The sequence below is a fragment of the Ictalurus furcatus genome, chromosome 2, assembly GCF_023375685.1.
Source record: "Ictalurus furcatus strain D&B chromosome 2, Billie_1.0, whole genome shotgun sequence".
NCBI lineage: Eukaryota > Metazoa > Chordata > Actinopteri > Siluriformes > Ictaluridae > Ictalurus > Ictalurus furcatus.
In genome coordinates, this window is record NC_071256.1 from 20,120,730 (window position 1) to 20,235,729 (window position 115,000).

Consider the following 115,000-nt stretch of genomic DNA (forward strand, 5'->3'; position numbering starts at 1 on the left):
AGGAATCTGCTCTTGGAGAAAGGGTGTGGCTCCTCACTTTCAAAAAATGATGGAGTTTATTTTCTCCAATGGGAATCTTACATGAATTTACAACACTGTAGAGCAAACAGAATTATTAATAAGCTGCAATAAGATCAGGTCAGCGTTGTGGAAAACTTACATAAAATAACAACGGTCAAATAAAATGGAAAAATAATATTAATATCAGTCATTTAGAAATGTATTTTAGTTTTATTGTTGAGCCAAGAAGAGACATAGGCTGTGGGCCTATAAAACATCATGTACACTAATATACTATATACACTTAGAAAATTTAGAACCGTTCAAGGGTTCTTCGCTTGTTGCTCTGTGGGAACTCAAAGGTTCTATGTAAAAAAAAAAAAAGATAAAAAGAAAAAAGTGTTTCCCTATCAAGAAGTACACTTTATTGCTTACTTTCAGCTACAATGCAATATAAGATAATAAAATAATGAAAATAAATGAAATAAGTACTATTAAATACATCTGTATATATACAGATGAAAATAAATAGGCTATAATACCTATGCTTATATATGTATATTAACTACTGCAGTGTTTAATAGTTTTATAAACCTACAACAGATTGTTTCTAGAACAACATTTTTAGAAACCAGGAACCCTTAATTATCCAATAAACCCTTAAAGAACCTTTAGAACACCTTTTCCCCTGAGAGTTTGGCTGATTCCAGCTCCGTATTAAAAAAACTGTAATCAGCTGGGGTTTAATTTTTGTTTTCAGCAAAAACAAACTAGAAAATGGCAAAAAAAAAAAAGCAATTACAATTTCAGTGAATTTTTTTGCTCCATACTACAACATGTTTGTAGTAAATCTTATACCATAAATTAAGGCCTAAGACTAACGTTAGCTAAAAATCCTGATGGCGGTTGGCCTGGATTTGTGCTCCAGCATTAAGTTAATCAACATGGTCAGAATTTTTAGCTCTTGCAGAACAGATCTTGCTCTGTGTCCAAGCTGTGTCCATGTTTATGGTCGTGTAGTAAACACAGAGTCAGAAGGAAAACCTGTTAATCGCGTTATATCCAAATTGAGTTTGAGGAAGACCAGCTGGAGGTGGTGTCTCTGTCTGATGACTAATTTCTCTAAGGTTAACATGAAACAAACATCAGCGGTATTAAATACTGAAATAATGATCTGGAACATGTCACTTAGCAGAGTTAGCACTACAGAGACACGTCCAGAGGCCTTCAGCGCTTTTGTAACATAAAGTCAGCCATGTCACACTCACTCGAGACGGCATTTCTTCACTCATTGTGAAAAATTACATTACAGCAGAGTTTAGACGTTATACTCCAGCTGCCTGAATAATGTGGAAAGAATTTAGATGACCTTCCACTCTCTCTCCCTCTTGCTCTCTCTCTCTTTTCACTTTAACACACTTCCTCCGTCTTGCCATTTTTCTTTTTATTTTGTATCAGTCTCATATCTCCAGCTTTCCCCTGCCAAATTTAGCCTTGCTCCTTGGCCATCGTCTAATCTAGTCTGCTCTCATGAGCAAAATCAGTATCTGATGTCAAGAAGGGGAATTTTATCTGTACTGCAGACTTTTTATATATCAGAATTAGTTTATTTATTAACCAAGTACATTTTAAGACTCAGGGCCATGTTCAGACATGAGCTACATATAATTACAAATATAATTACAAATAAATAATTACACAAATCAGTATTCAGAACTCAGATATAACTACGGACTATTAGTTAAGGGAACTTAACTAATTCCCTTCAGTAAAGTGTTGAAATTTCAGTTCGACTGCTATCTTGCTCACAGCTGCTCATTTTCCATGCTGTAGAACTTTCCAGAAGACAGACGATGCCACATGTGCAGTATAAACCCAGTGTCTTGGCTCTGCTCTTATTCTCCTGTACGGAAAATCTGACTTCCAGTTTGCTTATTCCTTATCCTTCATCGTTCCAGCTGCAGTTTTAAGATCTGCTGGAGGACATTTATCTTGCTGTCCAACTGTATGAGACGCCACCCATACTGGTGCTGTGCCCAATTCATAAATAACACTCAAGTGGAAACAGATGGTCTGTAATTCAGTTCAGTTCGGAGGGTTTGTACAATCAGGACCAGGTGCTTAACAAAGGATGCAACGCTGTGTTAGTTATATAATCATTTATGCTTTTCTGCTCCAGCTGCATAGGTGTTATTAAAATCTCAAGTCACATTTTAAAGTTATATTTCTTTCTTTGTCTCTTTCAGAATGTAGTAGTGCAGAACATGTCCTTTAAAGCAGGACAGACCCTGATAATAACTGGAGTCGTAGTTCCCGATTCCACCAAGTAAGTCTTTAAAATGGAAAAAAAGGAGGGGGATTACACAGTGGATTACACAGGGGATTACAACAGCACTGCCGAATTCTGGATTGTGATTGGTCAGAAGGTGTTGATAAAGTATTTTATTTTAGTAATTTCCAGGTGTGGATAAGTATGGAAAAAAAAGAAAACAGAGTATGGAAAAATGTGTTTCCAGACTATTGCCCCTATTCTGTTTTCTAAAATATAAAATTGAGAATTTCTTTAAATAAATTTATCAAACAAGCAGAGTGTTTTTCATGGCGTTTGGAGCAGGCACCAGGGCAACCAAAAGGTCGTGCTAGACTGGATCTGTGGGAGGGATGGTCTGCTGTGATTGGTTATCACGTTGTTAGGTAGCAGTTCCCATCACAGTACAGCGTATAAATGGAATTTAAAGCCATTTATCAGATGTTAAATATAGTCTGAAAAATCTACAGTGAAGTTTGTAAATTTGAGTATAGAAAGGTATGGAATTTTGAAATGGAAAATGTGTAGGAACCCTGTGATTAGTTTTCTATAACAGCAGCTCTGACAGTAGCACAGCTGCAACTCACAGGTTTATTCATTAATTATTGTACTCGTTCTAATTATAATATGTAATCATTTCTATAGTAACAACTCATTCACAGGTACGTGTACAACGTACACTGATAATAAACAAATTTTTAAAAATGTCATTGGCGATGTTTTCTTAAAGTAAGGAGATGTTTATGTAACATTTCTGTAAGCAGTCTCCAGTGTCAGCGCTTTGTAACAGTCAGAGGTAAGGCTGTAACTTTAAGTTTTCCGACACTTTCAGGACAGAGGAGTTTATCCTTCTTGCGGTTTCTCAGTAACATGCGTAACAAGCTGCGTAAATTTGTTGTCTTATTAACTTTAAGAGAGAATAAAGAGAGGCTGGTGAGGGAACGACTGTTTATAGCTGCTATTACATAAGTGAGAACAGGAACTAACTTGTCTTGTGAACATCCTCTTCATCACACCACCCCACCACCACTCGTTCAGTGTTTTCATGCAGTTCCATCTCCAACATGTGTAAATGTGATGTTTTCCTCCATATCTACAGTTTTGCCATTAACATTGGGAACAGTCCTGAAGAACTCGCTCTGCACGTGAATCCTCGCTTTAACGCTCATGGAGATAACAACACTGTAGTGTGTAACTCGTACCAGGGGGGAAGCTGGTGCCAGGAGCACAGACCAGATGGCTTTCCCTTTAATTATGGCGAGGAGTTTAAGGTGAGGCTTAAGAATTTAATTTGAATAAATAATGTGCTGGACTGAGGTAGGTAAAATATTATTGACTGAAACAATACATTTATTGTTTAAAGGTGCACTTGGTAATTTTTGTTCATATCTTCACTTGTAATAGCTATACAATTTTAAAGACATGAAGATTTAAAACACTAAGAGTTGCAATACTGGCATGCTGTGTAGCTCTGCCCCTTTTCCTCACAAGTCAAATCACAAGGCATATTTGTTGTACATAGACCTAGTACACACTATTATGGGTACATTACTGACCACTGAAAATGTCCAAAGCAGTGTTTTTGAACACAGAAAGGATATATTTTCTATACGGTGCTCCAAAGTGAATGAAGGAAAACTCATGATTTTCGAAAACCCTGACATTGTGTGATCCAACATGGTGGAACATAATGTGATGCTGTTTTCTGTATTAAGCATTTTCATTTTATTTCTAACATATATAGCCGACTCTGTGGCATGCAAGAGACCACTTTTTTGTATTCGTGTTGCCAAAAAAAAAAAAAGTGGACATGATGTAAAAGTCATGGGTCAGACACTCAGTGTGCAGGAACAGCATGGTGTTTTCTGTCATCTTTGGACAGGAAACATTTCGGAAATGAACAGGGACAGGGGTGTAGTTACCAGGCGTGATTTCTAATTGCTAATTGCTAAGCGGAAATAGCAATTACAAACCCCGCCCCCAATATTTATACCATGATCAACTGAAACATATTAAAAGTCATTTATTTTTTAACATTACTGGTGATCCGAATTGATTGTTAGTTGATTATTAATAAATCAGATAAAAATACTAAGAGCTCTTCTCTGTTGCACACATTGATAAAAATATAAAACATGTACTCAGGAGGAGGCAAGATAATATGGTGTAATCTAGGTAACTAGGACACTCCACATATATTGTGGCTAGCTAATTCATTGCAATTTGGTCATAACTATCAATATAGCAGATTAGCCTTGTGTTATGTAAGCTAAATTTTATTTTAATGGGTCCCATTATTATCAACAACAAGACTGTTCACACTGGGCATCGCGTTCACACTGTGCACTACAGCTGCATGTTAAAATCTCACACTAAACAATGTGTATAAGTTTTAATCAGTTACAGTGTGCATTCATTTTGACTGTTATTATGCCTTGTGTAATTGTTTTAATGAAACAATCATTTGAACATAAATGCTTGTGGACGATAGATAGATTAGGGAAATAGATGGATGGGTAGATAGATAAGCAGATTGAAATTATATAATGACACTGCAGATAGAACAAAGCTGATTTTTTTTTAGTACTTGGCCTAAGTTTGAACAGAAGATAGCACCAGCTTGCATTTTACTTTTCGGGCAGCAGAGTGTGCCAAAAACATACAAACTGTGGATTTTTGTTTTAATTTTATTAATTTATTTATTTTTAAATTATAGAACATGGTGAATAAATGAAACACCTTTCTTCCTCCTCAGGTATGGATCACTTTCACCCATGAAGAGTTTAAGATCATTCTGCCAGACAACTCGGAAATCCACTTCCCAAACCGCCCTGGCGCTGAAAAGTACAACTACATGCTCTTCGAAGGCGGGGTGCGAATCCAAGGCATTGAGATCAAGTAGAGTCCATTTCTACTATGCTGAAACATGTCTGTTCACTTATTCAGCTAACCTACGCTAGGTTTCCTCTGTCTTACACATCACTGTGCTACTATGCAATTAAACGATTTAAAATGAACCCTAGAGAACAAACACGTTTATTTCAGATTACAGAATGAAATGATTACATTCATGTTCACAGCAAAGCTTTTTCTTGCAGTTTTAGCATCATTCCAATAAACCCCCCCAAAAATATGCAATTTTAATTCAAACTCTGTTTTGTAGCTGAAACCAAAGTTTTTTTTTACATCAGCGATGTTTTGCTTCTTGTTTCTTTGTCAATAAAATTATTACAGTAAGTACTGGACTCCATTTGTCTTACTCTATGATTATTGCTGTTTATAATACAGCAGTGTTCAGGTCGGATTCGTCAGAAGGTGTTGATTAATTCTCTATAACAGCAGCTCTAACAATAGTGCAGTATATAATTTCTATACTAACGGCTCATTCACAGGGATGTCTACAGTGGACACTCCACATAAATGGATAAAAAAAATGCATGTAATTGTTGCTATAGGTCAAGTTTTCTGTAAGGAAATGTGTGAACATGTATGGAAGGAGTCTCCAGTGTCAGCGCTTTGTAACAGTCAGAGGTAAAGCTGTAACTTTAAGTTTTCTGACATCTTCAGGGCAGACAAGTTTATGCTTCATTGCGGTTTCTCTGTAACATGCGTAACAAGTTGAGAGTTTTTTTTGTGTTGTATTAACTTCAAGAGAGAATAAAGAAAGGCTGGTGAGGGAACAACTGTTTATAGCTGCTATAATGTATGTGACAACAGGAACTAACTTGTTTCATGAACGTTATATGTAATTGTAAACAGATAAGTATAATGTGTTCTTGAATAAAAGTTAAAAATTAGTACTTTTAAATAATTCTTTTTGTTCTTGAGATTTTCATCTGTATAAAGGTGCAGATTAAAACAGCAATGAATTGGGAACAGTTTAAATAAATTTAATCAGTAAAGTGGGTTTTCCATTAATTTTAAATGCCATTCAGTAATTGTATTGATTAAAGGTGGTGGGAATCAGAAGCAGAGCGCGGACCGGAAGCAGCTGCTGCTAATGAGCTTAATTACGTGCACGCGCTGGATTGCAGTTCAGTCCTGTGAGTTATTCTGTGTGGAAATGAGGAAGGTGTAGGAGTCATTAAATCGCTTTTTGGAGATTATGAAAGGTCACAATGTCGGATAACGTGGTGGAAAATGACAGTAGAGCGCTAAATAAATAAATAAATAAATAAATCCTCACCTGATCACCCTAAAAACTCAGTTTGATATTCACGTTTTCTAATCAACAGCTCACAGACAAGTTGTGCACAAGTTTACAAACTGGTGCAAAGTTACATCTGATATCAAAATGAGAACAAAGTCGCCTACAGTCTTTTAACCCTCCTATTGTGTTATGGGTCAATGACCCATTTCCACATTTGAGATGTCTGAAATACCGGTTAATCACTCTTTTTCTCTATGATTTTTTTTACTTTCCTCATTTAGGGTCATGAACTCGTATGCAAATATTTCTTCTTATGGCTTGTCCGAGACAATAATAAAGGTTTACTGTTTTAAACTGTTCTTTTCTGTTTTTGTGTGTATTTAAACTGTGGAAGTCATTCTGACCCATAACATAATCGATGTAACCCCCCCCCCAACATAATAGAGGGTTAATCCAACACCATTTTCTCCGAGTAAAACTGCGAGTTTCGGAGTCGGTGAAATATTAGGGAATGTCGCTAAAGTTCGGCAAATAAGAAAAGTGAAAAAACCGGAACTCTTTGTGTGGATCTCTCTTGTCTTGTGGTTTCCTTGTCAACAAGATGGCTGCTCTCTATTTATTATTTGCTAAACGTGGTAATCTCTTTTCTTGTTCTAACACACAGACGCCCACCTAATGATGAATTAATTACAACTAACCTTTCTTGCTTTTTCTTTTCTTGCTAGTGCACCCAGAGTTCTGTGGGTTATATATATATATATATATATATATATATATATATATATATATATATATATATATTTACAGATGTACTGATAAACAAATCTGTAAATAATTACACTATTACACTCTCTGGTGTGTTCTAGTGTGATTCCTCCAAAAGTTAACTGGAATTTTGATTCCAGATTCATGATTTTGGTTTTATTGATGTTGACTAATCGGTACAGTTTTTGTCTAGAAGGGTGATGTTTTGTTGGGACCGAGTAGAACCCAATCATCTGCATATAAGAATAAGAATATTTACCTTCCGTATAGGTCTTCTCCTGAGTTTGGGGATTGTTTGAAGATCACAGGCAGTTTATTGATGTATTGCATCTTACAGAGGGTAGAGGATAAATTACAGCTTTGATGAATTCCTTGCTTTTGTGTAAAAATTTTCTTCTGCATTTTTCAGTTTTTATGACGCATTTGTTGTTGTGAGGAGTAGACAGTCATGCCAGACAGAGTCAAAAGCTTTCTATGAAGCAGGTGAAGGTTTTTCCTTTGGTGTTCGTGTTTCTGAATAACTGTAGGTACAGGATGGTGTGTGTATATTGAGTGAGTGTGCAAGTGAGAACAGGAACTAACTTGTTTCATGGTCATTCAGCAACATTAAATGGAACTGCAATTGGATAAAAAAAAGATTTTTTTTGTTAATGAATAAAAATTGTTGTAATCATTGGTAAATTGGTGTGGTATAAGTGGGGTAAAATGTTTGGGGATGTGCTTTTATAGGAAAATAATCAGCTTTTAGTGGCTTCATCACACCACCACAGCGTGGATTAATTTTCTATAATATGATGACCCATTGTGTGCTATTCCTTACATGTGATGTATACCATTTTATCTCATGACATGATGTAGTTTTATTGTAATCACCCATTGTTTTCACTCTTCTTCGCCTTTATTTCTTTATAAATTCTGATGTATTGTTTGTGCACCACTGAATCTAATGGGACTCTTTTCCTCTTCACAGTGAGGTGGTTTTTTTACTTTTCTCTTTCTCATTTCTCTCCATTGCTTCTAATTCATCTTCAGTTTGCTCACACAGCATTTAATACCATTCAATTTGACACCCCGTTGGTAACGCTTCCGGCCGTCACTACCGATCCATGTGCCATAAAGCCCAGACTTAAGCAACATGAAATTGTTCTGCATTTTTTCCTTCAACTCCTGTTTGGGTTCCTTTTGTAGTGCGAAAGTTTCACTGATTCTTTAAAATTGGTTAAATAAATGATACAGTGTAGAAATGACTATGATAACTCACTATTAAACACTGTGTGTGTTACTGTTGCAATAATATACTACGTTAGTTTTTTATGAAGTTTCTGCTGACGTTGATTATTTTCATACAACATAATGTCCCAAAGTGTTTGATTCCTCTCATTCTTTACATTTAATGTTCATAAAACAAATCAGTTCTTGTCACTTACATTAAAGCAGGCATAAAAACAGCTGTTCCCTCACCAGACTTTCTATATTCTGCAAGTTAGTAACACACACAGACGCACACACACACACACAAAAGCAGCTTCATATTAGTCATATTAGTCATATTAGTTAGAAAACTTTAGTTAGAAACTGCGAAGTGTAAACTCCTCTGTTTTGTATGAAGTTGTATAACAAAGACAGCACAGTCCTGATCAAGATGATGGTTTTAGGAGATTTGTTGTAGTGATGGCCAAGTTTAACTGTCAATATATTTAATTAATTTACTTAATTTAGTCACCAAATGGACGTGCACAGTTAGGGTTCAAATTCGGTTACACCCAGCTGTTCTCACTTTTAGAGCCATGGTTCTGCAACCCTGTGTTCTCTGGACTGGCCTGCATGACTTCACATAGGCTCATGTGGAGTCACCAGAAAAATAAGACACTTTGTCAGACCCTACTCATGAGCATCACCGTGCTGTACTGTCCAGCAACATAGCTGTTTTATCTGCACATGTTAATCAAGATGATCCTGTTACAAGTGTGTTTGACCAATCAGTGATCTGCACTGTTTATAGATCCGCCCACATGGTACAAGTACTGAATCTAGTTATCAGGATTCTATATGCTAGTTCTCCCATGATGCATCCTTGAGTTATTTGGTGGTTCCTCTGCCAGGATGCTTAAAGGTTTATTGTAGATCCCTACAATATTGTGTTTCCCTAACAGAAAGAGTTCCAAGGGATCTGTTAGGTTTTTTTTTTTTTTTGGAATCTAGGACACCTTAATTATCTGATGAACCCTGAAAGAACCCTTGAAGAGCCTCTTTTTCTAAAAGTGTAATTAATGGTTCTACACTTTAACGGTTTAAGATTTCCAAAGAGTGCAAAATGGTTCTTTAAGGGTTCACTGGATAATTAAGGGATATTGTCAGCCAAATAAGGATTCTATTGGAAACACCTTTGTAAGTTTCACACAGTACAAGTGCTGAATAGTGACAGTACGACTCACTGAGCAAAGTGAATAATGCAAGTTGTGGCTCTTGGATACGTTTCTGAGCCGAGCTGCAGGCAGCAATAAAAGCACATACTGTGCATTTTGAGTCAGACTTAAGTCCAAAATACAGTGAGTCCAAAATTATTAAACTAACGTAAAATGCTAAGAATCTGATTTGAGATAATATAAATAGGAAAGCTTGGCTTTATTCCACATTTACAGCTATGTGAAAAAATAAGTACACCCCATAGAATTAGTTTATTATTATTATTATTATTATTATTATTATTATTATTATTATTATTATTATCATTATTATTAATTTATTTTTTTGACATATTTGGACAAGCAAACATTTGATCTTTTTTGAAACAGTGCTTATTAATAAAGTTGATACACTATAAAATGACACATGAAATCAACATTTTGTAGTGATTTTCACAATTTAAAAAAACAAAAAAAAAAACAGATCAGTCACATATAAAAAGTAACCTTCAAATCCATTAGAATTAGAATCAGGTGTTCAATATTGGGTGGCAATGATTAGAACCTGCTTAGGGACTGCAGGTGGAACCCGTCATATTTATACCCCTCACATATCTAGTATCTGGTGTTCCCTTTAGTGTCGGGCGGCTGTGGTTCAGGTAGTAGAGCGGGTTGTCCACTAATCGTAGGATTGGCGGTTCGATTCCCGGCCACGTGACCACGTGACCACGTGACTCCACATACCGTAGTGTCCTTGGGCAAGACACTGAACCCCAAGTTGCTCCCGATGGCAAGTTAGTGCCTCGCATGGCAGCTCTGCTACCATTGGTGTGTGAGTGTGTGTGTGTGAATGGGTGAATGAGACACAGTGTAAAGCGCTTTGGATAAAAGCGCTATATAAGTGTGCCATTTACATTTACATGTTATTGAGGTGTGTAGCGTCATCATGCCAAGATTCAGCCAAGAGTCTGTAAGGTCTTCAGAAAAAAAGGTTGTGGATGCCTATGAGTCTGGCAAGGGATTTAAAAAGATCTCCAAATTATTTGAAATACATCATTCCATTGTAAGGAAAATCACCTACAAATGAGGCTTTTCAGGAGAAGCACCCCATACCAACTGTGAAGCACGGTGGTGGAAATGTTATGGTTCAGGGTTGCTTCTCTGTCTCAGGGACTGGACAACTTGCATTCATTGATTCAACTATGAATTGTGCATGATATCAAAGAGTGTTTGAAGATAAATTGAGGCCCTCTGTCCAAAAGTTGAAGTTGAACCGAAAGTGGACCTTACATCAGGATAATGATCCTAAGCACACTAGCAAATCCACCAAGGAATGGCTCAAAAAGAATAAATGGAGAGTTATGGTATGGCCTAGTCAAAGCCCGGATTTGAATCCCATTGAAATGTTGTGGTGGGATTTGAAACGGGCAGTACATGCAAGAAAACACTCAAACATCTTGCAGCTGAAATAATATTGCATGGAAGAGTGGTCAAAAATTCCAGCAAGCCTGATGGACAATTATGCAAAACGCCTACAAGAAGTTATTTATGTTAAACCGGCAATACTAGCTTTTGAGGCCAAGGGTGTACTTACTTTTTCCACAGAAGAAAATCACATCTATTGCTATTTCTGTTGAATAAATGATTGGTTAAGACATTGGACTACTGATCAGAAGGACGTAAGTTCAAATCCCTCACTGCCAAGCTTCCACTGCTAGGCCCATGAGCAAGGCCCTTACCCCCTAAACTGCTCAGTTGTATAAATTCGATAAATGTAAGACACTCTGGATAAGGGCATCTGCCAAATGCCATAAAATGTAAATGTAAAAAGCCAACAATTTCCATTGGGTGTACTTAATTTTTCACATGACTATATATTATCTGCACTCCCACCCATGTGCTGTTCATCATAAATGGCTTTGTACTATTAAGAATTAAAATTAAGCTATGACATCTTGGGAATTTCAAAACAAACATCAGAACCATGTTGGTAGAGGAAATAGATGCATGTTCTCACGAGGATCAAGAAAATGCTTTTGCACACATCACTGCATTGTATTGCTTAGGAAAAAAACTGATGAAATTATGCAGGAATGGAGTCTGGAGATTGCAGGCCTCCTCAGGATTCTACATTGCAGATCTGCTGAGACATGTGTTTTATTCCTGTCTATGGTGCTCCAAATGAGCTTTTAAGCACTATCTGAATCCTCAGGGTCACACCTACAGCGTGACAGGAAATTGAATTTGTGTGGACACTTGAGGCTTCATGCATGCATTTTTCGTCTTTTATTTTCTCTCTGTACTGTGAATAATTGGGAAACCCACATGGAAATAAACGCGTGTCCTGAGGGTTCTTCTTTATGTGAGTAAGCTTCCTGGAGTGTGTGCTGACCGGACAGAACCTATTTTCAGTCACAAACTCTGTGTGTGTGTGTTCATACATCAGTCTCTCCCGCTGTGCGTCTGTTCAGCTCTTGCTAGAAAGCTGTGACGTGTGTGTGCAAACCTCTACAGAATTTTCTGGAAAGAAAACTGAGCACAAAGCCGGAGTCAGAGCTCGATAAACGTCTTCCTGAGTCCCTCAACACGGTGATGGCATCAATACTGAAACACACGGCCCTTACAGCTCGGCACCTCCACATCTCCTAATTGCTATGATAAATATATAAGCGCAGTGTGAGGGCCATGAACCTGTGGATAGAATGAGACAGAACAAGGAAAGTGAGAGCAGAAGAAAATCTGCTGAGAATAAAATCTGAAATTATTAAAAAGTATATAAAAATCGCACTCCAAAGCTAGAGCTGGTGATTTTACTGTTCATCAGCTTTATCCAGTCTTGCTATAATCTAAAATATAAAATAACAATAAAATAAACAAACTAAATGCTAATAAAATTACCCAGGTAAATTTTTTTTAATGTGAAAGGAGGTTGGGGACAAAATATGTCCCGTTAAATAACACATTATACTTTTTATCTGTTTATAGTAGGGCTGGGCGATATGATAGAAATATATCATGAATGTTTGAGACATTTTTACGATACACTACATGTATCACAATCTGCTCATAATCTGCTGTTGACAATACAGCAGTGGTAAATTGTTTTCAATATAAAAAATACTTTAACATATAAAACAATTATTTTTTATTTTTAGATGAAAATACTGCATTTATTTTAAAAAGTTATATTTAAAACTGAAAAGGAGAAACAATTTTAATTAAAAAAAACTTTCTGAATTCAATTTGTCAAATCAGCTGCTTCTAATTAAACTGAATAGATATAAAAATGTTTGTAATTATAAAAAGATGTCATGACATCTGTGATATCTCAGAAAAGTGTATTGTAATGTCATTTATTTTTATATCAATATTCTACCATATCACACATCTCTAGTTTATAGATACATGCAATGTTGATGAAACAAGCTAGTTCCTGTTGTCACTTATGTTACAGCAGCTATAAACAGTCATTCCCTCACCAGCATCTCTCTCTTCAAGTTAATAAGACAAAGAAAGTTACACAACTTGTCATGTTACAGAGAAACCACAAAGAAGCATAAACTCCTCTGTCCTGAAGATGTCATAAAACTTAAAGTTACAAAGCGTTGACACTGGAGACTCCTTCCATAAATGTTACATAAACATCTCCTCACAGATCAGTGATTACACGTTTTTTTTGTTTTTTTTTTAAAAACCTGCTTATTATTAGTGGAGTGTTCACTGTACCCGTGAATGAGCTGCTATTATAGAAACGATAATGTATTAGAACAAGCATATTAATATAAAACTGTGATTTGCAGCTGCACTACTGTGAAAATTTAACAGCCACGTGGAATAATAATAATTATAATAATAGTAATAATAATATTAATAATAAAGACAATAAAAACATTGTTGTCTTTTATCTAAATTTGCTGTTCAGTGTCCTGAATTTTCGGTCTCTCTGACTTTCTAACACTAAAATAACTTCTCTGTTTTTATAGATCTGTGATGTAAAAGGCTGAATTCGGATGAAGAAGAACTTGTGAAAAATCCTTTAGAACATTACAACAAGTGTTTACATGACTATTTAATATTCTTAATCACACTTTCTTCATCACACAAACACTACTCCAGTTTCCTCCTTACACAAATGGACTCATTACTTTTTGGTAACTAAACACACACACATACAAACTCGTGTCAGGCAGGTCATTAGTGTAGAACAGTTTGTACACACAGTAGTGGAGTAACACCTGAGCGGCGTGTTCTCTCTCTAACAGCACATTAATATTCAATGTGATCTGGTGATGAAGGTTGGGTGTAACGATAAACACAGCTGATTCTGTTCCTGTAAATATTTGCTTGTTTTATTTTCACTTTTTTGTTACTGACTTTCTGTTTGGGGTAAAAAAAAAAAAAAAAAAAAAAAGTCAACTGTGTTTAATTGTCTCTGGTTGTTTTTGCTATAGGGACGTTCCTGTCGCTGTGTAAAAGGCAGTTTCATTACTTTCTCACCTCGAGGGAAGATGGATGAGTCTGTGGAGGAACAGGAAGTTGATTTAACATGACTGTATAATTCAAGAAGAGAACTTCCTCCCTGAAGGCAGGTAATAACTCACAATAGCAAAAAAAATATATTAATAAATAAACAAACAAGAGCAATAAAACACTCAACATTCCACAAAGTCTAACAGGTGCTTCACTTTTTATTGCTATTACAGCGTTTACTCCATTGTAATGCTAATTCTGTTACACTAGCTATCCCATGATACATCCTTCATGAGTTTAACAGAACCTGTTAAATTTCTACATAATACCAAGTAGAACCTTTTTTTTTTTTGGTGGTGGCGGGGGGGGGGGGGGGGGGTCTTAATTATCCACTGAACTCTTAAAGAACCCTTTTCTAAGAGTTCACCAAGAACCAAGAAGATAAATGGTAAAAAAAAAAAAAAAAAAACTTAGAAAAAATTGTTTTTTCTAAGTTTATTAGTTTTTATCCTCCAAAAATGGGTTCTAATTGTTAAAACTTTGTTGAAGGGTTCAAAATCTTCGAAGAGTGTACATTTTGTTTTCAAGGGTTTTTTGAATTCATTGGATAATTAATGGTACTTACCTTACCAAAAAAAGTTCTACATAAACACTTTAAGGATTCATTCAGAAAGGCAACTGAAGATGAGTATTAGAGTTTAAAACTCCCAAAAAGTGAAAAACATTCTTAAAAGAAAAAAAGGGTTTTTTAAGAGTTCATTAAATAATTAAGGGTTTTTAGCTTCCGAAAAAGGCTCCTAATTGGAAACAGTATGTTGTAAGTTTCTACATAGAACCTGAAGGTTTCCTTCAGAAGGACCAGAAAAGAACTCTTAAGGGCTCTGAATCTTCTTATAGTGTGCACGCTTACAAAAAAAAAAAAAGATGTTCTTCAAGGCTTAATTGGATAATTAGGGGTATTTAGCTTCAAAAAGGGGTTCTGTTTGCAAGCTTTTTTGATTGGTGGAACGCTCTGTAAGGTTCTACATAGAACCTTTTAATTGGTCCTACAGAGGCATTGATGAACCTTTGAGTGTCCATAATTTTCTTGGAGTGTCCAGTTCTTTAGGGGTACTTTAATAATTCTTTGGATAAGGGTTCCAAAAAAGGGTTATACACAGAACCTTTACATGTTCATGTTAAAGCATCATGTTTACTAACATTAGTTTTTGGTAACATTAGCTATTTAGCTATTAGCTATTTAGCTAGTAATGTTATTTTTGTGCTAAAATTGCAGTCTTTGTATTGTTAGGCTAATATAATGCTAGCTAAGTAGAACTAGCAAGTGCTAATGTGTAGTGTAATTAATGTTCTCACTGGAGTAATTCCACTTGGCTGCCTTTTCAGCACTAAATTGGCCACGCCCACCTGTGACTAAAACCTCTCTCTTAATGTACTACACATAGCAAAAAAACCAAACCCAAAGCAAATAAACATTTTCACTTTAGCTTTTAACTAGCCATGTTACTTTTACATAACTTTAATATTATTCGAATTCTTTAAAGCAATTTAATTATTTAAGTAATCCTATACCTTTTGCTTTGCATATTATAATTTTTTACTTTTTGTAATAATAATAATAATAATAATAATAATAAAGACAATAAAAACTTTGTTGTCTTTTATCTAAATTTGCTTTTATCTAAATTATTATTATTATTATTATTATTATTATTATTATACACACAGTGACTTTTGTGACTGGTCCAGACAGAGAAGTGTGTTTCTAGGACGTGTGTGATGATGGATGGGCGAGTCGAGACATTGTTCTGGCTCCAGGCGATTATGATAGCCGTCACAGCAAATTAGCATAATCACCTGGATCCCAGGGACCAGAGGGAGCTGATTAAAATATCATTCTTTGCTTTTAGAGAACAAAACGATACAGCCTTTGAATCCTAAAGGGAAAAACTCTGAGGGCTCTAGTTTATCTTTAAAGCATTAACTCGGAGAGAAGAAACCATACATGCCACCAAACTTAATCAGAGCAGTGAAATAAACATCCAGTTGATTAAACGTACATTAATCTCTAGGAGTAACAATGACGGTTTCCTTCTTATAATCCTAATCTCACACTCACCTGGTTTCAGTACAGACTCCAAAAAATTCTACTAAGAGACATCAGATACATCAGTGTTTTCACACATATTACTCCATGTGCCAAGTCTGAATCAGAATGAATATGATTCTTTTGATTCATTTGTTATTTATCATGATTTGGCTTTACACTGCACATCAATTAAAATTAACTAAAAAGCAAAAAAGAGGCATGTGAACGCTGAAAACTTCTCATAAAACCTTTTCATTCTTTTATTTCCTTCAGAAATATGGCAACTGCAAACAGAGTTCACGTGGAAGCTGATCAAGACCACCTCAGGTGCTTCAATTTACTCAGTTGGAACGGAATAGTGATGTGTTTGTGTTGTCCCCCTTGCTGCAGTTCTTTAGTCCAGTGAGAACACAAGAATCACACTCGGGTCTGAGAACGCCTGAGCGAGGTGGTTTCGATACACTTCCAAGTGAACTCTAGCGGTGAGAAAGCTATTTGACTCTGAATTGACTCACCTGCAGGAAGTGTATCAAACTGTAAAGCTGCAGAAATGCCACATGTTCTGGAGATTTTGGAGAAATCTGGAGAGGCTCCATGTTGTCAATCAAGCCCTGATTTAAACTCTTGTTCTCTCCTCATGATTCTGTTTGTCTCATTTTTCTCTCTTTAATTCTTGTAGATATTCCTGATTCTGAGATAAATGCTGTAGATCTGAAATGATTCTCCCCTAGTATCAGGAGCTGTTCATCTTCTGCAAAGTTAGAGAGTACCCAGGTCAGTGAGCTTCAGGGGAGTGTGTTGGGGGTACATTCTTTGGTGAGCACCAGGTGTCAAGGTTTTTAATTTAGCTGCTGGTAAAACTATCAAAATAATAGATGTATAGATAAAAAATATCCAAAACTACTACTATAAATTATTTATATACACCGATAAAGCATAACATTAAAACCGCTGACCACTGTGAAGTGAATAACATTATCTCATTACAATGGCACCTGTCAAGGGGTGGGATATATTAGGCAGCAAGTGATCAGTCAGTTCTTGAAGTCGATGTGTTGGAAGCAGGAAAAATGGGCAAGCGTAAGGATCTGAGCAAAGGCCAAATTGTGATGGCTAGACGACCGGGTCATAGTATTTCCAAAATGGCAGGACTTGTGGGGGTGTTCCCGCTATGCAGTGGTTAGTGCCTACCAAAAGTGGTCCAAGGAAGGACGACTGGTGAACTGGCTACAGGGTCATGGGCACTCAAGGCTCACTGATGAGCGTGAGGAGCAAAGGCTAGCCCTCCTGGTCCGATCCCACAGAAGAGCTACTATTCAAGGCCTCCAAATTCCTCAGATCTCAATCCGATCGAGCATCTGTGGGATGTGCTGGACAAACAAGTTTCATCCATGGCGGCCCCACCTCACAACTTACAGGACTTAAAGGTTCTGCTGCTAACATCTTGGTGCCAGATACAACAGTACACCTTCAGAGGTCTTGTGGAGTCCATGACTCGATGGGTCAGAGCTGTTTTGGTTGCGCAAGGAGGACCTACACAACATTAAGCAGGTGGTTTTAATGTTATGAGTGTTTGGAGTATATCTTTATTAAGGATAAACCTGACTGACTTGGAGATGCTGACAGGATAAAGAGAATGTCCTTTTATGAGACGTTTCACTTTTTTATTTTAATTGGATGTGTTCCCTATTTATTAACTCCAGCAACATGAGAGGAGTTTCTGAGCAAGAAAAAATCCTCAAGCAAGACTAATTCTCAATTAAACAAAAAAGAACACTGAACTATTAAACAGTTATCGGAATATGAATTATCCCTCAAGCTGATCTACATTACGTCCATTTACCAGAATCTAAGGCTTATAATCTCAGGGTTTAGTAGATTAGCATTTTGTCTACATAAATCTAATTACAGCAGGGCAAAAGATGTGGTGATAATTAGGGAAAAAAAATCTAATTACAAGCTCACTTTAGTATCCATGGTTGACATTATATATTCATTTTCTTTTTTTTTTAAACTGGTGACAGACTCATTTAACCTATTACTCTCTTAGAAAAACGGTTCTTCAGTTCCTTGTGGAGAAATGGTTCCTTTTTCAGGAACTAAAACCCCTTAATTATCTAATAAATCCTTAAAAAGCACTTCAAGAACCCTGTTATCTAAGAGTGCAGACAAAATCTGCAGAGTAAAGAGCGGTAAACCTAACCTGGTCATCAAACTCAGTCACTTCTCAAATTTCATTGTGTGCCACACTAAACATAACAACAATATTACATTTGTAGAGTTGAAATCACCCAGATAGTATTAAAATTATATTTAAAAAATGCAAGTGTAAAAGTGAAGTCCATGATGCAAGTGCAAAGAATTAGAGTTGTGTTTATTTGGGCTATTCCAATAATCTTGGTGGATACACCAGGCAGGGGTCAAAACACAGGCTGGGGGGGGGCGACCCAAGGAAAACAGGCAAGGGCCAGAACCAGGAAATAAAAACACTGACAGGAAACAGGAAGTAGAAAACTAGTGAAAAAAAGTAATTACATTTCTATAGAAATATGCAAAACTTTGCCATGAGCGGGGCAGAGACAAAGAACTTAAATAAAGTCAGAGAGTTCATAAGAAAGAGTAGGAAGCTCTAAACAAATATGGAACAAGTAGGAAACAAAGAACATCAAATAAACAGAAAGAGTGAGTATTAATGAAAACAGGAAGTTCTGACTAAATATGGGAAAGGTATAAATAAATAACAGAAAGAGTGAGAGGTAATGAGAACAGGAAGCTTTGAATAAATAAGTTAAGGGGATGCTGAAAGTGTGCTGGGTGAACAGGGACAGAATCAGAATGGACATGACTGTTAGGACGAGCACTGATTGACAGGCATCAATCACAGCTACAAATGATGACGACTGGACAAGTCGTGTCAATAAAAAACACACATCTACAAGTGTAGATTTGTACACCAACACCACTTCAGCTCCAAATAACTCAAGGAAGACTTCTAGGGTGTGAAAAAAATGGAGTGCGTCCAAAATGGAAAAATCTTTCTCACCCCTAAAAAAAACTGGAAAACTGTGCATGAAGGTTTCATCGTCATTGGTAGCATAGCACACATGCAGATCAATATACAAAGATATAAGTACATACGTTCAAGCTCAGTAATGGTACAGTGGCGAGTCCGTCCAGCTTCGAGTGCTCAATAAAACCTCGTCTAATACTCGACACTGTTAGACATTAAACCTACATAGGCCTTCATAAACATGACATGACACTCTAATATAGTCTATTGGGATCAGTTCAGATTTCCAGATTATGTATTAGCCAAGTTTTTTTTGCAATCATGTAATCAAATCTCAATCAATTATCAAATATCTGTTAATTAGTTTATCAAAATTTAAACGCTTTTCAGAATTGCTGAGCACGTTAACGTTACGAACAGTTAAGTTTAGGACTGTCACGCTAGCTTCCTGTCTGAGAATTGTCATTCATTTGAACAGATTTTTACAGCACAAAACCCAAAATAAAGGATGTGCTGATGTTAGTGTGCTGAGATTCTCATTATAGACAACTGTATAAATGTAGAATTTAGTACTTCTTAATAAACTTAATAAGTACTTAGTAAACCAGACTTCTGGCTCCACCTTGATCATGTTTATTAGGCAAGAAAAAAAAAAAAGCAAACTTCAGCAAACATGGCTTCATTGGGTGAAACTAGAGGTGTGCATCAGGAAAAAAAAAATATTGCTAGAGCAGGTGGTTTTTACTCTCATGCAAGCAGGAGTGAATGATCAGCTATGAAGCTCTCAGAACAAAGAAGGTCCGCATTGTTTAATGTGAAAGTGTATTGGATGCAGAGTTGTGCTTGCATGTTCATTCCTGACCTTCAGTAACTGCTTTATCCTTGTCAGGGTCTCTGTGGTTTAAATGACTAATTTGTTTATATTTTGGGAACCAAAACCTACTCGGTTCATTAGAAAATATTGCAGGCAGGTACAAACAAACATAATAACTGCAGGTGTTGGTATGATTGGTCAAGCTTGCAACAAGTGCAGGCAGGATTGGTCAAGTGTCTGTAGTAGTGTGCGAGGTTGATCAGAATTCCATCATCAGTGGGTGTGACTGATCAGAATTTCTTTAAGAGTTAAATGGATTGGTCATGTGTGTATATGGGAGTGAAGAGGATAGTTGGAATACCTCTGGGGCAGTATTAGTGAAGAGTGTCTATGGGAGCAGGTGGAATTATTCAAAATCCCTTTGGGAATAGCAGAATTATTCGGAATTCCTTCAGGAGCAGGCGGGACTGGGTTTAAAACACAGTATTGTGCACATCTCTAGTCGAATCTACTTAAAAACTTCATTCTTAAGCCACACTGCTCTCGTTTGTAACAGAGACACATTTTGAAATGTAGACAGGGTTAATCTATTTAACTTTCAGAACCAGAAAGTGTTGTGCTATGTTCATGATGCATTGATGTAAGCTTACAAATTATTTTTCTTTCCCTCACTCCTGTCTGAAAATCCAGGTCTTTCTTTAGTGGTGTGTTCCAAGGCCCTGAGTTCTAAATGACCTCATTTATTCATTTAGTCCTATCAAATAATGAGAAATGGTGTGTTCTGATTGGCCCCCAAGGTTATGTTCACCATGTGCACTATTCTATTATATTGAAATAACATCATATTTAGACGTAGGGCATACACAAAGCTACACTTTATTGCTGTATCGTCAGGTTCCCATTTGTTGTCTGGTCCACTGACAGCAGATTTGTCTTCAGATCTCCAAGATGATCTTGGAAAGTGAGAAAGCCCTTCATATTTATGTCTTTGTTTTTCATGAAATAAATTCTTTAAACCTACCACTTTAAACCTAAAGCTAACACTGTGTCGAGCACTGTGACGAGAACTAATGTAGTCTTGACTAAACCACAACACCATTGATATACTGTACAGTGGTCACTTGATGACATCGCCACATTATGGACAGACAACCACTACCAATCAAAAAGAAATTGGTCAACAGGTCAAGCCAAACATTTTTCAATAATCACCTGAATTCTATAAACAGAAAGAAACACATCAGGGACACCAAGTGCTACGGTAGGACTACACTAAAACGTAATTTCCTCTTGAGTATTTTGAGTGCCATACTTATAGGTTTAAAAGATGTTCCGTTTTTGTACATGAGCCAAATGGCTGGTTGATCTAAGCTAGCTAACGATAGAGCGAATGAGTGCAATTATAAAATTCAAGGAATAATAATATGAAGCATCCTACTACAGTCCAGTAACCGTCCATGCAGAGAAGAGTAATGCTCAAATAAGTGGATCTGTTGCAAATCTAATAAACCTAGTTATGTCATATGACACTCAAATTAAAGCTCTGGCAATATTTTCAAAACTTCTTTCAATTAATTCAGGCATGGTTCCTTCATGATGTTTCCGGTTGAGTGATGCAAGAGCTGCTTAATCCTACTTGTCTTGTTGACAAATTCCAAAGCATCTCTTCATCTTCTTCTTCTTCTTTGCTTGGTCTATTTCTTCCCGCATACAAAATACCCTCTTGTTACCCGAGTTATAAATTTGGAAGTCACTTGCAGGAAACAATTTAAAATCAGACAGAGAAACAGTAGGGTGGGATGAGGACAAGGCAACAATAACACATGTACTTTCCTCATTTCCATTACAGCCGACCTGTTTATAAAAAAATATCTCAGTAAAAATCACACTGCTATTGTCCGGCATTGACATCATCATACGGATCTGTGAGTGTGTCAAAATTTCAAGTTGTCTGTAAAGAGATGCCGTCATGCAAAATTTTTTTTTCTTTTTTTTTGCTCCTTTTCTAAGACAGCGATTACATATTTTTCCATTTTATCGCTCTTAAGACAAGCCTCTCATATTGGCCCCATTTTTTGCATTCTACAAAACAATGAGAATGCATTGAGGTTCAAATACACATACACACAAATATGCGCACACGCGCAGACGCATGCAAGCATTTACTTTGTGTGCACAATGCTGCTAAATATAGCTTGGATTTTTTCAGCCCTCTCAAAAACTTTCTTCTCAACTGCACTTGCATGCCCTTTCCACAAGATGCAAAAGTTCCTTGCAATGCCTTTGTAGTCTTTGAAGGTCACTACCTATTTTTCAATAAATATTTTCAATTTTGCATTTTGACTCATTTAATTTACCAAAACATAAACGAAACCGCTACATCCTACTGCTCTTGCATTTGGACATCCTGATTTGAACTCCTTCAACCATCAGGATTTAGGATTTGGTGGTTGTTTTGTAGAGTATTGTCCCCTGCTTCTTTTGCTCTGGAGGGCCAGACGTGCATTTTGGAGTGGATCCAGCTCATCTCTCATGAGCAAATTAGAAAACAGGATCAGGCCACGGATGAAAAGAGAGAGACAGTGCTAGATCGGGATTTGTTCTTTTTTTTGTTCTTAACATGGAACATCACGTGTCCAACTTTGAATGTCTCCGCGCAGAAAAATTCAACAAAAACACGGAGAGGAAAAGTTGCAGACCGCTTAAAGTGGAATGCCATAAAAGAGTGTTTCATCTGTTTTTCCTCAAGCCTGCCACTCTTACTTGACTCGTGCTTTCCCCTTGAAATTCCAATGATTCCCCCGGTTCCTTTCCAGTAACCCGAAGATTAACCAGTTGCACTCCCTCTGATCCTTCCTTTACCCCTTTGCCTTCCTTTCCCTCTTTACCCCGGGCCAAACTTCCAGTGCTGTTGCTCTTCTTGACCAGTTTGGGCACGAGAGAGCTCGGCGAGAGCAGTGATGTTAAAGAAAGGCTGCTCAGTGTTTCTGATAACTGTTCACTGTTGCCAGCCTTGTCGGAGCCATGTAAGGGGTCTATGGAACCCTGGCAGTTGCTCTGGACCCCTCTATTAGCATGGAGGTCAAAGGCTGGTCTCAGTGTCTCTGTGGAAAGTCCTCTGTTGGGTTCCTGTGATGAAGAGACACTGAAGCTAAGGCCTTCCTCCATCGTGGTCTGCAGACTTCCCTCTGAGCTGCCTGTGGCCAGGGATGAGTCACTGTGAGATGCATACTAAGGAAAACAGATAAAAAGAGAGTTCATACCATTAACAAAAGTAGGCCTGAACTATGATTACATCAAAATTCACTTTAGCTCCTATGTGTATAACACCTGCATTTATCTTCACAGTAGACCTGGAAGCTTTACAAACATTTTTGTTCCAACACTCCTTGTCTTGCAGTTTTTATATAGTACTAGCCTCTGCAACAGTTTTTTACGGTTTATTGATAAGCAGCTTCAAAGCACTTCTGTAAGTCGCTCTGAATATAGGGCATCTGCCAAATGCTATAAATGTAAATTTCATAGACATTAGTCAGGGGTGGCTCCTCAGCAACTTGTCTACTGTCAGGGGGTTGTTGAAACTGCAGCTCTTTACCATACTATAGCTCTCTGGCTAAAACTAATGGGATGGAAGGCATATCCACTGCACTGGCCTTTGAGCCATTTTCTCTGCTGGAAAGTAAAGATTCTTTGTCATCTATTATGCTGATCATTTTGATGTGTGTCAAGGCTCCTGCCCCAACCTTAGTCTGTGTCAAGGCTCCAGACTCAGATGTAGTCTCGGTCAGGCCCCTGCCTCAACCTTAGTCTCTGACAGAACTCCAGCCTCAAACAATATTTTGGTCAAGGCTCTAGCCCTAGCCTTAATCTTGGCCAAGGGTTCAGCCCCAGACATAATCTCAGTCAGACTCCTGACTCAAAGCTCTAGCCTAAGCATTAGTCTCCTTAAGGCTTCAGTCTCTGTCTTAGATTAGGTTAAGGTCTCCAGGCACTGCCTTTGACTCAGTCAAGGCCCCATACCCATATGTAGTCTCTGTCAAGGCTCCAGCCTCAACCTTAGTGTCTGATAAGGTTACAGCCCTGCCCTTTGTTGCAGTCAAGACTCTGGCCTCAGCCTCAGTTTTGGTCAAGGCTCCAGCCCTGGTTGTAATCTCAGTCAAGGTTCCAGCCTCATTTGTGGCCTTGGTCAAGGCTCCATTGTAGTCCCTGAGTTGTCATACTGTCCATCATAAAACATATGCCTGATAGAGCACAGTTAGAAAAAAATATGTGATGTAAGCTGTCATGATAGCAAATATTATGACAGCTATCATGTCAGTTAAACTTAACATGACACTCATGTCACTAGACCTAAACTGTCAAAAGAGCTAATGACTTCTACCTGTGCAGTGAGAAGTTCAAGGTTGGCCCCAGGTGAGCGAAGGGAGGCCCAGGATGCTGGAGAGGTCAGCCTCAGGCCTCGGGGTTTGTGGCCCAGGCGAACCCTCGGGGGTGCCGGTAGTGCTGCTGCTGCTGGATGGAAAAACTCAGCAGGAAGATGGAAGACAGTGGAGGAATCACCTCCAGTACCACCATCATTTCTATGACTGCTGCACAGAGTCCCACCTGACAGAAATGGACAGGAAATGACTTAATCACTTTGTATAAGCAAAAAAAAAAAAAGACTTTAACATGTTCACAAACACAGAATAAGCAAAGAATAAAACATGACAAGGTGTGCTGTTGTAGAAAATGATGGGATGGTGTGATTCACCATGGGCCATTACCACATCAAAGTTGATTATTTCCTATAACAGTATAATAAATGTGTTGGAAAGTTGCTAAAACAAGTTAGTTCCTGTTCTCAATAGGGATGCACCGAAGTGAAAATTCTTGGCCGAAGCTGAAACCGAATATGATGAAAAACTTGGCCGAAAGCCGAAGGCCGAATACCGAACACATTTTTTCCATTTATTTTGCCATTTTTTTCACCACTGCATGAATTAAATAGTCAAAATGTCCTTTTTACTATTTTGTCTTGCTTTTCAAAGAAAAAAATCAATTACAAAAACTACAATTTCAAAATATTTATTTAACACTGAACATTTTTATGTGGTCATCTTTGCGCCCCCCCTTGAATAGCCTATGTTAGGCCTATAACTGACTGCTGAAAGAATGTAACACCCTGTACAACAAAAAAAATGCATTAAAAAGTGCATTGACAAGAGTGCAAAAAATGGTTCTATTGGGTTCTATACGGCTGATTATATTGGGGATATATACCGCAGAGTATTATAGTAGATATAGTATAGTTAGATACATTGTTAATGTTATGTTCCTTGATAGATTTAGTTAGTTTAAACTATAGATGAGTTCATTTAGTCACCGCTGGTTTTTTCCGCTCCCAGTCCATAGTACTAGTTCATGTTTCTTGTTTTGTGTTTTGACCCTGTTTTTCTGTGACCGCGACTTTGATTCTTGGTTTTCCTCCGTTTATGCCTGTTTGTCAATTGCCTGACCCTTTGCCTGTCTTGACTACGTTTTTTGGATTACGATTTGGATTTGTCTGCCTGCCCTTAAATAAATACGTCTTTACCTGCTTCCGTACTCTACTCCGTTACGTCTCGTGACGTAACAGAATGATCCGGAACAGAAACAAAATAAACGCACGTCCACGCACGTTTACATGTTTACTCTGGTTGCTAGGCTATTTTTTGTCGTGTCATCAAACACGTCATTGTTCGGTCAAATTTATTCGGCCTTTTCACTTATTCGGCCAAACACCGAAAGTGCTTTTTTTTTGCTGTTTTCAGCCGAATAATATCGGTTGCCGAACATTCGGTGCATCCCTAGTTCTCACTTATGTTATAGCAGCTACAAACGTAGCTTGTCATGTGACGGAGAAACCACAATGTGCAAACTACTCTGTCCTGAAGATGTCGGAAAACTTTGTTACAGTTTTACCTCTGACTGTTGCAAAGCGATGACACTGGAGACTACTTCCATAAATGTTACATAAACATCTCCTTACAGAAAACTTCACCATATCAATGATTACACACGTTTTTAATCTGTTTATGTGGTGCATCAGTTGTACACTTCCTTAAGAATGAGCTGTTACTACAGAAACAATAATGTATTAGAAGGAGCGCATTAATATAAACCTGTGATTTGCAGCTGCACTACTGTCAGAGCTGCTTTTATAGAACATTAATCAACACCTTTCAAACAATAAGAATTTTTGGCTAGTGAATGACTAATGTAGTTTTAGTTAAGGATGGAATAAACATAGTTAACAAAGTTGTGTTTAGTTTGTCAGTTATTTAAACATCAATTTACATACTTTCTACTTCTACAGATGATTGAGGGTTTTTTTTTTTGCTTTGTTAATATTAACCAATACAGTAAATAATGTTAGTTTTAAGCAAAGCTTAGCCCTTGTGTGTCAATTAAAAAAAGTTACAAATAGGTCCATAGAGGACAAAAATATCCTTGTCCAAAAACTGTCATAAAAATATTATATATCATTTATTTTTTCCACTTTCACTGACATCGATTTTCTTTTACCAGCATCAGTTCTAATCATAATTACCAAACATTCATTCATTTTCAGAATTGTAACCCTTTAAATGCTGGGTTGTTTACATAATGCAAAAATCTTCAAAGCTCAGTAACCTTATTTGACTCATATACATGGGATTTGTGATTTCCAGTACAATATAATTTCTTTCTTTCAAACTGTCCTCACAAACACAAAATTTTCAGTACACACATACAAACCACAACTCCTGATATCCATACAAACACACCCGCACAATTATAGCTGCATCATTTATTCAGTTGGTCTGCAGTGCTCTATAATACAGCAGAATCAGAAAAAAAAGGAAAAACATGTACAGGTGCATCTCAAAAAATTAGAACATTGTGGAAAAGTTAATTTTTTCCATAATTTAATTCAAAAATGGAACTTTCATATATTCTAGATTCATTACACACAAAGTGAAATATTTCAAGCCTTTTTTTTTTTTTTACTCTTGATTACAATGGCTTACAGCTCATGCAAATCAAAAATCCAGTATCTCAAAATAGTTAGAATTTATAATATAGAAATATCGACCTTCTGAAAAGTATATTAATTTACGCACTCGATACTTGGTCAGGGCTCCTTTTGCATGAATTACTGCATCAATGCGGTGTGGCCTGTGGCACTGCTGAGGTGTTATGGAAGCCCAGGTTGCTTTGATAGTGGCCTTCAGCTTGTCTGTATTGTTGGGTCTGGTGTCTCTCATAGATTCTCTATGGGGTTCAGGTCAGGTGAGTTGGCTGGCCAATCAAGCACAGTAATACCATGGTCAGCAAACCAGTTACTAGTAGTTTTGGCACTGTGGGCAGGTGCCAAGTCCTGCTGGAAAAGGAAATCAGCATCTCCATAAAGCTTGTCAGCAGATGGAAGCATGAAGTGCTCTAAAATCCCCTGGTAGACGCTGCATTGACTCTCGACTTGAGAAAACACAGTGGACCAACATCAGCAGATGACATGGCAAAATTCTTTATTCTAATATTCTGAGATACTGGATTTTTGATTTCCATGAGTTGTAAGCCGTAATTATCAAGATTAAAACAAAAAAAAGGCTTCAAATATTTCACTTTATGTGTAATGAATCTAGAATATATTAAAGTTCCACTTTTTGACGTAAATTACGTAAAAATATTAACTTTTCCCATGATATTCAAATTTTTTGAGATGCACCTATATTTTCTCCATAGGCTAAACCTGAGAAAAGTACACATTTCATAAAATCTTTTTAAAAATCAATGTTTTGAAACCTCAAAAAAATAAAAGCCTATTAACACAGAATGCATGATTTCATGCTTAAATGTCACAGGGATTAAATAGCAGTTTGAATGGGTTTCAATGGGGACACTTTTATCCTTAAGGTCCTGAGTGTAACTACTTTGTGTATCTAGTTTAAAATAGATTAATGAAAGCAAATGTGGGTGAAATATTAAGATTCCAATAAAAATACACACCTTTTGCAAAATTTATGCTGTTTGCATTAACACAGACAAAATGATAATAAAAAAAATTAAAAAGACAAAAATGTCCATAAGGACGCACAAGGGTTAATATAAAGTTGAACCAAAATTATTGACCTGAACAGAACACAGGGATTAATGACATTAATTAATTTAATCCAATCTCCCTAGTTCCATTTTTTTTTTCAACATCAGCAACAACAACAAAAAAATATTTTCTGAAGCAATGTGATGCATAAATGAATGCTACGTTACCGATGCTATGGCGGTTTGATGTGTATGGATTCCCGAGCCATCTGTGCCCTCCGTCCTCTGCTCTTGCTGCTTCTTCACCCCCTGCTACCTCCTCCGTGCTTTTCTCCATCTATACAGTAATCATATCAAAGCTCAGCTAGCTTCGTTACATCCTTTCTGTTCCATCAGATTGGAACCTGGTGTTAAAATTAACTTATTATTGGATTTTTCCATGAACTTGGACAATTTCATGGAAAATTGATATAACTACTTCACATAGATAAATTCTAACCAGCCATCTGTCTAATGATTGTTATTATATCTGTCAAAAGATTATTATTCTGTCTCTATACTCAGTATGTCCTCTTGTCCTACATGCTGGGGTTGAAACCTGTCAAATAGAAGAGAAAACGAGCCCTGGACCTTCCGTCTCAGTCTGCAGGACTTATTTATTTCATGTCTATGGGCTCATTAGTGTGAGTCCACGGTCATTTTCACTGATTAGGGTTCATTAAAAAGCTGATGCTGAGGGAGATTTAAAAGATTACAGCAGCTTATAAAACGGCTGCCACAGAGCTGCCAAGCAAGAACAGCACAGTTCTAGGTAATGTTTTGTCCCTCATATTATATGGAACAGATGCTGAATCATTCCCATAAGAGGCTTCATTAAAGACTGTTTTGTAAAAGTACAAACTGGGCATCAAGCAAATGGAGAGTTCAACGTCTCATGACTGCAAATTAGTACAAAATTCACACAGCTCATTTTGCCTGGAAAGTTACAAGCTTTAAAGTTAACGTTAGGAATGAAGTTCATATAAATTCTGTATAGACCACATCACTTTCACTGGTTCAAAGCTGTGTGAATTTCTCATTAGTTCAGGTTTGGACTGCTTAAGTGCAGGGCTCGAACATGTGCCAGAAATCTTAATTAAATGCACTAAAGTGCAAAATATTAATTCTGAATTACAGTCTATATGACAATTGTAACCATTTTAAAATGAATTAATTAGATAAAACTCCAAATACTAACATAAAAATCAATCAGTGGTTGGATTTTAGAATTAGTGGCTAAATTTTGATCTGAATACAGTAGGGGAAATAAGTATTGAACGTGTCAACATTTTTTTCAGTAAATATATTTCCAATGAGGTTATTCACATGAAATTTTCACCAGACATCAGTATTAACTCAAGAAATCTGCAAATATAAAGAATTCACAACATTAAAGTCCATAAATAAAGTTATGTGTAATAAAGTGGAATGACACAGGAAAAAAGTATTGAACACACTAAGAAAAAGCAGTTCTCCAAGGCACGGTAATCCGCAAATAGTTAGAAAGTAATTATACCTTCTATCTGTGTAAATTTATATCAGCTGGGTTGGTAAATTGATGGTCTATAAAAAGGCTTTTTGTTACCAAGGTGTCACACAAGAAACATCTCATAATGGGTAAAAGCAAAGAGCTCTCCCAAGACCTTCACAACCTTATTGTTGCAAAACATATTGATGGAATCGGATACAGACGTATTTCAAAACTTCTGAATCTTCCAGTAAGCACCACTGGGGCCATTATCCGCAAGTGTAAGCAACATAACTCCGTCATCAACCGGTCACGCACAGGAGCTCCTCACAAGATTTCTGACCAGCCAGAGGAATAGTCAGAAGAGTACCCCAAGAGCCAAGGACCACTCAGAAAGAGCTCCAGAAACACTTGGAGGCAGCAGGTGCCATCATCACAGAGAAAACAATAGGTAATGCACTCCACTGCTCACGCTCACCCCGCAAGTCTCCATTACTAAAGAAAAGGCATGTCGAAGCTCGTTTAAAGTTTGCTACAACTCATTTGGACAAGAGTATGAAATACTGGGAGAGTGTAGTCTGGTCAGATGAGAGCAAAATTGAACTTTTTGGGTGTCATACTACACACCATGTTTGGAGAAGAAATGGCACTGCACATCACCCTAAAAACACTAAACCAACAGTGAAGTTTGGAGGTGGAAGCATCATGGTGTGGGGCTGTTTTTCATCGCATGGCACTGGCAGACTTCATATAATTGAAGGAACGATGAATGGAGCCCTTTACCGAGAGATTCTTGAGAAGAATCTGCTGCCATCCACCAGGATAATGAAGATGAGAAGTGGGTGGACCTTGCAGCAGGGCAATGATCCAAAGCATAAAGCAAAGGAAACTCTCAATTGGTTTCAGAGAAAAAAAAATCAAGGTGTTACAATGGCCCAGTCAATCACCTGACTTGAATCCAATTGAACTAGATTTAAAGACAATATATTTAGAAGAATAGGTCAAAATCATACGTGGATACTGTGGCCGATTAATTTCTTCATAAGGAAACGTCTTAAAGCAGTCTGTCATGGTTTCCCCTTTATGCAGTGCGCTGTGGAGCATGTGGGCGCGCGTGCATGAGCAAGGTGTGCGAGCACCTGCTTTTCCTTTGTTGACGACCGTGACATTTAGACACGTGCTTTTGTTATGTTTCTGTTATGTCTCCTCCCTGTTCTGTCATTGGCTGTTATTTCACGTGTGTCTGAAGTGCTGTCAGCCATCAGCAATTAAGACGCTGATTATGTTTGTATATATACCGTGCACCTTCCAGCACACAGCGCGGAATATTGTATTAGTATAGAAAATATTAGATAAGAGTAATTCGTTAGAGAAAGTCATTGTCCATGTTATGTGCCTTGTTAGATTTAGGAAGTTAAAACTTTAGATTAGTCTGTGTAGTTCACGCTGGTTTTTCCGCTCCCAGTCCATAGTCATAGTTTATGTTTCTCGTTTTGTTTCTCGACCCTGTTTTCCATGACCACGACTCTGATTCCTGCCTTGCCCAGTTTATGCCCGTTTGCCGATCGCCTGACCCTTGCATGTTTGTGGATTACGTTTTGGATTACTGTTTGGATTTACCTGCCTGTGTCTCTCTTCAATAAAACTGTTTCTACTGCACTTGCATTCGTCCTATCTTCATTACGTTTCGAGACGTGACACTGTCATTACAAACAAAGGCTTCTCCACTAAGTATTAAATAAATTTCAGTTAGCTTGTTCAATACTTTTTTCCTGTGTCATTCCACTTTATTACACATAGCTTTATTTATGGACTTTAATGTTGTGAATTCTTTATATGTGTGGATTTCTTGAATTAATAGTGATGTCTGGTGAAAATGTCATGTGAATAGCCCCATTGGAAAAAAATGTTGATGCGTTCAATACTTATTTCCGCCACTGTATTTAATTAGCATGCTATATTACATGGCTTAATTATTTAAAAAAATAATATGAATTTATTTTTATTATAATTGACTGGTCAATTAACTAATTGTGAAATACATATTAACTTATTTTATAAATTAATTGCAATTCTGAATGACTTGCACTTTAGGAATTTTTTATGTCAGTAAACACCTTTAATTACTTATTAATTAATTACTGATTAATTTTATTAATTCATATTTTTATAAGTATACTTTGTTGTTATTCTTTTATTTCTGACCCAATTACTGTAGGGTTCTGTACCAAGATTAGATCACTGTTTACTAATATTCTTTATACAGTATATTGCGGATTAAACGAATTTAGGTTAGTTTTCTACACAGTTTAAAAAAAAACAAATAGGGTTTTTCTGGATTTTTGATATATGAAATACAGACTTCGGTAGGTATTGTTTCTGTGAGCTCCGACAAATTATGTTGTCTTTCAGCACTGAAGCTCACCTGCAAAACATTTTGCTCGTCCAGGACAATCTCATCAGGGCGCACTGGTGAGGAAGATACGTCTGAGATATGCTCTGATCTCAGAGACGCTCGCTCCAGCTCAGCCATGTGGATCTGCTCCGTGTAGAACATGAAAAATTATTGTGTATCGTGTATTATTATTTATTTGCAGTATGAGAGCCGTGTAAGTGATGGAGAGTGACGTGGCTGTACCTCCTCCGGGTGACTCTTGCAGTCTTTACATGATGATGGAGACGAGTAGTGATGGAAGACGGAGCCCGAGAGCTTGTCAATCAATAACACCTCTCCATCAAACGTGTCTTTAATAAGCAGAGACACGCTGTCCAGCCATATGTTCTCCTGACATGCACATACACACACACACACACACACACACACACACACACACGTCCCATAGTCAGTCATGAGTAGGTTTTAGAATTTACAGTGACGTAGAAGGACATTTAAGATCTACTAAGTGCACTGTTAACGATAAGCACTTATTAAATGAACATTGTACATACACAAATATGTAGATAGATAGATAGAACAAGGGTTCTTCAGTGGTTCTCTGGATGGTCCATCCATCCATCAGTCCCTATTTTTCATCTATCTACAAATCATCCACTCAAGTCACTATCATCCATCCATTAATTAATCCATCCCTTCATAAAACAGACACTATTTATCATCCATACATTCATTATATATCTACATTATCCATCCATTTTTCTTTCATCCATACTTCATCCAACATCTATCTATTCAATTAATCATCTATTAACTCATACAGCCATCCATCTATTCATCCATCCATCCATCTGATTCATTAACACACAATGTTATAAAAAAAGGTTATTTAGATATTTATAATTTTTTAAATATCAAGCTATAAAACACATTTTCACAATACTTAATTGCAGAGGTTACAGAAATTCTTTACAGAGAGGCCATGTTAGTATTTTATATGAAAAATGACACTCTGGACTTCTGAGAAGTTGAATTTGATCCAGAAATGTTAACAACCTGATTTATCTCAAACAGACCAGAAGAAAAACTCAGCACAAAGAGCCGCTGAATTCGTTTGTTACACAACTGAACTGAATTTACAACATGTTCCTCATCAGGGATTAATCGAACTCTGTATTATTTCCCTTGATGGCTGTGTTCATTACATCACTGGCGCCTCGTTAACGACATGTAGCCGAGAGTCTACGCCCAAAAGCAATTAGACGCAAATGAGCCATTTAAAACAAGACGCAGTGTCATCGGTCCAAACGCATAAATACATAAACACTGCATTAAGCACAAACCTGAACAGCAGCACTTACTGTAGCCAATAGGGAACTTTTACTCACTTCATAATGACAAGAATTGGAATTTTTATATTACAGCTCTCAGTGCCATGTTCACTTCCTGGAAATAAAATGAATAGGAAATAACTTCCATGTGGAATCTGCTTATTAAAGAAAAATTACAAGAGCTTTTAACAGCTGTACCAGCACACTGAGGAAAATATCTATTAACAACGTGCCTGGTTCTTTAGAGTACCACATAACAGAATGGAGCTTGTGCTAGTATTAAAGTTTCATATCATAATCTGCTAACATCATCAGTTTTTACTACTGAGATATTATAAATATATTATTAAGAAAGGTTAAGCACACTCTAACCTTGTTATTATTATTACTTTTTAAATTATTGAACTACAGTGGTGCTTAAAGGTTTGCGAACCCTTTAAAAATGGTGGCTTAGTGGTTAGCACATTTGCCTCACAGGGTTGAGGGTTCAATTCCCACCGTGGCCCTGTGTGTGTGGAGTTCGCATTTTCTCCCAGCGCTTCGGGGGTTTCCTCCGGGTACTCTGGTTTCCTCCCCCAGTCCAAAGACATGCACTGTAGGCTGATTGGCGTGTCCAAGAAGTGTCTGTAGCATATGAACGGGTGTGTGGATGTGTGAGTGATTGTGCCATGCGAAGGACTGGCACCCTGTCCAGCGTATCCCCCGCCATTTGCCCAATGCCCCCTGGGATAGGCTCCAGGTTCCCCCTGACCCAGCAAGGATAAGCGGTACAGAAAATGGATGGATGGAACCCTTTACAAATTTCTATATATATATATATATATGCATAAATATGACCTAAAACATCATCAGATTTTCACAATTCCTAAAAGTAGACAATGAGACCCAATTAAACAAATGAGACAAAAATATTATACTTGGTCATTTATTTATTGAGAAATTTGATTTAATATTACATATCTGAGAATGGCAAAAGTACGTGAACCTCTAGGATTAACAGTTAATTTGAAGGTGCAGTTAGAGTCAGGTGTTTTCAATCAATGGGATGACAATCAGGTGCGAGTGAGTGCCATGTTTTATTTAAAGAACCGGGATCTATCAGAGTCTGAACTTCACAACACATGGTTGTGGAAGTGTATCATGGCATGAACAAAGGAGATTTCTGACCACCTCAGAAAAAGAGTTGTTGAAGCTTATGAGGCTGAAAAAGGTTACAAAACCATCTCTAAAAAGTTTGGACTCCACCAATCCACAGACAGACAGATTGTGTACAAATGGAGGAAATTCAAGACTATTGTTCCCCTCCCCAGGAGTGGTCAACCAACAAAGATCAAAATCAACCAACAAAGATCCAGCAGCAAGACATGTAATAGTCCACCAGGTCACAAAGGAGCCAGGGTAACTTCTAAGCAACTAAAGGCCTCTCTCACACTGGCTAATGTTAATGTTCATGAGTCCACCATCAGGAGAACATTGAACAACAATGGTGTGCATGGCAGGGTTGCAAGGAGAAAGTCACAGCTCTCCAAAATGAACATCTTCACTGCCCCTCTGCAGTTTGCTAAACATCACGTGGACAAGCCAAAAGGCTACTGGATAATGTTTTGTGGATGAATGAGACCAAAATAGAATTGTTGGTTTAAATGAGAAGCGTTAGGTTTGGAGGAAGGAAAACACTGAATTCCAGCATAAGCACCTTATCCCAGCTGTGAAACACTGTGGTGGTAGTATCATGGTTTGGGCCTGTTTTACTGCAACTGGGCCAGGACTTGCCACCATTTAAGGTTCAATGAATTCTGAATTATACCAGCGATTTCTAAATGAAAATATCAGGACTTCTGTCCGTGTTCTGAATCAAGCAGCAAGACAGCGACCCTAGGCACACAAGTCTTTCTACCAAAAAATGGTTAAAGAAGAATAAAGTTAATATTTTGGCATGGCCAAGTCAAAGGCCTGACCTTAATCCAACAGAAATGTTGTGGAAGGACCTGAAGCAATCAGTTCATGTGAGGAAACCCATCAACATCCCAGAGTTTAAGCTATTCTGTACTGAAGAATGGGCTAAAATTCCTCCAAGCCAATGTGCAGGACAGTTAACAGGACAGATCAACAGTTACCAGAAATGTTTAGTTGCAGTTATTGCTGTACATGGGGATCACACCAGATACTGAAAGCAAAGGTTCACATATTTTTGCCACTCACAGATATGTAATATTGGATCATTTCCCTCAATAAATAAATGGCCAAGTATATTATTTTTGTCTCAGTTGTTTAATTGGGTTTTCTTAATCTATTTGAAAATCTGATGTTTTTTAGGTCATAATTATACAGATATCAAGAAAATTCTAAAGGATTCACAAACTTTCAAGCACCACTGTATGTTCACCATTAGCCATGTGTATTTGTTAACTGTGTTTAACATGAATAAAATTTATTGTTTAAATCAGATTAAATCTCAGTACTGAAGCCTCTTGGACTGTGTAGAAGGTGTGATAAATATTATTTAAAAAAACAACAACCTGGAAATAAATAAATTTAACTTGATTTAAATTAGATTAAAATTCCTGCTCAGTAGAAATATTTCAGTGAGTTTGTAAATGAACACATCTGTTAGTCCACTGATCACTCCATTCATCCTCATTCATTCATCCATCCACCAGTATTCATCCATCCCTCAATCCTTTCATTCAAGTCCCTATGTTTCCATCCATCCATCCATCTATCCTTCCTTTACTTCAAGTTCATATTCTTACATCCATCCATTTCTTTGCCCATTCATTCATCCTTTCATTTAAGTCTCCATCCATCCATCCCTCAATACGCCTATACTATAACCAGTGGATCCACACCCTATTCATCATCCACCTGACCTTTCATTCAAGTCCCCATCATTCCATACTTCCATCCTATCACCTGTCCATCCATACTTTATTACTTAATCATCATCTCCCTCTATCCATCCAGCCACCACCACCAGTGAGCAAGGAGTTTAACCCACTCTGGCCCTGACCTCTGACCCCTAATCCATAACAAGCCATATGAAAGAAAGCATTTCACTGTACTGAAATGTATATGTGACAAATACAGGCTTCTTCATTCATCTATCCATTAATAAAAACATGATTATGGTAGCCTTAAATGCATCTCCAAGTAATAAACATTATATTTAATGAAATTTAAATTTAACTTATAGAACAGAGCAAAGTAATGCTGCGGTAAATAAGCTCCTTGATTTTATCTCTACCTCGAGTAAAAGCATAGTGCTTGTAAATTTATATTTGTTTGTGTCCGCAAATTCACTAAATTCAGACTAAATGAACTGCAGCTTTTAACTGAGACTGGTGGAGTGCAGTGTGGGGAAGGTTTTTTTTGTTGCTTAGTCCATTTGTTTATTATTAAATTGCAATGTTTACATCAGTGTGCAATAAAACACTGTCTTAATATTTATAAAATTCACAGTGTGTTCAAGAGTTCTGGCTGTAAATGGTGGCGCTTTCAGAGGGAGTAGATCATTCGCTTCATAAAGGATCACAGCCTCTCTCTCTTGCGCTCTCTCTCTGGTGTGACAGAGGAGAGGATATTCTCATGCTCTGAGTTTATTTATAAATGCTCAGTGAACATTAGTCCCGACCTGTTAGTGTGAATGTGGTGCGAAAATTGGTTCTTCAAATTAATTACTTCAAAATGTGCACTTAATGTCTCGACTCTCTCCTCCCACCTCTTTTCTTTTTGTCATTTTCTTTATCCGACACTCCCACAGCCCTCTTCCTCATCAAACTCTCTTTATTCTTTCATGTATATATACAGTATCTCACAAAAGTGAGTACACCCCTCACATTTTTGAAAATATTTAATTATATCTTTTCATGTGACAACACTGAAGAAATGACACTTTGCTACAACGTAAAGTAGTGAGTGTACAGCCTGTGTAACAGTGTAAATTTGCTGTCCCCTCAAAATAACTCAACACACAGCCATTAATATCTAAACTGCTGGCAACAAAAGTGAGTACACCCCTAAGTGAAATATGATATATGAGTGATAGAGAGAGAGAGAGAGAGAGAGAGAGAGAGAGAGAGAGTCATGTGAAAAAATAAGTATACCCCATGGAAATTGTTGGCTTTTTGACATACTTGGACAAGCAAACACTTGATCATCTTTGAAACAGTGCCTATTAATGTACTTGATATACTTGAACAAAGCCACAAGGAAAATTTGCTTTTTCAATCATTTATTTAACAGAAATATGAATAGATGTGATATTCTTCTTTGGAAAAAGTAAGTATACCCTTGGCTTCAGAAGCTAGTATTGCCCCCTTTAGCAGAAATAACTTAGTGTAGGCATTTTGCATAATTGTCTACCAGGCTTGCTGGAATTTTTGACCACTCTTCCATGCAATATTCTTTCAGTTGCAAGATGTTTGAGTGTTTTCTTGCATATGTACTGCCCATTTCAAATCTCCCCACAACATTTCAGTGGGATTCAAATCCAGGCTTTGACTAGGCCATTTCACAACCCTCCTTTTCTTCTTTTTGAGCCATTCCTTGGTGGATTTGCTAGTGTGCTTAGGATCATTATCCAGTTGAAAGGTCCACTTTCGGTTCAACTTCAATTTTGACAGATGGCCTCACATTATCTTCAAGCACTCTTTGATATGATGCAGAATTCATAGTTGAATCAATGAATGCAAGCTGTCCAGTTCCTGAGGCAGAGAAGCAACCCCAAATCATAACATTTCCACCACCGAGCTTCACAGTTGGTATGTAGTGCTTCTCCTGAAAAGCTGTCTTTGGTCTGTACCAAACATGTCTGCTGTTACTGTGGCCAAACAACTCTATCTTTGATTCGTCTGTCCAGAGCACATTATTCCAAAAGGCCTGGTCTTTGACTATATGCTCATTGGCAAACTGTAGTCTTGCTTTTATGTTCTTTTTAGACAGCAAATGCTTTTTCGTGGCACTCCTCTTATGCAGGTCAGATTTGTGTAATCTCTTTCTGATTGTAGAAGCATGCACTTTGACTCCAACAATTGCAAGACTTACTAGCAGAACCTGTGATGAAATTTTGGGATTCTTGGAGACTTCTTTTTGCATCAGACGGTCTGCTCTTGCCCTGAATTTGCTGGGACGGCCAGTCTGGGACAAACTGGCAGTCATATGAAATCTGAGCCATTTGTAGATTATTTTCCTTACAGATGAATGATATATTTAAATCCATCGCCAGACTCATACGCATGCACAACCTTTTTTCTGAAGACCTTACAGACTCTTTAGATCTTGGCATGATGACGCCACACACCTCAATAACAAATGGAACACCCGACATTAGTTATACGAGGGGTTTAAATAAGACAGACGCGCACACACATATCTTTGTGCTGGTCCTCTCTCTCTCTCTCTCTCTCTCTCTCCCTCTCTCTCTCTCTCTCAGCATCCACAGCTGAAGCTCAACCACGCCCCAGCCCCCACATTCACATATATGCATAGATGAACATATTTTTTCCAGTTTGTCCGGTAAACTTTATCACTCCCGGACATGTTGGCCGGCACCTAAATTTCTTCTTCTCCTTCACTGCAAGAGGATGTAATGCTAACACACAATGCAGAGATGACCATCAGCTAATCTGATGAAGAGAAAGACTTTCAGGTTTATTAATTTCTGTCTGTCTCTCTCTGTCTCTTTCCCTCACTTTTCTTCTCCCTCTCTCTGTCTGTCAGTTTCTCCCTCTCTCTGTCTGTCTGTCTCTGTTTCTCTTGCTTTATTTTTTATTTTAAACTAAAGCTCATTTCTAATGTTCTGCTTCAGTGCGAGGACGTCCTGTTTGTTTTCCTGATATATTTTTCATTTCCTGATGCACTCAGTTCTGTCAGCAGCTGAACCTCTGATTTCCATTTTCTGTGGATGGGCAAGTTTAAGCATGTACACACACACACACACACACACACACACACACACCCTGCATGCTCCATGTTTTGAGCTCTCCTCCTGCTCTCACTTACATAACCACGCTGGCTAAAAATGGACCAGGAAAAACAATTATAGCTTCAGCTACCTGACACTAACTCACTGTGTCTGTGTGTCTGTGTGTGTTTGTGTGTGTGTGTGTGTGTGTGTGTGTGTGTCCATGCCACCAGGGCTGACATGGGACTGTTGCCATGGTGACAGAAGTCAAGTCCTAATCAAAACTCCTCTCTCATGTGTCTGTCTTTAAACAAAAATGAATCCCTCAGCCATCACTGAGCTTTTATACAGATAGATTTCACATCAGCCAGACTGGTGTGAAGTTGTCAGTCCATGTTTTTATTCCTTTATCTGTCCATCCATCTATTTTCTTCCACATCCATCCATCAGTCCATCTGTTCATTTTATTCTATGAGGGATCTATAAACATAAAGCAAGACTCTCATAACTACTGAGTTAATACAGGCAAAGAATTCTTTACTCCATCTATCAGTTCCTCTATCCATCCATCCATTCATCACTTCCACCAGCCATTCATCTGTACATACATCCAGCCATCTGTTCATCTATTCTTTTATTTAACAGTACCTTTTCATTCATTAATCCATTACTCACCATTCAACCATCTGTCCATCCATCCTGCCTTACCATTCTGCCACCAATCGATCTATCCATCCTTCTATTCTTTCATCCAATAATCCTCAATTCATCCATACACACATCAGCCAGTTCTTCTGTCTGTCTAGGCATAGGTCTGAGTATTCATTCATCCATCTATACATTTATCTGTCCATTCATCAGTCTGATATTGACTCATCCACCCATACTTTCATCCAAATATAAATTCACCCAAGCACCCATATTTTCATTCATTCATTCGTTCATTCATTCACTCACTCACTCATACCCAGTCATTTATCCATCTATCAATTTTGTCCATATATCTATTTCTGCCCAGGAGCTCATCCTTCCATACTCTGACCACCCAGCCATCAATCATCTACCCATTCATCCACCCTCTAACCATATGTCTGTCTATGCATCCATCCATCTATCTCTCCATCCATCCATCCATCCATCCATCCTTCTATGCAACAATTCCCAGTCCAACTAAATCCATTTACCAATCCATCAATCACTCCTTTCATTTAACAGCCTCCATCCATCCATCCATCTATTCATTCATTCATAACCCATATATTCATCCATCCATCCATCTGCTGTCTCTTTTGGCCCATCCATCTTTGCAACAGTCACCACTGATTCATCCATTCAAAGGTTCCTGCATTCGATTGTGCTTATTTGTTCATTTATCCATCCATCCATCCATCCATCACACAGTTTGTGTTGTACCTGTACAGGTGAGTACAGTTTGTTGGAGCTGTTAGTTTTATGTTCTCCTGGTGAATGTGGTGCAGCTCCAGAGCTTCCTCCACTTCCTCCACCTCCCTGCTTCTCTCCTTCACCTCCTCTCTTCCCTCCTCCTCCAGCTCCAGCTCCACCTACAGCTCCTCCTCCAGCTCCAGCCAGACCTCCCATGCAGCAGAGAGCACCATGTGCTAGCTCCATTTCGATCTCAGCGTCCATCTCGGCCTCCTCTTGTGCCTCCTTGTTGGAGTCGTCGAGGTGCTTCATTAACACAGCCACCACCACATTGATGAGGACGAACTGCGCCGTCAACACGAAGCTCACAAAGTAGAGTGGAGAGATGAACTGCAGGCTCGGGTTACAGCTATACTCGCCTGAGGGGCACTCACGCAGCGTGTCCTACACAAACACACACACACACACACACACACACACACACACACGTTATAAACCACACTGATACACTCATAAATCCCCTGTTCACATCAAAACGTTTACTTCCTTTCATTTCTATAAATAACATCATTGTTTAATTTTATTTCCCTCCTTTCCTCCTTAAATTATCTTACCATTTAAAAATGTTTATATGTTGTTTTAAAAAAGCTAAATATCTTAACTAATATATTAACTATTGTCAAATAAATATAAAGTAAGTAAGTACGTATATTATTATTAGGTCATCATATCATCATATCGGACATTTTCTTAAAAAATAATATTATTATTCCCTCTTCTTTTAAATCGCTATTTATTTGTTTTTTTTTATCACATTGAAAATAGTTATTGATCAATTGTATTATTTTTTTCCCTTTATTGAAGTTTTATTTGCTATCCTTCTAAATGTTTATTTCTTTTTATTGTAATCCTTGTTTTGTGCTGCATGTCTTATAAAATATAAGATGTACAAAAATAGATAAAGATAGACTTTATATATATATATATATATATATATATATATATATATATATATATATATATATATATATATATATGTTTATTATCTTATTACAAAATCAAATATGAAATGATAATTTTTGAGTATTTGAGTTGTTGAGTATTTTAAACTAAAAGTATATTCTTATTTATAAATGTATTATTTTTAATATCGCTGTGTCCTTAATTAAGGACTTGTGTGCACAAAGACAGGAGTAAAATAATATTTTTTATCGCTCTTCTTTCCTTCTTTATTGCCCTAACTGATAAGTGAGAAATTCAGAAAGAAGCAAAAAATATAGATAAAGAGAAATGAAGTGTATGTGTGATATAAAAGTGCTTTTTTTCAATAAAAAGTTTCCAAGATATTTTTTTTCGATATTTCCTGACAGAGGAAATCACATCTCACCTGAAATATGACAAGACTGTAAAAGCACCAAACTCAAACACAAATGTTTGCTGGTATTTTCAGCTCACGATGAAATGATACCTTCGATCAGTCAAACCACAATCGCATTTCAGATGTCTGATACCATGAGCTGTGGATCTGATAAGCGTTTTTCATCATCAGACTAAAATACTGTGAAATACAAAGAACCCAAAAGAGAACACCGCGCTACCTTCATGATGCCGTTCCAGTTATCACCCGTGGACACTTGGAAGAGTGTGAGGAATGCCATGCCGAAGTTCTCGAAGGTGGCATGTCGACTCATCCCCTCACACGGATAATCCTCATTACACACTGTAACACACACAATGATCAAGAACCAGAACATAGCTCACATTAAGCCACCCGGTACTGGGGTTCTCTGTTCTCACTGTGAGTATATTCTTAACACTTCAGAAGAACGTGGGGATGTGAATTTAAGATTTTATATTGCAGTCAAAAACATGGGTACACTCTCTTCCTCAGGGAGAACCCTTAAAGGCTAATTTTTCTATCAGAAAATGTTTTTACTTATCATATTTTTGGATGCTAAAAAAAAAAAAATACCTAATGAACCCATAAAACAACCCTTAGAGAAAGCTGTACACTCTCAAATTATTTAGAATCTTTAAGGGTTCTTCAGTCCCCGCTGGGTGAAACCTTGAAGATTACAACAGAAACCTATTAAAAAGCACTTTCTTATCAGAAAGGATCCCTAGCAGAACTGATTATTTAAAAAAAAAACACCCTGAATAGTCCAGTGAATGGTTGAAGAACCCTTTCCACAAAAATGTGCAAAACTTTTACCCCTATCTTCACTTGTCCATATGGGGAACTTTTAAATCCTCTACATAGAACCCTATGACAGTGTTGAAGCACTATCAAGCAGCACCCTTTTATATAAGCTAAAAAGCCTAAATTAGTCAATAAACCCTGAAGAGGAAAACAATGTATAAAAAACGGTGAAGAAAAAACGGTGCATAAAATCCTTAAGGGTTTTTTTGGTTGCCCCTCTGGGGTTCCATATAGGTTACCTAGAACCCTACAACAGAGTGTTTAACTTTCAGAAAGGGTTCCATGTAGAACCGGTAAGGAGGCTAAGAGCCATTAATTATCCAATAAATCATTAAAGAACCCTTCATTAAAGAATTACCATCACATGTTTAACTAAATGCTGTACACACTCAAAAATCTAGAACCCTCTGTGGGAACGCTTAAAGTTTAAAGTAGAACCCATTTTTGTAAGCTAAGAACCCTTAATTATCCCCTGAATTCTTAACTTGAATTCTTGAAGAGCCCACTGTTTCCAAGAGTTTATGTATTAAGTGTATTAACAATTTACTGCTCTGTATATTCTTTTTAATATCTAAAACTTTCAGGAATTTAACATTTAACTAAACTGTTGTGGGACTGGAAGGGTTCTTCAAAGGTTCTTTAACAGGAAAATATCCAACAACCAATAATGCTGTGTTTGCTGTAGGTACCTTGCAGTTATATAATATAATATTATGCTACAGTGGGATAGATTATGACATCACAATATCAAGAAATAAAAGTAATTAAATGTTTTTTTTTCTTTACCAAGTTCTCCAAACAGTTCCACTCCTAACGCAGCGTAGATGAAGAAGAGCAGCATAAAGAGGAGGCCGAGGTTTCCCACCTGAATAATAAAACGTGCATTTTATATATAGATTCCTCTTTTAAAATAAAAAAAACTGAGACAAAAAAGAACACAAGAGGGACGTGCACATCAGGAAACGAGGGAAAACACCAGACAAGACATTTTTCTATTTGGCATAATAAAGAAAAGTTGCTCATTCCCCTTGGGGACCATGAAATATTCACAAGTGTAAGAGTCAAGCGAGTGAAATCAGCGGTCGTGTAAAATATGATGCGATTAAAATCACTCTGCAGGTCACTCAAACGCTTCACCTATACCTTCCCCAGAGTTTAATAAAGCACAACTTTAATAATGTGAATATAAATAAGCGAGCTGAATAAAAGGTTCCTAATGCACACACACACACACACACACACACACACACACACACACACACCCCCCTCCTCATCTGATACAGATATTCTGCAGCTGGAGCTAAAATGAAACTACATAAAAAATGTAACACTAATGCGCTAACAGCATGGCTAAGTGACGCTAATTACACAGAAAGATGAGTTACAAGAGGAAGCTAAATACACAAAATGCTTAAATTGTAATGTTAATTTGCAAAACTAGCACAATGCTGATCATTTAATCATTTAAAGTGTCAATGAGGCTTATAAACAACAAGCTGAGTGCAAGTGCCAGTCTGAAACGCATAAACCTGCCACTACATGCCACATGTGTTCTTAATTTAAAGGTCTGCATCGGAAATTAGGACTATGGCGGGTCATAACATTTTATCTTAGTTATAATATTACTGCAAAATACGCGTTTAACAATAAACAACCGTTCATTTTTATTCTATCTGGCTTGACATCATAATAAAAATCCATTGCCCCTCTCTGCACAATGCTAGCTAGAAGGTTTAGTGATTCAGCTAATTTATTTCAATTCACTAAAGATATTCTAATGCTTTAGTCACATTAATAGTGATGAACATAATTCTTTTTAGTGATTCGAATATTTTTGTTCGGTACACTAACAATATTAAATTTTTATAGTGAGTCACATTTATAATGAATCTTTTTAGTGATTCGAATCATTTTGTTCAATTCATTAGTTATTGAAATATTATAGTGAGTTACTTTGATAATGATTCTTTTTAGTGATTCGAATCATTTTGTTCAGTACACTAACATAATTTAAATATAATAGTGAGTCACATTGATAATGATTCTTTTTAGTGATTCAAATCATTTTGTTCAGTGCACTAATATAATTCAAATAAAATAGTGAGTCACATTGATAATGATTCTTTTTAGTGATTCGAATCATTTTGTTCAATTCATTAGTTATTCAAATATTATAGTGAGTTACTTTGATAATGATTCTTTTTAGTGATTCAAATCATTTTGTTCAGTATACTAACATTATTCAAATATAATAGTGTGTAACATTGATAATAATGATTCTTTATAGTGGTTCGAATCATTTTGTTCTATTGAGCACCTATTGTGTTCTTTAAGAGATTTGAATCATTCAATTCAATTCACTAAATAACGCAAATGTTTTAGTCAAGTCACACTGTGGTGATTCTCTTTAGTGATTTGAATAATTTTGAATGTGATTCAAATCACAGTAATGTGCAAAGCAATTCTTTTTAGAGATTTGAATCATTTAAATCAGTTGTTCACTCATTCAATGATTCATTCATTTTTCTGGTGAGGGGGTGTGTATTAGAAACAAAGAATGAATTGCCATTCATTTGTTTTATTTATTACTAAATCGAACAGTGGTGAGCATTAAATTAAAAATGACTGCATAAATGATGTCATGTGCAAATAAAGTAAAGAAATTAATATTTAAATAGTTTTTGTGTGTGTTCATTTCAGCCAGTGATGTTATAGTAAATAGTTATAGTGTGTTTTTTTTTCCCTTAGGAATCTTTGCAGTGATTATTCAGTCTATAAACAATTTACAAAATACCTTATTAATAATAATTATAATTAGCTTCAGACAGAATGTCTGTGTGACGGCTGTAGATCTGTAGAACAAGGGCCGGACCACACACTGGTGTCATTAATCATCTTGAGCATTAATTATCTCTCAGACTGAGCGGAATAAATCACACACTCCTGCTCTAATGAACTCTGGATCGATATTCACAGAGGAGCTCTGTACTACAGCACCACCTCGCCCTTTCTGCTCACGTTATCGGCTGGAGGAAAGTTCGTTAGATGAGCCGCTGCAGGTTGAATTGAGACACGCTCATGGGAAATATATATAGAATTATAATGCAGGTGTATAACAGTAATAAGTGTGAGGGCTCGGGAGTCTGTAATAACATACAGTTCCTCCAGAAACAAGATGCTTTGGACAGAAATCTATTATCGGAGATGAAAGCGATGTGTGTGTGTGTGTGTGTTTATTGGTGTGTGTATAAATAAAGGATTCACTTCCACTGAGATGTTTAGAAAGCATCTGCACAAATATGTCACAATTCTCGGGCTCATGAAAGAACTTTCAGAACATTGATGAATTTACGGATGAGAAAATTATAAATAGGTAAACACTGATAGCAGATATAGTGTGTGTGTGTGTCTGTGTGTGTGTGTTTACCTGAGGTAGAGCCTGTACCACTGTGTCCAGCAGAGCTCTCATCCCGGTCGCCATCTTTAACAGCTTCAGCACTGCAAAAAAACAGAGGAGACAGTGTGGAAAGTGTGTGTGTGTGTGTGTTTGTATGTGAGAGAGAGTGATGTACACTAACCACGAGCGATGCGCAGAACCCTCATGATGCGGATGATGGTGGGGTTGATGGGTAAAGCGGCGCTGATCTCAATCTCCTCCAGTGTTATGCCCATGACTGAGAGCAGAACTATAGCCAGATCCAACTGATTCCACCTACACACACACACACACACACACACACACACACACAGAGCTATGATTGATAAAGTAGACTTACTGTTATCAACCTGAAGTTGATTATTTTCTTATAGCAGCACATCCCAGAGTGTTTTATTCCTCTTATACACAAGACAGTTTAGTTCCTGTTCTTCTTTAAGTTATAGCGGATAGAGTATACTAAAGTTACTCCTAGGCCCAAACAAAACCACTCTAAATACTGTTGCTAAGCAACCAGTTTAAGCAAAAAAATAAAAAAATTAATAAAAATGCTAATTCATTGTACAAACAATGCAACTATAAAAACATACAGGAGTAAATTTTCAAATGATGACAAGTTTGAAATTCCGGTAATTAATCTATTAAATCCATTAGAGAGTCTGATTAATAGGCAGAGAATCTGGCAGTCAGTACACTTTCTGTGTGTGTGTGTGTGTGTGTGTGTGTGTGTGTGTGTGCGCGTGCATATGCGTGTATGTGTATGCGCATGTGCGTGTGTGTGTGTGTGCTGTACCTGTCTTTGAAGAAGCGTCGGAAGCCAAATGCGATGAGTTTCAGCACGGCCTCGAGCACAAAGGTGCTGGTGAAGAAATAATTACAGTACTTGAGAGTGATCTCCAGAGACTGAGAGCAAGAAGAGAGCGAGAGAGAAAGAGAGAGAGAGAAAAAGAGATGGAGAGAAGAATAGAGCAGTGAAAATGAGAGAATAAAAATATACTGCAGCAGAAATAGTCTCTACAACGTGAATACTATTGGGATTGTGTGTAATGTGTGTTCTTCACATTTCATTCTGTATATCTTCTGATATCAGAAAACTTAAAGTTACAGCTTTACTTCTGACTGTTACAAAGAGCTGATACTGGAGACTCCTTCCATACATGTTACCTACTGTTTATGTGCCATACAAGTCCCTGTGAATGAGCTGTTACTATAGAAAGCACAATGTAATCAACTAATCAACGTCTTCTGACCAATCAGGATGCAGGATTTAACAGCGCCGTGGTGTAAGAGCATTTGTCAAACAGTATATCTACAGTATCTGTGTTCCTGAAAGATCACTGAAATGTATTTGCTGTTTGTTTTAATAAATGATGAAATCGAACCTGTTCCTGTTCTAACACACAGGTTCTAATGAGATCAGTAGAACACACACTCACATGAGGCTGACTGTAGTGCTCCAGAGACATGGTCACCACATTCACACAGATGATGAAGGTAATGAAGAGGTCCAGGTAGTGATTGGTGCACAGGTTGTGGATCATCAGGCGGACGTGACTGTAACTGGCGTAATATGGCAACTTGTGGGCTTCTAAAATAAAATAAAGTCAAATAAAATAAAAAAAAAAAAGTAAAATAAAAAAGTTAATAATAAATTAATAAAATCAACAACTCTCAGAAATTTTATTTATATTACCAATGTCTGTGGTATTAAATCCATATAAATATAATTTCTCTTGTGATTAAATTAAATAACATTTATACCTGAAATTGTGTTGAAAAAATGATGTGTGCGAAATATTTTCTGCATGTTTGTGATCATCAGTGTGAGCGTAAACTGATTAGGAGTGATGTCATTATTTTAAAAAGGGGGTGGAGTTAGAATAAATAAAATGAATGCATTATCAACAGAGGTGCTTAGAATATTATGATCCTTAAGGGTTCTTCAGTAGTCCTTCGTTCTATGCAGAACCCCAAAACAGACTGTTTCCCTATCAGAAATGGTTTTACGTCGAGCCAGAACCCTTACAGAACCCTTAAAGAACCCTTTAATTCAAATAGTGTGCCAAGTAACAAGAACCTAAATGTTCTAGATATTAAGATGAAAATAATTAGCAATAATTTAGAATTTTGCACTGCACACTTATAGAGTTAATACACACACTCCAATACAAAAAAGGTTGTTCAAGGGTTCTTTAATTGTTCCTTGGCTAATTAAGAGTTCTTATGTTCCAAAAAAGGTTCTACTAGGAACTACAGTATTTCTAATAAAACACTTTATTGTAGGGTTCTACATGTAACCTTTAATGAGACCTGTGGGGTGGCATCCGGAGTATCTTAAGGGTTCTAACTCTTTTACGAATGTGCAATTTTAGAAAAAAAAGGTTCTTTAAGGGTTTGTTGGATAAGTAATGGTTTTTAGCTTCCAACAAATGGTTCAGAAGAGAAAACACTTTGTTGTAGGGTTTCAACACAGAACCCCTGAAGACTGGTGATGAATGAAAAAATCCTTAAGGGTTCTATATACAGGTTGTTCATTGGATAATGAAGAACCTTGTTTTGGAGCCTTCCAACTTGGAACCCTTTGGAACCCTTTCTGATCAGAAAACACTAGCAAGGTTCTAGAACCTTTAAGGTTCTATTTCCTCAGAGCAATAACCAAGTTAATTCTGCATGAAAATCTCTAATTAGCAGCAAAGTCTCTGAATTATCACATATAAAAAAATCACTGCAACTAGTTTCTTACTCCGTCTCTTCTTCTCCATGCGCCGGAGTCGCTTCTCCTCCCTTCTTTTGGCCTCCTCCACCTCCTGGTGCTGTCGGCACTTGTGGAAGTTCTCCACCACCACACCCACAAACATGTTGAGCACGAAGAAACTGACGATGAGGAGGAAGGAGATGAAGTACAGCAGCATCCATGGGTTGTTGTTGATGATCGGCTAATAAAAGAACGAGCAGAAAAACAGAGCGGTAAGATGGAAAAGCGGAGGAGAGATGAGATAACACACAGAGGTTCACGCCGCGATCCAATCTGATCAATTTGAAGCTAGGGGAAGAGAAGAACGGTAAATGGTGGTGGAAATTGGTTGAATTATTGTGAGATGAAGTGAGGCGTGTGAGATATTCGGCTGGTTACCACACCAGCGAACAGAGGTCGAGCCCGAATCAGGTGCTGCAGCGTCCATGAGAGAAAACTACTGATGGCTTCAATATGAACCCAGAGCTCAGAGGAGGAAAATTACACACAGTGTTTAGTTTCCAATTTATGATTACGCAAATAGATGATTTGGTGAAAAGTGTGGAGCAGAAAGGAGACTGGAGAATAATCAGGTTGTTATTATTTTTCGAGACGGCAACAGCAGGAGGAGATTTTGTGATCAGAATTGCATGTTTACAGATGTGATGCTATTTGATAACTAAAAATTCAGACAACCAGCATGTGCACACTTCTTCTGGTGAAGAGAAAAAATAAAAGACAATAAAAATAACACAAAATATGGAGAAAAAAAGTGAAATAAAACTAAAATAAAAAAAGCTACATATATATATATATATATATATATATATATATATATATATATATATATATATATATATATATATATATTAAAAACTGTCTTTTTTAAAATATTGCACTTTTCAATATATATATATATATATATATATATATATATATATATATATATATTGAAAAGTGCAATATTTTAAAAAAGACAGTTTTATTAAAGCTAATTGAAGGTTTGGTCTGTATTTGGGATTCTATTCTCTTGGACAGGAATTTGTTTAAGTTACAAGATGATGTGGGAGCTGGAGTCCTAGTTTTTGCGAATGTAAAGTAATGGCACCATGAGGAGGGTTTTGAAGGAGAACGTGTACCTGCTGGTCCACACTGACTGCATCCAGACCGTGATACATGATGTTGACCCAACCGTCCTTGGATGCGAGGACAAATAGGGACATGAGGGCCTGAGGGGGAAAAAAAGAGCAAAACAAATAATAATGTCAGAGATTCTGCAGGAAGAGTTAGGACAGAATAACGGCACACAGACACTAAGTATAAACATTATTACTTAATGAAAGTAATAAAATTATTTTAGTAACATTTTACTTTGCAAAATGCAACACTGTTAATTTAGAAATTATAAAACCTGTACAAATGTACTTTTGTCTTATTATTATAAATGTCAGCTCAGCTGGTAGAGCGGGTTGTCCACTAATTGTAGGGATGGTGGTTCGATTCCCAGCCCACATGACTCCACATGCTGAAGTGTCCTTGGGCAAGACACTGAACCCCAAGTTGCTCACGATGGCAAGCTAGCACCTTGCATGGCAGCTCTGCTACCACTGGTGTGTGAGTGTGTGTGTGTGAATGGGCGAATGGGTGAATGAGAACCAGTATAAAGCACTTTGGAACCGCTAAGGTTAAAAAAGTGCTATATAAGTGCAGACCAATGCAAATATTTTAGAAAGGATACTTTACTGTTACTTTAAAATTAATAATTTACTGATCTTTTATCATTATGATGATGATTATTATTATTATTATTTACACATTTTAGCATGGTTACGTTACAAAATTGTAACATTGTTACTTTAGAAATGATGAAATCTTTACAAATTATAACTGTCACTTTAAAAGTATAACATTGCTACTTTAAAATGTATAAAAATCTTTGAAAATTTCAAGTGTTATTTATTATTTACAAAATTGTATTAAGGTTACTTTACAAATTAGAAAATTATTTTTATTATGATATGTCTTTTTTAAAATTCATTATTAATTTATAAATGATAATATTGTTACTTTGTAAAGTGACCTTCACTGGAAGAAAGGGAAAAAAAAGAAAAGAAATGATGGATGATGTTTTTGGAAGTGAATGAGACATAAAAAAAACAATGTTAGTTGAAATAAAGAGCGTGAGAATGGAGCTCACCTGTCCCAGATTGTCGAAGTTGTACTTGTGATGAACCCACTTGTAATTGGCAAGCAGGCAGTCAGACTTGTTGGTGATGTTTCTGACATCCAGACCCAGGCAATAGAAGAATTTTCCTTTGAAAAGCTGTCGAGGTGAAACAGAAACACCAAATTGAGTAAGTCAGAATCGCACAGATTATTTTTTTCTTTTCTGACAACCTTGTCAAAGTCAGGCATGAAAAAAAAACAGAGCAATGTGAGAGGAAAAAATGGACAAATCACAAGAAATAAAGAGGTGAAAAATACAGTAAAAAGATACATTCAAATCAAATCAAAGTGGAATTTATGGAGTGAAAGTGGCATAAATGTAAATGTAAAGCAGGAAAATAAAGAATAGAATAAAAGGAAGGATGAAGAAGATAGCCGGAGAGAAAGAGAAGAAAGCCTCAGGCTCTGTACCTGGACTCCAAGGATACCAAAGATGATGAAAAAAGCACAGCAGATGAGAACGATGTTCCCAATGGGCTTCAGAGACGTAATCAGAGTCTCCACTACGAGCTTGAGGCCAGGAGCTCGACTGATCACCCTAAGAAAAAGACAAATAAATAAATAAACAAAGAGAAAAATGAGTTCTTATCGACACATCACCACACCACTGTGCCGATGGAGCAAATAATTATGCTTTAGTTAAACTTTCTTAATATTTATCTACTATTTATCCACATGAATAACTGTAAACAGCCAAAGAGCCTTAAGGAAATATTTTGTTTTTAAGAGTGTACTGCTACATCCTCTTCATCTCCTGCAGTTCCTCTTCCATACCTGAGAGGGCGCAGTGTGCGCAGAAGCCTGAGAACCCTTAGAACCCCCAGGATCTTAGCTCCGCCTGCCATCGACACCACAATGTCAATCAACGAGACGAAAACCAAAAAACCATCAAGGACATTCCAACTGCTGCGCAGGTACGCCTGATCACCCAGGTATAACCCCATTGAAACCACCTGAGAGAGAGAGAGAGAGAGAGAGAGAGAGAGAGAGAGAGAGAGAGAAGAGAATTAGAGGAATATAAGAAGAACATGATAGGAGAATGACAGTATCATGAGAAGAGAATCAGAGGAGAATGAAAGGAACATGAGAGGAGAATTAGAGGAAAACGAGAGGAGAATGAGAGGAATATGAGAGGAGAACAAGAAGAGAAGGAGAAGAGAATGAGAGGATCATGAGAGGGGAATGAGAAAAGGAGAAGAGAACGAGAACAGAATGAGAGGAGAATGAGAAGAGAATTAGAACAGAATGAGAGGATCATGAGAGAAGAATGAGAACACAATGAGAACAGAATGAGAGGAGAATGAGAAGAGAATGAGAGGATCATGAGAGGAGAATGAGAAGAGCATGAGAGGAGAATGATGCTGCTGTCTGTTTATCCTGAAACACTTCATGATGATGTTTACACTGCAGTTTCATGGAGACATGAAATTATCATAAATATCACATTTACCTTTAGAGTCATCTCACCCACGAAGATAGCAGTGAAGATGTAATTAGAGATGGTGAGAAAAAGCCTTTCCTACACACAAACACACACACACGTTACTTCTTTGTATGATTTTGCACAGATATGATCAGCATTATATACTCATGTATATAAAATTCATAATACATAACACATGATTCCTTAATTTCTAACATGTTATAGTGCATCTATATATTATATCCTGTAATGTCTGTATGAATGTGTTATGAAGCATCATTAGGATTAATAATAAAGCAGGTTACATAAATCATTCTAATATAATATTATTATAGACAATAATATCAGGGAGTTTAGGCAGCGGTGGAGGCAACATCAGCTATTGCAGTCTGAGAAAAACCTGAGCTGTACTCTGGTGTCATATCACAGCAGACCAGTGACTACATTTCCCATCCTGCACTGCGGCCTACAAACATGGCCGCCATAGACCGCAATTCCCAGAACACTCACTTTCATTCTAATCGCAAATCTGCATCCAATCTCACACACAATCACACCACACATAAGAGATACTGTTTGAAATTATTACGTGTGTTTTCCGTATACTAAGCATTTGTGCATTGTGTTTTGTGTCCTAGTTTTGATCTTGTTCTAGCCCTCATTTTCAATTCTTGTTTCGCCTCGTTTATGCCCGTTTGCCGATCGCCTGACCTATTGCCTGTTTATGACCACGTCTATGTTTCACGATTTGGAATTGTCTGCCTGTGCCTGTCCTATAATAAAGCTCTTATCTGCATTTGCATCTGTCCTCAACTCCGTGACATCTGAGTTAATGTGCACAAGTCAAAATGTAAGGTTTAGGTGATACACTCAGAGGAAAGCGCTTGTGCATGCATGAGCTCACAGACATCCATGATTGGCCAGTGTCACTGTGATTCACAGGGGAGAGAGAGTATGCCCTTCTCACCCAGAGAGCACGGCAATTACAGTAAGTCAGCTCTGATATCATAATGAATTTCTGATAAACACATATTTAATCAGAGAAACTATGACATCCAGTTCTGCCGTAGTATTAGAGTTGCTGCTTAGTGAATTTGTTCATACAGGCGTCATTATTTAAAGTCTTTATTATAACGCACAATAACACCAGATCTGCATTATAACCTTTATTTTATAACCATAACCCAACAACTACTAAATATCAGACGCATTATTTAAATGCGCACAATAATATTTGCACTACACATTGCAGGCACAGAGGTTTTATTCCTCACTGTAAAACTGGATAAGTTCATTTAACTCAAAAAATTTGAGGAAACTAATTACCTCAAAATTTTTAAGTTGATAAATCAATTTCTTTAAGCCAAATACACTTAAATATAACAAGTTTGAGTTAAATTTTTGTTATATTTAAGTGTATTTGGCTTAAAGAAATTGATTTATCAACTTAAAAATTTTGAGGTAATTAGTTTCCTCAAATTTTTTGAGTTAAATGAACTGTCCGGTTTTACAGTGCTGAATTTTATACTCACAGAACACATTTCTATTAAACTTGTTATTAGATTCAGATTAACAATAATTACTTTTAGACACAATAATAAATATAACTTTAATTATGATGAGTGGTGAGTTTTCCACAACTGTAACAAAATCTAAGAACAAAACAAAAAACAAAACAAAGAAACATCGACCCCGTGGCTATGCTGTACAGCCCCCCTGGAGGTTCCAAGATTGCATTTTGAGAATTAAATAGTTGTTAGCGGTTAGCGCTTAGTGCTTAGCGTTTAACTTGTGGGTCGTACCAAACTGCCCTGGAGGATTTTGGGTCTCTCCAGAGCCACAGTGATGCAATTGGAGAAGATGAAGGCCAACACCACGTAGTCAAACAGCTTATGGGCTATGATGGACTGGCACATCAACCTGAACCTGAAAACATTAACAAAATATAATCAGAAGGCAAAAAAAAGACAATTACACAATGACACAGTACTCCACGTGAAAGTAAAACTGCTTCCCTCAGGCCTTTAAGTGACTGTCTTAAACCTCTTTTCAGGAAAAAAAAAAAAGTCATTCAGAAAGTCACTAAAAGTCTCAAAGTCATGTCACTGGCTGATTTGCATATTCATGCAATCATAATAAACATTTGCATATCAAAATGTGTTACAAGATGAAAAGGAAGACGGTGAAGAAACTCAGAATAGAACAGAACTGTAGGCACCAAAAACCAAACAAAATAAATAAAAACAACAAAAATAATACATACATACATACTAAAAATTATATTCAATTTTCACAATGATTATTTTGTGAAAGACATTGAGAAAGTAAGTGGTGAGTACATGATAATTAACTAAAAAACATAAAACCATGTCCTCTTCTTTCAGAAAAAAATTTGGTGTACATATGAAAATTTTCCTTTTTTTAATGTCTATGTTTTTTTTGTTGTTGTTTTTTTTTTTCTCAAAGGTCTGCTCAGGGGTTCTGTAGAATAGAGTTTTAATAGAATAGAAAATCCTCTTTAATCACGGTACCACAAACTAAATATTTACATATTTCTGTAAAATTGAAATTCCAGAGTACAGGAGCTGGTGCTGTGTTCCTGTTTCCATAAATATGATTTGTTTAACAAAGAGTTAATAAAGGGTTAACAAAGAGTTAATAAAGGGTTAATAAAGAGTGCTTAAAATAGATTTTATATGCCTTTTGCTGTAAAATGTGGATGGTCTGGTGAATAGGATGAATAAAGTGCAGCAATCGCACATGCATGCATTCACACACAGAGGTATGTTTAAGACGTTTCCTCCACAATGCTCAGAGGTGGGAAAAACTGGATGCTGTCTCACTAACACTGATCGATAGCCAAATCAAACCCATCTCCTAGGTACTAACAACCCATCACGACTATTGATTGTGTGTGTGGCATGTGTGTGTTCACTAACTCTACGTTCACATTAGCTAGCAAGCAACACCACATTATCCCCTTGTGCATCTCTGAGACAGGTCGAGCATGAGATTTACACTGACCACAAAATCCACATCGTTTCTGAACCTGTGAGCAGTTTTTCCACATCTCAAATAAGACTTACAGTGAACATGTGGTGAGAGTTTATAGTCAGTGAGATGCAGATTTAATAAACAAACAGTGATATTAACTGGGATTTATTTAGCAATGCTATTTAATATAAACAGAATTAATTATTTTCACCAGGAAACTAAGGGGAGGGGGGTGCAAAATTTTGCACCCAACCATATGTTGCTATCTCAGTGGTATTTGCTTGTTAATGTATACGTGTTAAAGTGTAATAATAATAATGAATGCTTAATTACAGAGATTGTACACAGAATGTGTCGTACTAAGTGAAATATACAGTAAGGATTATTATTATTATTGCTATTAATATTTCTAGTTCAATTGTATGTTTAATCTCGGCTAATCTGGGCTTGTTATGCTAACATCAGGAGATGGATGAGCGTCGAAACTGACTTGTTCTGAGGGGAGAAGAGGAAAACACTCCAGTCCTCTCTCGTCTCACACCAGTCAGGACGATAAACTTCAATCATCTTCTGGATCCTGAAGCACAAACTCTGCACAGAGAAACAAAAACAAAACAAAAAATACATTTCTAATAAACACATTTAATCACACATCGCTCTTATTTTCACCCTGGCGTTACTCAACAAGTGGTTCGGTCCATCAGTCAGGGAAAAGCACGAGTTTGTAAATGAGACTTAACGATGAAGCAAATGGTGAGAAATGTATTCCTGTTATGAACACCACCACCACCATGTGATCAACAGCGGAGAACCACAACATTGTTCTTTAATTACATACAAACATGTGAGTGGTTGTAAATTAAAACGTGTGCACCATCATCTGCTCAATTTCCTCCTCAACGCTGTCATTAATTATTCAGTGTGATTGTGCGTTATATAGAAATCGGTCATTGTTCACTGAAGAAGAAAAAATCTCTCCACTCAGCACATTAGCAGCATTTTTTTTCTTCTGTGTTCTGGGTTCTGTGAAATGTCTGAGAGATTTTATATTCGTTTAAATCCGATAAAGAAATTCTCTACAGTTTACAGAAGAGTGCAAAAATCCAACTCTATATTTTTGTTTCATCCATCATAAAAATGTAACACAATTTCTTTGTTCACAAGTTCCATGTTTCTCAAACCAGATTATATGAAGTATAAACTTTCTTTATTTGGTTCGTCACACACTTATTATCGACACTGCTGTTGATAACTTCAACACAAGCATACAACACAGAGTATGTTTTGATATTTTGTTAATAAAAACCTGCATAGCAAATATTAGCTAACAGCTAGTGTGCTACACTTTACTCACATCCCGCCCCCTGTGGCCAAAACTGGTACAACATGAAAAAATTGGTTTAGTTGTTGGTTGTTTTTTTTTTTGTAAAATTATATAATATCAAAAATATTTCTCAATGTTACACAGCATATTACTAAATTTATACCACAGCACAGTTGAATGCTCGAATCTGATTGGTCAGAAGGTGTGCGTTATTTCAGTTGGAGAGAGAGATAGAGAAAGAGAGGGAGAGAGAGTGAGAGAGAGAAAGAGAGGGAGAGAGAAAGTGTGTATGAGAGAGAAAAAGAGGGAGAGAGAAAGAGTGAGAAAGAGAGAAAGAGAGGGAGACAGAAAGAGTGAGAGTGAGAGAGAGGGAGAGAGAGGGAGAGGGAGAAAGAAAGAGTGAGAGAGAGAAAGAGAGGGAGAGAGAAAGAGTGAGGGAGACAGAAAGAGAGGGAGAGAGAAAGAGTGATAGAGAGACAGAAAGAGAGGAAGAGAGAAAGAGTGATAGAGAGACAGAAAGAGAGTGAGAGAGAAAGAGAGGGAGAGAGAGAGAGAATGAGAGGAAGAGAGGGGCTGTGCAGGAAAGCCTGTTTATCTCTATAACGTAAGTGAGAAGAGGATCTTATCTCTTGGAAAATACACAACATTAAATACATGACGTATTGTTCATTAATAAATTAAGCATAATAATTATGTTTAATTTATTAATGAATACATTTTTTATTAATCAATTATGCCCCTTCCACCACCCATCCCCCCACCCCCAAATATTTTCGTATAACGGTCTGTCGTTATTCTGTAGATAACCTTTTCATTATCATTTCATATGTTGAATAAAATTCTAAATAAAATTGCAATTAAAATACATGATATTTATTTAATGATGAGAAAAAGACAGTCAGTTTAGTGCACAGTGAAAAAAACTGCTCCCCTGTTAACGACGCTACATTCGCGTCTCACTCACGTAATCAATCTCGTCCTCCAGGTCGTCTCTGTCTTTGCGAGTGTTGACTTGTGGATAAACTTCACTGAGGATCTGCTGCTGAACTGCCGGCGTCTTGCCGTTGCAGTCCTGATGCTCCGCCGTGCCCGCTGGTCCTCCTGAGAAGCTTTTCTTGCGCTGGTGTGAGTGCAGCGATGTGGGCGGCGCACCGGGGACCTGTAGAAGCTCGGGCAGCTCCAGAGAGAGAGCGCGACGATCCCTACAGGGGACGAAATGTCTGGAGAAGAGCGGTGGAGGAGGATGAGGGTGTAGAGGAGGAGAAAGGAGGGATTCATGCTCAGCTTGGTATGACTGAGGGCCTCGCACCCTCAGACTGCCCCCTGTGCCCACCCCCACGCTCCGACTCAGCCGCCCCATACTGTTCCAGCTCGACCTGCGGCTCCACGAGCCCTGAGGAACCGGACGAGTCCAACTGTACAGAGAACCTCCTCCTCCTGGACACTGAGGAGACAAAAATCAACATAAATTCACATCTTCATCACACTTCTGTTCATCTGTTTATATTTACACTGTATACTTTATTATTAGTATATTCAAATATTTTATTTACTCATTCATGCTATGTTGGATTATAATATATGCACTAGAGATGCACCGATGTATCGGCCGATAATGATTAGGCTATTTTTCCCGCTATCGGCCAATAGTTTAAAAACATCCGATGATCAGAGCCAATTATATCCTGTCAATAAAAAGAGGGCGGGAAAACACGTAGATTTTGTAAAGATGATGTTTCTTGTGTGGGATGATGACAGAAAACTGCAGTTTGTAAGCTCTGTAAGCTCTGCATTGCTAAAAATTTTACACCAGTACAGCAGTGAAATGAGTCCCCCCTTCTTAAAAAAAACTAGTTTAAAAGTATCCTCTTTTATCAATTAGCCTCCTCTCCAACAGGACAACGATCCTCGAGTTTATCACAACAGGGCAGATTCACAAGTCCCTCTCTAAACGATCGTAGTGTGTATGCTAATGCTAATCGGCAAGTTCCGAGCAGTAAGGCTGTGTCCAAAATCACATACCATGAAAGTACCTACTGCAAGGCCATTGGAACAGTACATACTGATCAGTATGTGTGTGTAGTATGACTACAATCCCGGACATACTACATCTGCCATGTTGGCATTGTCATGTGACCTTCGATGTCATCATAAACACAAAAATCTTAAAGGAACCACCAGATTAAAGCGACCGCACTAACGGCAAAATGCACATCAGGAAAGTTAACTGAATTAGTAATGTAATGTGGGCGGGGTTAACAGGCTGAGGTAAATTCGTTACCGTTAGCTTGGCCGACTTAGGTTAGCTTGGCCGGCTAAGGCCAAGATGGAGATCATGAAAAAGGTTTCAAATGTTGTGACAACAGTTTTCTTATTTAAACCTTCAACAAGTTAAAGATTTATTCGGGTATTGTTAAACGAGTCCTGTTTAACCCAGGTTTAATACTTAAAGCACCGACGTGCTGTCTTCCTCCATTTTGTTTCTGAACTCGTCCGCACCAGTCCTGTTGCATTATGGGATTTTTGACTTGTGTAGTGTCCATCGGTTGCACACTGCAAAATCTCACCAGAAGCAGTACGCCATCCGGGTTTTTCTCACCTACTGAGAATTCAGACATACTACCCCTCTGGCGTACTGCTTTTCACCTACTGTGTAGTAGGGTAGTACGCGATTTCGGACGCAGCCTAAGTGTTATGTAAGTGCTGCTTTAAATGCTAATCCATGCAGACAGAACTGATGGCTAATTATTGGGCACTTTGTGCTGCTTTATGCAGTTTTTGTGGTGTTGCAGAAAGAGTGTTTACCAGAGTCCTCTGCTCCAGACCGGTTCTCCCGAGGGAACTCACGCTGCTCTTTCTGGAGCCCAGAGCGAAGCTTAGTCGCTCAGCAGGGTAAACTCCGAGGGCGTTGGGCATCGGTGCCAGGTCCAGATGTCCGTTAGGGGTCAGAGTGCAGATTTTAGGATCTGGGAGAAGAGCAGGAACTGGAGAATTTATGTATGTTCATACAGTCACTTCACCTTAACAAAATAGTATTATGCTAATGACAATATGCTTTTATTGTTGTCTAGTTCAGTTTGGCCATGAAAACTTTTACACACAACTTTACTAGAAGACTGATGAGGAAATAAGGCTCAAAAAGAGGGGTGGATTGAAAAGCAGAAATAACCTAGTGTGAAGAAAAGCTATTCCTTCACGAGTAACGCAGTTGATCCAGAATGAGACCAAGAATTTCCTGTTTAGGTGGACAACCTGTAAAGACTAAAATGTCATGCTTTTGAGAAGATCTGAACCTGGCTGTAATGCTTGTAACAGTGCCATCTGTTGGTGAGGAGGTTCATGTGCCTGCATCGCTTATCTTATTATGAAGCTGAGATGATTTCTAAAAAAAATCCTTCATGCATTAATTATACAAGTGAAATTATTGGTGTGAAATTAGAGATCTGCAGGTCTTCATACCGGATAGCTGGAGAGGATCTTTCTCTCTTTCCTTTTCGTCAAAGTTGCAGGAGGATCGATCATCGTCCGAGTATGACCTGTTAGCATCACCCTGTTTAACACACAGAGGAGAGAGAAAGTGAGAGAGAGAAAGTATTTCACTAAAAAAACATTAAACAGATGATTAGAACGGTTAATGTTGGTGTTATTGTCTGTGACCTCGCTGTAGAGGTTCCTCTGCCCCACTTCCCCACTCACCCTCCTTCATGTCTCAGATGTAGAGCACAACCTAAAAGCCCAGTTCGTCATGCTCCCTCAGGAGATAACCTACACCTGCTGTCTGACTACCTGCATCATGTGTAGCCCAGTTTAGAACCCTCCCAAAAATAAAAATCAATTACACCATCAGAGACACCGAGCCTGAGAGCTCAAGAACAAAAGGCAGAAGACCCTCAGATCAACCTGAGCTCCAGTGAAAGATCTCTGAAGATCCCAGATCCATAAAAAAACTAATAAATAAGCAAATAAACAAACAAATACACTGGTCATCTGATTTGATCTAATGTCACTATTTTTAATATTTTGATGTGTAAATCTGAATTTGTATAGAATGTTATTCTATTTAACAATTATATTATATATTATATATAATATAATTGTATAATAATATAATAATATAATATATTATATTAATATAACAATTCTATTTCTGCATTATTTATTATGATTTTCTTTGTTTTGTTTTTTTAAACATTACAACAGATTTAATGTTGCCATTACTGTACATTACCCTACAGCTGAGTGTTTTCCTATCAGAGAGGGTTCGAATTAATGAACAATGAAGCCTTAAAGAACCAGAATGAAAACTTTTAGGAGGCTTTTTTAGAACCCTTTTAGGAGGCTAAGAACCCTTAAAGAACTCTTTTCACCAAGAGTATTTGACTTGGGTTTTACTTTTGTAACTGCATTTTTTTAAAAAAATAAATTTTTAATTCAGGTTCAATTTATGTGAATTTTAATAAAATTAAATACATTTTTAAATAAACCAGATGTACAGTGCATTTAAATTCAGTGACATCAGTAATTCTTGAACGCTGATTGGCTGAATCTGTTCTGAATCTCTGCTCGGATAGCAAATCGTTGTAATATTGTAATCCTACTTTGAAATTCATTATAACATTAAAATTAGAATTTTGTATTTAATATTGGATTATTTTACAAATCAAATGACAATTCTGTGAATTCTGTTTTAAAACACAAAATTAAATTTCAAAACAAAAGCATAAAAATGCCAACATTTTTTATTCAAAATTAAAATCTAAACCTGAGTGACACAAATTTAACTCTATAAATTATTTATTTAATTATTTAACGAGATTTAACGTTGCTGATTTTTTATTAACACTCTGTTAGTAAGCATAATTTACATCACTAACGATGTAAATTATGATTATTAACAAAATCTACATGTAAATTGCTGGCTGATATTAAACTGATTGGGTGTTTACATTCTTATTTTTTATAGCACTGATTTTATTAGTACCATTGTTTGATTTTTTTTTATTTCTTGCCTTTTCTTTGCTAAATTTTATTTCTTCAGTAAACTCTGAATAAAAAATGATCAGATATTAATAAAAATATATGCTATATTAACACCTATATATTATTAATATTAATGAATATGGAGCACCACTGTTTTATTTGCTTTTTAGTTAAAAATGTAAATTTCTTTAATTCTATTGTGAAAATGTCTAAGTATTATAAGTATAATATTATTTCCAAATAAAATATCTGAATTTTAGCCATTGTGCCAGAGACTCATGCATGGTCAAATCATCACTTTATTTATTTATAAGTGATATTTATCATTTTTAATTTTAATATTGAATGTGCTCATTTTTAAGGAGGGGAAAAAAACAAAAACCCATAAAAGCTGTGAAATTGTGCTGAACACTGAGTTGTGTCTCAGAGCCCTCAGGTTTATTCGCCTCAGTTCCTGCGAGCATCTCATTGCAGAACCCAATTACCCAGAATCCCTCAGGAGAGCAGCGTACCTCTGCCTGAAACCCCTCTACCAGGATGGCCACCAGCAGGTTGAACAGGACGTAGTTCCCAAACGTCATCAATGCCACGAAGTAAAGAGCAGCGAGAGGAGACGTGGAGGCCATGCCGTTATACAGAACCATGTTCCAGTCCTCCTGAGTCAGGATCTGAACACACACACACACACACACACACAGAAAACAAACACACACCACATTGGGCCTTATGGGACTTATCATTATGACTATGACGCATGTTCATGCAGACTTTACATGTAATAACATTCTATTTAAGTCAAGTATTTTTGCATATGTCCACTTCTTCAGAGGCTGTTTTATCAACGTATATATGTGTTATAATTCTATACCGATACTAACACTGAAACCTTGAAGATCATCGGATACACAGCTGATATGTTTTCATTAAAAACTACTGAGCTTTTAACTGAAGATTTTCATGTAAAAAAGAAAAATACAGGAAAAGTCACTCAAAAAATCACTTCCATTGCAAATATAATTTGAATGTAAGTATAAAATATAAATATAATAAAAATCAGTCTGATCAAAACAAAATGACAATGAAGTTTCTTTATGTGTACATTTCCAGTTAAAAAAAAATAAAAATCTTGGAAACACTTTTTATGAAGCCCATGCTTATAATGAATTACAGCCCCATTTATTATTATTCATAAGTAAATATTACTGCTCTATAAGCACATTTATAAAGACACATAAAGACCTATACTTCATTATAATAACAGTTATAACTAAATTTATATTGTTGTTATAATTACTTATAAGTGATACTTACTTGCTTTTTCAGTGCCCATGCTCATAATGTATTATACACCAATTTATTGTGTAAAGTATTAATTAGTCTTGCTTATGGTTCCATTAATGTATTCATAAAAATGCAGCCTGCAATTTTATAATGTTATTATATTATAGTCATAATGAATTATTAGTAATGCAGATTTATTTATCATTTGAGACATTAAAAAAGTTCGTGCTCCTGCACCTACAATACATCCTGAACAGGACAGGTGGCACAATATTAACGAGGATGTGACTCCCGTACAATATCACATTTCTCCTGCACACACTCTTGGGTTATGGCTTGATAGCCACTAGCAGCACACTTCTCTAGAGCTGTTCTGCTTATTTTTTTTGGCAAAGACACAGTCTCTGTAACAACACAACCCTGTATGCAGAGTAAATGCAGAAGGGTATGTAGGCACCATGGAGTCCTGTAACTAGCCTGAAGATATGCAAATTCCTGGGCCTGGTTACTGTGATCTAATAAAGCCATCAAGAGTTTGAGATTTGTGGAGAATGAATACACTACATAATTTTCTATGCAATGTTATGGATCCTGTACAGGAGTAACGTCAAAGACAATGAGCAGAGTGACCAGCTAAAAGGCACCACTGGCTATGACTGCCTCTTTTTATATGAAATCCATCAGGAAGCAGCTCTTATTGACATGCAGGGTATAACACCAGCCTCTCCAGAACCTGGTCATCGATGAAAGAATGGTAGCCACAAGGTCTAGAATTGTGGATTTTGGGAGTGATGAAGCCAAAAGTTCAGCGTGTCTGAGCCAGTAATGGCTGCAGCTGTCATTGACGTGTCACAGGTGGCAGAGAAGAGTCCATGCTATCCAGTGACAATTGTAAACACCTCATCCTCTGCCAAGAGAGACAAAGCCTCAGCTGGGAGAAAACAAAGTGTACTTCAAAAGAAGGAGTAAAGCAAGACTTTTACAAATGCAGGTCTTGTGATATGTCCTGTGTACCATAGTGGACCATCTTTGTTTCACTGAGTTGGGATGATGTCAAGGACAGCCAACCTCAATGATGCGCGTTCTGACTCTTAACTTTTTCTTATTCAGGTTTTTTGCACTCTTGTTAATGTTTTGCATATACTAGTGTATATCTTGCACTTTCATATTTGTTATAAATAGTTATTTTTGCCTCCTAAAATCCAATCCCACGTCCATGTCATAGGAGGTGGAAGTAGCACCTTCTGCATGCCTATATTACATATGTGACAGTGCTAACAGGGCTCTGGTGCTGATTTCAGTAAAGGCTAAATGAGATGAGTAAGTTTCAAACTTTTTATTTGTGAAATTGCACATTTTGTAGCTAAGAGTTTCATGTTTTGAATTTTGTGCCATTTGATATATTTTTTAGCTATTTGGTTGGTGGTTTGTGCCATCTGGACATGTTCTATTTGTGTAATAAGCTCATCTTCATGATTTCTTAACATTTGCATTATGGAAACTGCATCCTATGCTTTGACTTTACTTAAAGCCATCAATGATGCATTTGTATAGGTTAGTAATTGTATTATAACTCACAATAAGTATTTATAATGGCAGCACAACACAACTATCAACAACAATATAAAATGATTCACTTATTGGACCTAGAAATAAATCTGCATTACCAATAAGTTATTATAACTATAATATAATAACATTATAAAATTGCAGGCTGCATTTTTATGAATACATTAATGGAACCATAAGACTGACTAATTAATACTTATAAATTGGTGTATAATGCATTATGAGCATGGGCACTGAAAAACCAAGTGTATCACTTATAAGTAATAACAACAATATAAATGTAGCTATAACTGTTATTATAATGACCTATACATCTTTGTGTCTTTATAAATGTGTTTATAGAGCAGTAATACTTGCTTATAAATAATTATAAATGGGGTTATAATTCATTATAAGCTTGGGATTCATAGAAAGTGTTACCCAAATCTTTTCCATTCATTCCAGGATCGGATCAAATTCTTTATTTATTTATTTTTGCTGCTGTCAGCCTCAAGATCCTGAGTATTGTATCCTGATATATCTACCTGAAACACAGTAACAATGGCCCAAAGCAGAGAGTCGAAGTTTTTCCGATCAGGAACCGTATCTCCAGCTTCTGTCTTCAGACTGAACTTACAGCCGAATATGTGCATTCCCAAAATACTGAAAAAACAAACAAAAAGAAAACACACAATAAAGTGATGCTCAGTTCAAACCAACAGGGTCTGAGGAGTGTTGAAGGTCATTTTAGGTGATCACCATGTCTACACACACACACACACACACGGAGCTTACTGCAGTGAACACACTGTAGAACTGAGATAACAGAGGAGCTTAAACATACAGAGAAAGGAAGAAAAACCCACTTTTATTAATTAATTTGCTGTTTCATTTTCTCTATTTTTATTTTATGTTTATTTAATTATTTAAAAGATTATTTCATTATTTGAATATTTCATTTTATTCCACATTTTGTGTATTTTTTAAACTTTCTTATACTCTTTTTGTGAATTTATATTTTTACTTAATAATCTATCTTATAAGTTTGCATTTTATTACATTGTTTTTTAATCGTTTAATTTTTTACTACTTTATTATACATCTCTTAAGAGGCATGTACATGAAATGTGTTCAATAAATAAAGTTGCTTATAACAACAACAACAACAACAACAATAATAATAATAATAGTAATAGGCTACAAAATGACCATCTTAATATTAAGTTCTGTGTAAATTAATTTATGTAATTCATTAAAAAAAATAATTATACAGTAGAGTAGTTTAAAATATAATAGCTTTTTATATAGTATTTGAGTAAACACAAAGACTGAAATCTTATGTCACATTTACTGAGTTAAACTCCGCCCTGTTTTTCCAACACTTTTTCCCCGTGTAGCTGACATTCACATGTAGTGCACTACAAACTTAGGGAGTAAAAGCAGTGGAAAAAGAAGTCATTTGGGATTCTGTATCACTGTGTGTCGATGGGAAGAAAATAATTTTCTAAAATGACCGCCTGAAGATGCTTTGATAACAGCAGAGATTAATTCTGGAAGAAAAGAAAGTTATTTGCAAAATTCTATTATACAATTCTATAAAATGGATTACAGGAATAATGATATCATTAAGATATGTATCATTATTTATTTTTATTGTGCACAAAATATCTGTTAACACTAGCAAAAAATAGCAAAAACTAATTTTCTGTATACATTTTTTTATTTTATGATCTACATCCAGTCAAAATATTGAAATAATAATCATTTTAGTGTTTAACTGACCATAGCTAAGCTGTTAGCCATAATGCATCTCTCTGTAAGCATTCTGAATGGGTTAGAAATGTGTCAATCATCACTCAGGCCCCGTCTGACCCCACCCCTCACCTGCACAAACCGGTTCTGATGAAGAGAACGTGTGCATTAAGAGTGAAATACGATGTACACCAGTTTGCATGATTACTGAGTGTGAAGGTAATGAAGCATGTGTGGTGTAAAGTAACATATTTGGAGGGGTTTAGTTATAATGTAGAGTTTCAGTAATGTAGAGGAGAGTCAGTGCTGAAAATAAACTCGGTAACCTCAACATGCAGGTGTAAACAAGGTCACTGTGTTCTGTTAACATGGGTGACTTTGTGTGTCTGTGTGAAAGTGAGTGGAGAATTTAATATGACAGTTTGAACACTGACAGTACAGTGACATCATCATCATCATCATCATCATTATCATACGGAGCACAGATGTAGATGTAGATAATATTTGCTGTACACATGCAGTACGTATGTAGATGAAAGCAGTGGCATGTTGTGTGAGCTCACGGTAACGGTGTCAGTGTTTAAACGCCATAAATCTGAGGCTCGTTTAGACGAGTGTAAATTCATCAGCGCTCTGGGACGAAGTCGTGAGAGGAGGAGAAGACGGATGGGCGAAGGAGTTTAATGCACTCAATCCAGTGTGGGAACCCATCTGTCTGTGAGCACTCAGCAAGAATTGCAGCGCTGCAGGGCCGTGTGTGTGTGTGTGTGTATGTGTGTGTGTGTGTGTGTGTGTGTGTGTGTGTGTGTGTGTGTGTGTGTGTGTGTGTGTGGGGTACAGGGGATATGGGGGATTCAGTGTTATTATATTGACTGCCATTCATCTTCTTCAGTTCTCTATGGGCAGCAGCTAATATCTGTGCTCTCATTCTCTCTCTCTCTCTCTCTCTCTCTCTCACATACACACACACAGTCACACACACCGCACCACGATGGCTATATCATAAACCTTTCAATATAATATATGGATTGTATTCAGATTCGGCGACTTGAGTCCAAAAGTTACGTCAGTATTTACACGAGGAAAGTTCCTGGTATTCAGAGTCGGGTTACGCAGCAGCTTCTGTGGATTTTCTGACCTCCACATTTTTATAGTCACCTGCGTGATGAGGTTAGTCTGCTAGGCTTAAAGAGAAACTTCAAGTTCATTCATAATTTTATCCATAAAATATCACTCCTTGAGACAAGCGATGTCTCTGATTAAGATGTGTTTCCCATCAGAGGTAAAGCTGAAATACTCCTTCACCTGAAGATGAAGATGAAGAGCATGAGGAGCATGCAGAAGGTGGCCACGTTGTCCATGGTCTTCATGAGAACGACGAGCTGCCTGCGCAGAGCCGGCATGAAGCGCACCAGCTTTATCACCCTCAACAACCTGAACGTCCTCAACACTGAGAGACCGCCGTCAGACTGACCGATGATCTCACACACACTGACACACACACACAGAAGAAGAATGATATGAACAATATTTCTCAAATGACCTCTATTTTTTAAGATGTGTACAAAATCCAGAAGAAGTTTAAAGATGAAATGTTTAGAATGACTTTATTAAGTGTTAACTTGTTGCCATTTTTTTGTGATCATCAGTTCTATTAAATTTTTATTTTATTTTATTGAAATTGTATTCTGATGTGTGTAAAATGACGTATGGGTATTTGTTGTCAGTTTAACTTTTTATAAGAACTAACCCTGAGTGCACCTTCACTCACCTGATGATGACAATGATGCCATCAAAGATGTTGTACGGGTTCCTCAGGTACTCAAAGAAACCAAATGCCGTGAGTTTGAGGATCATCTCCAATGTGAACATACTGGTGAAGACGATGTTGCAGACCTCCAGCACATTGGTGAGTTCATCAGGCTGATGAAACAAGAAGAACGAGGATGAGAACCAGACAGAGGAGAAGAAATGAGTATATACACCACAACATTTACTGACACACAGCTTCTGTAAGGTTTTCTTTAACTTTGTCATAAAGTTCTTTATTCTCAGACATCAGGTCAGCTGTGTATCATGTGACTAAAAGTCAGTATCTAATTGGTTAACAACATTTTCACCTTTAAAAATAAATAAATTACAAGCTGCATCACAGGCGTGTCCTGAAGCACATCTGATTATAACATTAGCACCTCAGAATCATCCTGTTTCCTTCCATTTATTCTTCAGCCCCTCCCTGACCTTGCCCTGACCACGCCCAGACCACACCCCTTGGTCTCAGCTGCAGCCAGTGAATTCATCCTCTGTAGAATTCTGGATTGTGATTGGTCAGAAGGTGTTGATTGATTTTATATAACAGCAGCTCTGACAGCAGCGCATGTTTATATTATCGTGCTCGTTCTGATACGTTATTGTTTCTATAGTAACAGCTCATTCACAGGGACGTGCACAACAGGCGCTCCACTGATAATAAATGGATTAAAAAAATTTAATATGGTGAAGTTTCATTTATGGAAGGAGTCTCCAGTGTCAGCGCTTTGTAACAGTCAAAGCTAAAGCTGTAAATTTAAGTTTTCTGACATCGTCAGGACAGAGGAGTTTATGCTTATTTGCGGTTTCTCAGTAACACGTAAAACAAGCTGGAGAGTTGTTGTTTTTTTTGTCTTATTAACTTGAAGAGAGAGAATAAAGAGCTGCTGGTGACTGAACGACTGTTTATAGCTGCTACAACATAAGCGACAACAGGAACTAACCTACTTCATTAATGATAAATGTAATTATACAGATAAAAAGAACAATGTTGATCGTTCATAAAAAAATAAAATTTATTTATTTGCATGTATATATAAAAATATACTTTTTTTATTTGATTACAAAAAAGTAATCAAATATACTGGTCATTGTTTGATCATGAAAAGTAAGAGTGTTAAATTACTAAAAGCTGTATACATATATACAGGTCTATATATGAGTCTATATACAGTATCTCACAAAAGTGAGTACACCCCTCACATTTTTGTAAATATTTGATTATATCTTTTCATGTGACAACACTGAAGAAATGACACTTTGCTACAAAGTAAAGTAGTGAGTGTACAGCTTGTGTAATAGTGTAAATTTGCTGTCCCCTCAAAATAACTCAACACACTGCCATTAATGTCTAAACTGCTGGCAACAAAAGTGAGTACACCCCTAAGTGAAAATGTAAAAATTGGGTCCAAAGTGTCAATAATTTGTGTGGCCACCATTATTTTCCAGCACTGCCTTAACCCTCTTGGGCATGGAGTTCACCAGAGCTTCACAGGTTGCCACTGGAGTCCTTTTCCACTCCTCCATGACGATGTCACGGAGCTGGTGGATATTAGAGACCTTGCGCTCCTCCACCTTCCATTTGAGGATGCCTCACAGATGCACAATAGGGTTTAGGTCTGGAGACATGCTTGGCCAGTCCATCACCCTCAGCTTCTTTAGCAAGGCAGTGGACGTCCTGGAGGTGTGTTTGGGGTCGTTATCATGCTGGAATACTGCCCTGCGGCCCAGTCGCTGAAGGGAGGGGATCATGCTCTGCTTCAGTATGTCACAGTACATGTTGGCATTCATGGTTCCCTCAATGAACTGTAGCTCCCCAGTGCCGGCAGCACTCATGCAGCCCCAGACCATGACACTCCCACCACCATGCTTGACTGTAGGCAAGACACAATTGTCTTTGTACTCCTCACCTGGTTGCCGCCACACACGCTTGACACCATCTGAACCAAATAAGTTTATCTTGGTCTCATCAGACCAGAGGACATGGTTCCAGTAATCCATGTCCTTAGTCTGCCTGTCTTCAGCAAACTGTTTTCAGGCTTTCTTGTGCATCATCTTTAGAAGAGGCTTCCTTCTGAGATGACAGCCATGCAGACCAATTTGATGCAGTGTGCAGCGTATGGTCCGAGCACTGACAGACAAACCCCCCACCCCTTCAACCTCTGCAGCAATGCTGGCAGCACTCATACATCTATTTCCCAAAGACAACCTCTGGATATGACCCTGAGTGTGTGCACTCAACTTCTTTGGTCGACCATGGCGAGGCCTGTTCTGAGTGGAACCTGTCCTGTTAAACCGCTGTATGGTCTTGGCCATCGTGCTGCAGCTCAGTGTCAGGATCTTGGCAATCTTCTTATAGCCTGGGCCATCTTTATGTAGAGCAACAATTCTTTTTTTCAGATCCTCAGAGAGTTCTTTGCCATGAGGTGCCATGTTGAACTTCCAGTGACCAGTATGAGGGAGTGTGAGAGCGATGACACCAAATTTAACACACCTGCTCCCCATTCACACCTAAGACCTTGTAACACTAACAGGTCACATGACACCAGGGAGGGAAAATGGCTAATTGGGCCCAATTTGGACATTTTCACTTAGGGGTGTACTCACTTTTGTTGCCAGCGGTTTAGACATTAATGGCTGTGTGTTGAGTTATTTTGAGGGGACAGCAAATTTACACTGTTATACAAGCTGTACACTGACTACTATACATTGTAGCAAAGTGTAATTTCTTCAGTGTTGTCACATGAAAAGGTATAATCAAATATTTACAAAAATGTGAGGGGTGTACTCACTTTTGTGAGATACTGTGTGTGTGTGTATATATATATATATATATATATATATATATATATATATATATATACATACAGTTGCAATCAAAAATATTCAACCCCCACTGCAAATGAAGTTTATTCTCAAAATTTACAGACATTTAGCTGTTTGAAATGAACAATTACGACAAAAGCAATTATTTTAGCCTCAACATTCCTCTCCAGCAGACCTGCTGGATCACGCTGCTGTGGTATAAGTAACTCCACTTCATCACGTCTCCATGTGAGTGATTCCATACAGAATGTAGTTCTGAGCCATGTTTCCTCTAATTTACTAGGCTTTACGGTTTTTTCTGCTTCTTTTATTTTCCTTTATGCTTGTGGTCTGATGGAGGGTTAGAGGTTAAGGTTAGGGTTAGGGGTTAAAGTTAGGGTTAGGCTTCCCAGCACACTTACAAAGAGTGATATAACTCAAAAAGAAAAAAAAAAAGTGGGTTTAATTGATGCCAATTCCACAAGTGTAACTTAATTACCCAGCCTACTGATGTCAGAGTGTAATTAATGCGACAGCGCAATTAAATATTAAGACAAACTCTGGAAATCTCTCACTGATTAACATTGGATAGATATTTATTACTTTTTCAAAGAAAGTGTTCACTTCTGAAGGCTGTAATTTGCAAACGCTGAATACACATTACGGTTGAAATTAAAATATGCTAAAAAATCTTAAATGATATAATGACGTTAATTAAAAGATAAAGAAAAGGGGGGAAATTATGACCCTTGTCGTTTTTTGAACATCAGAGGCATCCTCTTGTATTTCCTCTCAAAATGAGTCCTGCTTAATAAAGATGCAGAAATGAACCTTAAGACTTTAACAGTCAGAAAAATTATTGTGTTTTAAACAGATACAGAGTGTTTTATATTGTTTCTTAGCACTAACAGGGTGTTGGGACTGTTGTAGGTTTAAATGGGTATAAAAAGTTAAACCAATAAAAATGAAAAAAGAAAGAAAGAGAAATCCTAACTTCCATAAGAATCAAACAAACAAATAAAACCTGAATAAATAAAAGGCCAAAACCTGTGTAGTGCTACTTTATAATACAGACCAAAACAACACACACACACACACACACGCTCACTCTCTCTCTCTCTCTCTCTCTTTCTCTCTCTCTCTCTCACAGACACACACACACACACACACACAAACACACACTCACACATACACTCGCACTCACTCACACACACACACACTCACACGCACACACACACACACACACTCACTCTCACACACACACACACACACTCACACACACACTCACACACGCACACACACACACACACACGCACTCTCTCACACACATACACTTCATTGCTAAACTGGGAAGCAACAAATAGATTTAGATTTAATTTCCACAACAAAACACAATTTAGAGAAAATCTCATCTAAAAACTAAATTACGGTGTATTTTTGAGGAATATTTATGATCTTTAATGCAATGAGCAACGTCACATACCACAGCAGGTTAATATAAAAAGCAAAAAAATGCTGAAAAAACCCCACCACTGCTACAGTAGAACATAAACTGGATTTTGCTATATCTTCTTTATATGCATTAAATGGTGAGAAAAATCCATCAGGACTGTTTCTCAGTGGAGGATGAAACACCTGACCTTCATCACCTCAGAGTTAAGTCTTTTACATTAAAAACAAGAACTGAAGTTACACTATTATTTCCGAGGCAGATGAAGACGGCGTGACACAGCTAATGTCAGAGCTCGAGGAAAGTGTGTGTGTGTGAGTGTGTATGTTTGTGTGTGTGTGTGTGTGTGTATGTGTGTGATCTGTGTATCATGTCAGTGTATCAAATAACAGGATGAAATTTTTGTAATAGGAGAAGAACAGATTCTTATTTCTCTCTCCTTATCACAATCTCTCTCTCTCTCTCACCATCCTCTGACTATCATCTCTTCCATCTCTCTGTGATCAATATCACTCTATCGATGAGTCTGGACAGAGACGTGAAGGACGAGTGAAAACAAAACCAGTGGCAACACAGAGGAGATGCCATTTAAAGCAACAGAGTATCGATGCAGCAATCAGAGCGGATAATAGACACCCAGAGACTCTCCTCTCACATCCCTCTATCTCACATCTTTCTTTACCCCACTTTCATTTTTTTGCTCTCTTCACTTTCATTTCCTACCTTTTGTGGTCTTTGTTTTCATTTCCTTTCCTGCTCTTCTCTTTTCTTTCCTTCTCTTAACTTAAATTGAGTGCTTTCCTTTCCCTTTTCCTATTCTTCTCTTTCTTTTCATTTCCTTATCTTTCTTCTTTTTCACTCTTCCCTTTGTTTACGATCCATCCATCTATTTTAAAATTCCTCTTATTTTCCCTTTCTGCTTTTTTTCTGTTCCTTTCATTTAATTTTGTCATTTTCTTCTCCAGCTTCTTTTTCACTCTTCCCTTCCTTTCAGTTTTCTTAACGTTTCTTCTCATCTACCCCATTTCCATCTGTCTATTTTAAAATTCCTCTTCTTTTCCCTTTCTACTTTTTCCTTTCACCAAATTTCCTGTACACAAGTGTAATGACAATAAGATTTATTCTCTTTTTCCTTTCCACTGTTCCCTTTTTATTTCTTCCTTTCTCCACTCCCCTCACCTACTCACTCTGCCAATTGACAATCCTTTTCCTTTCCCATGATTCCCTTTACACCCTGTCTCTTTCCATTCGCTTCTCACTGGTCATTTCCTTTTCCTATTCTTCTATTTTCTTCTCTTCTCCTCCCTCAACATATCTACCTGTGTGATTTAAATGCATCTAAGCTGTTTATTTCCTGACTGCTGATGTTTGGCTGTAGTGTTCGTATCAGATTTCCCTCTCAGTCAGCAGCCTGGCATTGAAAAAAAAAATCTTTAGCTGCTCCGTACGCATGTGTAAATATTACCATGTGAATCTTTCCAACATATTTGCGTTTTTGTTCTGTTCTGCATAATAATGAATGTTTGGAGATGAGGACTGAGTCATGGTGGATGATGTCATTTATCGACAGAACAGTAAGGTACAAATGATTTCCAAATGGACTAAACCTCAAACTGAAAAAGAAGAATTGCAGAATTGCCATGTCTGTGTGTGGGTGAGAGAAATGATCTGTAATGTTCGACTTGTTGTGGGGGTGAAAATGCTGCGTAACGAAAGAGTGCAGTGCTTCTGTTTCTTCTACATATCTCTCTCTCTCACTCTCTCTCTCTCCTCCAGAGCTCTGTTATTTTTAGTCTCTTCAGCTTGAGAGAGGAGAGAATAGCGATTTACTGCAGCAGGACGAGAAGAAGTGAGGGGGTGGAGAGAGAGAGAAAGAGGGAGACAGAGAGAGAAAGAGAGGGGGGGGGGAGAGAGAGAGAGACATCACAGCAAATTTCCAATGATTTATTGGAAATTTATTAACAGCACATCCTACTTTTTATCTCTTTATAGTTACATTTAATATTGTGCAATGTTCAGAATTACCTCTGATTGTTATAAGGCACTGACACTGGAGACTCCTTTGATAAATAATGAGTTGATACTATAGAAATGATAAGGTATTAATAACAAACAAGTGCATTAATATAAACCTGTGATTTGCAGCTGCACTATTGTTAGAGTTGCTTTTATAGAGAATTAATCATCACCTTCTGACCAATCACATTCCAGAACTCAGCAGCGCTGTGCGATAAATAATTTTATTAGACATATTAATTGTTTGATGTTCAGTAAGTAAAGACGAGTCCTATATGCTGACTTGCGTTAGGCTTAGAGGTCAAAGGTTAAAGGTTAAAAGTCATGTGCTTTACCTGGTTGTGATGTTCGATGCCCATGCTGATGGTGTTGATGAGGATAGCAATCATGATTCCACGGTTGAAATATTTGCTTTCCACGATGCTCCACAATTTCACTCTCATCTCATCCCATAAGTCCTTAGCTTTCCTAAAGCAGGACCGCCTCTTCTTCTTTTTCTTCTTCTTTTTCTTCTTCTGACCATCCACTTCTTCATCATCCTCTTCCTCTTCCTCGTCCTCCTCGTCCTCCTCTATTCTCTCTTCTAAGTGGTTCTCCTCCCGGTCTGTCTCCTCCAATGCTTCTTCTCCTTCCTCGCCATTGGCTGAGTCTGCCCCTGGCCCCGTCCCCTCCCTGATTGACAGGGCGGTGCACTCAGGACAATCTTCAGGGTTAGGAGGAACTGAAAGAGGGATAGAATTATCTAGAGGCTGTGGGCTGTGCTCCATTTTACTGTGGTGAGGACAGCGAGACACTAGGAGAAAAAATATAAATAAATAAATATAAACAAATATAAATATAAGTGGAAGAAAGAAGAAAGCAGGACTGAGACCTACTAAATCCTAATCTATAAAATCATAACATGGTCAATGAAAATCTGTAATCAATCATCATGTCTTCTTGCATACAAAGCTTTAATTTACTTTGAAATTTAGTAACCTTAACTGAAAAAGTTTCACTAGAGCAATACATGATGAATAGTAAACTGCTCAAACTGTTCCTTTTCTTTGATATTAGCATTATAATGCGTTACAAACACTTGTAATAGACATTGATATTAAGTGTAATGTGTTAAAACGTGTATTATGAAATGTCTATAATGACTTATGAATGCATTATAACATGTTAGTGATCATAATTATAGATGGAAGAAAGTGGTACCCAGAGTGTTCCATCAGAGTGGGTTCCAAGTAGTACCCTAGTCTGGATGTGCTTTTGTTATGGCTTTGGTTTTGTCTCCGCTCCCTGGTTCTTTGATTGGTTGATTGCCCTAACACCTGTCCTGTGTTCACTTCTATATTAATTTGGTTATTTATATGTTTCTTCTTCTTACTGTGAAGTCTTGACAATTCTTCCATCCAGTTCTGCACATTTATTTGTCAGTTCTTGTTTCTGGTTTTCTGACTCGTGTCTGCATTCTTTGTCTGTGGATTTCCGTCCTTTGATATTTCCTACCAATTTTACCAGTGCTATCGATATTGACACTGATTCGTGGAATGCTCTCAATAAAGCATGTGCTGAGTACACACGCTTATGTCCTGCCTCTAACCTGATGATTACAGACTCTTTAATGATATATTAGCATTATTGTATTATCACAGCATAGCTCAAAAACAAATCTCCAGTCTGTGCTAAACTGCAGTGAAATGAAGAGTCGTTTTAGTGAATTTCCAAGCGAGAGGAATAAAGCGGAAATCAAAGGATAATAAATTACGGATCAGTGTGGCTCATTAGTGAAATGAGGTGAGTCTGGAGGTGACTGGATGAGAGTTTTTAGCTTTACGAAAGGATTACTTTTACTTTCCTAATTAAAAAGCAACAACAGCAACACATTTCTGTAAATCTGTGACATCCATGCATTCATATTCATAGTCATAGTTATTATAATTCCACGAATCCTGCATGAACATCTGGACATTACTCTATAATCGTGTGATTATGAGCTGCAACCCATCCTGTACTCATAATGCCTTATAAATGCATTTTATTACATGTTATGTCAGGTTACATAACACATTATACTGTATGTAAACATAAATGTACCACTACAAAGTTTCTAGTGCAGTATCTAATTATAATACATTATAACATTCTCAAATTCTACTCAACCCTAGTGTTTACAAAATTATACAACACATAAACCCTTATCCCAGGCAATTTAAGTGTTGAATGTCTAATTACTACATGTTATAAAGAATTATAACTTGTGGAATTTAACATCAGTGTAAACAAATATAATGCATCATATACTCATGTTTCATGAGAAATTTTTACTTATGAGCAAGGTTACCCATGAGCAATTTTTACTTAGGCTTATGACAGGCATATGGAGGTGTAATGTATGCTATAAAGCATGTTATGAATACACTCACTATATACAAATAAAATACACACCCTGAGTAGAGCGACACTGCCTCTTCTCGCCTCCGTTAGCTTTGACCCCTCCTCTTCTCCGGCTCCGCCCTCCCCCAGGAGGCGGAACTTTACCCCGGAGCGTGTAGTAGAGGGCGACGGAGCGGCGCCGAGCCTTGCGCAGGACGTGACACACCAGCTGGAAGAGTTCCTCATAGCAGTCGCCCGGCTCGGTAAGAGATGCCAGCGTGCTGGAGGACAGACAGCGAGCTCGCTGCTCCTGCATCAACTGATGTTCTCGCTGCTTCGTCTCCGAGAACTGTGTAGCGATGACCACCAGGCACAGGTTAATCATGAAGAACGAGCCAATCTGGACACGGAAACAAAAACAAGATTTTAGAATTAATCCAACATGAACATGAACATCAGGATATGAATTTGAAACTTTTCTTGAAAACAGCAAAAATAAAAAAAATCCAGGTCTGCTCAAATCAATCAATAATCATATTTCTTTATAAATACACATAAATATACAGTTCTTTCATAACAGCACTGCTAAAAGTGTGAATAATTAACTCTATTATTCAAAATCTACTGAATTTGAATAATTACTCATTTACAGATAAATTTAAATAAATATTTCCAGAGGCAAATCTGTAATCATGCAAAATGTATCTTGGAATTTAAATACTTTTACTTTTATATAAAAATTACTATTTTTATTGTAATGTCTGTTAGAATAATTCAATATAAATAAAAATAGAAGTAAAAAATAAAACTTATTCATGTCACAAATCCACCATTAAACCAAAAGAAGAAGAAAGGCATAACTTTAGTTCACCCTTTAATTGATAAATTGATTGATTGATAGTTATTTATTCACACAAAATTGCTTTACTGGGAAATATTTATGTTGTCTGTGGTAAAAGTTTCACTTAATGCAATCTTCCATTTCTTCTGGATGGAATTCAGATCATTATCATTACTATTTTCCCCCTTTCTTTTCTTTACCCCTTATTTCAACAACAACATACAACAACAACTACACAAATAAAGACGAGTAAAACAGAAAGCACAGAATTACATACAAAACACTAGCAACAACAGTATCAACAACAGCAACAGCAACAACAAAAGCAGCAGCAACAACAGTCAGAACAGCAGCAACAACAGCAAAAACAGCAGTGACAACAACAGCAGTGACAACAACAACAGCAGCAGCAGCAACAGTGAGAACAACAACACCAGTGGCAACAACAACAGTAGTGACAACAACAGCAACAGCAGTGACAGCAACAACAACAGTAGAAACAACAGCAGCAGTGACGACAATGACAACAACAGCAACAACAGCAGCAGCAACAGCAGTGACAGCAACAACAGTAGCAACAACAACAGCAATGACGACAACAGCAGCAACAACAGCAGCAGCAACAACAACATCAGTGACAACAATAGCAACAACAGCAGCAGCAACAGCAGTGACAGTAACAACAACAAGAGCAGTGACGACAACAACAGCAACAGCAGTGACAGCAGCAACAACAACAACAGCAGTGACAACAGCAGTGACAGCAACAACAACAGCAGCAGCAGCAATAACAACAGCAGTGACAACAACAGCAATGACAGCAGCAACAACAGCAGTGACAACAACAGCAGCAGCAACAGCAGTGACAACAGCAACAGCAGTGACAACAACAACAGCAGCAACAGCAGTGACAACAACAGCAGCAGAAGCAATAACAACAGCAGCGACAACAACAGCAACAACAGCAGCGGCAACTATAGCGAGAACATCAGCAACAACAGCAGCAACAACACCACCAACAGCAGCAATAACAACAACAACAACAAGAGCAGCAGCAACAATAACAACAGCAACAACAGCAACAATAACAACTACTTCAACATGAGCAACAACAGCAGCAGGAGCAACAATAGCAGGAGCAACAACAGCGAGAACATCAGCAACAAGAGCATCAACAGCATCAGCAACCACAAGAGCAGCAACAACACCAATAACAACAACAACAGCAGCAATAACAACAGCAGCAACAGTAATAACAAGAACAGCAGCAGCAACAATAACAACAACAGCAGTAATAACAACAGCAACAATAACAACAACAGCAGCAGGAGCAACAACAGTGAGAAAATCAGCAACAACAGCAGCAACAATAACAACAGCAGCAACAATAACAACAACAACAACAGCAGCAGCAACAACAACAATAGCTCAACACCTTATCAGATTTTATATTTTTAATAGCATGCTGTTTTATGTGCTGTTTAACTGCTAAGATCAGATAATGATTGGAAAAAACACAACATGGCTTCTGAAGTTAATATGGAAAGAAAATGCAGCTTCTCGTGTTACTTAGGAACCACAAATAAGAGTAAACTCCTCTGCCCTGAAGATTTCTGAAAATCTTAAAAATTACAGCTCTGACTGTTATAAAGCACATACACTGGAGACTCCTTCCATAAATGTTAAATAAATGCCTGCTCACATAACATTTACACACATTTTTAATCTTATAATTAATTTATATGGAGCATCTGCTGTACACGTCCCTGTGAATGAGCTGTTACTATAGAAATGATAATGTATTAATATAACACAAGCACATAAATATAAACCTGTGATTTTCAGCTTGTGACCACTCAGAATTCAGAATTCAACAGCTCTGTGGATTAACATAAAATAACATATCCTAGAGAACAGACATAAAGAGAAAATGAGGAGAAATAAAAGCTGTAAATGGATGAGAAGGGTGAATGGTTTTCTCTCGGGCCGTGTGATGGCCGTATGTCGAGGTCTAAGAGCTGAGAGTTTATCTTAGTTAGCACTGCTAAGAGCAGTGTGATGGATATGTCAGTACTGCTCCGTTATTAAGGACCATTTTAAAGATGGAGTGCAAGAGCCATACGCCAAGTCATCAGCGCAGAGTGCCTCCGTTCATAACACACTCCATTCATATCACTTTAGAGCCAGAGCCGGCAAACACACACACACATACACGCACACACACACATACACGCACACACACACACACACACACACACACAGACACACACGCATGCGCCACAACGCATGGCTTTGAACACTGGAAACAACCGCATCATACTGCTCAGGTAACTCAGGTGTCTAAGTGAAATAATAATAAAATAAGAATACTTTAAATAAATAAATAAATAAATATTATGTAACATATAACTAACAAGATGAACATGACTTCATATCCCTCGTGAGTAAAAGATGATGTCGCACACACACATACACACACATGTGTGCGGCACAACGAACAGCTTTAAACACTGGAAACAACTGCATCATACTGCTCAGGTAACTCAGATATCGAAATAATAATAATAATAATAATAACAATAATAATAATAATAATCAAATTTATTTTAAGTCCCAGATCCAGATTTAATGTATATGCACTCTTCGTTATGAGAAATGAACATCAAAGAAGCAAGGTGCAGATTGTCAGGTGTGCGTGTGTGTGTGTGTGTGTGTGTGTGTGTGTGTGTGTTTGAGCCCTGCCCCTACATCTGTCCAACTCATTTGGGATTCTGATGAGTACACACACACACACACACACACACAAACACACACAAGCACACACACACACATGCACACACACACGCGCACACACACACGCGCACACACACACGCACACACACACGCGCACACACACACACCTACACACTTTTCCTGAAAGACATTCACAGTGGTGAATATAAAGCAACACCTACATAAGCCCTTCCTGACATAAAGCTATAAAAACATTATTAATTTATTCAAATAGGTGTGATCTGTCAAAGATACTTTAGTCAATTTTGGTATAAAACAAGTCAAGTAGCATATCATACTGCTGACATACAGTACGTGCTATGTCACATCCTGGACTGACGTATGTTATAACAACTATATCATGACAGTTGACTTTGTAACTCAGTGGACTTCTAGGATGTCATAGTCACATAAGGATGACATGAAACATCAAAAAGGTTTTCAAACAAATCTTATAACGAGGAATGCAACTTCACTTAAGTGCCTGAGGAGACATGCATAACTTGTCATTACAGTATAATAGCAAGAAACATTTTCTGATACTCTTGTGCTATGTGAACTTGACACAAATGTTGAAACAAGCAGTCTGTATGACATATGACACTTATTACAGCCTTTATAAATGCTTTTGAAGTGGTGTATGTCACTTTTCATAAAGGGCTTATGTACAGTATGTACATATGAAAGGCTTATGTGGGTGTCATGTAGTCCTATAACCACCACACTTAAGGTAAGTGTTAGCATTTGTACTACCAAGGCTATTATGGTGACCAAAGTAGTCTTTATGACAGATTAGACTTATTGGAATAAGCCTTATACTGTATGTATAAGGTATGTAGTCCTATGAACAACAACCTGTCAGTAGGCATTACCATGTATACTGTATATATAACAGTTCACATCTGTCATAAAAGACTCATATAGGTGTCATGAAGCCCTAAGAACACCAACCGGTCTTTATGACAGCTAATACCTGTTTGAATAAGCCTTTAAAATATTTATGTAGCTTTATGTCAGTTGTCATAAAATGCATATATACAGTAGGTGTCAAGCTTTATTATGTAGTTGTCACATAGCCGTATACACACCACCCTTAATGTACAGTGCTTCCACATGTATTAACAAGGCTGACATAGTAATAAAGTAGCTGTCATAACAGTTTACATGTGTTTAGTTGTAATAAAAGGCTTATGCATGCAGGTGTCATGTAGACATTTCGTGTACACATATTGCTTAAATTTACATGTTTTATTTAACCTTTCACACTAGGGGGAAAGTCATGTACTTTAATTTTATTGTAAGGTATTTTTATGACAAAATAATAGAATAATAATGCCTTCAGAGTAGATGAGCACTCTAAAGCTGTGTTTAAGAAGTCAATTTTGACATGCGGTGATTTATAACCACTGTTATAATGCAGAAGCGTCAGCGGGCAGGGTGACCCTGAGAAGGATGACCAAAAAAAAAACGCAATTAAGATGGAAGGAGAGATACTGAGTGAAAGGTGGAGGAGAGAGAAAGGACATGCTGACGTTCCCTTTATCCATTTACAACAAAACACATCAGCTTCCGCTTCTCTCATTCCGCTTCTGTTTCCTGTGGTTCTGATCTGAACATCGTCTCAAATCACAAACACACAATCACAAATATTTTCCTTTAGTGCATTAGCTTCCGGTATTGCAGTAAAGATTTAATAAAATTTATCAAACTAAATAAACAGTAGAATGATGTAATATAAACCACAAAGTGAAAACCAGTATGAATTGAATGAACTGGATACTTTTAGCATAAGGGGCGGAGTCATCAGAGGTCTTTACATTTTCATCAAAGATCGAAAAGACATGCCCACTCATAGCAGCTTTCATTTCAACATATGAGAATAAGGACACACACACATTACCAACTACTGTGTTCATGTAACGACTCAAAGACACGCCCACTAAGAGCTACTCTCATTTAAATATACAGATTCAAACACACGCCCTCTAAGAGCATCTCTGATTTAAATATACAGACTCAAAGACACGCCCACTAAAAGCAGCTCTCATTTAAATACACATGAGATGGAAAATGCTCATATTTCCATTTATGAGCTTAACAACATGCCCAGTCAGCTTCTCTAATAGAATTAAAGACACACCCAATCAGAGCTACTTTGATTCTAATATATGGACTCAAAAAGATACATACCCATAAATGGTCTTAAACGCACACCAACACAGAACAGCTCTCATTTCCATACATGGACTCAGACATGTCCACATTTGCACCTGTGGTCCACGCCCACACAGAGCTTTTCTTATTTTTCACACAATATGGACTCGAAGACATACCCACAATTCCAACTCTGGTCATAAAGAAATGCATTCTACAGTCTACAAGTTGCACACAGATTTGTGATTAATAGAAGTAACTTTTCTAACTGGACAACACGTGGACAGTTGTCCATGCCCAGTTGTTAAAATATCCACACTCCTGCTACAAGAGGCACTGTAATCCCCCAAACTATGTTGATTAGGAGGGGATTGGGCCAAACACTATCACACTTACTTATACACACACACACACACACACATACACGCACACTAATTAAACAGTACTGAAGCCAAGACAAATTTGAATTCCTCCAAGAGGAAAATCACATATTTACTTACACGCATTTGGGAGACTAATGGAACAATTAAATCCTTTCACAAGCTCAAGCACAAGCTCCCTACATCCTAAAAGCTTAAAACCTCATCCAAATATGTCTCCTATACAAATTTAATATTCAAATATTTATATAAAAAAGTGTAAAACGAATCGTATTAACTGTCATTGGAGGCATCTCAGTTATGTGCAATTCTGACCTTGGCCTGACCTTGAAAATCTTCACACGCTTCTACTTAAGAACAGTCCAGTATTCTCTGAGGTGTGAACTACACGGAGGTGATTTTAATAATCTGAACGTGGAGCTCAGAAAATTAAGCAGCTGCGTAAGCCGACTCTGAATACCAGGAACTTTCCTCACATAAACACTGATGCAACTCTCGGAATCAAGATGTGTTTTTTTTTTCATGAAGGACAACTTTATTGCAAATCTGTGACCAGTGAAAGAAGATTTCACTCTGCTCTGCCCTTTCTAGGAAAAAAAGGAATGCTGTTATTATTAATATTCCAGACACTTTTCCTGATTTACATATATTTTCTCTCTCTGTTCACGTTAAATCTCACTTGCCAGAATTATCACAAGATTTGTGTTGTAATAAACACACACACACACACACACACTTGGATCTGTAAAAACATAAAGATTTAATGGTCCTATTTAACCACCAGTTATTACAGTTCATCTACTAACCATTCGGAGAAACAGATAACGTCACAACTTGTGTTTTAAAGTCTCACACGAACATTTATTTTGGTTTTAAATCTCAAGGTTAATGTAACGCAGCTGTCTGTCCAATTTGTTAGCTGTGCACTCTTTATGTGCTGTTCAGTGTGTTATTAATGTACGTTTAAGCACCAGAGTCAGAGTGGAGCTGTGCTATTACTCTCATTACCCCTGTGTACCCTAACACAGAACATTTTCCATCTGGCTGAGTGTCTAGTCCTCAAAATCTGAAATATTGAACGTCGCTGTCGGTGCGTGTAGATAACAAATGTATTTTCTGTACCGTTCGATGTGAGAGATGTCAAAACGAAAAGAAAAGAAATCAGTCAGAGAGAAAAAGGATCACATCAAGGGTTAACGTTAGCACTGAGTGTCACTGACACAGTCCTGACATATTAAAAATAAATAAAATACAAATAAATTGTGAAATACACAGACAATTAGGAAATAAATGCAAGAACATAGTTTTGGACTTAGACTTTTGGTACCACATATAACAAATTTTTTTAGGTTTTATTATGTTTTTTTTTTCTTCTTAAACTACAGTTTTCATCATCGTATATAAAATGTTACCAGCATGTACCTCCCAAGCCCTGAAATCCATCAGATGCCAGAAACAGCTGTCTTTATTTTTTATTTAGTTATATATATATAAAATACTATTTCAGTTCTCTTCTAAACATTACTTTCACTGCATGTTTTTTGATCCTTACTTCCAGCAGATATGAAAATGTACAGGAGGTACATAAAGAAGCAAAAACACATCTACACAGTGAATCAGCAGAACTCACAATCGATATACAAAGGCGTGTGATGATGAGCCCAATGACTCAAAATGAAGAAAGAGAATACGGTATAATACATTTTAAAAATGCAACACAGTCGATTTATTTTCAGAGAACTAGAGTGCAGTAGAGAAAAGCAGGAACTAGACTATAACTGTAAATGCACAAAAATGAAATTGTTAATAAGTGTGAATAATCTTTGTTACATTTAGAACTCTTCTGTGATTGTCCGTCTTGGAGAAACCTTAATGTTTCTACATAGAACCCTACATTTTAGTTTTCACAGAGGGTTCTCCATAAACTCTACACCCTTCTATTCTAAACTGTGTGTATTAAGTGGGATAAGTGTGCAGTGCAAACTCCACGTTACTGCTCTTTATCTAGAACCTGTCTAGAACTTTAACATTTAGCTTCTTGGTACTTGGTACAATTTTAGGAACCTTTTTAAGAATGTAGGAATTTTGTTTGTTTGCATTTGTTTTCGAGAACCCAAGAAATTTTTCAGGAATTCAGGAACTTTTTGAAGAGTCAGGAAAATTTTAAGCAACTCAGGAATGTTTTCAGGAACCCAGGAACTTTTTCAGTTACTCAAAGGTTTTAGGACCTAAGGAACTCTGAATTATTGCTCATTATATTCTTCTTATTTTCAGTTAGAACTTGTCAGGAGTTTAACATTTGGCTTTCCTCGTACATTTAGATTAAATGGTTCCAGGCACGTGCACACGTCAAAGGGGGCTTGAGCACCTGCCCTTTTTTCTGGGGTGTTTAAAAAAAATTAATAAAATAAAAATAAATAAAGGTAAATAAAATAAAATAATTATATATATATATATATATATATATATATATATATATATATATATATATATATATATATATATATTCCTGTTTCCACATAGCTTCCCTGTCCAACTAAATATCAGGTCGGGAGATGAGACTTTGTCGAGTTCTGATGCCCTCCCTCCCTCCATGACTCTGCGCAGCAGTGCAGCACACATCCACGCACCAGACACACAGACAGGCAGACAGCAGCCCCTCCCAGCTCCTATCCCAGTTGTGTTTTTCTTGGCTTGTGGAGGTGAGTGGTGATGAACAAATGACTAAGCTACCAGTGCCTCGACTTTTTAATTAGCCAAAAGCCAAAAGACAAATATAGTTAACTTGTGGCTTACTAACATGCATGACTCATGAGCTACGAGCTAATGTAATAAGTTAGCTAAAGTTTAGCTAAAGCAATATATCATGACCATACAAGCTAATGTACTGTACTTACTGGAAACACTTAAATAATTTAAATAATTAAAATGCACTGATTTGCATACATTTGACAAGGCACTGCAGGTGAATAGGATAAACAAAATAACTAAAGCATATCACCACAGAACTTCCCCAGATTATGACTTACATCAAGAGTCTTTTAATATATTTAACGGGTTTGTTTTTAAATAAATAATTATGAGAAGTGCCCTTTTTTCCACTTGAATGGTTCTTTAAAGGTTCATTAAGGGTTCATTGAGTTCTTAGCTTCCAAAAAAAGTTCAGCTTGGATGGGTACGTCATCTGTTCATCTTTCCATCCATTTATATTTAAGGGTTCTTAGCCCACTAAAAAGGTTCTACTTGGAACTAGGTCTGATAAGGAAACAATTTGTTGTACAGTCCAACATAAGACCTTTAAGGGTTCCCTCAGAAGATCCTTAAGGGTTCTGGATTTTTGGAGAGAGTGTACTGCACTGTACTGTGTGGAGTTTGAGAGAACAGGAACTTACGATGATGAGCAGGATGAAGTAGATGAAGTTGTAGAATGAGTGAGCATCCATCACATAGTACATGATCTCCACCCAGCCTTCTAATGTGATCACCTTCAGAAATAAAAACACATAAATGTCCAAAAGTCACACATCAGTGAGCACACAGCAAATATATTACATCAATCTGACACAATTCAGATATTTCTCTGATCTTTCTCTAAACTGTCACCACAAATACATGTTTTCTATCCATTTAGCTAAGCATCTGTGTACCTGTACGTCCAACCATCTATCCATCTAGCTCTACCTTCATTCATCCACCCATCCATCCAACTGGATATCAACCTATACATCCATTTACCTCTACCTTCATCCATCAATCCATCCATCCATCCATTCATCCATCTACCTCTACTTTCATCCATCCATCCATCCATCTACCTGTACAACCATCCATGCATCCATCCATCCATCCACCTCCACTTTCATCCATCCATCCATTCATCCATCCATCTCTACTTCCATCCATCCATCTACCTGTACATCTACCCATCCATCTACCTATACATCCATCCATCCATCCATCTACATGTATTTACAACCATCCCTCCATCTACCTGTACATCCATCAATCTACCTGTACATCTACCTGTACACCCATCCATCCATCTACCTGTCCATCCATCCATCCATCCATCCATCTACCTGTACATCCATCCATCCATCCATCCATCCAGCCAGCTACCTGCACATCCATCCATCCATCTACCTGTACAACCATCAATCCATCCATCCCATCCACCCCTCTCCCTGTACATCCATCCATACATCCACTTATCTGACTGTTCATCCATCCATCCATCCATCCATCCTTCCATTTATCCATCCATCTATACTACCCATCTACTCATCCATACATCAGAATATTCATCTAGTTATCTACCTGTTCAGCTGGCTTTATACATCAAAATATCCATCCATCCATCAATGCATGTATTTTTCATTTTTGCCTATTTACTTGTCCATCTGTCCATCCAACAAACAACAACATATCCATGATACCTGAAAGATGACAATCCAAGCGTAGCCAATGTTGTCGAAATTAATGGCGCCCTTGTGGGGGTTGCTGTTTCCAGTCACACAGCGGGTATAATACTGGTTCCAGTTGACGCAGAGCCCCATGGAGCTGGCATTGGAAAGCAGTTCTGATCCAAGGGCCTGGAGAGCGTCTTCTTTATCCAAACAGCACTCTGTCCCTCCCTCCCTGAGCGGAGGAATGTCCGAGCAGGACATGATCCCATTATCCGGTGCTAACGAGCAGATGAAGGGCCGCTCGTCGTCCTCCTGAGGTTGGTAGTAGGGAGTGGGGAGTGTCACTCCGAACGGACTGAGAATGGAGGAGAGAAAAGATATATAACATCATGAGAAATTGTTTTCTTCTCTTTTTTATTGCTTTTCTGTTCTGTTTGCTCTCCCTCCCCCTGAAGTCTGTTCTGTCTTCTCTAATTCTTTTTTTTTTTTTTACTAAAGACTAAGAACTGTGTCTCAGTGGGACATACATAGCTGAGTAATATACATGTCATAAAGGTGATGTGATTAATACACTCGCTGTCACTAATTAGATAATTAGATTAATTAATTGAGAGTTGATGGTTCTGGTTCAAACACACAGCAACATCCCAAAGCAATTTAATCTAGAGACTCACTGGGCAATGCGAGCAAAAAACAAACAAACAAACACACACACACACACACACACACACACGCACACACACACACACACACGTGTGTCTGGGCATCATATGATAACCTAAACCAACAGATCAGACAATTATGGTGCTGTAGACATTCACCCTGTGGCAACTCCAAACAAACTCACTCTGGTCTCTTGTAAATGTCATGTTTCATTTAAAGCTGAGAGAGAAAGAGCGAGAGAGTGAGAGAGCGAGAGAGAGAGATGGTATAGACTGTGTTTGAAAAAAAAAAACATACCTGAGAAAACAAACTATTCTAATCTTAAATAATATACTGTATGATAGTCGCACTGGGGTCAAGAACAAGAAGAGGACGGGTTGTCTGGTGAGAAAGTAATTTGACTCTGAATCTGCTTATCTGCAGGAAGTGAATCAAAAATGCCATTGTAGTGGGGTTTTTTTGCGAGCTGCTAAATTGAGCCATGAGATGCAAACTGAGCCAAAGCTCAGAGCTATAGTGCTGAAGAAACTCATCTTCAGAATTTCTTTTGCAGATTTGAACAAAATAAAAAGAGAAACACTAAATGTGAAGCACAAAATGTTTTACATTTATTATTTATATAATTTACTGATTGCTGTGAAAACTAGTCTTGACAAACGGACTAATAGGTGTGAAAGTGCTTTAAATGTACGTTTTAAATCTCATTGTTCAGTTTGTCCATTTTGGGGAACTCAAAGATTCTAGGTTGAAACCAAAAAACAGACTTTGAGGAATCCTTCGGCACTGTGCCCCAGGAGAGACATTTTCCCCCTACAGACAGAGTGAAGCCACTTTATCGTGTGCGTGGAGCAGAACTGGGCTTTTGTGCCATGATGTCACACTTCAAATCAATCAAAATCAACCTGAAGCATTTACAAGGACACTGTGAGAAAAAAAATCATTGCATGGTGAGACGTAAGCAGTGAGACAGTGCTGTCACAAACATGGATGCTTAGATAGGAGTGTAAGCGTTTCTAACAGAAAGCTGACATTCCAAAAGATGCATTCAGACAAACCGGAAAAAGGTAAACATTCCAATCCAAAGGCAAAAACAGAAAAGAAGAGATAAAACTAAAATCAGGGTCTGTAATGCAGACTAAAACAACAGAAAGGCTCTGAAATGAGTAATAAACACACCTAATCCCCTGTTTCTGTTACCATGGAAACTATAGGATGGCAAGATAAAAGTTACAAAGTTTGCACCCAGAAGGCACCAATATGTAACCAGTACAATTTTACACATATTTGTCTAAAATTGAGACTGTTTTGACAAACTATATCTAAATATAATTTCTTGGAGGCTTTGCAAACTTGTTGCTAAGCAACCATGGGTGAGTCTCAGTGACGTAACAAAACATTCAGCCTCATTGTTAGCAAAGCACAAAAACCAAAGTGTAAAGTTAATGGATGTGATGGTGTTGGGTGTAATGTTAATAGCTGTGATGATGTTGGCTTTAATGTTAATAGCTGTGATGGAGTTGGGTGTAAAGTTAATAGCTGTGATGGTTTTGGGTGTAAAGTTAATAGCTGTGATGGTTTTGGGTGTAAAGTTAATAGCTGTGATGGTGTTGGCTTTAACGTTAATGGCTGTAATGGTGTTGGGTGTAAAGTTGATGGCTGTGATGGTTTTGGGTGTAAAGTTAATAGCTGTGATGATGTTGGCTTTAACGTTAATAGCTGTGATGGTGTTGGCTTTAACGTTAATAGCTGTGATGGTGTTGGCTTTAATGTTAATAGCTGTGATGGTGTTGGGTGTAAAGTTTATAGCTGTGATGGTGTTGGCTTTAATGTTAATAGCTGTGATGGTGTTGGGTGTAAATTTTATAGCTGTGATGGTGTTGGGTGTAAAGCTAATAGCTGTGATGGTGTTGGGTGTAAAGTTAATAACTGTGATGGTGTTGGGTGTAAAGTTATTAACTATGATGGTGTTGGGTGTAAATTTAATAGCTGTGATGGTGTTGGGTGTAAAGTTGATGGCTATGATGGTGTTGGGTGTAAAGTTAATAGCTGTGATGGTGTTGGGTGTAAAGTTGATGGCTGTGATGGTGTTGGGTGTAAAGTTAATAGCTGTGATGGTATTGGGTGTAAATTAAATAACTGTGATGGTGTTGGGTGTAAAATTAATAGCTGTGATGGTGTTGGGTGTAAAGTTAATAGCTGTGATGGTGTTGGGTGTAAATTTGATAGCTGTGATGGTGTTGGGTGTAAATTTAATAGCTGTGATGGTGTTGGGTGTGAAGTTAATAGCTGTGATGGTGTTGGGTATAAAGCTAATAGCTGTGATGGTGTTGGGTGTAAAGTTAAAAGCTGTGATGGTGTTGGGTATAGATTTAATAGCTGTGATGGTGTTGGGTGTAAAGTTGATGGCTGTGATGGTGTTGGGTGTAAAGTTAATAGCTGTGATGGTGTTGGGTATAAATTTAATAGCTGTGATGGTGTTGAGTGTAAAGGTAATAGCTGTAATGGTGTTGGCTTTAATGTTAATAGCTGTGATGGTGTTGGGTGTAAAGTTTATAGCTGTGATGGTGTTGGCTTTAATGTTAATAGCTGTGATGGTGTTGGGTGTAAAGTTGATGGCTGTGATGGTGTTGGGTGTAAAGTTAATAGCTGTGATAGTGTTGGGTGTAAAGCTAATAGCTGTGATGGTGTTGGGTGTAAAGTTATTAGCTGTGATGGTCTTGGGTGTATAGTTGATGGCTGTGATGGTGTTGGGTGTAAAGTTGATGGCTGTGATGGTGTTGGGTGTAAAGTTAATAGCTGTGATGGTGTTGGGTGTAAATTTAATAGCTGTGATGGTGTTGGGTGTAAAGTTAAAAGCTGTGATGGTGTTGGGTATAAATTTAATAGCTGTGATGGTGTTGGGTGTAAAGTTTAAACTAACACTCGTAGGACTGAAGTCTACGCCAAAAGCAAGTGTGATGTTCTACAAACTCCCAGTCAGTCCCAAAACACTGCCGTGTTCTCAACAATACAGCACACAGAGAGATAATTAACCTGTCACACTGACTGACAGGGAGTGTGTGTGTATGTGTGTGTGTGTATGTGTGTGTGTGTGTGTGTGTGTGTGTGTGATAAGGATGTGCTGAAAAATGAACAGCGTCTCAGACAGAGTGAAGGGAATTACAAAGAGACAAAAGAAGAACAGGACAGTTTGGAGAACAGAGCGGCCTGCAAAGAACACAACAAAGCATCATCATAACAAAACACATACATTCACACACACACACACACACACAAACACACACACAGTCTCTCTCTGTCTCTCTCTGTCTGTCTCTCACACACCATCACGCTCTGGTATTTTCAAACAAACCCAATCCCCCAGAAGTACGGAGGATGTTGACACATTATCCTCACTAACAAATATGGATGTCAAACAGAGGTTCAGTTAAACGCAGCCCTCAAGTGGGCGGAGCCTTGCTTACATCAACAGTGAAACAGAGAGAGTAAAATGTAGAGATAAATGTGACTAATGCACAACTAGAGTGATAACACATTATTTTCCTATAACAGCACATTCCTAAGTGTTCCGTTTTTATTTATTAAATGATGAACGTTATACTTTTTATCAATTCATAGTTACATTTATTGTTCACAAAACAAGTTAGTTCCTGTTGTCGCTTACGTTATAGCAGCTATAAACAGTTGTTCCCTCACCAGCCTCTCTTTATTCTCTCTCTCTCAAAGTTAATAAGACAAAAACAAAAAAATCAGTTTATTATCAGTGGAGCGTCCGCTGTACATATACCTGTGAATGAGCCGTTACTATGGAAACAATAACGTATTAGAATGAGTGCATAAATATAAACCTGCCATACATGCTTCTTTCATACAGCTGAAACTACTGTCCGAGCCGTGCTGTTATACAGAATTAATGTACCTTCTGACCAATCAGATTGGAGAATTCAGCCACTCTGTGGTATAAAGTTTAATATTTCAGCTTCTGCTAAAAGTTGGACCTTTTTATAAAGATGTATTTATGAATCATTGTGTTTTGAGGATCCTGTCAAGAAGAGAGAAATGAGTTTCCTTCTGTTTACTTGACTGTTACAGAACATGCAGTACTGTCTCTGACGCCTCTCTCTTGCTCTCTCTCTCTTTTTCTGTCATTTATTCTCTCTCCTCTCTCTGTCTTTTTCATTTCCTGTCAGTTAAAGTGAATGTTTGGCCTTTTTTTGCACGACCCTTTTCTCCACAAGATTGTCACAGCAACCCCGACCTTCTTGTCTCTCTCTGTCTCTCTCTCTCTCTCTCTCTCTCTCTATCTCCATCTCTCTCGCCGTTTCTCTCTCTCTCGAACTCATACTCACAGTGTGAAGTTGTCCTCGGGGTAGCAGCGGTTGCGCAGAAGCCCTGCCCACAGCTGCACACCAATGATGCCGAAGATAAAGAAGACAAAGAAGCAGAGAAGCAGCACATTCCCAAGCATGGGCAGAGTGTCCAGTAGAAGGTTCACCAGGATCCGCATGCCTGCACACACACACACACACACACACACATATGCACGTGCACACACACACACACACACACAGGATTAAAAGAATCTTGAGATCTGATTTGACACACAGAACACACTATGTCTGTGTGTGTGTGTGTGTGTGTGTGTGTCCCTATAAAGTTGGATTTAATTCTCATCCCTCCATAACCCCTTCACTAACCACTCGCCAGTTTTCACAGAAAGCACACACACTAATTCAATTAGCATTTATATTTCATGAGTTAAAAAGAGCTGAAATATTGATGAGGATCTGAAACGCATTTGTGATGGAAAGTTCGGATCATTTTACTGACTCAGATTTTTGAATCTTGTTCAGCAAAATGAACAAATCTTTTTTCAAGTCATTTTGTTCATTTCAGTAGAATATAATTAAAATGTTACAAGTTTGTCACGATTTCCCCTTTAAGCAGCGCGTTGTGGAGCATGTGAGCGCGCGTGCACGAGCAGGTGCGCGAGCACCTGCTTCTCCCTTGTTGACAGTCATGACATTTCGACACGTGCATTTGTTATGTTTTATTAAGTCTCCTCCCTGTTCTGCCATTGGCTATTGTTTCACGTGTGTCTGAATTGCCCTCAGCCGTCAGCCATTACGAGGCTGATTATGTTTGTATATATACTGCGCGCCTCCCAGTACACAGCGCGGAATATTAGATAGATTAGATACTTCGTTTAGATTCCTTACCATAGTCATAGTCATAGTCCACGCTGGTTTCTCCGCTCCCAGTCTCTCACGATTGTTTATGTTTCATGTTTCATGTTATCTCGACCCTGTTTTCTATGACCACGACATAGTTTCCTGCCTTGCCCCGTTTATGCCTGTTTGCCGATCGCCTGACCTCTTGCATGTTTTGGATTACATTTTTGGATCACGATTTGGATTAACTTGCCTGTGTCTCTCTTAAATAAAACTGTTCCTACTGCACTTGCATCCGTCCTATCTTCCTTACGTCACAATACGTGACAGAATATTCCGCCCAAAACATGGATGCAGCAGGAGAACTGGGAAAACGCAGAACCCGGAAGTCGACGCCAACCATCCCCGCTATGGACTCAGTCCAATTCCCACAAGGGACATTTATGGAGCTTCCTGATCCATTTGACGGATTTTTCGGTTCCCCAGAATATTTTCTGGTAGACTGTCAATTCTATTTCTCTAGCCTGTTTGACCCGAAGCCAGAGGAGAAGCAATGGCTCCGATTCATGTAGTCCCGGTTCTTTGAACCGGCTCGTCAGTGGGTGCAGTTCCTACTGGATAAGCACTGTAGGAACCTGGACAGTGTAGAACAGTTTGTGGGGGAGTTCATGATGCGGTTCGGAAGTCCGGAGGCGAGGGTCGAGCTAGAACAACTTTTGGGGGGGGGGTAAATCTGGCAGGCAAACCTGCCCTGCCATTTACCTACTACTACAAGCAAACTCATGCAGAGCTGCAGCCTGAGGTTAACCTGGCGACCTCAGAGCTCAAACCTGAGACCCACGAGGTGGGCTCACCTACCGAGCTCCAGCTAGAGGTCAACAGGGAGGCCCCAGCATCAGAGCCCCAGCCAGAGGTTAACCTGGCGACCTCAGAGCTCAAACCTGAGACCCACAAGGTGGGCTCACCTGCCGAGCTCTAGCTAGAGGTCAACAGGGAGGCCCCAGCACCAGAGCTCCAGCCTGAGGTTCAGGAGGGGGTCTCAGCTCCACAGATCCACTGTAAAGCCCAGTTACTGTCCCAAGTGTCTGTTAACACGGCCGACCAAGTTCTGCTCAAGCCCAAGTCTACCGACACGGCCGACCAAGTTCTGCTCAAGCCCAAGTCTGCCGACACGGCCGACCAAGTTCTGCTCAAGCCCAAGTCTACCGACACGGCCGACCAAGTTCTGCTCACGCCCAAGTCAGCTGACAGGGACAACCAAGTTCTGCTCATGCCTGAGTTTGCTGAAACAAATAACCCAGCTCTGCTCATGTTCACGTCTGATGACCTGACCAACCAAGTTATGCTCGCGCCAGAGTCAGAAAAACCGTTCGACCAAGTTCTGCTCACGCCTGAGTTTGCTGAATCAAACGACCAAGCTCTGCTCATGTTCACGTCTGATGACCTGAACAACCAAGTTATGCTCACGCCAGAGTCAGAAAAACCGTTCGACCAAGTTCTGCTCACGCCTGAGTTTGCTGAAACAGGCAACCAAGCTCTACTCATGTCTACGTTTGCTAACCTGTCCAACCAAGTTATGCTCATGCCCGAATCCGCTGACACAGCCTACAAAGTTCAGCCTGCAGGCTCCACTGAGAACATCACTCTGCTTTACTGCTCCGCTAAGGACGTCACTCTGCTTTCCTGTTCAGCCGAGGACGCCCCTCTGTTTCCCTGCACTGCTGAGTATGTCGCTCTGTTTCCCTGCTCCGCCGAGGATGTCGCTCTTTTTCCCTGCACCGCCGAGGACGTCGCTCTGCCTTCCTGCTCCACCGAGGACATTGCTCTGCTTTCCTGTTCTGCTGAGAACGTCGCTCCACTTTCCTGTTCTGCTGAGGACGCCACTCCGCTTTCCTGCACCGCTGAGTATGGCGCTCTGTTTTCCTGCTCAGCCGAGGACGTCACTCTGCTTTCCTGCTCTGCCGAGGACGTCACTATGCTTTCCTGCTCCACCGAGGACGTCACTCAGCTTTCCTGTTCTGCTGAGGACGTCGCTCCACTTTCCTGTTCCGCCGGGGACGTCACTCTGCTTTCCTGGTCTGCCGTGAATGTCGCTCTGCTTTTTCGGTATCACTTCAAAGCATTCAAAGCTATTAGTCAGACGCTACACTAAACCTCCCCCATTCCTATTCCCATCTAATCTCCAACTAACCACAAAATACGATAACATCTACAACTAATCCCGCCCTACACCACCCACCTTATTCTACAGAGGAAACACCTTTGCATGTACACACACCTTAAATACAGCTGACTTCATTCATGTGCGCACACACACACACACACACACACACACACACACACACACACACAGACACTTCCTAAAACAACAGTCAGATTGGTGTACACAGAGCCTGAAGGCCACAGCTTTGGTCTTTGCCTGCCATGTCTCACCCTCGTGTCTCAGTTTTTCCATGGTGTCTTTTCTAATGACTGATTTGACACCATTTTGTGTGTTTCCACCTCATAAAAGGAGTTTTACAGTAAAATCTGGTTCATTTGAACTACTTAAGCAAATGTTGGGCTAAGAACGACGTGCGGTCTCCTGGCTCTGCTTGGGACATTTTGCCCAGGGGGCCGGGACCGCCAATGGAGGTGGATGTTTCATGGCACTCCGGGAGGAGTGCCCTTGGGGGGGGGGTTCTGTCACGATTTCCCCTTTAAGCAGCGCTCTGTGGAGCATGTGAGCGTGCGTGCACAAGCAGGTGCGCGAGCACCTGCTTTTCTCTTGTTGACAATCATGACATTTCGACACGTGCATTTGTTATGTTTTGTTATGTCTCCTCCCTGTTCTGCCATTGGCTATTGTTTCACGTGTGTCTGAATTGCCCTCAGCTGTCAGCCATTACGAGGCTGATTATGTTTGTATATATACTGCGCGCCTCCCAGCACATAGCGTGGAATATTAGATAGATTAGATACTTCATTTAGATTGCTTACGATAGTCATAGTCATAGTCATAGTCCACGCTGGTTTCTCCGCTCCCAGTCTCTCGCGATTGTTTATGTTTCATGTTTTGTATCTCGACCCCGTTTTCCATGACCATGACATAGTTTCCTGCCTTGCCCCGTTTATGCCTGTTTGCTGATCGTCTGACCTCTTGCATGTTTTTGGATTACGTTTTTGGATCACGATTTGGATTAACCTGCCTGTGTCTCTCTTAAATAAAACTGTTCCTACTGCACTTGCATCCGTCCTATCTTCCTTATGTCACGATACGTGACAAAGTTAAATTCCCAAACACATCTAGTACTTAATAAACTATAAATTAAACTATAGGTTAATGCAATCAAGGCCGAATTATGAGTAACAGAAATGATTCATTAATAGCGTAACATTAGTTCATCAGGCTATGCAGTCTGTTAGTTCACCTCACCTCCCAATCCGAGTCGTTCTTTCTTCCATCACATCACATTTGTCATGTCTGTTCCCCGGAAACAGAAATTATTCATTTACGTCTCGAGTCTCCGGGGTAGAGTCATTCGTTCATCACCTTTTCGGTACTGCATGGTGCATTGCCTATACGGCGGTCACCAGAAGAACAAACGACTCGAACCCGAAGACTCGAGACGTGAACGAATCATTTCTGTTTCCGGTAAAGAACCTATGAGCATGTTGCAGCGCATGCTTGGTCAAAAATGAAAGAATCACTCTCTGAGACAACTCGTTGTTCCTGAGTCATATTAAAGATTCGTTCAAAATGAACGAATCGTTCACGAACGACACATGACTAAAACGCAAGCTGTGTTCGTGTGCAGGTGAAAATCGGCTCGCCTCGAAGAAAGTCCCGGAAAAATAAAACTGAACCTCAGCTCACATACAGTCTAAGAAAAATGTGTAAAAATATCTGTTAAATATAACGTTGAGTAGAGATGATGAGAAGCAAAACTAAGCAGTAGAAATAACTATAAGTTTGCTCTTTTGTCTTTTCTATCGAGTTTAAAACTCAGACAAGGTGTGAAAGGGAGTGTCAGGGACTTGGGAAGTTACTGAGTTCCTAGCACAGCTACACACTACAGACATGTTATAGTCATGTCACCTACTAATGATTAAGTGTAACCACGCCCCTACAACAAGCACTTATAATAAAGGTCAGAACAATCATGCATTAAACTGGAAATTTTTGGTGCTATATGGTGAGGATACGCCTTCTCTGTGATTTATCTCTCTGATTACTACAGTCATCCTCTGATTACATTACTGAACACACAGACACACACACACACACACACATCAGGAAAACTAATACTGTCCAAAGAAAACAGTATGTAAAAGTTTAGACGTGTGTGTGTGTGTGTGTGTGTGTGTGTGTGTGTGTGTTTGTGTGTTTATAAGGGAACTGGAGTTCCTGAAATCACTTTCAGGCTGCATTACATCATATAAAAGAATCTAATTTGCATCGACTCTGCCTACTGTTTTACATATTCACTAAGTAAACCACACAAAAGAAAAAAAGATGTGCTATTTTGCTCGTCATTTGCTCATATTTTTGTTCAAATATTTTAAGTGAACAAACCTTCAGTACATGTGACACAGACACACAGACACACACACACACGCACGCACTCACACACACACACACACACACACACACACACACACACACACACACACACACATGGACTCACTGGGAACTCTGTTGATGGCTTTGAGTGGTCTGAGTACTCGCACTGTCCTGATGGCGGAGAGGTTGATGTTCTGGAGATCAAGAGAGTATTCTACCATCCTGAGGAGAGAGAGAGAGAGTGTTATTTATTTCACTGCAGATACGAGACCAGATTAGTTTTCCCTATTTACATACACATATGATCACATGACTGCATTGTGTGTGTGTGTGTGTGTGTGTGTGTGTGTGTTTGTGATTAATGTGGATGATCCTCATTCGGCTGTGATGCTACACATCACCTGTGCAGTAAATGGATGGAGGTGAGACACACCGACGCTGGAGGAGGAAAGATAACTGAATAAATTACACACACACAGGCACACGCACACACATGCACTCGCACACACACGCACACCCCCCCCCTCCCCACGCACACACACACGCGCACACACACACACACACACACGCACACACATTTTCATTGTGGGCCGTGGTTAGATCTTCCAGCAGGACAATGATCCAAAACATACATCAAAATCAACACAAAAATGGTTTACTGACCACAAAATCAAAGTCCTGCCATGGCCATCCCTTTCCCCTGACTTGAAACCCATCGAAACCCTGTGCGGTGAACTGAAGGGGAGAGTCCACCAGCGTGGAGCTCGAAATTGGAAGGATCTGGAGAGATTCTGTATGGAGGAACGGTCTCAGATCCCTTGCCATGTATTCTCCAACCTATTTTTATAGCATACATGTTTGTTCTCATACATGGTGTTTATTATCTTGAAATTTTCCATCCAATCCCATTTTCCAGTAGTTTTAGGAAGTTTTGTTTTGGAGTACATGTTTGTCAGTGATAGTGTGAATGGTGTAGATGTGGTCAGATGTTCTGTGTTTGGGTAGGAATCCATATTTGAGTTTTCTCTAGGATGGTGTGGGTTCTAAGAAAGTTTTGTAATCTTGTATTAATAACAGAGCATAACATTTTCCCCAGGTTGCTACTGACACATATGCCTCTGTAGTGGTCATATTACTGGGCTTAGTAATGGGCTCAGATTTGTCTCCTTGTTTAAAGATCGGTGTAATTAGGCCTTGCTTCCAGGTGTCCGGAAAATATCCCACACTTAGTACCACATTGAACAACTTGATTATGGCTGTCTTGAATTCATCATTGATGTATTTGATCATTGTATTTAATAATCCGTCAGTGCCACAGGCCTTGTTGGGTTTTAATGACTGTTATCTAGCTGCTATCTGGAAATCAAGGGGATTCTGATTGTCTTAAATTTTTTCTTTCAGGGTTGCTAATTTGGTTTTTAGTTCCATTTGAGCTGGATTTATTTCAATTGATTTAAAGAGATTTTTGAAGTATGTCCTCCATATGTTCCCATTTTGCATAGCCAATTGTTCCTGATGTGGTCTCCAGAGAGTGTTCCATAAGTAATTAGTATTTATTGACTCCTCCATTACATGGAATAGTTGAACTGTATGTTGCTCCTTTTTAGCTCTTAGAGTTCATTTATTCCCTATGAGAGCTTCATGATACTGGAGCGGAGATCTTAATTGTCAGGAACTCTGTGTCTTTGGTTTGAGAGATTTCACAGTGTTTTCCTAAATAGCTTTACATTCACTGTCAAACCACTTTTCTTTGTTGTTTTTTGGTTTTCTTTTTGATATTTTCTTTAAATTGCACATGGTTGTTAATTGGTGGAATATGTCATGTAGTACCAGGCTTATGCCTACTTTATCATATGGATATGTGCAAATTAGAAATTAGTTTAATAGTGATTTGATGGTTTGGATTTCTATTGCACTTTGGTACATTTCTTTACTATTTCCTGTCCACTTGTAGGATTGTTGCAGCCTGTGTAATTGAATGGGCTTTCTGCATGTTTCATGTGTTTCTGTTGATTTTATGTGTACTGTAATTCTACAGTGGTCTGATAGAGGTGTTTGAGGGCTGACCGTGTACTGTATGCTCTGAAATGCACTGGATGAATGTAAGTAATGACACTGTCTACAGTACTGTTACCCAGAAGAGAATTAAAGGTGTAATGTCAAGAGGTCTTCCAGTATGTGACCATTCACTACATCCAAATCCAACGACTGACAAAACTTTAGAAGGTTTTTCCCATTTTTGTTTGTGGCTTTGTCATAATAATTTCGTAGGTTGTATGAGAGCAGATGGTGTCTAATATTTATAATATATTTATCTCCCTGTGTGTTGACGAAATCCGGTTCATTTACGGTCCTGGCGTTTAAATCGCCACACATTAACACATTTGCTTTTGTCTGGAAATGGCTGATCTCATCTAGTAGGATGGAGAAGGTTTCCTCACTGTTATAGGGTGATTCTGGAGGGGGAATGTAAGCAGCACACAGGAATATGTGATGGTCTGCAGAGAAAATCTATTTTTTTAGTTTTAGCCAAATGTAAAAATTTCCTATTTTTATTGTTTCGATTGAGTGTATCATTTCTGTTCTGTATCATACAAGCATTCCCCCTGAGTCTCTGCCTTAGGATGGTAGGACTATCTCTCTGAAGCCTGTTGGGCAGCCATGGGACAAATCTCTTCTATTCCGTGTTTCCTGTGATACTATAATGTCAGAATCCTGAATATCTTTTTTGAAGTCTGGGTGTTGGCTCTTTCCAGAAGTGAATATTAACATGGATATTAACCAAATATTAACATGGGGTTTTTTAAAGAATAAAACGTCTTTAATTAACCGCTTCTGCTATTCTAAAAACAAGACAAACATCAGTATGTTGTATTGACAGGCCAAAACAATACATAAAGATTATAAAATGTATATACAAATATACACAGACACACACGCTCATGCCCATACAAATATACATTTATATATTCCTAGTTGAGGTTGTTTTTTGTTTGTTTGTTTTGAGAGAAAGGGCAGACTCGACATGTGCTGGATGTCTCTGAGATCTTTGGATGGAGATGACACTGAGTGGCTATTGGTTGTGATTGGAGCAGGGGGAGTGCTGGTAGTGGTGGGGACTAGTGCTCTGCTGGCTGCTTGAGCGTAGCTCTGACTGTCAAAGTGTTGCTCCTGCAGTGGGTCATGTGAATGAGAAGGCTTGGGGGCTGCTCTGGGGGGCATAAATGGGGGTGAAGGCCATGACCATGTGTCACATTTGAGGGGGAAACCTGGGGCCTGTCGGAGGGTTTTTTCCGGTTAGGGTGGAAGAAGTGGAGGGGGAGACCTTGCTGCTGCTGATGAGTTGGAGGGGGTTGCAATAGAGGGTCTCCAGGGTATACACATGGTCTCAGTGATGTGGTGGAACTGTGGTTGAGAGTGATGTCCTTCAAGGTTTTGGCAAAGATGGGGGCTGCCTTTCTGTGGAGATGGACATGGTCGTAGAGGCTGTTAAGGGGCAGAGTATGGTGTTGAGCAAGGTGTACATTGGGCGTTAAGGCACAGTCTCTAGACACTCTAGCATTTATGTTCCTGATGGTGTCTGGGTGGAAATCAAATTGTAGTAGCAGAGTGGAGAGGATAATTTTGGCATTAGAGAAGTTGGATTATGCCTTCCCTATTACACCAGTGAGGGCTGTAGGTACTCTCTCCTGCTGGGCTCGCAGGTCGTTGGTGCCACTATGGATAATAATGTGGCTGGGGGAGCCCAGCTCTTCCTCACACAACAGCTCCAGGGCCTTTTGTGTGTTTGGGCACCATATTTTCTTGATGTTACTCTTAGGGAACAGTTCCTTTTCATCAATGAATTTGCCATTAGAGTCAGTTAGGAGTATTATCTGCAGCTGTGTTTGACAGTGAGAGTTGGGGGGTGGAGGACTGATGGGGTTGAGAGGTGTGGTTGTTGGAGAGGTAGGTCTCTGTTCTAATCTCTGCTGTGTCAGCTGTTCTTTTAAAGCTGCTAATTGTTTTCTATAGAACACCCTGTCCTCTCTCAGCCCTCTCATCTCTTCTATCATTACAGACAGCTGTTTGATATGTTCCTCTCCCTTGGTTTTCAGCTCCTTCATTTCTTTCTTTAGCATCACTATTTCTTTCCTGTAACCATCTTCCTTCCCAGTTTGATCAGTCTGCTGTGCTGCACCATGCACCACCTCTCTCAGCTACACCAGTTCCAGTTCCATTTTTGTGAATTTCTCCTTTATGTCGGTGATGACACCATGTAGAAGGGAGATTTCTTCACTGTCATCTCTGGTTTGGACCTTTCTGGGTTGATGGGTGGAGTTGTGTTTTCTCTGCTTTAGTGTTTTAGGGCTTTTCTTGTTTAGCTGAGCTTTCTCTTTAATTTGGAGGAAGTACTGTTCAAACTGTTTTAGACAGCCCAGTATCATTACTGTTCTGTTTTTATATAGATTAATACTTATCATGACATTTGAATCTTCCTCTTATTTGACCTCTATTTTCTATCCGTTATCGATGCCCTTTTTGATCACTGTGGGGTAATGATATCTAATTGCTGAGTGCCAAGTTTCTGGGTTGTCTGTGTAAAATATGATTTTACTGACCTCTTCATTATTGTATAGGTCTGAGTACAGTGTTTCTGGTCTCTCTCTTCTGTCCATCCATCTGTCTGTCTGTCTGTTTATCTGTCCCTCAGCCCATCTGTCTCTCCCTCTGTATGTCTGTCTGGCTCTCTGTCTGTCTTTCTGTACCTCAGTCCATCTGTCTCTCTGCCTCTCTGTCCCTCTGTCTGTCTCTCTCTCAGTCTATCTGTCTCTCTGTCTCTTTCCCTGTCTCACTGTCCATCTGTCTCTCTGTGTCTGTTGTTCTGTTTGTTCTTTCTCTCCCTTATTCAGGACCTAGGCAGGTTTAGTCTGTTTTGAACGACTCTTATCTCAGTACTTACTAAACACCTGCTAAATACTCATTCACACACACACACACACACACACACACACACACACAACAGCGTGGCATTAGCATGCATTATTCATGCAGCAGAAAGAGCTGATTAGGACGCAGAGAGGCAGCGACATGGCAGTGTCATGGCAGAGTTTTTGATTGTTCTGTGGTGCGATGCAAAGAACTGTTCATTATGAAAAGTGAGAGCTAAGTCTCCACCTCCACATCACTGTGCTACTGATTACTGCTAAACACACACATGCACACACACACACACAGAGTAACTCTTACAGGAAGTGATTAGAATACTCACATATGCGCCTACACAAACACACACACGCCAGAGGAAACAGAGTCGTTCTTCCAGCAGACTGCACTGAACATGCCAGCTCGCCAGAAATATCCACCCTGTGTGTGTGTTTGTGTGTGTGTGTGTGTATGTGTGCGTGTGCACATGCATGTATGTGTTTTTCTTCTGATGACACAGTAGAATTAGTATAATTGTCATACGGTGAGTTAAAACCGCAAATAAAACAGGTCATGATGAGATCATTGTATTAATATTTTCACTTATTTAGTTAGGTCCTGCATTTAGCTCCACCTTAAGATCATTTGTTCTCTCTTGATTGGCTCTAATCAAATTTGGCTCCACCCACTGATGGTCAAAACACTGAGTCATGAACATTACATAGTGAATCAAAACACTGATTCATGAACACTACATAGTGAATCAAAACACTGATTCATGAACACTACATAATGAATCAAAACACTTATTTATGAACACTTCATAGTGAATCAAATCACTGATTCATGAACATTACATAGTGAATCAAAACACTGATTCATGAACACTACATAGTGAATCAAAACACTTATTCATCAACACTACATAGTGAATCAAATCACTGATTCATGAACACTACATAGTGAATCAAAAGCACTGATTCATGTACACTACATAGTGAATCAAAAGCAGTGACACATGAACACTACATAGTGAATCAAAAGCACTGATTCATGAACAATACGTAGTGAATCAAAAGCAGTGACTCATGAACACTACATAGTGAATCAAAAGCACTGATTCATGAACAGTATGTAGTAAATCAAAAGTATTAATTATTTCATGTCTCCTGCATAATTGTTTGGATGGCTGAGGGTTCTTTGCTTCCTGCTTGGAACCCTCCCTCTCTTATCGTGAAACTGTGTGTTGTACGGTTTAAAGGTTAAGTGGAACATTTTTTGTATACCTTGAATATCAGTACTGTTTCTAGCTCAGTCATCAGGTAAAGTGACAGGTCACATGATTGATAGGTGGGTAGAACCGCCTCCTTGTCATGATTTGTTTGATGGACACACACATGCATACACTCACACACACACACACACACACACACACAGAGCTCTCATGCCTGGTTAAAACCGAGCTCTAAACAATTTTTTAAAAAAGTTTTGTCTCTTTTCACTTTATTGGAATGATTATTCCACCCTGACGGCTTTGCCATCCCGGGACAATTCGGCTAATTACCACAATCTCTAGGCCAGTTCGGGAGAGAATTCCTGTTCACACACTGTCACTGAGTTTGTGTACTCTGGCTGTCAAAGTGACCAAAAATCTGTTCAGTGATGAAAATTCCACTAAAGAGAGGAAACTATTCAGGAGATAAAGGTAATGAATATCCCATCTCTCTCTCTCTCTCTCTCTCTCTCTCTCTCTCTCTCACTTATATTCATAAATGTTGCATAAGGCAATGCTGGACAAAGATTATCAATAAAGTGTAATCAAATTAAAAAGTCCACTTAATGAAATAAAAGTAGAGGCAAATAAAGAGCCACCATAAATTATATGGTCTTCCAGTCTTTTATTTATATATATATATAATGTTAAAATGTCTGGAGGTTCTGTGTCTCACGGTGTGTGTGTGTGTGTGTGTGTGTGTGTGTGTGTCCTCACCCTGCCATGACGATGAAAAAGTCCAGCCTGTTCCACGTATCGCCAAGGTAACAGCGACGGCCGAAGATCCCCAGAGCCACCATCTTCACCACCATCTCCAGCGCAAAGAAGATGTAAATAAATGCATCGAATGCCTGAGACACAGAACACAGAGATTCTGTAATGTTCCACATCAAACAGCTTTTAATTTCTGTTGTTACACATGCTTCCTGGAATTCAGCAAACACTGAGCATTATCACATGTCATCTACATCATGAGGATTCACATGAATTAACAACAGCATTTGTTAAGTAATTAAGTAATTTTAGAAAAATAAATATTCCTCTAATCTATATCAAGACTTTCTAAAAGGGTATTTAATGACAATTTGAATAGAATAATGTTTAAAAAAATAAATAAAAAGAAAATTTTTAATTTCATGGCTCCATAACATAATAAATATTATTTATTATCAAATATAATTGTACATATTTCAATAATGATCTTTCATACCATTTTTATTTATTCATAAAGATATGAGAATAATTTTAACATATAAGATTATTTGTAAAATAATATTTATGTTTAGTGAATGTATTTCTGCATATTTTGGTCACCTAGCAACAGGGTGGCATGCTACTGCTTTTAAGGTTTTCTCAAAACATTTTGCAGCTGGTTCGTTTTCGAACGCATAATGACATCACAAACTGAGCGAGTATGAAGCCCAGCCCACAAACCGGCTCATACAGAAGGAATGAGAAAGGCTTTATTACTTTTCACCCAAATATCCAAATGCGTATAATCAAAATCCAGCTTTATAATCATCAGTTCATATTTTTAGCCCATGTGACAACATGAACAAGGATACAAAGCTAAATATCTTTTAGGTAAAGTTAGCGTGAAAAATTACAAAAGGTCTCACTGGACCACTTTTCTTATACAGAGAATCATTAGGCATTACACTGGGGAATTAAAAGGAGAACACGTAAACAGAAAATATTATGAAATTGAGGGCTTTGATCAGTGAAATTTTAATGACAGTGCATGTATAACTGTGTTTGGCTCGCCTCTGTAACAATGAGCTCTGATTAGCACACACGCTGTAGTCTCAGGAAGCTTCTGACTGATAAATAAATTACAGGATCAGGTGATAAGTTAATGTGGACACTGATTGGCCCCTGGTGAATGTTCTGACAGCTGAGTGGGATTAGCGTTAGCCGCTGTGTGGAGATGAAATAGCACTGAGACATGAACGCCATCAGACGATTATAACACCGCGAATAAAATGTGTAAATCATGAATATACTTCTCTGTTGTCTTATAAAAGTTCCGTTTGTGATGCTTAAAAGTGTTTTCCAACCCACAATAATCATCTAATTTTACATATTGTAGAAAAGCTACAATAAATAATATTTCCAGGTAAGAACAAACACACACACACACACACACACACACACACACACACACACAAAAGTCACAATAAAAGTACATATTAAAAGAAGATGAACAAGAAGTCATCTTTATTTGGAAGCTGATTTTGATTCTAAAGATCTGACCAAATTTAAAACAAACTTTTGCTTCTGTGTTAAACTGATTTGATGGCAGGTCTACGTATGACGTAGTTTGTGATGCCACTAAATGAACCATAGACCAATCTTGTCCTTTAAATAAATTATTAAAAGGTGATAACATGGAACGTGGAAACATTTACTTTTAACAGCACTAGTTAGCTAGATAACTGACTTAGCTTAATGTTAGAGATGAAGTAAATCTTGGTTGTCATGGTAACGTTATAATGTGACAGGTTGGGGTGATATTAGGGATCAGAGGATGACATGAGGGTGTGTCCCAATAACAAAATATGTATTGTTCATGCACGAGATATTTAGGAGAGACAGAGACAGCAAGAGAGAGAGACAGACAGTAAGAGAGACAGTTAGAGAGAGACAGACAGATAGAGAAAGAGATAGACAGTGAGAGAGACAGAGAGAGAGAGACAGAGAGAGTCACTGGGATAATTAAGCAGTAATGTATAGATAACGATGTAGATATGTACAGGTAATAATGTATAGATAATGAGTGTGTGAGGGTGAAGGTGTGATGATAAATAAAACACACAGGAAGTTGGTACCTGTAGGATTTGGCAGCGGTCAGAGGTGCAGTCGATGTTCTCACACGGTTGGTACATTCCCAGAGTCACACAGTTCAGCAGGATCACCATGATGCTGATTCGCTCGAACCACGTACAGGAAGTCACGTTAAGGACAACACACACTGGACTATACAACTGACATTTATACTTATTTATACATTTGAAAATACGTACAGCAATTTGTCATACAGATTCAGACAGTGGATGTAAAACGGTTAAAGCTGTAATTTAAACAATATCACGTATTCAAATGTATTTGGACATTAATATACATATCATGTAATAAAGCTTAAAAATGCAGCTTATTTTCACGCAGGAATCACACTCAGAGCTTGAATGTCAAACAGCTTTACATTCACAAAGTGTGCACACTACAGTGTACGATATAAAGTGTTACATCAGAATGCCAGAGGAATAACATTACAGAGCTGTGGACTTCATAACACACACAAAATTCATGTGATGGACATGTGCATGTTCATGCTGTGAAGTCAGCGCTTTCAAAAAATGTATGATTTTCCCGTCCACATGCAAACAGTGAAAATTTCTGTGCCATTTAAAATTTCTCTACCATTTCCAAAAACATTCTGTCTTCTTGTGGACCGGAGACCAAAATGCAGAGGGGAACAAAAACGACGCTTTGAAAACCATCGGTGTACATATGGGCGGAGCCTCAGAGTCCTGGTTGGTTGAAATCAGGTGAGACAAGAACCTTTGAGTTTCTTGATAATTTTTTGGCTAAAATTGAGAAACCCTCATGAAGGTAGGATGAAATAATGAGTCACGTCACTGTAACTTCTGAGACTTGTGCAAATTCCTAAACATTGTGAGTTCATGTTGCTGCATTTTGTTGTGTTGTTTGTTTCAGTATCTACACTAATCTACACAAGCTGTACTGTATACACAACTTTAATGCGGATACAGCTCCGGGTTCTGACATAAAATCTGCTCTGACTCTCTATCATCTCCATCATCTCCAGACCATTTCATTTTCTCTCTCTCTCTCTCTCTCTCGCTCTCTCTCAAGCAGTTTTAGCTCACTATTTGCCCCCCCCCCCCCCTAGCAATTTTAGCTCACTATTCCCCCCACTCTCTCTCTAGCAGTTTTAGCTCACTATTTTCCTCTCTCTAGATGAGAATAGTGCTCACTATTTTCCTCTCTCTCTAGAGAGAGAGAGAGAGAGAGAGAGAGAGAGAGAGGAAAATAGTCAGCTCAAAACTGCTAGAGAGAGAGAGAGAGAGAGAGAGAGAGAAATAGTGAGCTAAAAACTGCTAGAGAGAGAGGAAAATAGTGAACTAAAACTTTCTCTCTCACTCTAGCAGTTTTTAGCTCACTATTTCTCTCTCTCTCTCTCTCTCTCTCTAGCAGTTTTTAGCTCACTATTTTCCTCTCTCTCTCTCTCTCTCTAGTAGTTTTTAGCTCACTATTTTCCCCTCCCCGCCGGCTGACACCTCTCACATCTCTCTCTTTCCTAATCTGTCCTTTTCATCATTGTATTCAAATGCCTCACCTCTCACTCCATCTCTCTCTCTCTCTCTCTCTCTAATCTCTGACAAACTTCCACTCTTCTATCTTGTGAATTTTCTCCATTTTATCCACTGAGGACGGCTCTAAACACCAGCAGACTTCATTAGAGCTTCATTAGAGCGTGCTTCACCTCTGACACTCGGAAAAACGTAATTTTTTCATCAAATGTATTTTCGTTACATGTCTCTTTCCCTGCTTGAATTAATGAGCAGACAGAAAACCACACAATGAGTGACGGTCACTCTCTGAACTATATGATATTCCAAAGCGCCTGGGGTGGATGTTTTTCTCCTTGTATTAATCGTTACCTCGAGAGAAAGCTTGACGCTGGAGGGGGTCACTCTGAGATTCAGCGCTATGGTTACCGCAGAAAAAATAAAACACAAAAATCGTTGTGTGCTTCTTTATTCTCAGTGCGCTTGCTCTCCGACCGTGACAGAAGAAATGACTTTGGAGAGAGCGAGATGGAGAGAGAGTGATGGAGAGAGAGAGTACGCCTGCAGGTCCACTTAAACGCCATTAAAAAGGCTGCGGAGACAAATCAATCTCACACCATTACTGCTGAACCCACAGAGAGAAAGAGCTATAACACACGCAAACGCTGTTTATTACAAAATAAAATATAATCGGGACGTCACGGAGAGCTGCTGTGTGCTGAAACACCGAGGCTAAACTTTCTGACTAAATGACTCTCGTGTTTTTTGGTACACAAAACACAACTCTTTAAATGGAAGCATTTACGAATGAATTATTCATGGCTATGTCTCGCTCTTGTGTATTTTTACTCATCAGTGTATTTTATAATTAAATATAAAAGAAATCTTTTATGTGCCCTAAAAGTTAAATTACACACACTGTACCTAGTGAAAGTCTCAAATTGTATCTATCGGACATGCAGTGCACTGCATTGGGTCTATACCTTATGTAGGTCACATGTATAGTGAAAAAGAAGATTCACAAATAAGTAAGTAAGTAAATAAATAAATAAATAAATAAGACGACAAATAAATAAAAATAAATTAAAAACGTTCTTTGCTGTGTTTATGTGATCATAACACATTGCTGTATAATCATGTTATAAAACTAACACTTTACATTAGTATTCATTATAAACTCTATATACATATATGACTACATATAATGAATGAGCAGCATTTTTAACCTTGTAACCTTCGTGTATGAAGGTGAGTTACAGATAATGGATCTTTAAATGAAACATAAACAAACAAACAAGCAAAAAGATTTCTGCAAGAAGGTGAGTTGAAGATAGTGAATGTTTACATGGAGAGAAAAAAAGAAAAACAATAAAAAAGACAAACAAAATTAGGCAAAACACTGTGGGCAAATAAAAACTAATCTAAAGCGTTGTTTAGGAACACAGTGTTCCCTGCCTGTGGGACTATAATATTTTACACTCATTCATATTCATAATACACTCAATAATATTCAACTACATTCAATCTGTTAAATAATTGCAATGCAAAAGTGTCATGTGGAACCGAGTCAGGAATCAACTAAGAAACTGATTAAGGAAGCAATTGAAGAATCAAGGAACTGATAGAGGAATCAATTGAGGAATCAAGTGAGGAATTGATTGAGTAACTGAGTGAGGAATCGAGTGAAGGATCAACTGAGGAAGCAAGTGAGGAACTGAGCGAGGAGACAAATGAGGAACCAAGTGAGGAACTGAGCGAGGAATCGAGTGAGGAACTGAGTGAGGAATCAAGTGAGGAACTGAGTGAGGAATTGAGTGAGGAACTGAGTGAGGACTCGAGTGAGGAAGCTCTTGAGGAACCAAGTAAGGCACTGAGTGAAGAACTGAGTGAGGAATCAAGTGAGGAACTGAGTGAGGAATTGAGTCAGGAACTGAGTGAGGAATCGAGTGTGGAACTGAGTGTGGAACTGAGTGAGGAACTGAGTGAGGAATCAAGTGAGGAACTGAGAGAGGAATTGAGTCAGGAACTGAGTGAGGAATCGAGTGTGGAACTGAGTGTGGAACTGAGTGAGGAACTAAGTGAGGAACTGAGTGAGGAATCGTGTGAGGAAAAAGTGAAGAATCGAGTGAGGAACTAAGTGAGGAATTGAGTGAGGAATCGAGTGTGGAACTGAGTGAGGAACTAAGGGAGGAATCGAGTGAGGAAGCTCTTGAGGAATCAAGTGAGGAAAAAGTGAAGAATCGAGCGAGGAACTAAGTGAGGAATTGATTGAGAAACTGAGCAATGATTTAAGGACTGAGGAACTGAGGAAGCAAGTGAGAAACTCAATGAGGAATCAAGGGAGGAACCTAGTGAGAAATTTGAGATGTCATTAAGAGAACTGTTTGTTAAATATTTTTCAGGGAACAATGAGTGGGCGAAAGAATACACAGTGAGCCACATCCTACAGGAACTCTGAGCTCTGACTCCATCCTGATGCTCCTGACAGAACTGGTTCTTGATCTGTGGTTATTCTGAGACTTTAAGTGCTGGTTAAAGTGACAAAATCCAAACACTTGGAGAGCATCAGAGCGAAAGCCACATCTTTACACTCAGTTTGAGCCCAAATGACTGGTGGAATTAATTTTGATTAAATGTGAGAAAATATCTTGGCTCCATTTCTTTCAATTATATTGTGAACATATTTTGAAATATTTAAATATTACATTTTAAAATTCTATATATTTTTGCACTTTAGCTTCACACCTAAGCATGTAAAATAAATAATAAATAAATAATAAATCACAAATAAATGACTACAAACATTTAGGAGGAGGATCAAGGAGGATTAAGGATTAAGGAGATGTCGAGGAGCATCTACTTAACTTTAACCTTATTAAAACTCCAGCATTTACGCTTATTCATGAATATGCTCAATTTGCACATGCCCCCACACCCTCCTGCCATTCCTAATAACCTAATAATATCACTAGCATTAGCTACCATAGTTATCTGGTTAGCTAACTGCTAGTAATCTGCTCATGAGTCACACAAGCGTTTCAGCATTACCATGATAACCACTATCTCATCATTGTTGCTAACATCAGATACAGTAACTTAGCTATCTAGCTAAGTACGCAGGGTCTGTGGTTGTCAGGGATGACATTGACATCAGACTCTAATCTCTGACGCAATTGGTGCAAAGGTATGGGGTGTGTTTAGTGACAGCATAACCTGATCTTGAACATAGCTCTGCCACAAATACAGCTTTATACAGAACATTTTGGTAGAGAGAGAGAGAGATGAGAGAGAAAGAGAGGGAGAGAGAGAGGGAGAGAGAGATGAGAGAGAGAGAAAGAGAGAGAGAGAGAGGGAGAGAGAGAGAGAAAGGAGCTGCTGCTGATGTTGTGGAAGTGCGGCTATTTTTAAAAAAAAAATCTTGTGGCCTCCTGGAGACTTTAATAATGAGGACCAAGCACCAAGACCCTGTAGGATGGACACACACACACACACACACACACACACACACACACACACACACACACACACACACCTATGTGAGCAGCATAAGCACTCCCAAAATAAACTCTGTCTTGTGTAGAAACTTAGATTTGGTTAAGGGTAACATCTGATGTTCTTCCTATGTTCTTCTCATGTTCTTCTTAGAGTAAACAATCCCATTATTCTGTTCATCACACCAGTGAAAAATAAACATTTGCATAACTATGGTGAACAAACCATCAGTTTTAGCAAATCTCTGTCCCATACAATCTTATACAAAGATTTCCTCAAGTTTTCTTTGTATAGTTGAGCATATTTGGTTCTATCTGGAACCCTATCTGATAGGAAACCCATTGTTGTGGGGTTTTAGTGGTGTGTTGGTATTTCATCTAATGTTAGGCTTAGTAAGTGAGTATTCGTCTCACGTTTTTGTCATGTTCTTCTCTAAACAATCCCATAATTAGGTTCTCCACATCAGAGGAACATGAACATTTCCCCAAACATGCCACATGTCAAATGTCGTCTGAGACACACTTTACAGATGCTAACACATCTCTTGTCTCATACACTCTTAAAAATGTGTTCTTCAAAGGTTCTTAGAACAGTTGAGGGTCTTTAATTCTACACGGAACCATCTCTGATAGGAAACCCATTGTTATAGGGTTTTATACATAGTGTAGCTTTCCAGATGTCCCTGTAGATGAAAGAGTAGTCAGGTTGTTTGCAGCACACTTTGATTTGGTCTTTGAAGATTCTAAAACAGAAGGAACCAATTTAATAGAACCCATTTAACCCTGGAATTATCAGCCATCCAAAGAAATGGAGAGCTGGGAAACACACCTTTTATGACCATGCTCTTGCATGCCAATTCAGAAAAAGTAGTTTTTCGTTAAGTTTAATGTCAAGGTTTAATTATCAACAACTTTTCATTCATATTTTTGTTTCTGTAAAGACCGAATAAATAGTTTCACATGAATGGTATGTGATGAGTGTGCATTAATCCAGCCAGGCTTTCACGTTTCTCCGGCATGGAACAAATGGTCGACACAAAACACGTCAAAATTCCTCCTGACTGGTTCTGCAGCTCATTTTCCATCTCTTAAAAGCTGTTGGAATATAAATGTCATATAAGCTTCTAAAGAACCTGAAGAACCTAGCGAAGCAGGTTCACCACAGTCAGGTACATGCTACATGCTTTAAGACATGTTGCCTTGATACTTCCTGTTTCAGTACAGAATATTCAGGAAGTCAATGTAAGGATTAGCATCTTATTTAGCATTAGCATAAGTCAGGAAATCAAACTTTTAGCTTAGAAAATTAGCTTTTGTTAGCGATCGAGCTAACACTAGCAGTCATGACGCATCTGTAAATATGACTTAACAGAAATCCTGTTAGTTAGTGACCAAAAACAATCTGCAAAAATCTACTACTTATAACACATTCTACTTAAACACTTCGTCACATGGACTCCTTTAGGCCTCACCCACATTCCTGTCTATGATCTTAAAGTCACGCCCACTCAGACTTAGAAGGATAATGTTAGAGAACTGCAGTTAATGATGCATGCTAGTTACAGCAGTTAGCTTAAAGCTCGCTGTATGTTAGCTCATTATTAAGCAGCACAGAGCTACAGCCACACTCCTCATTTCGCAAACGACACAACTCGTTTTAATCAGATCCTCGTCGCTGCGTCGACACTTCCAGAATTTCATTGACTCTGCACTGATTTAGTAAACAATCTCTGCACGAGACACTAGTCACGGATAATTAGCATTCCTCCCACGCCTGCCAGGCTAAGCAGCTTAGCGCTGAGCCTCCATTAAAAGTGTCTGAACTTTGCCTGCTAGTCTACTTCAGTGAACTCCTGAACACGGCTCTGTCTCATTAGATCACTGCAGTGTGTGTGTGTGTGTGTGTGTGTGTGTGTGTGTGTGTGTGTGTGTGTGTGTGTCATGACAGAGTTGGCTCAAGGTGACTTGACTAAAATCACACCAACATTTGAATTCCCATTTTGTGCTGCTGAACACATGATGATCACTCTTCTCTTTCATTCATTCAGTTATACAGGTAAGGAATAGATAGAAAGATAGATAGATAGATAGATAGAGAGAGAGAGAGAGAGAGAGAGAGAGAGAGAGAGAGAGAGAGAGAAAAAACAAACAAACAAACAAACTGATGGATGGATAGATAAATAGATGCATTAATAAGTAAATAAACAAACAGATAGCTGGATAAACAGGAGTCCCTGCTTGCACTCATGCAAAGTACATTGTCCTTAACCATTATGGGACAATAAGCATACCTAATAATCTCTCTCTCTCTCTCTCTATCGCTCTTGCTCTCTCTCTCCCGGTCTCTCTCGTTCTGTCAAGGTACACATGATATTCCTTAGATACCAATGGTCCTGACCCCTTCTGCTCTCCTGACCTGCCTGATCCATCCTGATGACCTACTTCTGGTTGGAGTTCTCATCAGTTGGGAGTCACATGCTGCTGAGGATGGCCCCACATGGTGCAGCCTAAAGATCATTGAGATTACTGAGAATGGTACCACTTAAAAACCATGAAGATGTCTTTGGACCTCAATTCATATGAGCAGTTATGCTATGATAGCTTTAGCACTGCAATTACTACAAACAGTTCTGCACTCAAGTCTCCATCACTGAACATTGGAGAAGTTCAAACAAAACTCCTTGTAAAAACTGTGATGAATTTTCCTGGTTACTATTTATAATGGCACTATTTCACCATATAGAATTGGCACATTTATAGAAGGGATTTATTTATTTATAATCACTCTATCAGGTGTCACCCAGATGAGGATGAGTTCCCTTTTGAGTCTGGTTCCTCTCAATGTTTCTTCTGAAAATGGCTTTGGGACAGTGTCCATTGTTAAAAGTGCTATATAATTAAAACGGAATTGAATGGAATTGAATATGAATATAAATAAATAAACAAACAAATTTATTTATTAATAAATAAAAAAAGTATAAAATGTATTTTATATAAATTTATTTATAAATAATAAATTAATTAATTTATAGCTAGCTAGCTAGATATATAGATATGAAATATAATTAAACTAAAGTGAATAAACATGTATAAATACAATTTATTTGTGATTATATTCTAATATGAATATCTATGTTTAAAAATGAGTTATATATTATTTTGTCAAAATACTACATT

The 115,000-nt window shown here is 38.1% G+C and overlaps 4 protein-coding genes across 4 annotated transcripts in view; 2 read left to right on the top strand and 2 right to left on the bottom strand.

Moving 5' to 3' along the window:
• Positions 1 to 5,546, top strand: part of LOC128624750 (beta-galactoside-binding lectin) — a 5,779-nt gene extending 233 nt beyond the window's left edge. The window contains exons 2-4 of the mRNA XM_053652451.1: positions 2,247 to 2,326; positions 3,408 to 3,579; positions 5,064 to 5,546. Of these exons, the coding sequence (XP_053508426.1) occupies positions 2,247 to 2,326; positions 3,408 to 3,579; positions 5,064 to 5,210 (399 nt within the window). The 3' untranslated portion in view covers positions 5,211 to 5,546. The remainder of the gene's footprint in view (positions 1 to 2,246; positions 2,327 to 3,407; positions 3,580 to 5,063) is intronic.
• A 13,255-nt stretch (positions 5,547 to 18,801) lies between these two features.
• On the bottom strand, positions 18,802 to 28,542 carry LOC128624733 (voltage-dependent T-type calcium channel subunit alpha-1I-like). The gene is made up of 3 exons (XM_053652410.1): positions 28,283 to 28,542; positions 24,393 to 24,616; positions 18,802 to 23,242 (listed from the first exon to the last, which is right to left on the bottom strand). The coding sequence occupies exons 1-3, from the start codon at positions 28,389 to 28,391 to the stop codon at positions 22,742 to 22,744; spliced, it is 834 nt and encodes a 277-aa protein (XP_053508385.1). The 5' UTR covers positions 28,392 to 28,542; the 3' UTR covers positions 18,802 to 22,741.
• Positions 28,543 to 31,834: 3,292 nt separating this feature from the next.
• cacna1ia (calcium voltage-gated channel subunit alpha1 Ia) lies at positions 31,835 to 106,977 on the bottom strand. Its single transcript, XM_053652327.1, has 32 exons — positions 106,848 to 106,977; positions 104,737 to 104,870; positions 97,966 to 98,063; positions 92,477 to 92,636; positions 87,495 to 87,819; positions 86,451 to 86,543; positions 76,984 to 77,311; positions 74,886 to 75,343; positions 68,242 to 68,393; positions 67,776 to 67,961; positions 65,264 to 65,381; positions 62,402 to 62,557; positions 60,369 to 60,459; positions 59,715 to 59,875; positions 57,874 to 58,353; positions 56,076 to 56,176; positions 54,394 to 54,517; positions 52,619 to 52,687; positions 51,943 to 52,121; positions 51,580 to 51,706; positions 51,140 to 51,265; positions 50,082 to 50,171; positions 48,952 to 49,144; positions 47,645 to 47,796; positions 47,002 to 47,111; positions 46,351 to 46,484; positions 46,200 to 46,270; positions 43,559 to 43,637; positions 42,171 to 42,292; positions 40,603 to 41,016; positions 32,200 to 32,346; positions 31,835 to 32,100 (listed from the first exon to the last, which is right to left on the bottom strand). Exons 1-32 carry the CDS (start codon positions 106,935 to 106,937, stop codon positions 31,849 to 31,851), a joined length of 5,520 nt encoding a protein of 1,839 aa, XP_053508302.1. The 5' UTR covers positions 106,938 to 106,977; the 3' UTR covers positions 31,835 to 31,848.
• A 2,597-nt stretch (positions 106,978 to 109,574) lies between these two features.
• Positions 109,575 to 111,067, top strand: LOC128617485 (probable inactive protein kinase DDB_G0270444). The gene is given in 2 exon segments (XM_053640619.1): positions 109,575 to 109,580; positions 109,948 to 111,067. Coding segments are annotated over 2 exon segments (528 nt in total). The 3' UTR covers positions 110,470 to 111,067.
• The last annotated feature ends 3,933 nt before the right edge of the window (positions 111,068 to 115,000 follow it).

Excerpts from the sequence above, each read along its gene's own strand:
- cacna1ia (XM_053652327.1), bottom strand. The coding sequence starts at position 106,937 with ATGGTGATCCTGCTGAACTGTGTGACTCTGGGAATGTACCAACCGTGT. Across the intron at positions 65,382-67,775 it reads CTCTTCATCTTCATCTTCAG|TATTTTGGGAATGCACATAT; the intron begins GTGAAGGAGTAT and ends TTGTTTTTTCAG. Across the intron at positions 43,638-46,199 it reads TGGTACAGGCTCTACCTCAG|GTGGGAAACCTCGGCCTCCT; the intron begins GTAAACACACAC and ends TTTATTATTCAG.
- LOC128624733 (XM_053652410.1), bottom strand. The coding sequence starts at position 28,391 with ATGGAGAAAAGCACGGAGGAGGTAGCAGGGGGTGAAGAAGCAGCAAGA. Across the intron at positions 24,617-28,282 it reads ATCAAACCGCCATAGCATCG|GTGGGACTCTGTGCAGCAGT; the intron begins GTAACGTAGCAT and ends CATTTCTGTCAG. Across the intron at positions 23,243-24,392 it reads TTGAACTTCTCACTGCACAG|TATGCATCTCACAGTGACTC; the intron begins GTAGAAGTCATT and ends TGTTTTCCTTAG.